The sequence below is a fragment of the Anomaloglossus baeobatrachus genome, chromosome 7 (genome assembly GCF_048569485.1).
Source record: "Anomaloglossus baeobatrachus isolate aAnoBae1 chromosome 7, aAnoBae1.hap1, whole genome shotgun sequence".
Lineage (NCBI taxonomy): Eukaryota > Metazoa > Chordata > Amphibia > Anura > Aromobatidae > Anomaloglossus > Anomaloglossus baeobatrachus.
The window spans coordinates 261,210,391-261,354,569 of record NC_134359.1 but is presented as its reverse complement, the minus strand read 5'-3'; the positions used below and the strand labels follow the sequence as shown (position 1 = coordinate 261,354,569).

At 47.7% G+C, this 144,179-nt stretch overlaps 2 protein-coding genes across 4 annotated transcripts in view; both read left to right on the top strand.

Annotated features, from left to right (window-relative positions):
* IL21R (interleukin 21 receptor) overlaps window positions 1–7,059 on the top strand; it is a 73,965-nt gene extending 66,906 nt beyond the window's left edge. For all 3 annotated transcript variants that reach the window (XM_075318095.1, XM_075318097.1, XM_075318096.1), the window contains exons 8-9: window positions 383–467; window positions 5,291–7,059. In XM_075318095.1, coding sequence (XP_075174210.1) covers window positions 383–467; window positions 5,291–5,986 — 781 coding nt within the window. In that variant the 3' untranslated portion in view covers window positions 5,987–7,059. The remainder of the gene's footprint in view (window positions 1–382; window positions 468–5,290) is intronic.
* Window positions 7,060–62,411: 55,352 nt separating this feature from the next.
* On the top strand, window positions 62,412–127,688 carry LOC142246163 (interleukin-9 receptor-like). The gene is made up of 9 exons (XM_075319195.1): window positions 62,412–62,435; window positions 74,170–74,264; window positions 94,017–94,116; window positions 107,128–107,318; window positions 109,778–109,917; window positions 113,363–113,525; window positions 115,382–115,490; window positions 118,720–118,804; window positions 124,602–127,688. Exons 2-9 carry the CDS (start codon window positions 74,183–74,185, stop codon window positions 124,977–124,979), a joined length of 1,248 nt encoding a protein of 415 aa, XP_075175310.1. The 5' UTR covers window positions 62,412–62,435; window positions 74,170–74,182; the 3' UTR covers window positions 124,980–127,688.
* Window positions 127,689–144,179: the final 16,491 nt, after the last annotated feature.

The following is a 144,179-nucleotide window of genomic DNA, read 5'->3' as shown; positions in this document are numbered from 1 at the left end:
CCACTCATCTAAATTTTGATGGTGGTAATGGGAGAAGATTTTGCAATAATATGGGAACCAATATGTCCAAAAAAGTTTCATTACGGATGGAGAGGATTGACGACCATTTGGCATGTTTGGGGTAGAGACGGATCGGGAAGTTGGAATTCCATCAGCTGATTAGAGGAGAGTGGCAGCGACTTTGTCTTCTTTCCCCGTTGAAGGCACATGACGAACGTCTGTGTATGAGGGAGCCAGGAGGGAACCTATCTGCCGACCCAACATTCTCCCGACATTTATTTACTCTGTATGGGCAGCATTGGACCCCCATGATTATTCATAACATAAATGTGAAGCTTTCATGTTTATTACTCAGATTTCCTGTTTCTGTTTTTATCGTCAGCATGTGGAAGAAGGTGTGGGTGGTGGTCCCTGACCCCGAGCCCTTTTTCAAGCCACTTTACAAAGGCCATCAAGGAGATTTTAAGGTAACACTGAATATACATAGATCTATTTTTTACTATTAGTCACTATTTTGTATTACAAGCCAATTACTGTTAGCGATGTGAAAGGTCTCATTAATTACAGACGTGTAGGAGTTGCAGAGACACGTGGGAACGCATGGCCGCCCAGAGCTATGGTGGAAATTACATTCTGCTCATCTTTGTAGTAAACATCTCAGTTCTGCGTGAAAAAGTCAAGAAAACACGTGACCTGGGAAAAATCGAGTTTTACTTCCCCATTACACTGATGTAATCTGGTGTCAGTATTTTGTATAGTTCACACTTCTGAAATGAGACTTCACTATTAAAGGCACCGGTCACCTTAAAAATGCCATTAACCTGTATCTATGGGGTTAATCTGCAGGGTAATAGCATTTTTACATGTGGAAGATTTCCTTTAAGGCCTCCTTCACGCATCCGTGCATTAAACACACGTGTGTGACGGTCCATGGTGCAGGTCCGTATGGCTATCCGTGTATCCATGTGTCTGTTCCGTTTGCTGCTGTTGCTTTCGGGTCCCGCTCATTATGCCTCATGAATATTCACTGCACTGATGGCGGACCCAGAAACAAGTGTGAAAGCAGCGCAGGAGACAGGTAAGTATACAAGTTCATGCTATCTGTGTGCTATCCGGATGTCACACGGATAGCACACAAACAGCATGAACTTGTATACTTACCTGTCTCCAGCGCTGTTGTCACACTTGCTTCTGAGTCCACAATCAGTGCAGTGAATATTCATGAGGCATAATGAGCGGGACCGGGAAGAAATAGCAGCGCCGGAGACAGGTAAGTATAAAAATCCATTTAATTTTAATGAATGGGTGTCCTCCGGTACCTGTCACACAGATCACATCAATGTGCGGTACATGTGACTCCTGTGCTGCCGGCCAAAAATGGACATGTCACCACGTGAAACACACGGACACGCATGTGCTCCACATGTACACATGGTCTGTGTCAAAACACAGACGTGTGAGCAAACCCAATGGGTCTACGTGTGTCCGTGTCTCTGGTATGTCTGGAAACGGACGTCACACGTACCGGAAACATGAACGTGTGGTATGTAGGGGGGCCTAAAGCAGTTTTTTAATCTTGAGAATTGAAAAGTTACTGGTTTTTGATTTGCCACCACTGCTGATGTCCATCTTTATCCATCTGTGAAGACCAGCCCATGGCTGAGCTTCATAGGAGAACATCATGTTGTCTATATACTGCAATACTTTAACTGCAATATATTGCGGTATATAGAACAAGGCTCAAGTCTCCTAAGGAGACTAATGATATGTGCAAACATTGAGTATTTGGTTGCAGAAATGTATGCACCATATCTGCATCTCTTGGTAGGAAAAACGCACTTTTTTGCTGCTTTTTTTCATTGCTTTCAATTGTGAAAAACGCTGAAAGAACTGACATGCTGCAGATTATTTTCTGAAACAATCATCAACATTTGCACTGCACGTCAGGCCTCTCATTGACTTTGCCGGCATAAGGATTTTCTTCCAGTTTACTGACAAAACTGCACTAAAAAAAACGCATTAAAAAAATTAAGAAAAAATCACACAGCCTAAAAAAGTAAAGTAAGAAAAAAATAATTATTTAAAAAATTAAAAAAAAAACCATAAAATTAAATTCACTCCCAAATAATAAATTAAAGGAAAAAGCATATTTCTAGTCCAATCTATCAAAATATAAAATTAATTAATTTGAAAGGTAAACTAAAATGAAAAAAAAAAAAGAAATGGCAGAATCGCATAAACCCCTCCGCCCAAAAAAAAATTGCTTGGAAGTGAAGGGGTTAATGACCACAGATTGTCTGTAAGTGATCATAATACAGAAAAAAAAAAAAAAAAGAAAGAAATTCAATTTCCTGCCATTTCCTGTCATTACCAAGAAAACCTAACCAAGGTAGATCTGAAACCAGGCAGATTGCAATTTTGCACCTCTCCTGTATAGAGACTCTGCTTCTACATCCTGGGCCCGACGCAGGAGCCAAAATGAATGACTTGCAATCTAGAATGCTCTAGAATGTGTTCCCGGCTTTCAAAGTGTGACCGTCGATTTAATTTTTATTTCATAAATCAATAGTACACATGAAAATAGACAAATTTGTAATATACTGTATCTTATTAGAGAAATCTGCTTCGTTCTCCTCCTGGACTGATTTTTTTTACTCTCAAAATTCTCAAAATCTAAGCATACCTTTTGATCAGAGATTGGATGTTTTATTTCAGAAATATGTGCAAGTAAAGTTCCAGCAATGCACTGCTATTTGATTGACAGGTGCAACAGGAAGGGAATATGTGGATTGGGTCTTGCTAATTATTCTCGCCCCTGTATATCTGCCTGCGCCGGAATTAAAGTCTATGACGGCGACGGGGGGAGGAAGGCCAGACAGGGGTGGGAATAGATAGCCAGACCCAACCCACATATTCCCTTTCTGTTGCACCTGTCAAATAGCAGTGCATTGCTGGAACTTTACTTGCACATATTTCTGAAATAAAACATCCAATCTCTGATCAAAACGTATGGTTACATTCAGCATCCTAGAGCCAGTATAGCACTGGCTTTACTTTATATATGAAAATCCTGCTGGTTGGTTCCCTTTAAATATGAGAGGAGCTGATTATTATGATTATTATTATTTTTTATTATAGCGCCATTAATTCCATGGCGCTTTACAAGTGAAAAAGGGTATACATAAAAACTAGTACAACAATCATTAACGGTACAAAACAGACTGGTACAGGAGGAGAGAGGACCCTGCCCGCGAGGGCTCACAATCCACAGGGAATGGGTGAGGGTACAATAGGAGAGGACAGAGCCGGTTGCGCAGTGGTGTACTGAACTGAGGGCTATTGTAGGGTGTAGGCTTGTCAGAAGAGGTGGGTCTTCAGGTTCCTCTTGAAGGTTTTCATGGTAAATATGGTTGGCTTCCTCACAAGTGACAATAGTGATCATAGTCGGCCTGGGTGGAAGATCTCCTCCAACCTAAGTAGGAGAGGAGCAAATGTGATTGGCTTCCTTACAACATGTGATCCCAGAAGCCTAACAAGCAGGCTAGCAGAGGTTAACTCTTACTAACCTGACTATCACTGAACACACAGCAGGTCGATGCCCGAGTCTCCCTGTGTTGATCAGAAAAAGCAGATAAACCATTGGGCAGTGTCAGAATCTGCAATGTGAACAGAGCCATGATGGTTGTCGAAGCTCGCACAAAACTCTGTGTGACTCATGCAATTGATTTTCAATTTTTTCACCAAACCTACACATAACTTGACTCATTGGTACCCAACAATACAAGAATCACACTACATATTAAAACTAGTTAAACAAGGGAAATATTGGTTAGAAATGTACTGGCACATTGTTTCCACCCACAGGGTTAATTATTGTAAATATCACCTCACATATACAGTAAAGTGATAAAGGATGTGGCTTACCCCAATGACGGTAGATATATGGACTAAGAGTAAAGAGCAAAATGAGCATATTACTGTAGAGAAAACAAAATATAGAAATAAAAATGTAAAAAACTAAGAATAGTCAAAACGAATGTGAATGTGAAAGGGACAACGTCATATTTAAGTGCAAAAGCAAAGAGAAAACCACATTGGGTAGAGCGGTACGGTGGGTTCAATGACAATGGATGGTGACAATAGTTACCGTATATAAAAAATTATTAATTACATTTACACATACACAAAGGGTCAATTTTGAGTTCTTGATATGGCCAATAAGTTAATATCATATAATGCTTTCAGTAAACCATGTTCTATGTAAAGAGATTCTCCACTTTGGACAATCGCCACTTGTTCGAAGACTCCGTTGACTACAAAAAGTCCAGCTGTGATCAGTGTTTAGCTGTACTCTGCTGGGAACAAGAGTTCAATTTCCCTCGAGTGCCACCGTGGGAGACATTAAGCATTATACCGTGCCCAATAAAATTTGTGGTTGGTCTGTGTAATGTAGGACAGGACAGGTCCTCCAGCATGAGAGACTGTAGCACCGGCGTCTCTGCAGAGACGCCAACTTACTCACTGCCCTGGATGGGTCGTGTCCTCCCCATACTCCCCCAGCCATCCACATGTGCTGCTGCCTCCTTCACTCCCCGGGCCCTGTACATGCCGCACAGAGTTCTCGGGAGTGCACCTAACACGCAAACCCACACACCGGCCCTCCTCTTAAAGGGCCGGAGTGCTATATCCAGGAAATGCCTATAGCTGAGAGGCACAGTGTATTTAAGGCACCCTCCCATTAGGGAAGGTGCCTGTGCAACACCTTCAGTTAGTTAGTCAGTCAGTCAGTCTGCTACCTAGCTAGTTGTCAGGTCTTGAGCTCCTGTTCTGTAATTCCTGTGTTCGTCTCCAGTACCTGCCTTCCCATACCTGTATGACTCTGCAATGCACACCATTCCTTTCTGTACTCACTTGCCCAGCCTGCCTCAGTCACCCCGCCTGTACCTGTCTATTCCTTTGTCCATCATCTGCCCTTGGGGTCACCTGCCACAGTCACAGTCGCTGCCTTGGGAGTGGTACCTGGCGTCCACCTTGGGATGGGAGATTAGTTAAGCCCCTCCCACTAAAGGGTAAGCCTGGGTCCACCCTGTGGTCCAGTGGGTCCACTAATCCCACTCGCTGCCTCTACACTGGCCGAGAGCATTACTGAGACTCTCTTTGTAATCGCTCTTCTTTCTGACCAAAATTGGCCATTCCGGCCCATTACCCCATAAATTGGTCTTGGTAAGGATTGATAACCTCTGCTTCTAAAATGATTTCATGATTTGTTCTTTTTCCTATTTTTTCTCAGAGCTGGTTGGGTCCTCACTACATCCCATTTCCAATAATATCTAGTGATGGAGGCTCTACATATCCAGAAGTCCTTCAAATCGACGACCATAATATGAAAAAGCAGTGTCATTCCAAGACGTGCTTAATGGAGAAGAACCAATTCTGTAGAACTTGTGGGGATGTAAAGATGAATCCTGGCTTGCAATGTGCTCAATGCAACACCTTGGCTAGTACCACCACTGATGGTTCCAATAAAGAAGAAGAAAGGAGCACAGCTGATGGCTACCCTACTTTTAACATGCCTGATCACCTTCTGTACCATGAATCAAATCCAGTAAGACTGAAGTTAGGTCTTCATGAGGATTTCCTAAGATCCAACATAAATATGTTAAACCAGGTGTCCATACCCCAAGACGAATGGGAACTGCAAGAATCTCCTTCTCAGGAGGATAGCGAGAATGTGTTCTATAATGATAATTACCATTCGTTGTCTCCTGACTCCGGAACTAGTAGTGACTTTGGCTATCCTAGAATATGCCTGGATATGGACACCATCGACAGTGGTTTTGTAGACTCTGAATGTGGAAGCCCTGTGGAAAGTGACTTTGGAAATAGTGACAATCCAACAAAACCACTAAATCCAGAACCTTATAATGGAGAAGACGAAAAATGTGAAAGAAACTATGTACAGCAATGGGTGCCCACTGCCCGCTAATAACCAGGAACCGGATTCTTTGTATATAGAGGGTTATAGAGTTGTATGGAACTATTCATTGAATAATGCAATATGCAAGCAACCTCCTAGTAGACTTCATCACGGAGGATGGTGACTTTCATTTCCATAAATCTAAGTTCCTCTGCTGTCTGGTACAAGGACTAAGAATATTGTAACGTACGGTACTTTTATTTACCCTAAAATGATGTTTTGACTCTCAAAATCACTCCAAAGTGTCGATCCTTCTGTCTTCTGCTTTGATTTTCATACAAATATTTTTTCCTATATATTAGGATGGATTTGTTTTATAGTGGATTTAAAGACGCAAGAGTATATACATTTATACACAAAGGCTAAGTAAAATAATAAAGATATACAAACGGTATCATCAAAAGCTCCACACAAGACAAAAACAATAAAAGGAATCAAAAGACACATACAGGGCATACAAATGAAATATCAAAAATGTATGCAATTCGCAATTTTCATGCAATAAGGGTAGACTTAATTCTGCGATCCTCATCTGGTCAAAGTTAATCCTTGTCCTCTGTCCAACCTAATCCTTGTCCTCTGTCCATCCAAGACAAAAACAATAAAAGGTATCAAAAGATACATACAAGGTATACAAATATAACATAAACAATGTATGCAATTCACAATTTTCATGCAATAAGGGTAGACTTAATTCTGTGATCATCATCTGGTCAAAGCTACTCCTTGTCTTCTGTCCAACTTAATGCTTGTCCTCTGTCCATACTAGACAAAAACATGAAAATGTATCAAAAGATACATACAGAGTAAACAAATAAAATATCAAAAATGTATGTAATTCGCAAATTTTCATGCAATAAGCGTAGACTTAATTCTGCGATCCTCATCTGGTCAAAGCTAATCCTTGTCCTCTGTCCAGTGCAACCTAATCCTTGTTCTTTGTCGATCCAAGACAAAAACAATAAAAGGTATCAAAAGATACATACAAGGTATACAAATATAACATCAAAAATGTATGAAATTCGCAATGTTCATGCAATAAGGGTAGACTTAATTCTGCGATCCTCATCTTGTCAAAGCTGATTCTTGTCCTCATATTTTGCTTATGGTCCTTGCAGTCTGATAAATTGTATGGTTTATCTGTATGCAAGGACCATAAGCAAAATATTTTGGAATGTCTTTGTCCTGAATTATCTGGATGAATTACTGTATTTTTCGGACCATAAGACGCACTTTTTTCCCCCAAATGTTGGGGGAAAATTGGGGGTGCGTCTTATGGTCTGACTGTGACTGCGGGGAATGAGGGTGCTGCGGTGGAGCGTGTCATCGGGGGCACGAGCAGGCAGCAGCAGCGCCTGCCGTGATCACGTGTGCCCGCTCATTACATATGCACGCCCATCCTCCCGCCCATTTCTCAGCACAGAAGCCGGCACTGACAGGTGGGCGGGAGGACGAGCGGGGACGCGCGCATAGTAAAGATCCGGTCCACATGATCACCCCTGGCAATTACAGCCTGGAGTGATCATGTGCGGCTGTACCCACTGCCCCCCGCACATCATTATCAGCGCGGGGTGCAGTGAATCAGTACACTCACCCGTCCCCGTGTGTGGAGCCGTTCCCCCGCAGCACGCGATGTCTTCCTGTCTGTGCCGGTCAGCTGATCTGTGCTGATCAGCTGATTGGCACAGACAGGAAGACATTGCGTGCTGCGGGGGAACGGCTCCACCCACACACGCAGGTCAGCGGCGCAGAGAGGAAGATGATCGGTGCTGGAGGGAGTGAGGAAAAGGTGAGTATAAACGTTTGTTTTTTTTTCTCTGTGCTATAGGATACAGGCCATATACCAGGATGGTATATGAGCACGATGGGGGCATATAGCAGGATGGGAGTATATGAGTAGGATGGGGGTATATGAACAGGATGGATGGGGGGTATATGAACAGGATGGAAGTATATGAACAGGATGGGAGTATATGAGCAGGATGGATGGGGGGTATATGAACAGGATGGGGGTATATGAACAGGATGGGGGGTATATGAACAGGATGGGGGGTATATGAACCAGATGGGGGGTATATGAACAGGATGGGGGGTATATGAACAGGATGGAGGGTATATGAACAGGATGGGGGTATATGAACAGGATGGGGGCTATATGAACAGGATGGATGGGGGCTATATGAACAGGATGGGGGTATATGAACAAGATGGGGGTATATGAACAGGATGGGGGTATATGAACAGGATGGGGGAATATGAGCAGGATGCTGGTATATAAGCAGGATGGGGGTTTATAGCAGGATCATATACAAGGCAGGAGGATCATTACCAGGATGGGGTACCTTAGTAGAGAATTTGGGGACATTACCCCCATAACAGTGTCAGCAGCAGATCCTCGCCCCATAACAGTGTGTCATGACCACATTTTTTTGCTTAAAGTTTTATTTTCCTATTTTCCTCCTCTAAAACCGGGGTGCGTCTTATAGTCCGGTGCGTCTTATAGTCAAAAAAATACGGTATATACAGTACTTGAAAATTATTTAAACCCAATAAACCTGTCTTACTGTACAGCATTCACTTGTGTTAAGCTGTAAAGTGCTTCAGTAATCTACAACAAATATGAAAGGACTGGACTTACCTCTAAACTGTTTATATGGAAGCTAAGCAGCACGGTGCATCAGGATACTATATGGCACAGTATATCTAGCCACTATGTGCAAGGTGTTTCTGGACATAATGTGGAAATTTGCATCTGGACACCATGTGGCACAGTACATATGGACACTATGTGGCACGGAGCATCGGGACGATATGTGGCACGGTGTATCTGGATCCTCTGTGGCACTGTGCATCTGGACGCTATGTGGCACAGTACATCTGGACGCCATGTGGCACGGTGCAGCTGGATCCTCTGTGGCACTGTGCATCTGGACGCTATGTGGCATGGTAGATCTGGACGCTATGTGCCTTGGTACTCTGGATGCTATGTGGCATAGGACATTTAGTCACTATGTGCACGGTGCATCTGGACACTATGTGGCTTTGTATATGTTAACCCTATGTGCACGGCGTTTCTGGACATGATGTGGCATGGTATATCTGGACGCTATGTGGCATGATACATCTGGATGCTATGTGGCACAATACATCTAGCCACTATGCGCACGGTGCATCTGGACACTATGTGGCACTGTATAATATACAGTGTATATATATAGATTCTATGTGCATGATGTTTCTGGACATGGTGTGGCATGGTGCATCTGGACACTATGTGGCATGGTACATCTAGACCAGTGTTTCTTAACTTCAGTCCTCAAGACTCACCAACAGATCATGTTTTCAGGTTTTCCTCAATCAGGTTTCTAGGATTTCCTTAAGGTTGCACAGGTGATGGAATTATTCCCTGTCTCATATTGAGGAAAACCTAAAAACATGATCTGTTGGTGAGTCTTGAGGACTGGAGTTGAGACACACTGATCTAGACGCTATGTGGCATGGTGCATCTGAACGCTCTGTGGCATGGTGCATCTAGATGCTATGTGGCATGGTGCATCTGAACGCTCTGTGGCATGGTGCATCTAGATGCTATGTGGCATGGTGCATCTGAACGCTCTGTGGCATGGTACATCTAGATGCTATGTGGCATGGTGCATCTGAACGCTCTGTGGCATGGTACATCTAGATGCTATGTGGCATGGTGCATCTGAACGCTCTGTGGCATGGTACATCTAGATGCTATGTGGCATGGTGCATCTGAACGCTCTGTGGCATGGTGCATCTAGACGCTATGTGGCATGGTGCATCTGAACGCTCTGTGGCATGGTGCATCTAGATGCTATGTGGCATGGTGCATCTGAACGCTCTGTGGCATGGTACATCTAGATGCTATGTGGCATGGTGCATCTGAACGCTCTGTGGCATGGTACATCTAGATGCTATGTGGCATGGTGCATCTGAACGCTCTGTGGCATGGTGCATCTAGATGCTATGTGGCATGGTGCATCTGAACGCTCTGTGGCATGGTGCATCTAGACGCTATGTGGCATGGTGCATCTGAACGCTCTGTGGCATGGTGCATCTAGACGCTATGTGGCACACTGGATCTGAATGCTGATTAGCACTGTGTATGTGATTGACGTATGGTTAATTATTTCGAAGTTATATAGCAATATGTATTTCATGCTTTTTTGGGATTTGCTGGCTTGAAAGGAACAGTGCCCAGGAATCTCCCTCTCACTAACTTGTAAGGTTTAGAGAGAACACTGTAGGGTATATTAACAGTAAAAGCAACATATTAAACACTTACATCAAACACTAAAATGGACTGTAATGTGAGTAATATTCACACAAATATACCACACTTAAAATACTCCTACGGCCGCTTGACATGGTAAAACGTAATTGCAAGGTGATTGTTCAGGTGGTATCTGGTAATAATTAGAGTAATATCCGTAGTTGAAGCGGTGTGGATCTAGCACTATCCTGAGATACAGTTATTCAGAGTGGCGCCCGGCAGATGGTGTTCGCTCACTTACCCTGTCCTCGAGTGTTCTCAGGTTCACAGGCGGTGTGTAGCGTCTCAGTGCACGTGCAGACAGAAAACTGGGATCAATCCAACATGTTTCAAAAGCAATATGGCTTCCTTCCTCAGGATTGGATTGAGAGCAGTTTGCTGTCTGCACATGTAGTGAGACAGTAGACACCGCCAGCCAGCCTGACAACACTCAAGGAGGACGTGAGTGAACGCCACCGGCCGGAGCGCCACTCTGAATAGCTATATATCAGGATGCTTGATCCACGGACACCGTTTCAACCATGGACATAACTCTAATTATTTATTAAATGACACCGCCTGAAACATGGAGGAATTGTTTGGACCTTAAAGACTTTGTCCACTACTTTAACATTGATGGCCTATCCTTAGGCGGGCTTTGCACACTACGACATCGCAAGCCGATGCTGCGATGTCGAGCGTGATAGTCCCTGCCCCCGTCGCAGCAGCGATCTCTTGTGATCACTGCCGTAGCGAACATTATCGCTACAGCAGCTTCACATGCACTCACCTGCCCTGCGACGTTGCTCTGGCCGGCGAACCGCATCCTTATTAAAGGGGCGGGTCGTGAGGCGTCACAGCGATGTCACACGGCAGGCGGCCAATAGAAGCGGAGGGGCGGAGATGAGCGGGACGTAAACATCCCGCCCCCCTCCTTCCTTCAGCATAGCCGGCGTGAGCCTCGGTGACGCAAGTGTGACGCCCTGGGCAAGCCAAAGGTCACAGGTCACAACACCACCACACCCTACACCCCAGTTAGGAACACCAAGGCTAACCTAAAATCCTTGTTGCCTTCCTCCAGTGGCTGATGTCCACACCAGGGGGTGGGCCAGGCGGTTGGCTCCGCCCACCGAGGAGTTCACAGCCCTGGAGGCGGGAGAAGCAGGCAGTTAAGCTAGGGAAGTGAAGGAGTGAAGAGATCAGTTTAGAGGAGTGAAGTAGAAGGAAGTGGTAAAGGAGGACAGTAAGAGTAGTGACAGAAAAAGGAACAGTTAAGCAAGCCTGAAGTTGGTCCGGGTGTGTGCCCCGGACTGAGACAGCAAAGTCAGCAGACGGCGGTGACTGTCTGCAGGGGAGACTGCTTGGAGATTGCTGAAAGGACCGCGGACGGGTGGTGGCCCGGCAGTACCGGAGCGGTATACGAAGAGCAGTCAGCACCATTGGCAGGGGCCTTTCGGATCCCGGCAAGGCTAGGAGTCGCCGTGAATTTGCCAAATCCGTTAGTGAAGGGGACCTCTGGGTCTCCCAACAACCAAGTCCCGATTGAAGGCAACAGTCCAACCATTGGAGAGAGACACCGCCACCGCCAGGGCACCAGTTTCTCAGGGCCAGCGCCTGCGGGCAAAGTAGGGCTCCTCCGGCCCACATCCAAGCCGGGGAGCGGGTTACGGGTGGGAACCGATCGCAACCATCATCATCTTAGGTGCAGGAAAAGGGACCGTCACCGTCAACTACTGGGGAAAAGCAAGTGCAGCCGTCCGTGGGAACCGTCTTTCCAGCCATGTGTTTTACCGAGAACTGTGTCATCGTCTCAGGCTGAGTGAGTACCACAGTGCCGCAAGGCACAGCGCTGCCCCCGCTTCCCTGCACCCCACCAAGCCCTGCATCACCCACCTCATCACTGGGCCCCGGGACAACCACCCCCCTACCCACGGAGGGGGAACCAACAACTTTGCTGCTCCCTGTCATCAGTCCCCGGGATCCCCATACAGAGCAGCGGTGGTGTCAACAAATCACCACAACCGTGGGTGGCGTCACGGACAATAAACTATCCCAAAAACCAATCCCCTTTCACTCACGGGCGAGGAGCGCCGCTCGAGTCCCCGGGATCCGGCCCATCGCTCGAGCCACCGAGCAGCAGCAGCAGGCCGCAGCGGCAGCCGGACCCGAGCAGAGGGAGAGCGCAGCGTCCCCTCCTCCGCCCGCGACAACTTGGCGTCACAAACAGGATCTTACCGCTCTGCCGTTGGGTAGAGGTGCGCCTTGTTACCGCCGGAGGAGTCCGGCCAGAAAATTTCAGAAGCCGCCATCTTTGGCGCGAAAAGTTCCCGCTCGAGCGTCTTCTCGAGTAGTGGAGGCGCGAAGGCCAAGACCCCGCCCCGATAGAGGAGGGGCCGGAAAGAGGCTAAGGGAGACGGAATGGCGGCCAGCTGCATGTGAGCGCGGCTATAAAAGCAGGGACGCCAGGACCCTGCAGCCATCTTGTTCCTGGGAGAAGCCGCCAGCAACATGTGGATGCCGTCCCGCAGCACCGTAGCCCCCGCGCCTGGAACCGCGGCGTGGGTGGAAATCCGGACCGCACAGCTCTACCAGAGGCTGCAGGTCAAGATGCAGCTCCTCATGGAGGAGTGGGAGACCGACATGGCGGACGTCATAGCGACTGTGCGGAGACGCGAGGAGGAAGCGGAGGAAGCGGAGGAAGGGAGGGTGAGTGACCCACGCCCCGATGCCCTTGAAGGGCCGGTCATCGCGGCTGCGGGACCCGGTCTAAACTCTCTCGCCCTGCTGCCTCCCTCGCCACCCGTCTCGGAAGCCGTGACCCCGCCACTAGGCCCGCTACCACCGCAACCGGTAGCGATACCCAGCATGCCCGCCCCGGCGGGCCGACCTGTAGCCAGAGCCCGTAGTCGACCGGAGGTGCTGCCATGGAAAGCCCCGAAAACCGAACCGGAGGCGTCCCCCGAGAAAGTCCCCGAGCCGGAGCCGACAGCCCGCTCCGTGCCAAAGGCCCAGCTGCGGAAAGCCCCTGTGCCCATCCCCCACACCACGGCTGAGGTTGCACCGGGTTGCCGATGCAAGGCAGCGTCTAAGGCCAAGTCACCGCGGGATCTGTCGCCCAGAGTACAAGCAGTGGGCAATGTCCAACAGGTCTTGCGGGGCCCGACCCGTGCGCCGGAGCTCGCAGCAGCGCCGTACTGGGACAGGGAGCTGGTACCGCTGGGCCTGGAAATCGGTGAAAGAGAGAGAAAGAAGGCGGAGATGGTGGCCCGTATGATCCGGGAGAAGGAGAGCCTGAGACAAGCTACATTCCGGGTCCGGGGCCCGCTGTATGAGGGGCAGGTGAGGCGGCTTGATGTCCGCCGGGGCTATGGATTTATATATGAACCGGGCCTGGAGGCCGAAGTGTTTATAGCCCGGCGGGATGTGAATGCCCACCTGCCTGAAGAGCACCCTGGCCGTAACCTGATGCCGGGCGATATCGTGCAGTACACCTGGCACTGTGGGGAGAGGGGGTGGTTCGCACTGGATGCAAAGTTAAGGGGAAGCCAGGAGGCCCGTGTGAGCGCCGCGCCCCCTCCCTCAGGTGATGTCGAGGACTCTGAATAATGGCAGCGGAGCCCCGTTGCACCGTCCCCGTAGGGACCACCAGTGTTTAACAGTTTGAAAGTTTTAAAAAGTTTTGCAAAAATGAGAAAATGATTACCGTGAAAGTAACCTGATTGTCTACCGTGATTGGGAACCGGCCGTTGCCGGCACTGTTGTCCCCGTGGGGACCATCTAGCTGCATAGGAACTCCTATGGACAAGCCCGTGAACTTGCAGGGCAACCACAAACATTAAGTGGGTTGTAAATAAAAATCTGTTGTTGCAGCTAACCGTTACCGCCTCCGGAGAGGCAGGTTGGAGGGAGGGCCCAGCCACCACAGGAACCGGTGGCTACCCTCTGGAGGGGAAGGACAGATCCCGCTCGGGTAACTGGTTCAGGACTGGGGTCAAGGGGTGCTGCCTGGGTTTTAGGGGCAGCATCAGGGCCAGGTTACTTGGGTGGGAGAGAGCGGCAGCCGCAACCGTTTAAAATGTTTGCAACGTTTAAGTACCGAACCTCCCGATGTGGGATGATGTCATAAATTGTATTGTGTTTACCTTTTATATCTTTCCAGAAAATAAAACCGGTGTTGGACGGGCAGCCCGCGGACGGTCTGCATTTTGCTAAGGGGGAATGTGACGCCCTGGGCAAGCCAGGGGTCACAGGTCACAACACCACCACACCCTACACCCCAGTTAGGAACACCAAGGCTAACCTAAAATCCTTGTTGCCTTCCTCCAGGGGCTGATGTCCACACCAGGGGGTGGGCCAGGCGGTTGGCTCCGCCCACCGAGGAGTTCACAGCCCTGGAGGCGGGAGAACCAGGCAGTTAAGCTAGGGAAGTGAAGGAGTGAAGAGATCAGTTTAGAGGAGTGAAGTAGAAGGAAGTGGTAAAGGAGGACAGTAAGAGTAGTGACAGAAAAAGGAACAGTTAAGCAAGCCTGAAGTTGGTCCGGGTGTGTGCCCCGGACTGAGACAGCAAGGTCAGCAGACGGCGGTGACTGTCTGCAGGGGAGACTGCTTGGAGGTTGCTGGAAGGACCGCGGACGGGTGGTGGCCCGGCGGTACCGGAGCGGTATACGAAAAGCAGTCAGCACCATTGGCAGGGGCCTTTCAGATCCCGGCAAGGCTAGGAGTCGCCGTGAATTTGCCAAATCCGTTAGTGAAGGGGACCTCTGGGTCTCCCAACAACCAAGTCCCGATTGAAGGCAACAGTCCAACCGTTGGAGAGAGACACCGCCACCGCCAGGGCACCAGTTTCTCAGGGCCAGCGCCTGCGGGCAAAGTAGGGCTCCTCCGGCCCACATCCAAGCCGGAGAGCGGGTTACCGGTGGGAACCCATCGCAACCATCATCATCTTAGGTGCAGGAAAAGGGACCGTCACCGTCAACTACTGAGGAAAAGCAAGTGCAGCCGTCCGTGGGAACCGTCTTTCCAGCCATGTGTTTTACCGAGAACTGTGTCATTGTCTCAGGCTGAGTGAGTACCACAGTGCCGCAAGGCACAGCGCTGCCCCCGCGTCCCTGCACCCCACCAAGCCCTGCATCACCCACCTCATCACTGGGCCCCGGGACAACCACCCCCCTACCCACGGAGGGGGAACCAACAACTTTGCTGCTCCCTGTCATCAGTCCCCGGGATCCCCATACAGAGCAGCGGTGGTGTCAACAAATCACCACAACCGTGGGTGGCGTCACGGACAATAAACTATCCCAAAAACCAATCCCCTTTCACTCATGGGCGAGGAGCGCCGCTCGAGTCCCCGGGATCCAGCCCATCGCTCGAGCCACCGAGCAGCAGCAGCAGGCCGCAGCAGCCGCAGCGGCAGCCGGACCCGAGCAGAGGGAGAGCGCAGCGTCCCCTCCTCCGCCCGCGACACAGGTAGGAGATATTCCTCGCTCAGGCGGCTTCACACACAGCGGTGTGTGCTGCCGCAGGAACGAGGAACAACATCGTACCGTTGCTGCGCAGCAGCATTATAGAAATGTCGGGCCCTACACCGATGATACGATTACGACGCTTTTGCGCTAGTTAATCGTATCATAAAGGATTTACACACTACGATATCGACTGCGACGCCGGATGTGCGTCACTTTCGATTTGACCCCACCGATATCGCACCTGCGATGTCGTAGTGTGCAAAGTCCGCCTTAGGATAGGTCATCAATGTCCGATTGACTGGGATCCGACACTCCCCCTGATCAACTGTATTTGGTGACGGTGGCAGCTGCAGCGGCAGGAAATGCTTAGTTCGGGACCTTCTTCGTCTTCTGATAGCGGCCTCGGCTGGGTACAGCACATCCGCCTCCCATTCAAATCAATAGAAGGCGAATGTGCAGTACCCAGCCGGAGCCGCTATTGTGTCGCCCTGGGCAAGCCAGGGGACACAGGTCACACACCACCACACCCTACATCCCAGGTAGGAACATCTAAGCTAACCAAAAATCCTAGTTGCCTTCCTCCAGAGACTGACGATTCACACCAGGGGGTGGGCCAGGCGGTTGGCTCCGCCCACCGAGGAGATCACAGCTCTGGAGGCGGGAAGAACCAGGCAGTCAGCTCAGGGAAGAGCTTGAGAGTGGAGTCCAGTGAGGGCTAAAGTAAAGAGCTAAGTGAAAGTGAAGAAAGAAAAGTAGTAAAGGAGGAAAGCAAGAGTGTTGACAGAACAGCAAGAGTGTGTAAAGCCTGAAGAGTCCAGCTAAGTGCAGGGCAGGTCAGCAAGGTCAGCAACGGCGGTGACTGTCTGGAGGGGGACCGTTTGGAAGTTCCTGGAAGGACCCCGTAGGCTGTGTGCCCGGTGGTCTGGAGCAGTGTTCCGAAGGACAGTCAGCACCAGGGCAGGGGCCTCTCGGACCCCGGCAAGGCTTGGAGTCGCCGTAAATTGCCGAATCCGTCAGTGAAGGGGACGTAGATCCCCCAACAACCAAGTCCCGAGTGAAGGCAACAGCCCAACCTGTACAACAGAGACACCGCCACCGCCAGGGCACCAGTTTCTGAGGGCCAGCGCCTGCGGGCAAAGAGTAGAGCTCCCCCGGTCCAGCTTGAAGCCGGGGAGCGGGTTACCGGTGGGGACCCATCGCAACCAACAAGTACACAAAGGTGCAAGGAAGAGGGACATCACCGTCACCTACTGGGAGAGCAATTGCAGCCGTCCGTGGGACCGTCTTACCAGCCGTTTGGGTTACCGTACAAACTGTGTCATCGTCTCAGGCTGAGTGAGTACCACAGTGCCGCAAGGCACAGCGCTGCCCCCGCGTCCCTGCGCCCACCGGGTCCTGCACCTCCCAAGCCATCACCGGGCCCCGGGATCACCAACCCCTACCCACGGAGGGGCAACACAACACCTGGCTGCTCCGCATCACCATCCCCGGGATCCCCGCATTGAGCAGCGGTGGTGAAATCACCACAACCGTGGGTGGCGTCACGGACTATAAACAATCCCCACACCCAACCAACCCCTTTCACTCACGGGCGAGGAGTGCCGCTCGAGAAACCCCCGGGATCCGGCCTACAGCTCGAGCCACCACTGAGCAGCGGCCGCCGGACCCGAGCAGAAGGGGTGAGCGTAGTGTGCTGACACCCTCCTCCCCGCCCGCGACAACTTGGCGTCACGAACAGGATCCTACCGCTCTGCCGTCTGGTAGAGGTGCGCCTTGTGACCGCCGGAGGTATCCGGCTGAAAAATTTCAAAAGCCGCCATCTTTGGCGCGAAAAGTTCCCGCTCGAGCGTCTTCTCGAGTAGTAGAGGCGCGAAGGCCAAAACCCCGCCCCGAGAAAGGAGGGGCCGGAAAGAGCTAAGGGGGATGCGATGGCGACTGGACGCATGTAGCTGCGGCTATAAAAGCAGGGACGCCAGGACTCTGCAAACATACCGTTCCTGGAAGCAAAAGAAGAAGCCATCATGTGGATGCCGTCCCGTGACACCGTAGCCCCCGCGCCTGGAACCGCGGCGTGGGTGGAGATCCGAACCACGCAGCTCTACCAAAGGCTGCAGGTCAGGATGCAGCTCCTCATGGAGGAGTGGGAGGCCGACATGGCGGACGTTGTAGCCACCGTGCGGAGACGCGAGGAGGAAGCGGAGAAAGGGAGGGTGAGTGACCCACGTCCCGATGCCCTTGGAGGGCCGGTCATCGCGGCTGTGGGGCCCGGTCCAAGCCCTCTCCCCCCGTTGCCTCCCTCGCCACCCGTTCCGGAGGCCGTGACCCCGCCACTAGGCCTGCTACCACCGCAACCGGTAGCAGTACCCAGCGTCCCCACCCAAGCGGGCCGACCTGTAGCCGGAGCCCGAGGCACACCGGAGGTGTTACCGTGGAAGACGCCGAAGGAGAAACCGGAGGCATCCCCTGAAAAACCCCCCGAGCCGGAGCCGATGACCCGCTCCGAGCCGAAGGCCCAGCAGCGGAAAGCCCCTATGCCCATCCCCCACACCTCGGCTGAGGTAGCGCCGGGTTGTTGTTGCAAGGCAGCGCCCAAGGCCAAGACACCGCGGGACCTGTCGCCCAAAGTCCTGACAGTGGGCAACGTCCAGGATGTCCCGCGGGGCCCGACCCGTGCGCCGGCGCTGGCAGCAGCGCCGTATTGGGATAGGGAGCCGGTACCGCTGGGCCTGGAGATCACCGAGAGGGAGCGAAAGAAGGCCGAACTGGTGGCCAGAGCGATCCGGGAGAAAGAGAACCTCCGGCAAGCAACCTCCCGTGTCCGAGGACCGTTGTACGTGGGGCAGGTGAGGCGGTTTGATGTCCGCCGGGGCTACGGGTTCATCTACGAGCCGGGCCTGGAGGCCGAAGTTTTTGTAGCCCGGCGGGATGTGAATGCCCACCTGCCTGAGGAACATCCCGGCCGCAATCTGATGCCGGGTGACATCGTACAATACACCCGGTACTTTGGGGAGCGGGGGTGGTTTGCGCTGGACGCCAAACTAAGGAGGGGCCCGGAGGCCCGAGCGAGCGCAGACCTCCCTCCCCTGGCAGCGGCACCAGAGCTTGCGCAACCGGAGTAGGGCAGCGGATGCCCGCAGCACCGTCCCCGTTGGGACCACCAGTTTGAAAGTTTGAAAGTTCTGCCAATGAAGAAAATGATTACCGAACAGTAACCTGATTTGCTTTTGTCATTGAACCGGCCGGAGCCGGCACCGTTGTCCCCGTGGGGACCGTTTAAAAAGTTTTGCATGGAGGACTATCCATGGACAAGCCCGTGAACTTGCAGGGCACCCACAAACGTTAGTGGCTTGTAAATATGTTGTTTGCCGTTACCGTTTTCCGCAGGCCGCCTCCGGAGAGGCAGGTTGGAGGGAGGGCCCTCAGCAGAGCAGGCTGGGGCCCAGCCACCAAAGGAACCGGTGGCTACCCTCTGGAGGGAAGGACAGATCCCGCTCGGGTACCGTGTGCTGGACTGTGGGTCAAGGGGTGCTGCCTGGGCTTTAGGGGCAGCATCAGGGCCAGGTTGCTTGGGTGGGAGAGAGCGGAAACCGTAACCGTAAACCGTTATGCAACGTTAAAGAAATGTGCCTCCCGTTTTGGGAAGAGTTATTGAAAATGTATATATGTTACCGTTACCATGTTATCTTTTGCAGAAAAATAAAACCGGTGTTGGACGGCAGCCCGCGGACGGTCTGCATTTTTGCTAAGGGGGAATGTGTCGCCCTGGGCAAGCCAGGGGACACAGGTCACACACCACCACACCCTACATCCCAGGTAGGAACATCTAAGCTAACCAAAAATCCTTGTTGCCTTCCTCCAGAGACTGACGATTCACACCAGGGGGTGGGCCAGGCGGTTGGCTCCGCCCACCGAGGAGATCACAGCTCTGGAGGCGGGAAGAACCAGGCAGTCAGCTCAGGGAAGAGCTTGAGAGTGGAGTCCAGTGAGGGCTAAAGTAAAGAGCTAAGTGAAAGTGAAGAAAGAAAAGTAGTAAAGGAGGAAAGCAAGAGTGTTGACAGAACAGCAAGAGTGTGTAAAGCCTGGAGAGTCCAGCTAAGTGCAGGGCAGGTCAGCAAGGTCAGCAACGGCGGTGACTGTCTGGAGGGGGACCGTTTGGAAGTTCCTGGAAGGACCCCGTAGGCTGTGTGCCCGGTGGTCTGGAGCAGTGTTCCGAAGGACAGTCAGCACCAGGGCAGGGGCCTCTCGGACCCCGGCAAGGCTTGGAGTCGCCGTAAATTGCCGAATCCGTCAGTGAAGGGGACGTAGATCCCCCAACAACCAAGTCCCGAGTGAAGGCAACAGCCCAATCTGTACAACAGAGACACCGCCACCGCCAGGGCACCAGTTTCTGAGGGCCAGCGCCTGCGGGCAAAGAGTAGAGCTCCCCCGGTCCAGCTTGAAGCCGGGGAGCGGGTTACCGGTGGGGACCCATCGCAACCAACAAGTACACAAAGGTGCAAGGAAGAGGGACATCACCGTCACCTACTGGGAGAGCAATTGCAGCCGTCCGTGGGACCGTCTTACCAGCCATTTGGGTTACCGTACAAACTGTGTCATCGTCTCAGGCTGAGTGAGTACCACAGTGCCGCAAGGCACAGCGCTGCCCCCGCGTCCCTGCGCCCACCGGGTCCTGCACCTCCCAAGCCATCACCGGGCCCCGGGATCACCAACCCCTACCCACGGAGGGGCAACACAACACCTGGCTGCTCCGCATCACCATCCCCGGGATCCCCGCATTGAGCAGCGGTGGTGAAATCACCACAACCGTGGGTGGCGTCACGGACTATAAACAATCCCCACACCCAACCAACCCCTTTCACTCACGGGCGAGGAGTGCCGCTCGAGAAACCCCCGGGATCCGGCCTACAGCTCGAGCCACCACTGAGCAGCGGCCGCCGGACCCGAGCAGAAGGGGTGAGCGTAGTGTGCTGACACCCTCCTCCCCGCCCGCGACAACTTGGCGTCACGAACAGGATCCTACCGCTCTGCCGTCTGGTAGAGGTGCGCGTGCAAAGTACCCCTAAGGATAAGCCATAAATGTTAAAGTAATGGACAACCCCTTTAATATTGGACTATCAGCTATCCTATACTACGGACTTGGGTACACATTCACCCCGACACTTTGCAATTATGACTAACCTTGTCCATGAGCCATATGAGTATTTTAAGTGTGGTATATTTGTATGATTATTAGTCTCATTAGAGTTTCTTTTAATGTTTGATGTATACTCGTGTTGTAATATATCACTTATATTATATTTTCAAGAAGAAAGGCGTCCAGGCTCTGCTTAAATGTTAGTAGTGAATCCCTCATTACAACATCATGCGGCCGAGAGTTCCATAGTCTCACTGCTCGTACAGTAAAGAATCCTCATCTGTGATTATGATTAAACCTTCTTTCCTCAAGACGTAGCGGATGCCCCCGTGTTCAAGTCGCAGGCCTAGGTGTAAAGAGATCTTTGGAAAGGTCTCTGTACTGTCCCCTCATATATTTATACATTGTGATTAGATCCCCCCCTAAGCCTTTGTTTTTCCAAACTAAATAACCCCAAGTTTAATAACCTGTCTTGGTATTGCAGCCCACCCATTCCTCTAATAATCCTGGTCGCTCTTCTATCTACCTGTAAGATTATGCTATTTATAACCTTCTATACTTTTGCTATCACTTATATTGTGAATTTATCCTACAGTCTATGTTACTGTCGTGGACGGGTGCTGCCTTCCGCTGCGGCAAAGGGGCTGCTCGAGGGTGTTTGGATCCGGGATCGTGTCTGGGGCTCTAGTGGTGACCGGACCTGGGGCTCGTGCAACCGCCTGTCCTCACAACAGTGAAAAAGGGGGTTATTTACAGGGGAGTTAGTCTTTTGTCTATGATGCCACCCGTGGGTTGCGGTGATGGGATGGTGACACCGCCGCTGCCTCTTGGGGCCAGTGTCCGGGACCGATGGTGTCGGGCAGCAAGGTGGTATCCCCTCCACGGGTAGGGGAGGTGTAGTCCTGGGGCCCAGGTGTAGGTGGGGAGCAGTGCTGGGACGCCGTCGGCAAGTTGGACCGGGTGACACCGGTGTACTCACGGTTGGGAATAATCCACACAGAGTCTGTACTGTAAACCAAGGCTGGATACCGGTTGCCGTTGGAGTGGTGTGCTGGTCCCACAAATGGGTTAGCAAAGTAGGGACCCTTCCTCCTGCACTTGTGTCTTGCTGTGTGTTGATTAGACCCGCTTGAAACGGGAGAAATCCGCTCCCCTGCAACTTTGTACGCAGAGGGAGCCGTTGCCCACAAACTCTGACCCGTGGGATTTTAATGGGTTCTTGGCGGACACCCTATCCCCCGCGTTGGGCTGCCGGTTTGCTCTATCTAGGCTTCTCTCTTCGGGAACAAGGCCTGATACCTTGTCCCGCTGGTCAATTAACAAGGGGCCTGAAGCTTGCCTCGTCCTAGGGTCCAGGCACTCCGCCTGTGCACGGCCTCCAGACCGGATTCCCGTTGTCGGTACCGGCGGGCTACAACCCTGCCCCGGTCCACTTCAGGTCTCCCACGACCAGATCTCCGTCACCTGTGGCCCTACACTGCCGTCTGCCACCTAGTCGGTTCTCCCGTGATCCAAGGGCTCCAACCCTGACCACAATGCACTTCAGCTCCACTGTCAGACTCCTCACTGTTTGACTCCGTCTGACTGACTTCAACTCCAGACTTCAACTCCTCTCAACCTCCAACTACTAACTCAACTCAACTCAACTAACTGGTTCCCACCCCTTGTCACCTCGAGACCCCTAGGTGGGCGTTCCCATTTGCCTGGTCCCGCCCACTGGTGTGTCCTGGTTGTCATGGGGGGCGACTAGGATTTGTGGCTGGTGTTCCTGTGTGTGAGATGTGGTGTTAATTTCCAAGGAGGAGGCGATTCCTGTACCCTTGGTGGGGGGTACAGTCATCTGTGACTACCTGGTTTTTCCAGGGCGTCACGTTACATTTATTCTAATTGAGCACAAATTGATTGTTTATTTGTTTTATCTGATCTGCAATTAGGGGGATTTTGCACTTTTCTTTTTGTAGCTGATAGAGGTAATGACATATCGTCTAGACATTCATACACTCGTATTAGGGTGGTGTCACACACAGCGACGATGACGACAACGACATCGCTGCTATGTCAGCATTTTCTGTGACGTTGCAGTGACGTACCGTCGCTGTCGCTGTGTGTGACATCCAGCAACGACCTGGCCCCTGCTCTGAGGTCGCCGGTCGTTGCTGAATGTCCAGCTTCATTTTTTGGTCATCGCTCTCCCACTGTGACGCACACATCGCTGTGTGTGACAGCGAGAGAGCGACGAAATGAAGCAAGCAGGGAGCAGGAGCCGGCTTCTGGCAGCTGCGGTAAGCTGTAACCAGGGTAAACATCGGGTAACCAAGGGAAGACCTTTCCCTGGTTACCCGATATTTACATTTGTTACCAACGTCCACCGCTCTCGCTGCCAGTGCCGGCTCCTGCTCTCTGCACATGTAGCTGCAGTACACATCGGGTAATTAACCCGATGTGTACTGTAGCTAGGAGTGCAGGGAGCCAGCGCTAAGCAGTGTGCGCGGCTCCCTGCTCTCTGCACATGTAGCACAGCGACGCATGTCGTTATGATCGCTGCTGCGTCGCTGTGTTTGACAGCTAAGCAGCGATCATAACAGCGAATTACAAGGTCGCTGTTGCGTCACAGAAAATGGTGACGTAACAGCGACGTCGCTGTCGCTATGTGTGAACCCAGCTTTAGTTTTTGTTTAATTGTACCTTTCTTTTGATGCTTGGACCTAAGATAAGGGACTTATGTAAACTTACCATCTTCATTCTTCATATCCCCCAGTTTATATGATTGTGTGTATCAGATCTCAACTCTTTTATATGTCCAAATTCTTACACAGTATAGGAAGAGTACGTAAAATGTTTTTTGTTTAGATTTTTTACTGAAACTTCTAGCACTGAGGAAACCACATCAATAGATTCACAACAACATAACGTTTGACTTATTGGTTATTCACGTAAGGGATGGAACATAAAGCCTTTTTTTATCTGTATGTCCATCTTTGCAGCTAAAAATAAAATGTCCTGCCTTTTGCTGACTAATTTGGCTTTATTATCTGTGAATGCTTTTGCAGAATCTTCAGTGTATCCTAAAAATTTGCTCTGCCTTCTGCTTATAAAAGAGATGACATAGAGAAATCTATCACAAGCAGAAGGCAGGGGAGAAAGACTGAAGCAATTACGACACACAGATTCTGCAGTGAGAATCAGTGGACAGTAGTGCTGTGTCACTGATAAATCACTGCTTCCCTTAAACCACCAGGATTTTGATATACAAACAAAAGCCAGTGCTATACTGGCGCTATCATGCTGATTCTATACATACCTTTAGTTGTGAGATCGGATGTATAGTTTCGGAAATACAGGCAAGTAAATTTTTTGAAATGCACCGTTATGTGATTGATAGCAGCTACAGAATATCTAATAGGTGGGTTTGGTTTTGCTTGTGTCGCGGGCGAGAGACAGATCACAACTGGGGGGCCGCTCAAGGCACTCGGATCCGGGCAGTGGCTGTGGCTCGAGGGGCAGCCGGATCCGGGGCTCGTGCAGCCGTCCGTCGTCCACAAGTGAAAAGGGGATATTTACAGGGGAGATTGTCTGTGACGCCACCCGTAGGTTGCGGTGATGTATGTTGACACCGCCGCTGCCTACATATGGGGTTGCCTGGGGCTGATGGAGTGGGGCAGCAAGATGGGATCCCCTCCACGGGTAGGGGGAGGTGTAGTCCCAGGGCCCAGGGATAATGTGAGAGGGATTCCAGGGAGCAGGAAATTCACAGTTCGGTTATCGTGGTGCTGGATGAGGCTGTATTGATGTGGAGGGTCAGTAACACAGATGGAAGAAATACTCAGAGTCCAGTGCTTAACCAGAAAATGCTGGTGTCCGTAGGCCTTTGGTACGGAAGTGTTCGGTTCCCACACCCGGTACAAGAAGCAGGGCCATCTCTCTCCTGCACTCCAGCTAAGAGCCACCTTCTCTGTTTCGGACGGGGGAAGTCCTCTCTTTGCACAAGTCCTGGGTCCCGTGCACACTACCGGCGGGCCACTACCCTGCCCCAGTCCACCACGGGTTCCCCTGAGCCTACTCTCCACTTCAGCTCCAAGAACTCTGCTTTTTCTTTGCTTCACTTCCCCAGCAGCCCAGGAGCTACAACCCCTGTCTGCTCTCCTCTCACTCCCTTCTCCAACTGACTCAACTCCTCCCCTCCTGCTCTTTTAGTTACACTGGGGGGAGGGTGTGGCTGCCTCACTGCACCAGTGTGGGATCAGGTGGTACCAAGGAGGATTAACTCTTTCTGTGACTACCTGGTTTTGCCAGGGTGTCACACTTGTTATTCCCACCCCTGTCTACCTGCCTGTCCTTCCTCCCTCTGTAATAACAGAGACAGGGGGAGGGAAGACAGGCAGGCAGATAGGGGACTGAATAACTAGCAAAATCCGACCCACTTATTAGATATTCTGTAGCTGCTATTAATCAAATAACAGTGCAGTTCACAAAATTTACTTACCTATATTTCAGAAACTATACATCCGATCTCACAACTAAAGGCAGGGGCGAGAGTCTAAGCCAGCCGTATAAGACAACACACAGGAAGGGGGAAGGATTATCATATAGCTAGGGAATGGTAGAAGTGGTCACCTCTGACTACATCCAGCAACTCACCCTAGGTGTGCTGTGGGTTATTGTCCTGTTGTAGGATGAAATTGGCTCCAATCAAGCGCTGTCCACAGGGTATGGCATGACGTTGCAAAATGGAGTGATAGCCTTCCTTATTCAAAATCCTTTTTACATTGTACAACTCTCCCACTTTACCAGCACCAAAGCAACCCCAGACCATCACATTACCTCCACCATGGTTGACAGATGGCGTCAGGCACTCTTCCAGCATCTTTTCAGTTTTTCTGCGTCTCACAAATGTTCTTCTGTGTGATCCAAACACCTCAAACTTCGATTTGTCTGTCCATAACACTTTTTTCCAATCTTCCTCTGTCCAATGTCTGTTTTCTTTTGCCCATATTAATCTTTTCCTTTTATTAGCCAGTCTCAGATATGGATTTTTTTTTGCCACTCTGCCCTGAAGGCCAGCATATCGGAGTGCCCTCTTCACTGTAGATGTTGAAACTGGTGTTTTGCGGGTAATATTTAATGAAGCTGTAAGTTGAGGACCTGTGAGGCATTGATTTCCCAAACTAGAGACTCTAATGTACCTGTCTTGTTGCTCAGTTGTGCAGCGCGGCCTCCCACTTCTCTTTCTACTCTGGTTACAGCCTGTTTGTGCTCTCCTCTGCAGGGAGTAGTAGACACCGTTGTAGGAAATCTTCAGTTTCTTGGCAATTTCTCACATGGAATATTCTTCATTTTTAAGAACAAGACTAGACTGTCGAGTTTCACATGAAAGTTCTTTTCTTTTTCTGGCCATTTTGAGAGTTTAATGGACCAACAAATGTAATGCTCCAGATTCTCAACCAGCTCAAAGGAAGGTCAGTTTTATAGCTTCTCTAATTAGCAAAACTGTTTTCAGCTGTGCTAACATACTTGCACAAGGGTTTTCAAGGGATTTCTAAACATCCATTAGCCTTCTAACAGAGTTGGCAAACACAATGTACCATTAGAACACTAGAGTGGTGGTTGTTGGAAATGGGCCTCTATACACCTATGTAGATATTGCATTCAAAACCAGACGTTTGCAGCAGAATAGTCATTTACCACATTAACAATGTATAGAGTGGATTTCTGTTTAATTTGATGTTAGCTTCACTGAAAAAAAATTTGCTTTTCATTCAAAAATAAGAAAATATCTAAGTGACCCTAAACGTTTGAACTGTAGTGTGTGTATATATATATATATATATATATATACACACAGTACAGACCAAAAGTTTGGACACACCTTCTCATCTCTAGAACAACTGTTAAGAGGAGACTTTGTGTAGCAGGCCTTCATGGTAAAATAGCTGCTAGGAAACCACTGCTAAGGACAGGCAACAAGCAGAAGAGACTTGTTTGGGCTAAAGAACACAAGGGATGGACATTAGACCAGTGGAAATCTGTGCTTTGGTCTGATGAGTCCAAATTTGAGATCTTTGGATTTAACCACCGTGTCTTTGTAGAAAAGGTGAACAGATGGACTCTACATGGCTGGTTCCCACCGTGAAGCATGGAGGAGGAGGAGGTGTGATGGTGTGGGGGTGCTTTGCTGGTGACACTGTTGGGGATTTATTCAAATTTGAAGGCATATAGAACCAGCATGGCTACCACAGCATCTTGCAGCAGCGTGCTATTCCATCCGGTTTGCATTTAGTTGGACCATCATTTATTTTTCAACAGGACAATGACCACAAACACACCTCCAGGCTATGTAAGGGCTATTTGACTAAGAAGGAGAGTGATGGGGTGCTACGCCAGATGACCTGGCCTCCACAGTCACCAGACCTGAACCCAATCGAGATGGTTTGGGGTGAGCTGGACCACAGAGTGAAGGCAAAAGGGCCAACAAGTGCTAAGCATCTCTGGGAACTCCTTCAAGACTGTTGGAAAACCATTTCCGGTGACTACCTCTTGAAGCTCATCAAGAGAATGCCAAGAGTGTGCAAAGCAGTGATCAAAGCAAAAGGTGGCTACTTTGAAGAACCTAGAATATAAGACATATTTTCAGTTGTTTCACACTTTTTTGTTAAGTATTTCATTCCACATGTGTTAATTCATAGTTTTGATGCCTTCAATGTGAATCTACAATTTTCAGAGTCTTTGACTGAGAAGTTGTGTCCAAACTTTTGGTCATACGGTAAACCAAATCTTTTTACAAATTTTTGAATGTTTTTTAACCACTAAAATATTTTAAAAAAAACTTTGAAGTTTGGTTTTGTCGTAATCATACTGACCTATTGCTATTTCATTCTTACTGCATAATGAACAGAACCCCAAAAAACAATTGGGGAAGTATTTGTCTGTCACTATTACACCCTGCATGAACTTCTGACAGAATAAAAAGAGTTATGACTGTTAGAATAAGTGGAAGAAAATAACCAAAGCACAAAAGAGACAAACAAACAAACATAAAAGACTGGGTCTTTAAAGGGTGAAAGGAGTATTTCCATTTAATATATTTATGTTATGCAGTATATCCCAAAAGTGAGTACACCCCTCACATTTTTGTAAATCTTTTACTTTCTTTTTTCATGGGACAACACTGAAGATCTGACCCTGTGATACAATCTACAGTGTCAGTGCGCAGCGTCAACGTTTTCTTGCCATTATTATTTTCAGGCACTGCCTTAACTCTCTTGGGCATGGAGGTCACCAGAGCTTCACAGGAGCCGCTGGATCCTCTTCCATCTTTCATGATGACATCACAGAGCTGGATGATGTTAGGGACCTTGCGCTCCTCCAACTTCTGCTGACTTTAGCTTCAAATCAATAATGATGACTAGGGCGCCCTCTTCCTTAAACATTTGGCATTACACCTTCATACCACCCTGTGCACAGTTTCTGCCATTGCACTGCTGCATTTTTGTCCTATGTACTAGGAAATTAGGAACATATTTTAAAAATATTTATAGGCACCTGCACATTTAATGTGGACCATAGAAGTGTTCCTTTTATGACTACAACGGACTGGTATATCTTTATTTAAGTGCATAGAAAAGCCTAGACACCTTGGCAAATTTTAGCCTGGGGGCAAGCAGACAGCAGTGGCCCATGAGTAGGGGGCCATCCTTAAAGGTGTTGTCCGATTTTAAGCTACAAGTCTGCAGTCACTCTATATGCGCTGTGGGGATTGTCTGCTGCAGGCGCTTGTGTGACCTCAAGTATGCAATATGTACTCCCGGGCACATTCCCACTAGACTATACTGTTTCCGGCCTTGCTCAATACACTTGCATTAAATGAAGCCGTGCAAATCTAGTTGGCATGTGACCGTATGTATGCAAATCACATACTTGCAGTCACGCCCCCGCTCAATCACCACAGCACTGCTCGCAATGTGAGGATTCATAAGTTTGCAACAACATAGACGGACTGCAGACTTGTAGCTTAAAACCGGACCACCCCTATGGGTCGCTATATGTTATGGTTCGCTACATGTTATGGTTTGCTACATGTTATGGTTCGCTACACGTTTTGGTTCGCTGTATGTTATGGTTTGCGACATGTTATGGTTCGCTACATTTTACGGTTCCCTATATGTTATGGTTCACTATATGTTATGCTTTGCGACATGTTATGCTTTGCGACATGCTATGGTTCACTACATGTTATAGGTCGCTACATTTTATGGTTCACTACATGTTATAGGTCGCTACATTTTATGGTTTGCTACATGTTATGTTCGCTACATATTATGCTTTGCTACATGTTATGGTTTGCTATATGTTATGGTTTGCTATATGTTATGGTTCCCTACATGTTATGGTTTGCTATATGTTATGATTCTCTACATGTTATGGTTCGCTACAAGTTATGCTGTGCTACATGTTATGGTTCGCTATATGTTATGGTATGGTTCACTACACGTTATGGTTCTCTACAGTTTATGGTTCACTACATTTAATGGTTCTCTATATGTTATGGTTCACTATATGTTTTACTTTGCGACATGTTATGATTTGCGACATGTTATGGTTTGCTATATTTTCTGGTTTGGTACATGTTATGGTTTGATACATGTTATGGTTTACTAATTGTTATGGTTCGCTACATGTTATGGTTCACTACATGTGATAGTTCGCCACATGTTATGGTTCGCCATATGTTATGGTTCGCTACATGTTATGGTTCGCTACATGTTATGATTCGCTACATGTTATGGTTCGCTACATGTTATGGTTTGTGTGACGACATGGACTCTCATTGTTACGGGGGGCTGTCTGATAATAACCTAAAGGAGTATCAGACAGTCAGGGTCCACCGTGCAAAGACTCTGCTGCAGACTATGGCAGAGTGCAATACCTCAGTTAACTCACAGAAGGATATAATAAGTAAGTAAAGCAATTCCTCCCTTACTTGGGGGGGGGTTTGGAATGATCTCTGTTAATAATCACAGAGACAAAGGCAATGTGTGCAAAATGGCAACTACCTAGGTCCGCTCTTCTAGTGGTGCAAAAGAGACGAACAGCAGCGTAAGCCGCACAAAGCTCCTACCACTGTTCGCTCCCCTAGTGTGCGAGGATACGAACAACTGCCGGACGCAGTATAAGGAACGTTACCCTAGCGGCAACGTCCACCTACGAGTCGAACCACAAGGCCCAGCCAGACCATGTGCCTCAGGCACCTGCCTATGTCCGCTCCCCTAAGAGGTAAGGATACGGACAGCAGCCGAAGCTGTAAGGTATAAGAACGCTACCCTGCCGGTAGCGCTCACCTAGCATAGACAGAGGAATGCCTAGAGGAACGCGCACAGAGCGTCTACTCTTATGCATGAACCAAGAGGACTGAGCGCCATGCGGCGTGTGTCAGGGTCTTATATAGACTCTGTGCCTCATCCAAGATGGAGGACACCAGAGCCAATCCGCTGCCAGAACGACAGGAGTGACGTCATGCTGGCCTATCACCGAGCAAGGCATCACAAGCACATGACCAGCGACCAATCGGCATAGAAGGTGTCAGAGACATGTGACCTCGTGTCAGCGATGATGTCACCCGCACATGTGCAATGGCTCCAAGATAAGACTTAGTCTCCGGCGCTCGCACATGTGCAGTAGCAAGAAATCTGGACTTAGTCTCCAGCGCTCGCACATGTGCAGTAGCAAGAAATCTGGACTTAGTCTCCAGCGCTCGCACATGTGCAGTAGCAAGAAATCTGGACATAGTCTCCAGGACTCGCAGCAACCGTAACAGTACCTCCCCCTCAAGGGCCCCCCTCCCGGCGACGCAGGTAATCGGCAACTAAGTCGGGAGCATGGACAGCCTCCTCAGGCTCCCAAGAGCGATGTTCCGGGCCGTAACCCTCCCAATCTATCAAGAAGAACCTGCGCCCTCTAATCATCTTAGAACCAACTATGGCTCGTACCTCATAGCTAGAGCGAGAGGAATCGGAGGCAGGAGAGTGCACTTCACGAGCGTGAGGTAAAATAGCCGGCTTTAGCAGTGAGACATGGAATTTGTCATGAATCCTAAGATGGACGGGTAACTTCAATTGGTAGACTACAGGATTTACCTGTCGAAGAACCTCATAAGGACCCAGGAAGCGAGGAGCAAATTTGACAGAGCTCACTCTAAGTCTCACGTGTTTTGCAGAGAGCCACACAAAGTCACCTGGAGAAAAGACAGGAGCCGGGCGACGAAACCGATCGGACACCGTCTTCATACGGTCCTTAGCTGCTTGGATCGACTCTTGAGTCTGATCTCAAACCTCTCTGGCATTAGTTGCCCAGTCGGCCACAAGAGGAGGAGGTGCAGCAGCGGGAAACGGTACCGGTACCCTAGGGTGTTGCCCATTATTGAGTACGAACGGTGTCTGCCCAGTGGCCTCAGCCAGCGAATTGTTAAGGGCAAATTCTGCCCAGGGTAGGAGGGAGGACCAGTTATCGTGGTTCTCAGCAACAAAGTGTCGAAGGTATATAATCATAGATTGATTGGTACGCTCAACCAAACCATTGGTCTCCGGATGGTATGCCGAAGAGAGATTCAACTCAATTTGCAGAAGGCTACAAAGATCTCGCCAGAAACGGGAAGTAAATTGCGGGCCTCTATCACAAATGATACGATCTGGCATCCCGTGAAGCCTAAAGACATGCTTGAGGAATAGTTTGGCTAGTACCCTGGAAGATGGGATTCTCGATAACGGTACGAGATGAACCATCCGGGAGAAATGGTCCGTAATGACCCACACAAATCTATGTCCCTGTGAACATGGAAGATCACCCACAAAGTCCATGCCTACCACCTCCCATGGTCTATCTGGCACTGGTAAAGGATGCAAGAGCCCAGCCGGTCTCTGCCGTAATGGACGGTTCCGAGCACACGAGTAGCAGGAACCGACATATCTCTTGACGTGGCTGGCTAAGTGTGGCCACCAATATCACCTCTCCAGTAACTCTTGTGTCCGCCTAATACCAAAATGCCCACCCACCTTTGAGGTGTGGGCCCATGACAGTATATCATTCTGTCGATCAGGCGGAACAAAGGTCTTGCCCGGTGGGATTTGGTCTAACGTCACAGGGGAGAGCGTATGAAAAACCCTGGAGGGAAGGATAAGACGAGGTTCGTCAATCTCTTCCTGGGTAGAAAGCATAGAGTGAGACAGGGCGTCTGCCTTGTTATTCTTACTCCCAGACAGATAGTTGATGGAGAAGTGAAAGTGGGAGAAAAACAAGGACCAGCGGGCTTGGCGAGGATTCAGACGCTGAGCGGTTTGTAAGTACGTCAGATTCTTATGGTCTGTATAGACCTGGAAAGGATGTTTCGCTCCTTCCAGCAAGTGACGCCACTCCTCCAAGGCTAATCTCAAGGCGAGCAGTTCCCTATCCCCAATGGTATAGTTTCTCTCTGCCGGTGAAAAGGTTTTCGCAAAGAAGAAACACGGCCTTTTTCTACCTGCGCCGTTCTTTTGATACAAGACCGCACCAGCACCCACTGAAGAGGCATCAACCTCTAAGAGGAAGGGCTTATTCTCATCGGGTCTTTGAAGAACGGGAGCAGTTGAAAAGTGTCTTTTTACTGCCTCAAAAGCCTGAGATGTCTCAGTAGACCAGGCTTTGGGATTAGCACCTTTCTTAGTCAAGGCCACCAAAGGGGCCACCAAAGTAGAAAAATGGGGTATGAACTGCCTGTAATAATTTATGAATCCTAAGAAGCGTTGCACCGCCTTCAAGGAATGAGGTTCGGACCATTGCAGGACAGCAGAGAGCTTCGCAGGATCCATAGCCAGGCCCTCTTGTGAGATAATGTAACCCAAAAAAGGCAATGAGGACTGCTCGAATACACATTTCTCGAGTTTAGCAAACAATGAGTGCTCCCTTAAACGGGAAAGGACACGAACGACATCCTGACGATGAGTCTCCAGATCAGGAGAAAAAATCAGGATGTCGTCCAGATACACCACTACTGAGGATAACAGTAAATCCCTGAACACATCGTTTACGAAGTCCTGAAATACTGCGGGTGCATTACATAACCCAAAAGGCATGACGAGGTATTCATAGTGACCGTCTCGGGTGTTAAAAGCGGTCTTCCATTCGTCACCCTTTCGAATTCGTACCAAGTTATACGCACCCCGCAGATCCAACTTCGTAAAAACTTGAGCTCCTCTCAGTCTGTCAAAGAGCTCCGAAATTAAAGGTAATGGGTATTTGTTCTTTATTGTGATTGCGTTGAGACCCCTGTAATCTATGCAGGGACGTAAATCACCCTCTTTCTTCCGAACAAAGAAAAACCCAGCTCCCGCGGGAGAGACAGACTTACGAATGAACCCCTTCTCTAAACTCTCTCTTATATAGGTTGACATGGCCTCCGACTCAGGTATCGACAGGGGGTAAACCCTGCCTTTAGGTGGAACCGAACCTGGGATAAGGTCTATGACACAGTCATACGGCCTATGGGGTGGAAGAACCTCAGCACCCTGTTTGGAGAACACGTCAGCGAAATCCAGATAGGGTGTAGGTATGGGAGAGAGATCAGTAGATGCAACCGCAGTGACCTTAAGTGGTAAGGGAAGACATCGGGACTGACATTTCAAACCCCAACTAATAATGCTGTCAGACTCCCAGTCAATGTTAGGAGCATGGGTCCGAAGCCATGGGAGACCCAGAAGGACGTCGTCTATACCCTCAGGCAAAACAAGAAAAGAAATCTCCTCTATGTGACCCTGAGACAGGGAAAGGCGCAAGGGAACTGTCCTCAATGTAATGGAGTCAGACAACATAGTTCCATTAACAACACGGACAGGAATAGGCGCCTCTAACATGATAGAGGGAATATTGTGTCCCTTTACAAATCCTGAGGACACAAAAGTCCCGTCAGCTCCGGAATCCACAAAAGCCATAATAGGCCATGTATTCTCAGATAACGAGAGCTGACCTGGGATACAACACTTAGAGGGTGCAGAAGACGTCTCTAGTAACCCCCCTCTAATGGTTACTAGGCCAGGGAGTTTCCCTGACGACTAGGACACTTGTTGGCATAGTGCCCAGCCTGACGACATACGTAACATATAGGAGGACCAGACTTGCGTAGTCTGGAGAACGTATGACCTAACTCCATAGGAGTGGGAGATGTTTCAGATGCTGAGGAAGATGGTAGTGGACCCTCAACAACTGGAATAGCCCGATGCTTAGGGCGTGAGGAAGAGACCTCGAGTATACGTTCCTTATGGCGTACATCGATCCTCGTTGCTACTGTGATCAAGTCCTCCAGAGAAGCAGGTACCTCACGAGTAGCAAGAGCATCCTTGACATAGCCTGCCAACCCTCTCCAGAAGATAGGAATCAACACCTTCTCTGGCCAATCTAGTTCTGCCACCAGAGTTCTAAAAGCAATGGCATAAGAACTAGTGGATAACGAACCCTGAGATAGATCTAACAGTCTCAGGGCCGCATCATGGGTAACCTGCGGACCCATGAATACCGCCTTAAGAGCATCAAGAAAGTCTTGATGTCTCAGAGCAACCACATCAGAGCGCTCCCATAGGGGAGTCGCCCATTCTAAGGCTTTGTCCTGAAGTAAGGAGATGATTATGCCTACTCTGGACCTCTCCGTAGAGAAGCGAGAAGAATTGACCTCTAGGTGTATCTGACACTGACTAATGAAACCACGACATGATCTGGCATCGCCAGAATATCTGTTTGGCAGAGCAAGTCGAGGATCATGTGCAGATGTCACCATGGTCTGAGGTTTATCCTCTATACTCTTGAGCCGTGACTCAAGTACTTGTATGTAACGGTAAAACTGCTGATATTCTGCCATAACTGCCAGACCCTTGGCTCAGTCCTAATGTTACGGGGGGCTGTCTGATAATAACCTAAAGGAGTATCAGACAGTCAGGGTCCACCGTGCAAAGACTCTGCTGCAGACTATGGCAGAGTGCAATACCTCTGTTAACTCACAGAAGGATATAATAAGTAAGTAAAGCAATTCCTCCCTTACTTGGGGGTGTGTGTGGAATGATCTCTGTTAATAATCACAGAGACAAAGGCAATGTGTGCGAAATGGCAACTACCTAGGTCCGCTCTTCTAGTGGTGCAAAGGAGACGAACAGCAGCGTAAGCCGCACAAAGCTCCTACCTGCGTTCGCTCCACTAGTGTGCGAGGACACGAACCACTAGATATGGCACCTGCCTTGGTCCGCTCTTCTAGTGGTGCAAAAGAGACGAACAGCAGCGTAAGCCGCACAAAGCTCCTACCACTGTTCGCTCCCCTAGTGTGCGAGGGTACGAACAACTGCCAGACGCAGTATAAGGAATGTTACCCTAGCGGCAACGTCCACTTACGAGTCGAACCACAAGGCCCAGCCAGACCATGTGCCTCAGGCATCTGCCTATGTCCGCTCCCCTAAGAGGTAAGGATACGGACAGCAGCCGAAGCTGTAAGGTATAAGAACGCTACCCTGCCGGTAGCGCTCACCTAGCATAGACAGAGGAATGCCTAGAGGAACGCGCACCGAGCGTCTACTCTTATGCATGAACCAAGAGGACTGAGCGCCATGCGGCGTGTGTCAGGGTCTTATATAGACTCTGTGCCTCATCCAAGATGGAGGACACCAGAGCCAATCCGCTGCCAGAACGACAGGAGTGACGTCATGCTGGCCTATCACCGAGCAAGGCATCACAAGCACATGACCAGCGACCAATCGGCATAGAAGGTGTCAGAGACATGTGACCTCGTGTCAGCGATGATGTCACCCGCACATGTGCAATGGCTCCAAGATAAGACTTAAGGCTGCTTTACACGAGTCAATCCATCGTGCGATTTATTTGGCAAAGTCTTTTTTTTTTTTTTGTTTGTATCGCTGATAGGTAGTTGTCCATGTGTCACACGTTGAGTGTTGTCAAACGACCACAAAGTGCTCATCGATATATTGATTGGCCATGGCGGACGTCCAAAAGGCTTCACACATGTTTTCCTTTGGTCAATCTGTCTTTTGTATGGACGTAATTAGGCAAACTATACAGCCCTCCGTGACGTTGTCTGGATTGTTGCACGCCTTGAATTCTTCTGACCTGCTCAATCCAGTTCTGCTAATGTGGTTGATTGGTTACATCCCATATATATAGTTTCTCTTCTGCGTCTGTCTTTGTTGCCTCGTGTGTCCTTAGCATCAATCTTGTTTGTGGTCTGGTTAATGTCGATTTTGATCCCAAAAGGAAAGATTGGCATACAACAACTTACCACAAAAAAGGTATACAAGGAGTGAGGGCGGAAAATCCAGCGAACAAACAAACGTAAGAAAAATTAGGAGTAATGCACTATAAAACACTGTGCATGACGCCAAGGCTGAATGTTCACACATCATGACTACAGCTCCGTATTTTATAACAGTAATAACCAATCAAAACGCATCTGCTACAACCAATCCGATTAGATTAGGCGTGATTATTTAAAACCACAAATACGCCCTGAACGTTTACTGACGTCACAAACAACTACGAGGATGGCCGATTACACGGTGTCACACTTTGCGATGTGTCGTTCATTAAGACTAAACTGACCGATTTTATGGAATTAAACGATGAGTACACGATGGCCGAATTACAAACGATTAGGCATCGGTTGAACTCGCAAGGAGCTGTCACATGAGGAGATGTCGTTACGAATGACGGAAGTGCGTCACAAAATCCGTGACCCCAACGATGCATCGCACCATAGATCGACTCGTGTAAAGCAGCCTTTAGTCTCCAGCGCTCGCACATGTGCAGTAGCAAGAAATCTGGACTTAGTCTCCAGCGCTCGCACATGTGCAGTAGCAAGAAATCTGGACATAGTCTCCAGGACTCGCAGCAACCGTAACACTCATGCATGGGTTAAAGTTTCTTAAAATTCAGCCAGACAGGATGATAGATTGTTTATAGACGGGGGATAAGTCCCTCATTGTTTCTACAAGACTCTTGTTGACTCATGTAATTGTGTTGGCCACTGAAAGCCAGACGTATTGTTTCTACAGACTTTTCCAGTAATCATTGTATTGTAGGTGTGTATTGCTAATGTGATTACCTTAGTAGCCATTGTCTAGTTGATGACTCCCAGACTACATGTATACTCTCAGTCTTTCTGTAGACTTCATTTGGATGAACATTGTCCATGCAGCTTGAGATTCATCCAATGGGAGAGGTGCTCTTGTCCAACCAATCGATGAGGACGCAGTGTATCTAAGTGGAAGGCTGTGGCTATAAAAAGGGGCTTCTTTAAGCCACCAGGTGGTTGATGGATGCTGATGGATCCAGTCTAAGCTCTTCGGAGCTGACTAGAGGATCAGGATATCTTATGGCTTCAATCTAGGGACTCCGGTTCCGGTTGGAGACCATATCCACAGCCTAGGGATTTCGACTCCGGCTGCCAGGATTGTAACATCAAACCAGGACTACCTAAGTAGGACACTCAGGTTGGGACAGTTCAGTCACCTGTTACAGACTTTGCAGACCTCAGACAACTTCCTAAATCTGGCGTTATTCCTTTCACGGTGGGTGCCCGCCGAAAGCGGGGTGCTGCTGGATTGGAGTAAGTAGCCTTGGAACCTGTGAGGCATGGACATTCTAAATCCCTGGTGAGCCAGCGGAAGGGTGAGACTCTGTTGCCTGTTACATTTGTGCGTTTTGCTGGTTATGTGTTATGTGCCGTTAATTGTTTGGGGATCCAATAAAGTCTAATTATTGTGGTTCCCTCACCCTGTGTTGTCTGAGTAGTGTTACGCCCATGGTTAAGGAGGCCGGCATTCAGTTGGGATGAGCCCTGAGCCACGCTGTCTTTCTAAAGGCGGCGGGTTTTAGTGGACGAGAGCACCCACTGAGCCCTGTGTCTCCACAGTTTGCCCCATGTTATGGTTAGCTACATATTATGGTTCGCTACATGTTATGGTCCGCTACATGTTATGGTTCGCTACATGTTATGGTTAGCCACATGTTATGGTTAGCCACATGTTATGGTTCGCTACATGTTATGGTCCACTGCATGCTATAGTTTGCTACATGTTATGGTTCGCCCCATGTTATGGTTCGCTACATGTTATGGTTCGCTACATGTTATGGTTCGCCCCATGTTATGGTTCGCCCCATGTTATGGTTGACCACATGTTATGGTTCGCTACATGTTATGGTTCGCTACATGTTATGGTTCGCCACATGTTATGGTTCGCTACATGTTATGGTTCTCTACATGTTATGGTTCGCTACATGTTATGGTTCGCCACATGTTATGGTTCGCTACATGTTATGGTTCGCCACATGTTATGGTTCGCTACATGTTATGGTTCGCTACATGTTATGGTTCGCTACATGTTATGGTTCGCTACATGTTATGGTTCGCCACATGTTATGGTTCGCTACATGTTATGGTTCGCCACATGTTATGGTTCGCTACATGTTATGGTTCGCCACATGTTATGGTTCGCTACATGTTATGGTTCGCTACATGTTATGGTTCGCCACATGTTATGGTTCGCTACATGTTATGGTTCTCTACATGTTATGGTTCGCTACATGTTATGGTTCGCCACATGTTATGGTTCGCTACATGTTATGGTTCGCCACATGTTATGGTTCGCCACATGTTATGGTTCGCTACATGTTATGGTTCGCTACATGTTATGGTTCGCTACATGTTATGGTTCGCTACATGTTATGGTTCGCCACATGTTATGGTTCGCTACATGTTATGGTTCGCCCCATGTTATGGTTGACCACATGTTATGGTTCGCTACATGTTATGGTTCGCTACATGTTATGGTTCGCCCCATGTTATGGTTGACCACATGTTATGGTTCGCTACATGTTATGGTTCGCTACATGTTATGGTTCGCCACATGTTATGGGCCACTGCATGTTATAGTTTGCTACATGTTATAGTTTGCTACACGTTATGGTTCGCTACAAACCAATCTACGTCACTGCATCCATCCCAGGGTAGATGTATTTAATCACGAAGACAATAAAGTTTATCTTTTAAAATCAAATTATTAATATTATTAATAATAAAATCATTATTACAAATATATTTTTTTAATTTCTTACATATTTGTAATCCTTACAGGAGAGACACATTTATTGTCGAGGTTGATGGTGTATGATAACTTTTGTACATATTTAGACACTATTGTCCAACTTTTGTCTACATCAATTCTTGGTTGGGTTCTTTGCACTTTTTACTCTACATTTTGCTGTATTTCCGTACATTTTAAGTCAAGACTCTTCCCTTTGAGCCAAGTCCATACTGAATAAGCCATAAAAAGTGTTAAAAGCATGATTATTTTTTATAAAACCAAATGCAACAATGTGCGCCAAATTTCACCTCCCCAAAAAAATGCTATTTACATTATATATCATAACCCTTTATGTTATAATGCCCTTCCACAACAAAAAAAGAATACATTTGGGATGGAAGCTTCCACTTGTTGGCATAATAATGCCTCCATAAAATGCCTGGGGTCCCTCACCACCCTAGATAGGTTCCGCACCTATACGCCGAGCCGGATACCTGACCTTATGTAACCCTAGTGCTGAACCCTAAATAGGGAACGGATGGGATGAGCTCTTTGTCAACCCCACTAAACAACTATAGAAGACGTAAGGAGGACACACAGGGGAAAATACATGAACTACTTATCCACAGATGACTCAGGTAGAAGTTCAGAAGTTTTCAAGCACTATACCTGCTCTGCATCATTCATTCTTAAGATCAGTGGGGATCTTAGAGGTTGAACTCTTGTAACAATCTATCGCAGGGAAGCACCAAGCGAATAGAGAAAGGGAAGAGGACCCCTGTGTTTAGGGAAGGGGGAGATGGTGACCTCTAACCAAACCTACTGCTGGTCCCTGGGCTCCCTCCCCACTCTAGATAGGTTAAGCCCTGATCCTAGGTATCACTAGTGCTGAACCCTAAATAGGGAAAGAATAGGATGAGCTCTTCGTCAACCTCACTAACCACCAAAGAAGACAACAAGGAGAACACACGGGAGAAATGCATGAACTACTTATCCACTGATGACTCAGGTAGAAGTTCAGCAAGTTTTCAGCAACGATACCACAGATGAGAGCAAGCCATTTGCTTGCAACCAGAGCTTGAATGAACTAAATAATATCACCAGCACCAGTCCAGGGAAGAAGGGAGTAGTTAAGTACAAGGAGAATACTGATAATCAGCAGGAACAATAGAAAGTCAGGGAGCATTTTGTGCAGCCATACGCTGTGACCTTCTATTGCCGGATACCACATGACTGTCTGTTACCCATGACACAATCATAAAATATTATGCCATTAGTTTATGAGAAGGTAAAATCTATTTAATGTTGAAATTATTTTTTCCCAGATCTGGCCAATAGGTGGCACTCTCAATTCACAATTGGAATGTATGAAAGAAAATTGCTTGTCACCCAAAAGAAACTTTGAAGATGCCAATTGTCCTGTAGCCCGGATATCTAGAGATACTGAAGGTCTCTGACGCTTTAATCTTTGAAAAGAAAAAGTTACGTTAGGGTTACTTTTATTCTGAGCCCTAATGCTAGCGCTTGCATCTAAATTCCTGAATAACGGGATTCAGACAAAAACAATGAATGTTCCATTAAAAACAAGTTCAGACTGTACAACAAAGTGTACACCACTGACCACCAGGGACAGCACAATGAATGTACCTGTTTTACTGACCACAAGCTAACTGACTAAATGACCGTCCATAAGACATAGGACATTGTTTATATTCTATTGGCCAACACAAACAGTGTACTAGGGAATGCTGTCCTTAAAGGGAATCTGTCAGCAGGTTTTTCCTATGTCATCTAAGAGAAGTATGATGTAGGCAAAGAGATCCTGAATCCAACGATGTATCACTTAGATTACTGGCTGCAGCCGTTCTGACACAATCATGTAGCAGAGCTGAGAGAGCTGTCCCTGCTCACATCAGTCTCTGTATAGAGATTGCACATTGACAGTAAGGCGGGCTTTGCACACTACGACATCGCAGGTGCGATGTCGGTGGGGTCAAATTGAAAGTGACGCACATCCGGCATCACCTGCGACATCCCAGTGTGTAAAGCCTAGATGATACGATTAACGAGCGCAAAAGCGTCGTAATCGTATCATCGGTGCAGCGTCAGCGAAATCCATAATTACGCTGACGCGATGGTCCGATGTTGTTCCTCGCTCCTGCGGCAGCACACATCACTGTGTGTGAAGTCGCAGGAGCGAGGAACTTCTCCTACCGGCGTCACCGCGGCTTCCGTAGGTTATGCGGAAGGAAGGAGGTGGGCGGGATGTTTACATCCTGCTCATCTCCGCCCCTCCGCTCCTATTGGCCGCCTGCCGTGTGACGTCGCAGTGACGCCGCACGACCCGCCCCCTTAAGGAGGCGGGTTGCCGGCCAGAGCGACGGTCGCAGGGCAGGTAAGTGCATGTGAAGCCGGCGTAGCGATAATTTTCACTACGCCAGCTTTCACAAGATATCGCACCTGCGACGGTGGCGGGGACTATCGCGTGCGACATCGCAGCATTGGCTTGCGATGTCACAACGTGCAAAGCCCGCCTAAGGCTATGTGCGCACGTGTGCGTATTACATGCAGTTACGCTGCGATCTGCAGTGCAGCGTAACTGCATGCGTCCTGCGTCCCCTGCACAGTCTATGGAGATTGTGCAGGAGCCGTGCGCACGTGGCATATTAGAACGCAGCGATTCGGCTGCTGCCCGAATCGCTGCGTTCTAAGAAGTGACATGTCACTTCTTCCATGCGGTTTGCATGCTGTCTCTAGGGAGACGCAGCATGCAAAGCGCACGTTCTCTGCCGGCACCATGCGCTTCAGAACGGAGCTTTTCAGCTGCGCTCTGATGCGCACCTTTTAGGTGCGGTGCAGAGCGCACACGTGTGCACATAGCCTAAATGTGACTTTGTAGTCCTAGCAATGATAAGGGTCCTGCTGCTTAAACAAACATAGCAAATAAACAACAGATCCACTGTAACAAGACAGGCATCCCGGAAAGTGCTGTGTTAACCCTTGCAGCATGCTGTCTTTAGCTTACATAGCAAAAACCTGCTGAAAGATTGCCTTTAAATAAAATCTGTCAATAGGTTTTTGCTCCCTCATCTGAGAGTACCATGATGTAGGGACAGAGACCCTGATTCCAGCAATATGTCACTTACTGAGCTACTTGTTGTAATTTTAATAAAATCTATCAGTTATCTGAATGCTGTGCTCTGTAAACCCCGCCCACACTACTGACTGGATGCTTTCTGTGTATACTCTGCATAGGCTGAAAGCTGCCAATCAGTGGTGGGCCTGGATTAGATAGAGCTCATGAATATAGAGTACTACATATCAGCAGGTCTACTAGTTCTATTGTTGATAAATCTGTGCATTATCAAAAGTACAATAAGTCACACATCACTGGAATCAGGGTCCCTGTCTCTTCATTGTTCTGCTAGCAGATTAGGTGGCAAAAATCTGGTGACAGATTCCATTTATCATTAAGTTTTGAGAACAGATTGTTCTATAGAATGCAAAATTAGAGGTCCTGGCGGTAAGACTGACCAAGACAGGCTATTGTCTACACCACTTAAAATTTGGGTCAGGCCCCTTATATCAATTCATCAAAAAAGACCAAAAAACAGCCATAATTACAAAAAATGTACATCAGCATGCAGACAGGCCCCTGTGATAAAAAGTGGAGGTAGCATAGATGCAAAATAATGATGGACAACCATTCACACCCCTACCATCCATGAGGGGGTGATTGCTTAGTATTATAAATGCACACGCATAAGGCTTGTACAAAGTTTGTCACAGTTTGTTATGCTCATAACAAACAAAGGGTTAACCAGAGCAGATACAATTTATACAGCCTACAGCAGATTATAATGTAAGAGCTTGTGATGCTTACAGCAAATAATGGGTTAACCTTAGCTTTTGTAATATCACCGTCGTGCAGATATTAGCAATCAAAGTAGTTGGAATCTATTGAGTTAACTTTTTAAATCCAAAGTATATCAAATAGTTTTTACTGGAGACGTGCACTTCTTTTTCCTGTATCATACACAGGCAGCAACATGGCAGTGTGTGTGAGATGTAATGATACAGAGCGGTCCTACTAGCCTAAACTCATAATTAAAAAGTGCTGGGAGATTATAGGACAAATAACTAACTTCTTTGAGATAAGGTCCCTGTTGGGAAAGGGTCAGCACAGCTGAGTTTAGCTGTGTCACATTATATACCCTACTAACTGTAGTAACTGGGCGTTGACCAAGATAGTAACTGTCTCTCTGTCAGTCTCTGTCAGTCTCTGTCTATGTCTGTGTGTATGTGTCTGTCTGTCTCTGTCTGTCTCTGTCTCTGTGTGTGTGTTTATGTGTCTGTCTGTCTCTGTCTGTCTCTGTCTGTCTCTGTCTGTGTGTATGTGTGTCTGTCAGTCTCTGACTCTTTCCCCGTCTTCCTCTTTCCCAGTCTGTCTCTTTCCCCATCTGTCTCATTTCCCGTCTCTGTCTCTTTCCCTGTCTCTGTCCCTGTCTATCTCTCTGTCTCTTTCAGTGTCTGTCTGTCACTGTCTGCCTCTTTCTCTTTGATTGTCTGTCTCTCTGTCTCTTTCCCTGTCTGTCTCTTTGACTGTCTCTCTCTCTGTCTCTTTCCCTATCTGCCTCTTACTCTATCTGTCTGTCTTTTTCTGTGTCTCTCTATCCGTATCACCACCGACATCTTATTACCTTACACATAAGCTTCTTATACTAACAATTTATTTTGTTCTTATATCAACAAATCACAGCTGCTATTAATAGCCTGTAACTCGCAGGTCCATTGACTTTAATGGAGGCAGGTTTCTTTGGAGAGTAACTGTAAAGCGCGGGGTTAAATTTTCCCATCCAAACATAGTCTATGACGTATGGGGTGTCTGTGCAAAATTTCGTGATTGTAAATGCAACGGTACGGATTCCTTTAGCGGACATACAGACACACATACATACACACATACATACACTCAGCTTTATATATTAGATAAGCTCTCTTCCTCTATTTCCGTGTTTTTCCAAAAATATGCTCTCCCCCAAAAATTACCCTAGCAGGGATTTTCAGCATTTTTGGAGCAAGTCTTAAATATAAGCCCTACCTTGAAAATAAGCCCTAGTCGTGGTTCAATAATGAAGTGTACATGCAGCTAAAAAAGTTAAAGATACTGCAGGACACTTCATTGTAGACTGCGGACACCCTGCAATCACACTGACCAGACGCTGAGCGGGAGGACCTGCAGTGATTGCACACCCATACAGTTATAAGTGTGACTCATCTCAGGACAGTGTGGTGGGAGTTGTAGTACACAGAACTGACAGTGCTAAGAGAGGAGCAGAGCTGACAGAAGGGTTTTGTAAAGCGACACAAACTCAACTGCTCTTTCTAATCATGCAGGAGGTTAGACCAGGAGATCAGAGCTGTATCATTTCATTTAACACATTGAGAAACCTAAGCTATTGTAGGACACGTTCATTTTCTGCAGTGTTGCTGTCTGCTTCTGAATTGTCAGCATCATCATATAAAACACTGGGTAAAACTGTCGCTGAAAATGACTTGGGTGTATGGGTGGACGGCAAATTCAATTTTACTGATCAGTGTCAGGAAGCTGCTGCCAAGGCTAATAAAATAATGTGATGTATTAAATGAGGCTGAGATGCTCATGAGAAGAACATAGCCCCTATAGAAGTTAATAATAAGGCCACACTTAGAATACTGTGTACAATTTTGGTCTCCTGTTATGATTCAGGGACCGGGGAGGATCAAATAATGCGGAGTCCCAAAAGGTAACAGAGTGGCTGGAAACTTAACGGACTGCAGACCTAATCCTGACACACAACTAGAAGTAGCCGTGGGACGAGCCCACGATGACCTAGACGCCTCGACAAAGCCGGAGAACTAAATAATCTCACAGATAGAAATATAAGAAAGCTAATCTGCCTCGGAACAGTCCCCAAAGATAGATAGCCCCCCACATGTAAAGGCTATGGTGATATAGGAAAATATAATACAAGGCCAGAAAGGACAGATTTCAGAAAAGGTGAGGCCCAAACTATCTTTATAGAAAAGGATAGGAAAGAGCAACTGTCTGCAGCCGTAAAAGACCTAATAAATGCCAGCACTACTGATATGGAACAATCTTGAGGTCACACAACCTCTCCCCCACTGTATCAGCACTCAGATGTTACTGGGATCCAAAAAACTCTAATACAGATGAGGGACTGAATAATACCAGGCATGACAAACATAAATCTTGCAGAATCATGGAGCTAAGCATACAGACACTCCCAGCAGGGAATGATCCAATTCCACCAGGAAGTCCACACAGACAGATTAGGAATCATGTATAGTATCGAAGAAGAACAACAACAAAAAATGGTAAACAAACAGCAGAGGTTCAAGACCACTTATCTGATGGAAGTTCTGGAAGTGAGCAGAGCTGGTTGCAGAATGTCCTGGACTCACAGGAGACCATTGAGCACCGGCAAGTGACAAGAGAAAGCTACTAAGTTAAATAGCCCAATCTGACCCTGATTGCCAATCCTCTGCAGGTGTGTCGCTTCCATTCCACACATCAACTGCACTGCCAGCACTGCCCACAAGAGGGAGCTCCGAACTGGAAAACGTATTCACAACAGTCTCCAGTATATAAGAAAGGCATAGCTGAACTAGAGCGGGTGCAGAAAAGAGTAACCAAGGTTATTAAAGGAATGGGGGGAATGCAAAACCAAGACAGGTTATTAAACTAGGGGGTTATTAAGTTTGGAAAAACGAAGGTTTAGGGGTGAACTTATTACAATGTACAAATATATATGAGGGGACAGTACATAGCTCTCTTTAATGATTTTTTTTACACCTAGGCCTGCAACAGGGACAAAGGGGCATCCACTATGGTTAGAGGAAAGAAGGTTTAATCATAATCACAGAAAGAGATTCTTTACTGTAAGAGCAGTGAGGCTATGCAATTATCTGCCACATAATGTTGAATGGTTGATTCACTACTAAAATATAAGAGAGTCCTGGATGGCTTTCTTGGAAAATATAATATTACTGGTTATGTGCACTAGATTCTGTGATGGGGCATTGATCCATGGAACTAGTCTGATTGCCGTATGTGGAGTCGGGAAGGAGTTTTTTCCCCTAATGTGGAGCTTACTGTCTGCCCCATCGGGGTTTTTTTGCCTTTCTCTGGATCAACATGTTAGGTTGGGTCGTGGGTTGAACTTGATGGACTTACGTCTACCTTCAACCTTAAAGGGAACCTGTCGCCAGACTTTTCGCAATTAAACTAAAAGAATCCCCTTCTGCAGCTCCTGGGCTGCATTCTAGAAAGGTTCCTCTACTGACCCCCCTTTCAGACCTAAATAATAACCTTATAAAATATTACCTTTTGGTATGATAATGATGGTTTATGGTCACGGGGGCGGGCTGTTTTTTGTCCGTTATTCCCCCTCCTGCCGCTCTTCGCCGTCCCCCATTGTTCATTTACATACAGTGCCTACAAGTAGTATTCAACCCCCTGCAGATTTAGCAGGTTTACACATTCGGAATTAACTTGGCATTGTGACATTTGGACTGTAGATCAGCCTGGAAGTGTGAAATGCACTGCAGCAAAAAAGAATGTTATTTCTTTTTTTATTTTTTTTTTAAATTGTGAAAAGTTTATTCAGAGGGTCATTTATTATTCAACCCCTCAAACCGCAAGAATTCTGTTTGGTTCCCCTAAAGTATTAAGAAGTATTTCAGGCACAAAGAACAATGAGCTTCACATGTTTGGATTAATTATCTCTTTTTCCAGCCTTTTCTGACTAATTAAGACCCTCCCCAAACTTGTGAACAGCACTCATACTTGGTCAACATGGGAAAGACAAAGGAGCATTCCAAGGCCATCAGAGACAAGATCGTGGAGGGTCACAAGGCTGGCAAGGGGTACAAAACCCTTTCCAAGGAGTTGGCCCTACCTGTCTCCACTGTTGGGAGCATCATCCGGAAGTGGAAGGCTTATGGAACTACTGTTAGCCTTCCACGGCCTGGACAGCCTTTGAAAGTTTCCACCCGTGCCGAGGCCAGGCTTGTCCAAAGAGTCAAGGCTAACCCAAGGACAACAAGGAAGGAGCTCCGGGAAGATCTCATGGCAGTGGGGACATTGGTTTCAGTCAACACCATAAGTAACGTACTCCACCGCAATGGTCTCCGTTCCAGACGAGCCCGTAAGCTACCTTTACTTTCAAAGCGTCATGTCAAGGCTCGTCTACAGTTTGCTCATGATCACTTGGAGGACTCTGAGACAGACTGGTTCAAGGTTCTCTGGTCTGATGAGACCAAGATCGAGATCTTTGGTGCCAACCACACACGTGACGTTTGGAGACTGAATGGAACTGCATACGACCCCAAGAATACCATCCCTACAGTCAAGCATGGTGGTAGCAGCATGATGCTGTGGGGCTGTTTCTCAGCCAAGGGGCCTGGCCATCTGGTCCGCATCCATGGGAAGATGGATAGCACGGCCTACCTGGAGAGTTTGGCCAAGAACCTCCGCTCCTCCATCAAGGATCTTAAGATGGGTCGTCATTTCATCTTCCAACAAGACAACGACCCAAAGCACACAGCCAAGAAAACCAAGGCCTGGTTCAAGAGGGAAAAAATCAAGGTGTTGCAGTGGCCTAGTCAGTCTCCTGACCTTAACCCAATTGAAAACTTGTGGAAGGAGCTCAAGATTAAAGTCCACATGAGACACCCAAAGAACCTAGATAACTTGGAGAAGATCTGCATGGAGGAGTGGGCCAAGATAACTCCAGAGACCTGTGCCGGCCTGATCAGGTCTTATAAAAGACGATTATTGGCTGTAATTGCAAACAAGGGTTATTCCACAAAATATTAAACCTAGGGGTTGAATAATAATTGACCCACACTTTTATGTTAAAAATTTATTAAAATTTAACTGAGCAACATAACTTGTTGGTTTGTAAGATTTATGCATCTGTTAATAAATCCTGCTCTTGTTTGAAGTTTGCAGGCTCTAACTTATTTGTATCTTATCAAACCTGCTAAATCTGCAGGGGGTTGAATACTACTTGTAGGCACTGTACATGATGCCACTGCCCTCATGTACCGCAGTGCTCCTGAGTTCTTGCGCATGCCAAGTCGCACTATCGCGGGACTAAGCATTGTGCAAATTGCGAGCGCTGGTGAGGTTATTGCGCAGGCGCGAGATTATGGGCGGTACTGTGAATGTTATCACCAGCGTCATCCAAGTACCCGCCCATAATCTCGCGCCTGCGCAATAACCTCATCAGTGCTCGCAATTTGCACAATGCTCAGTCCCGCGATAGTGCGACTGGGTATGCGCGAGAACTCAGGAGCACTGTGTTACATGAGGGCGGTGGCATCATGTATGTAAATGAACGATGGGGGACGGCAAAGAGCGGCAGGAGGGGGAAAAACAGCCCGCTCCCGTGACTATAAACCATCATTAACATACCAAAAGGTAATATTTTATAAATTATTTAGGTCTGAAAGGGGGGCCAGTAGCAATAGGAACCTTTCTAGAATGCAGCCCAGGAGCTGCAGAAAGGGATTATTTTAGTTTAATTGCGAAAATTCTGGTGACAGGTTCCCTTTAAACACTATGAAACTATGAAATATATTGAGAGAAGTATACACCCCCAGTGAAAGCTATCTGATAACACCCCCTTGAATTTCAAAAAGTTAACTCATCAGGTGCCAAATATTTGTATTGTTAATATCTCCACAACAGAGAAGTGAAATGTAAAAGAAAAAAACGAGTTTTATTCCACTCTGCAATCACTATTAGATTGTCCGTCCAGCTCAACATGAAAAATTTGATTACAGGTCTTCCTTAATAACATTTTGTAATGCTTTTAGCAAACAGTTGGTTAACCATAGCAGATGTAAGAAATATACAGATTATTAACAGTTTGTGATGCTCACAGCAAATGATGGGTTTACGAGCAGGACACACATAAAAGTTGATGTAAATTTTGGAAATCACAGTATTCTGAGGAGATGTTGGCAACGGAAGAAACAGGATGGTGGCAAACTCCAAATAAACAATAGCTGAGCACATTACAGTATCAAAACTCAAACAGATGTGGGTGTATCTGTACCACCCCGCGGTCTCGGCTGCGACAGTCGAGCCGCTCGGATCCGAGCTCGTACGTCGCGTCGCTCTGCAAGGGGGGTTGGCGCTACACGCAGGGACTTCAGTGGGGGAAGTTCCACGGCCGGGGCCGCGGTGGTTTGGTAGGGGTGTAAGTTCGTGACGCCACCCATGGGTTGTGGTGAATAGATGGACACCACCGCTGCCGTTAAATAGGCCTCCCGGGGATGGTGTTGCGCAGCTTGGTGTTGACCCCTCCGTGGGTAGGGGAGTGATGTCCCGGGGGCCCGAGGGAGGTGCTGAGGCATGTGAGCGGGTGCAGGCGTATGCTGGTGCGGTGCGGCACGCGGCCCGAAGGCACTGGTGTACTCACTATGACACAATACACTGAAGTCTCTGGTAAACCAAACGGGATGATGAATGGGGCCCGCAGCCGGCTGCAGCTTCTCCCTGAACGGGTTGGTGGTTTCTGCCTTTCTCCTGCACCTTTTTATATGAATGTTTGACTCCGATGCCTAAGCAACGGTAGTCCGCTCCCCGGCTTGCTTGGTGTCGGGAGAGCCCTGCTTGCCCGCAGACGCTGGCCCTTTGGGTCTCTATGCCTTGGCGGTGGCTTTACCCTGTATGGTTGGGCTGTTGTCTTCTAACGGGTCTTGTGTGGGATAAGTCCTGTCCTCAATCAGTTGATTTGACTCGGCCCTGTCGGTTCGGGGCTTCGTACTGGGTCTGAGTACGCCTCCTGGTGCTCCAGTTTCCAATTGGTTCCCCGGTTCGGTACCGGCGGGCCACCGCCCGACCCCGGTCCCTACTGTTTCACCGGCTGTAATCCCAGCTCCTGCAGGCGTCCACCAACGTCTGCCTCATTGCCAGAGGTGACTGGGTTCCAACCCAGCCACCTGAGTAGACTATTGGCAGGCCCTTGAACTCAACCTCTCTCCTTCACTGTCAAGACTACTCTCCTCTTGTGTACTAGAACTTGTGTGTCTTTCCCACCTCTAGGCCTATGAACTCCTCTGTGGGCGGAGCCAACCGCCTGGCTTCGCCCCCCTGGTGTGGACATCAAACCTGGAGGGTGGTGACAAGGGTTTCTTGGTTGGGTGCTGTCACCTTTTCAGGGAGGGGGTGTGTGTGCATGGGACTACCTGGGACGACCTGACTAGTCCAGGGCGTCACATTTTAAGGCCTTGAGAGATGATGTCACTTGTAAGACCTGACAGCCGCCATAAAAGAAGGGATCGAAGCTCTGCTCTGAAATTGGGAGGGTGCATAACCTTTTTAGACCCCTTATTAGTAAGTGTTCTCATAGACCATTTGGACCAGATGTTCACTTCACTTACCAAGAGTGAGGAGTAGAAACAAGGTGTCCTTAACCCCTTCCCCCTGGGTGCTTTTTCGTTTTTGTTTCTTGCTTCCTTTCTTCCAAGAGCTGTAAAATTTTTATTTTTCTATCAATCTTGCCATATGAGGGCTTGTTTTTTGTGGGACAAGTTGTACTTTTCAATGAAACCATGAGTTTACCATATAGTGTACTGGAAAATGGCAATAAAATTCCAAGTGCAGAAAAATTGCAAAAATAAAGTGCGATTACACAATTATTTTGGAGGTATTTTATTCACCGTGTTCATATATACCGATGGTGATGCCTCAGGTTGGTACGAGTTTGTAGGTACCAAACAAGGTATAGGTGTACTTTTATCTAAAGGCCGCTTTACATGCTACGATTTGTCTTGCGATCGCACAAGCGATCGTACCTGCCGCCATCGTTTGTGCGACACGGGCAATTTGTTGCCCGTGTCGCACAAAGTCGTTAACCCCCGTCACATGTACTTACCTCCCGAACGACCTCGCTGTGGGCGGCGAACATCCACTTCCTGAAGGGGGAGAGATGTTCGGCGTCACCGTGACGTCACACAGCGGCCGGCCAATCGAAGCGGAGGGGCGGAGATGAGTGGGACGTAACATCCAGCCCACCTCCTTCCTTCCGCATTGCCGGCGGGATGCAGGTAAGCTGTGTTCGCCATTCCCGGGGTGTCACACGGAGCAATGTGTGCTGCCTCAGGAACGACGAACAACCTGCATCCTGGAAATTTATCGATTTTTTAAAAATGAACGACGTGTCAACGAGCAACGATAAGGTGAGTTTTTTTGCTCGTTCACAGTCGCTCGTAGCTGTCACACGCTACGATATGTCAAACGATGCCGGATGTGCGTCACTAAAGACGTGACCCCGACGACATATCGTTAGATATATCGTAGCATGTAATGGGCCCTTAAGGCTGCTTTCACACATCAGTTTTTTTGCATCAGGCACAATCCGGCTCAAAAACCTATGCAACAGATACGTCGAAAAAACCGGATCCGTTGCATAAGTTTTTCCATGCAGCCAGTCCGTTTTTTGACGGATGTGGCTTGATACTGAGCATGCGCAGTTCAAAAAACCACATCCGGCGGCCAGATGCGTTTTTTCCCGCAGGACGACGCATCCGGCGTTCATAGGCTTGCATTGTAAATCGCACCGCATCGTGCCGGATCCGGAGCAATGCAGTTTTTCGCCGCAGACAAAAAACACTGCACGCAATGTTCCATCCGGCCGCAGCATCGGCTTAATATGTCGCATCTGGCAAAAAACGCAAGGCCATGCGGCACAATCCGGCGCTAATGTAAGTTTATGAGGAAAAAACGCAACCGGCGGCAAAAAAAAACGGATGCGTTTTTTCTGCAAAACGCCGAATTGTGCCTGATTGCAAAAAACTGATGTGTGAAAGCAGCCTTAGGGGTTAAAAAAAATTCAGAAGTTTGTCTAAAAAAAAAGTGGCTCACTTTGCAACATTTTCTGGACCCGTAGCGTTCTCATTTTTTGGGATATGGGGCTCAGTTGTGGCTTATTTTTTGCGTTTCGAGCTGACATTTTTAATGATACCATTTTTGCACAGATGCTACGTTTAGATCGCCCATTATTGCATTTTGCGCAAATTTGCGACAACCCAAAAAAAATGTAATTTTGGCATTTGGATTTTTTTTACCTGCTTCGCAATTTGCCAATCATATTAATTGATTTTATATTTTGATAGATCGGTAATTTCAGAAAGCGGCGATACCAAATATGTGTATATATTTTCATTATTTAACTCTTTCATTTTCAATGGGGCGAATGGGGGGTGATATGACCTTTTAGGTTTTTTTATTTTTTAAAGGTTTTTTTTTCCTTTTTTTTAATTTTACTAGTCCCCCTAGAGGACTATAAGGATCAGCAGTCTGATCGCTCATTCATTTCTGTTGATCAAAGAGCTTGTGACGTAACTTTTGACTTCCGGACTGTCAGAAGTTACGGGCAAAAGAGGACGCCGTGGGACTGGAGTGACGCTGAAAAGGATTATGACGCTGGAGGGGTGAAAATAAGACTGGGGCAGGAGACTTTCCGAATATTTACACCTTATTCTCTTGTTATATATCATTTATATATACCGTGGTTGTCAACTTAGTGTTCACATTTTAATGTACAAAAATAGAGAGAGGAAATGTAAAAATATTTTTAAAAAATTACGTCAATGAAGCTACTTACTAACAGTATCTCACGGTTCATGGGAAAATAATCAAAATATATTTCCAATGAAAACCCCAGATGTAACATGTATAATTATAACAAAAAAAAGTGTAAAGGAAGCTGTGGTCTGACTATTTAACATAAAAGGCTCCATATGACTAGTTACTGTTTGGGTTCATGCACACAATGGTAAAAATTGGACAAGCGTCATCCATCGTTTTGACGGATAGCACTCGTCCCCATGTTGAATATTTTCAAGGGCGCCAAATACTTTCGCAAGGCACTGTATTTTATGGGGTCGTGCACAAGTTCAATTTTTTCCTCTGACCAAGTCTGTCCGAGCAAAAAAACGTACCATGCACAATTTGCATCTGTAAATCGGATTGCTCTTGGCCATGCAAGTCAATGAGCCTGAAAAAAACGGACAGCACGTGGATGACATCTGAGTGTGGTCCGATATTCACAGACTGACAGAAGGGAGAAAAAAAATGTCCATCTTCTCCTAAAAAATCGGATTACACTCTGATCACACAGCCCGTGACAAGAAGTAAAAAAAAACAAGGGGGGTACTCACCAATGTGTAAAATCCTCTTTATTTCTTCAAGAAAGTGAACAGAGGGATGACGTCCTTTTTAGACGCCCATCTGACCAGACCGCCCCCTAGGTGAGTATAATAAAAGTGTTTTTTTACATTTTTCGCAGCGGCCTGGGCTCTTATATACAGTATTCTGGAATCCTGTATATATGGGATTACTGTTGGTGTCCGCAGCTCATAAAGGAAAAACCTGGTGACAAGTTCCCTTTAAGCAAGTTGAAGATTAAATGATCTTTAAAAGGCATAAAGTTACAGATGACACATTTCCTTTGTATTTTAGGCAAAAAAAAAATGTTTCATCTTTTACATTTGAAAAATTAACAAAAAAGAAAAATGGGCCAATGCAAACATTTCGGCACCCTGCATTGTTATCACCTATTAGCACCCACATTGGCAAGTGTCACAGCTTGTAAATGCTTTTTGCAGCAGCCAAGAGTCTTTCAAATCTTGTTTGAGGGATTTTCATCCATCCTTCCTTGGAAAAGTCTTTCAGTTCTGTGAGATTCCTGGCTCATCTTCCAGTTCTGTGAGATTCCTGGCTCGCCTTCTAGTCCTGTAAGATATCTGGCTCGTCTTCCTGCTCTGTGAAATTTCTGGCTCGTCTTCCAGTTCTGTGAGATTTCTGGCTCATCTTCCAGTTCTGTGAGATTCCTGGTTCGTCTTCCAATTCTGTGAGATTCCTGGATTGTCTTCCAGTTCTGTAAGATTTCTGGCTCGCCTTCCAGTCCTGTGAAATTTCTGGCTCGTCTTCCAGTTCTGTGAGATTCCTGGCTCGTCTTCCAGTTCTGTGAGATTCCTGGCTCGTCTTCCAGTTCTGTGAGATTCCTGGCTCATCTTCCAGTTCTGTGAGATTCCTGACTCGTCTTCCAGTTCTGTGAGTTTCCTGGGTTGTCTTCTAGTTCTGTAAGATTTCTCGCTTGCCTTCCAGTTCTGTGAGATTTCTGGCTCATCTTAAAGTTCTGTGAGATTCCTGGCTCGTCTTCCAGTTCTGTGAGTTTCCTGGGTTGTCTTCTATTTCTGTAAGATTTCTCGCTTGCCTTCCAGTTCTGTGAGATTCCTGGCTCGCCTTCCAGTCCTGTGAGATTTCTGGCTCGTCTTCCTGCTCTGTGAGATTTCTGGCTCGTCTTCCAGTTCTGTTAGATTCCTGGCTTGTCTTCCAGTTCTGTGAGATCCTGGCTCATTTTCCACTTCTGTAAGATTCCTGGCTCATCTTTCAGTTCTGTGAGATTCCTGGCTCATCTTTCAGTTCTGTGAGATTCCTGGCTCCTCTTCCAGTTCTGTGAGATTCCTGGGTTGTCTTCCAGTTCTGTAAGATTTCTCGCTTGCCTTCCAGTTCTGTGAGATTTCTGGCTCGTCTTCCAGTTCTGTGAGATTCCTGGCTCGTCTTCCAGTTCTGTGAGATTCCTGGCTCATCTTCCAGTTCTGCGAGATTCCTGGCTCGTCTTCCAGTTCTGTGAGATTCCTGGCTCGTCTTCCAGTTCTGTTAGATTAATGGCCCGTTTTCCAGTTCTTTGAGATTACTTCATCGTTTTGCATTCACGGCTCTTTTGAGGTCTAGCCACAGATTCAGCAGTTTCTGCTGACATCACATCAATGGAGCAGCGGCTTCTCTTCAGCACTTTTCTGTTTACAGGGTGTGAGTGACTGCCAACACCCAACTGTGGTGAACTGGCTGTCAATCAGCATAATGTTGGTAGTCACACCGCATCAACAGAGCAGTTCAGAAGAGTAAGAGCTAATGTTAATGTGGAGCAGTTGAATCGCCAGTGAAGAGTGGTAGGTGACCCCTTTGCCCCAGGTAGAACAGGCAGGTAGTTGTCTCTGGACAACACCTAACAGTTTCAGATTTTGTACAGACACCCTATTTACAAGGAGAATGGTAATGCCCAATTGTCAATTTACTAAAAAAAAAAATGTGTTATTATTAGAAACTATGACCCAGTTCCAGATCTGCTGCTCCTGATGGGAGTGTCCGCCCCATCCTTGGATTATACTGCTATCTCCCGGGGTCTGCACACACCTCACAGGCCTTGTGGGAATGCCTGTAGGGTGCGTGCGCACAGCTATGTCCCATTTCTTAAAGTGCCAGTGTGTCCTAACCCAGAAGTGCCTCTCAGGTCAGCTGAGAGGTTTTAGGTATTTAAGGCACCTTCCCCTTAAGTGAAGTGCCTGGGAAATGAGCTAGTTATGATGCTAGTCTTCAGGTCCTTAAGTGGTGCTGTCGCTGCTGCTGTTTTGTGCTATATTCTGCTGCTGACTCGTGTCTATGTTTCATCCTATCCTAAGCCACTGCTGCTGCTCCTAAAACCATCCATGCCAGCCGTCTACCATGATACCCAATGCTGCAAGTATCCACACCAGTCGCTGCTCCCGTAACCATCCATCCATACTGGACGGATCCACGACTCTGCCTGCTGCTGTCCCTTTAATCAATGACTGTACTGTATCCGTGTCACCAGCTGCCAAGGTACCACAGATCCCCTGGGGCTGCTCTCTGTTGGCTGCTTACCTGCCTGTGTACCTGTTGCCACCTTTGGTAACAGTAATGAAGACTCAGCGGCCGGTCCAGTTCGCTCCTCCAGGCAAAAGAACAGTACCTTCGGTCCAGTGGACCCACTAATACTGTGCTCGCCCCACGAACATAACACTATGACACGGGACCAGTCCTATAATATTTAATTCAATTTTTTAAACAGTTTATTCTATTTAAAGGTGGACAAGTCTAAAGATGGAATCATTACAGTTTCTAAATTGGGACAAAATGAAGCAAATGTATGCAGCTAAGATTGTGGAGATATGGTCAGACCACTGGCAGCAAGTCAAAAGGTTTTAAGATAACATTTGGCATCAACAGCACCTCTGTTGGTTTTTTTCTGTGACAATCTTTCACCAAATCAAGACTCAAACATGACTTTTCTTGTAAACGACAGCAAACTTGATAACACTTGTGTGTCGGAAAGATCTTTAGTTGGATCAGACTTTTAGACACCCATGAATTTGTGTGAATTTAGTAGCCATAATTGTGTATTTCACAATCCGTATGTAGACCACAATGCGTGGACTATCCATTGGTCTTCAGACCTGAACTTTCAGCCCTATCTATACCTATAAAGTCATTTCGGTCAGTATATCCCCAATCAATCCTAGTGTAGTAGGTGGTCAACTTACCCCCATTCCTATGGTTTTACATAGTGTCTGATATGTTAAACTGAATGCACTATAATATTGTCGGGTTTTAAAGTGAATGTGTTAAGCCTGCTTTACACCATACGATCCAGCATACGATATCGTATGCGATCGTACCCGCCCCCATCGTATGTGCGGCACGTTCAATTTCTTGAACGTGCCGCACAAACGAGTAACCCCCGTCACACGTACTTACCCGTCCATACGACCTCGATGTGGGCGGCGAACATCCACTTCCTGGAGTGGAAGGGACATTCGGCATCACATCGACGTCACGCGGCAGCCGGCCAATAAAAGCGGAGGGGTGGAGATGAGCGGGACGTAAACATCCCGCCCACCTCCATCCTCCAGCATTGCCGGCGGGAGCCGCAGGACGCAGGTAAGATCTGTTCATCGTTCCCGGGGTGTCACACACTGCGATGTGTGTTGCCTCAGGAACGATGAACAACCTGACGTGCAATTTGTAGGAATTGAACGACGTGTATGCGATGAACGTTTTACCGTTCAAACGCAATCGCACGTAGCTGTTACACACTACAATGTAACTTACGATGCCGGATGTGCGTCACTTACGAGGTGACCCCGCCGACACATCGTAAGATATACTGTAGCGTGTAAAGCGCCCTTAAGTGTTGCTGCGGCTGGAGAATATGGGCTGGCAATGTAGCAGAGCCGGAGCAGTGCAGGGGTCAGCGCCATCTGGCGACCAAGGTTTAATCTTTTTTTTATTATGTACTGTATTCTACTGCCTAATGTGTATTTTATAATAAGTGGATTGTGTAATGTATATTAACCAAGTATAGTTGTGCCAGGTGTTTCCAGGGTACTGAGAGCAAAGGTGGGAGGAGGGACATATAGCCAGGGTGGTTGGCTTTAGAGACAGGCCGGAAAGAGTCAGTTCTGCAGTGGGGTGTCACGGGGGTGGTACTGACAGACCTGGGGTTCCTAAGCTTGCCCTAAGACTTGGGCCTCTACGCTCACCCTCACCCTTCACCCTGGGGGTAACCTTGAAGGTAGGGAGACCCGGGTCCCCAACCTTGTCCTATCTCCTGTCCAAGCCCTGACCTTACTCCCCCCAACCCTGGGAGCAGGCCAGAAACCCCGTAACAAAACCTCATAGAAAAGACACGGACAAGGGAGAACGAAAACTCGTACATACTGCACTAAAACACAAAGAAAAGACAATATATGTACTTGGGGAATAAAGAAAAGGGTAGGGAAAAACTCACTACAGGGGAATGTTTACACCATGCAACATGACAACTGTTGTTCACCATGCACTGAGAACCACTGAGACCGGGATCGTTGATGCTATCTTCGTCAGCCTCCTACTACATTGCAAAGACTAGCTGGAGATGGTAATCAGCCACCTGGCTGTCAGACGAGTTGCACATTGGTCCAAAAAAGATTAACTCCTGCATGGCTGTGAGCAGTGAAACAACTCAGCCGACGCTCAGCTGAGTTGACCACTTAAGAGAGACCAGGCTTCATGTCGGACTCTACAATGTGAAGAGAGTCCGACGCCGTAGTAGTAATCTGCGTGTGCAGAACCAAACAACACCTGACATGGGGTTCCTAGTGTGTAGACAGTGCTTTGTAACTTGGGCCCATCGAGGAAGCCGGAGGTATCCTCCAAGTGTCCGGAGCCTACGGCTCACCTCGGTACGTGCTTAGAAGAGTCCAGGGACTAGACTAATGTGCTCGGGAGAGAGAGTTCCTCGGCATGGGCATAGGGAAGTCGAGAGGCTAGAAGCCGTCAGAGGCAGTGATTGCACGTGAGTAGCTGCGGAGAGAAGAACTGGGGGAAGCGGAAGCTTAGAGCCGGCAGTTGGAAGACTAGGTTCCAGGCAGCGGGCTAGGCAAGATGAAGTACCCCACAAAACAGCAGCAGCAGTACTGGATGAAGGTGAAAGGGTTAAATAAAAGTTCAAATTTGTTTTGCCCAGAGTCTCCAGTGTCCTGTACTTAACTGAACCATCTAGATGGCAACCGGCTGCTGGGTGATGGACGCTACCCTAAAGACTACAGTAAGTGTCGCTCACTCCGCCTGAAGTGGTCTGTTTTCTCTGGTAAAGCGCTCACTTCCCGGCGTCCACACCTTCCTTCACTAGCACAGAAGCAGCATCCTGGTACTTGGTTACTACTGGGAATAAGTGGCAGTGCCCGCCATAATAGCCACAAAGCCCCCATGACAACTCATCTCCCTAATTGTACATCCCAAAAAAACATTAGGCCCCATTACTAAAAACTGTTTAAAACAAATGTGATCTATATTTCCCATAGCAACCAATCGGAGCTAAGCTCTTATATCGTGACCTGCTCTGATGACATGAAAGCTACGCTGTGATTGGTTGATTTGGGCAGCAAAGTCAGTTTTCATAGATCTGGCCCATTTTCTTTTGTGATTTCGCTTGTTATATACGTTTCTTGTAATATGATATTAAACTCACATGTCAGTCATCTATATACAGCATCCTGATGTAGTGTAATACGTCTTTGGGAATTTTTATAAAATATGTACAAATCTAAATGGGTAAATTCAATTAATTTCCTTCTAAAATAAATTATTCTTAAAGAAGATACAGATATAAATCATAATAATCTTTATTTTTTATATAGCACTAACATATTCCACAGAGCTTTACATACATTATAATCATCACAGTCCCCCTGTCACGCTTGCCGGGTGTAACAAGCATAGCGAGATGCGTTCAGACCTATGTGCATCTGATGCACAACAAAAAAAACACAGGAAAAGGAGGGCATCGGGGACACAAAAACAACGGGAGGCCTTGGAACCAGTGAGAGGGGTCAGTGAGCATCCCTAACCTCACCTGCAACTGTCCCTTCTTTCCTCACCAGTCCCTATACCGTCTCCGCAATTGTCGCCGAACAGGAACCTGGGACCCTCGAAAGACCCTATAGTAACCCTGACTAGTGAGGGACAGGTGGAGTTCGCTAGACCTCACCGCTGCACTAACAACGCACCAGGGAAGTAAAGACAAACAGGGTGAAAATAAACAACCAAAAGGATATAGCCTGAGCACGAGAACTTGACTAGCAGAACAAAAGGCGGCCAGGACACAAATGACTTTGTATCTTCAGCAAGGAATGCTGGGACACACCATTATTTAAAGCTAAAGGGCATGACCACTTAGTAAGTGCAGCTGATCACTCAGCAAGGAACTGCTTTGGAAAAGCTGCAATAGCAAAACTGGCACTTAACCACTTCAGTGCCAAGAGAAATGAAACCCATTTAAATAAAGAGAGCCAGATGAGAGGCTACAGTCCAAAGGCTGTTACTGGTCACAACATGCAGGGAGACGATCATGACACCCCCATTGGGGCTCTCAATCTAAATTCCCTATCAGCGTCTTTGGAGTGTGTGAGGAAACTGGAGAACCTGGAGAGAATCCACGAAACGTGGGGAGAACATACAAGCTCTTTGCAAATGTCCTTGGTGGGATTTGAACCCAGGAACCCAGCGCTACAAGACTAATCACTGAGCCACTGTGGTGAGTTGTAGGCTCCAGGCCTCTCGAGGATACAGGGTTCCCTGATTGGCCCATGTCTTCTCACACTTCCATTGCTATAGTAGCTGTGCATCTACCGAAAGGAAAATGGGTTTTCCACCTAAACACATTTATCACTTTTCCCAGATGTTTCAACTCATCCAGTTTAAAGCTGGGTTAAAAAAAACATGGAGAAACTCAGGCCATTCACATCGGCAAATTACGTGAATGGTTCCAATTGCAGTTCCATGTGCTCTACTGAGTATAAGACGAGTGCAGAAGCTGCCAGCTATTGACATGTTTGATCTATACTCTCATCTGAACAAGCCTTTAGTCCAGGTACACATCCGATTTTAGTCACACGTTAATTATTTAATTGAGACTTTTGTATGAAGCCCAGGAAATGGGATTTCTGGCGATCCGTCAATTGGACCATTGACTTTAATGAAACAGACAATCACTTTGTGCTCTGTCCAGGGGCGGACATATCATTGGTGAAGCCTGTGCAACTGCACAGGGCCCCGGGAGGTCAGGGGGCCTATTTCTACCCCAAAAGTAGATGTAATTGTGCATGTTGATGAGTTCTGGGGCTACAAAGGGCCCATATACTGTTTTTGCACAGGGGCCCTTTTCTGTCTGTGTCCGCCAGTGACTGTGCCTGACATCATCTTCAGCAGTGTCCATCTTTTGAGGCAGGCACAAAAACATAGTCAACTGCATTTTTGTGCCCACCTCAAAAAGGCGAACACTGGCGAAAAGGAGTTTAGACAAGGCATTTAATGACTCCGACTGCTTCACTAACGTCAATGGCCCCATTGTCAGATACACTTGAATCAGTTTTTTAGTACATCACAAGAAAGCTCAGATACTGTAGGAGGTGGTCAAGCCATGATCCCGGACTTTTGGTCATGCGCACTGTGGAGACACGGGGCTCAGTGGGCGCTCTCGTCCACTAAAACCCGCCGCCTTTAGAAAGACAGCGTGGCTCAGGGCTCATCCCAACTGAACGCCGGCCTCCCTAACCGTGGGCGTAACACTACTCAGACAACACAGGGTGAGGGAACCACAATAATTAGACTTTATTGGATCCCCAAACAATTAACGGCACATAATACATAACCAGCAAAACACACAAATGTAACAGGCAACAGAGTCTCACCCTTCCGCTGGCTCACCAGGGATTTAGAATGTCCATGCCTCACAGGTTCCAAGCTGTCTGAGGTTTGCAAAGTCCGTAACAGGTGACTGAACTGTCCCAACCTGAGTGTCCTCCTTAGGTAGTCCTGGTTTGATGATAAAATCCTGGCAGCCGGAGTCGAAATCCCTAGGCTGTGGATATGGTCTCCAACCGGTTCCGGAGTCCCTAGATTGAAGCCATAAGATGTCCTGATCCTCCAGTCAGCTCCAAAGAGCTTAGACTGACTCCATCAACCATCAACAAACACTGGTGGCTTAAAGAAGTCCTTTTTATAGCCACAACCTTCCCCTTGGATACACTGCGTCCTCATCGATTGGTTGGACAAGATTGCTTCTCCCATTGGAGGAATTTCAAGCTGCATGGATAATGTTCATTTAAATGATGTGCTTCGAAAGGCTGAGGGTGTACATGTAAACTGGGAGCCACTGTCTAGACAATGGCTACTAAGGTAATTACATTATCAATACACAACTACAATACAATGGTTACCGGAAATGTCTGGAGAACAATACGTTTGGCTTCCAGTGGCCAACACAATTACATTGAGTCAACAAGAGTCTTGTAAAAACAATGAGGGACTTCTCCCCCGTCTATAGACAATCTATCCTGCTGTCTGGCTGGATTTTAAGAAACTTTAACCCATGCCGTCACACGCACTATTTCAGTTTGAAGCCAGGATGCGTACACCCGGCTTCATAGTGCGCATGACCGAAACTCCAGGGTCATGCACACTGATCCGAAATCCAGCGTCGGGCGGCGCTGGCAGCGGAGAGGTGAGTGAGATCATCCTGTGACGCTGCGCATTCATTACCATTACATGGTAGCATGCCCACAGGGGTGTACTAACATGATAATGGGGCTGACTAGCCAGGGGAAGTAACGCCCTTGCGACTAGTCCCCACGTTCATTAGCATATGATATAAGCTCTTTAGAAATACTTTTTCTATAGATCCCTTTATCTATGCTACTAGATACAGGGACGGTTAAACAGGGATTAGGAATATGCACCCAGAACTGCTCGTGGTTCTGGATCCATATTGCTTCTGACAGGTTCCCTTTAAATTCATATGATGTAATAAATATATTGCTAATAGTCTTCTGCACATCCTAATGTCACTGTTAACATGATATCTTTGCATCTTACATATAAAAATGTAGGCCAAGAAGAAAAAAAAAAAGCTCTATCAGCTTGATGTACGCCCTCCCCTCACTTCAGGAAATATAAGGGTGATTTCCATGGAGATTAGTGTATTCGGCTACCGTTAACTCACTCAAGATTTCAGAAAAATATAGAGACGTCTCATGGTGAGGAGCATTGTGCTGGCAGGTACTGGCATTAATCTGTGTAGTGTTGTTTTTTCTTATTTTTCATTGGTAAGATTGATGAAAATTTAACATGTCTCCATGATTTTGCGTGGACCGCTCAGTCTGCGAAAATCCACGGAGAGGTGACCCGGCCCCATAGACTTTAATGAGTGTGAGTTCTATCCATGAAAAAAAAACCTCGGTTTGTACAGCTTGAAAAAAAAATCCTTTTTTCAAACATTGAAGTCTATGGAAAACGAATCCGTAAATTGATTGCTATGTAGCCATCTGTTTTTTCTTGTATTTGTAAAAAATCCGTTTTTTGCTTAAAATATAAATAGTATAAATATAAAAAAAGATAAATAGCGTTCTGATAACGGATCCATTTTCCCATGTTAAAAAAACATTCTGCAAAAATCAATTTTTTCAAAAAGTTGTGTTTGCCCAACTTCTTAGCCAACGGATCGGATCCACTCTAATGGAAGATTACCGGACATGTGAACATAGCCTGAAACATATATACTGTCTTCAATAATGCAGGCGTTTGTTTATTCTATATCTAGTAACACATGGTATTCAGGGTTCTAATTAATTAATCATTCAATATCAATTAATCAATCAAGAAAGTTGACTTTTATAAACCCTTGACTTTTCACAACCTATATATTACTTCAATGTGTTTTAATTATTTTCATTTTAATTTTGAATTTTAATATTAATCTATATGACTACCCTTGTCTGTTCTCTATCAATGTTAATAATAATAATAACAATAACGATGATAATAATTATTATTATTATTATTGCTATTATTATTATTATTATTATTTGATTTGTACCTTGTATCATTATTATTAATATTTTACTTTAAAGCACCACTCCAATGTTTTTCTTTCTTTTATTTCAGCGCTGGAGTGGTGCTTTAATAAATGTAAGTCCCCTGACCCATGTCTTATACTCACCTTCCGGTGTCTTCATCAATTTTCCCGTAATATCAGACAGTTTGTGACCTGCCGGCAGCTCTAGTAATCATGGAGCACACAAGGTTACAAATCAATACAGGTCTATGAGAGCCTTGTTCTGACTCTTATAGACTTGCATTAAGACTCTTGTGATATAACATCTGACTTTCTACCAGTCAAGAGTTTCAGGCACAAGATGGTGCCACGGGACCGGAGCAATGACGAAAAATAATGAAGCAACCAGAGGTTACATATCAATACAAATCTATGAGAGAGGTGTTCTGGCTCTCATAGACTTGTATTGAAACGCTTGTGACATTACTACTGAGTTTCAGACAGGAACAAGTATTGGGCACAAGATGTCATCACGGAACCAGGGTGATGCTGAAAAATAATGAAGCTGCTGGTGGTTACAAATTAATACAAATCCATGAGACTCTTGTTCTGGCTCTCATAGACTTGCATTGAGACTCTTGTGATATAACATCTGACTTTCTACCAGTCAAGAGTTTCAGGCACAAAATGGCATCATGGGACCAGAGCGACGCTGAAAAATAATGAAGCTGCCGGTGGTTACAAATTAATACAAATCTTTTGAGAGCCTTATTCTTGCTCTCATAGACTTGCATTGAGACACTTGTGATATAACATCTGACTTTTGACCAGTCAGGAATTTCAGGCACAAAATGGCGCCATACGACCGGCGTGACACTAAAGAATAATGAAGCCTCTGGAGGTTACAAATCAATACACATCTATGATAGCCTTGTTGTTGCTCTCATAGACTTGCATTAAGACGCTTGAGATAGCAGACATGCTTGGAGTAGCAAAATCAACAGTCGGGTACATTCTGAGAAAAAAGGAATTGACTCGTGAGCTTGGGAACTCAAAAAGGCCTGGGCGTCCACGGATGACAACAGTGGTGGATGATCGCCGCATACTTTCTTTGGTGAAGAAGAACCCGTTCACAACATCAACTGAAGTCCAGAACACTCTCAGTGAAGTAGGTGTATCTGTCTCTAAGTCAACAGTAAAGAGAAGACTCCATGAAAGTAAATACAAAGGGTTCACATCTAGATGCAAACCATTCATCAATTCCAAAAATAGACAGGCCAGAGTTACATTTGCTGAAAAACACCTCATGAAGCCAGCTCAGTTCTGGAAAAGTATTCTATGGACAGATGAGACAAAGATCAACCTGTACCAGAATGATGGGAAGAAAAAAGTTTGGAGAAGAAAGGGAACGGCACATGATCCAAGGCACACCACATCCTCTGTAAAACATGGTGGAGGCAACGTGATGGCATGGGCATGCATGGCTTTCAATGGCACTGGGTCACTTGTGTTTATTGATGACATAACAGCAGACAAGAGTAGCCGGATGAATTCTGAAGTGTACCGGGATATACTTTCAGCCCAGATTCAGCCAAATGCCGCAAAGTTGATCGGACGGCGCTTCATAGTACAGATGGACAATGACCCCAAGCATACAGCCAAAGCTACCCAGGAGTTCATGAGTGCAAAAAAGTGGAACATTATGCAATGGCCAAGTCAATCACCAGATCTTAACCCAATTGAGCATGCATTTCACTTGCTCAAATCCAGACTTAAGACGGAAAGACCCACAAACAAGCAAGATGTCACGCTCCCCGGGTCCTCACCCCCGCTCCCCGGCTCACCTGCCACGCTGCCCGCTCCTCAGCCCCCGGATTCCGTCCGTCCCAGGCCCCCTGGTCCCCGATCCCGGCGCCCGACGGCTTCCCAGGACCTGGCCGGCTCCCCTGCGTCCTCCCCTCAGCCTCCTTCCCTGGCTTCTGGCACCCGGGCGGCGCGCATGCGCGTTAGGGCGCGCGCGCGGTCACTGACCCTTTCTTAAAGGGCCAGCGTCCATTAACAGGAAATGAGGTTGAACAGGTACTGGGTATAAAGGGGGTTAGTGTCCAAGGGGGCGGGGCCTGATCTTCGTGTTCCCTGAGCTAGGAGTCAGGTCTCCTGGTGTTTATGTGCCTGTACTCACCTATCTCTCTTTGTAGAGCCGTACCTGCCTCGCCATCCCGTCTGCCGTATCCTGAACCCCGCACACTGTCCGTCTGCCATCTGACAGTCCGTACCATCTCGGATCCCTGCGGTGACCCGTCATCTCGCTCCTGAGGTTCCGGACCCCGCCTGATATCATCTCGGCTTCCGAACCTGAGCTACGTCACCAGGACTACCATCTGTGACACCGTGGTCCCAGGGACTCCTCCGCTGCCTTCACTTGCACGGACTGTTCTGCTGCCCATCAGTGCTTCAGCTGCCGGACTCCCTACCACCATCTTAAGAGTTCGGTCCAGTGGATCCACCTCCTGGGTCGGCCCGACCGCCCGGCCGTGACAGTAAGATCAGGCCATGGATCCCGCTGCAGCACTAGCGGCCTTGCAAGAGGAACTCCGACGTCAGCATGAAGTCCAGACCCGCATGTTGCAATTTATGACCTCCGTGGACACCCGCCTGTACACGTTACAAGCATCAATGACGCCTGCGGCACCCAGGTCCCCAGCTATGCAAGCCATGGCTCCCGCACCAGTGGCAGCCTCTTCAGATGCTTCCCGTCTCCGTTTGGCGTCACCACCTCGTTATGCTGGAGATCCCAAGACCTGCAGGGGCTTCATAAACCAGTGTTCCCTTCATTTCACGCAGCTGCCACATCTGTTCGCCTCTGACCAAGCCAAGGTCGCCTTTATAATGTCTCATCTGGAGGGCGAGGCGCTGGCGTGGATGAACCCCTTGTGGGAGAAGGAGGACCCCATGACCAAGAACCTTCAAGAGTTCCTGCAGGCCTTTCGCAGCACCTTCGACGAGCCGGGACGCGCCTCTGCGTCTGCTTCATCCCTCCTCCGCCTACGTCAAGGAACACTGACGGTGGGTCAATATGCCATCCGTTTCCGTACTTTGGCTTCTGAACTCGGGTGGAATAATGAGGCCCTGACAGCCGCCTTCTGGGAAGGACTCTCGAGTCGCATCAAGGATGAGTTGGCGGGTCGTGACGTGCCCTCCACCCTAGATGCCCTGATTGCCCTAGCCACTCGAGTGGACATTCGTTTCCAGGAACGCTCCAAAGAGCTGTATCGTGAGAGACGTGCAGTACGGCACTCCCCTCCTCCACAGAAGTCCTCTGTGCCTCACTCTTCAACAGCTGGGATTCCTGTCCACGAGCCCATGCAGGTTGACCGAGTACGACAGTCTGACCAACGTAGAGCAGAGCGGCTCGCCAAAGGCCTCTGCTTTTACTGCGGAGAGGGCACACATCTCTTACGCTCCTGTCCGGAAAGGCCGGGAAACTCCAAAGCCTAGGGTTGGTAGGAGAGGCCACCCTAGGTGCTGGGACTCTCTCAGACCCAGTTATGTGGACGGTACAAGTGTCAACAGGAGAGACGCGCTTCACGGCTGAGGCATACCTCGACTCCGGAGCAGCAGGCAATTTTATCCAGCAGGCCACGGTGGACAAGTACCAGCTGCCTGTTACTCCACTCGATAAGCCCCTAATGATTGCCTCGGTGGATGGGAGACCCCTCTCTGATACCATCTCCTGGATCACCAAGCCGGTGGAATTGCGTATAGGTGCTCTGCACACCGAGAACATCGCTCTCTACGTCCTTCCACACATGTCCCATCAAATCCTGCTGGGACTTCCTTGGTTGCGGACACACGAACCATCAGTCAGCTGGGGTACTGGCGAAATCACTCGTTGGGGCTCTGCCTGTCATGAGAGATGTCTAAAGTCCCTACAACCAATCCGACGTCCCCCGGCTCCAGAGAACCTACCGGAACTGCCCTCGGCCTATTGGTCCTTCGCGGACGTTTTTGACAAGAAGGAGTCTGAGGTACTTCCGCCACACCGTCCCTACGATTGCGCCATCGACCTGCTCCCAGGAACAACACCACCTCGAGGACGGATATATCCGTTGTCTCCAGCGGAAACCAGGGCCATGTCCACATACATCACGGAAAGCCTGGCAAAGGGATTCATCCGGAGATCCTCCTCTCCTGCGGGAGCAGGCTTCTTCTTCGTTAAGAAGAAAGAGGGTGACCTACGCCCATGCATTGACTACCGGGGCTTGAATCAGATCACCATAAAAAACAAGTACCCCCTACCGCTCATCCCCGAATTGTTCGACCGGCTCAGAGGAGCCCGTGTGTTCACCAAACTGGATCTTCGGGGTGCCTACAACCTAGTTCGTATCCGCTCTGGGGACGAATGGAAGACCGCATTTAATACTCGCGACGGGCACTACGAATACTGCGTGATGCCCTTCGGTCTGTGTAACGCTCCTGCCGTATTCCAAGAACTGGTGAACGACATATTCCGGGACCTCCTCTACCTCTGTGTAGTAGTTTATCTGGATGACATCCTTGTCTTCTCTCCGGACCTCCAGACCCACAGAGAGAACGTAAAGCTGGTTCTACAAAGACTGAGAGAGAATCGTCTCTACGCCAAATATGAGAAGTGCGTCTTTGAGCAGTCTTCTCTCCCTTTCCTGGGATACATCATCTCGGGTACTGGGTTGCAGATGGATCCAAAGAAGGTCTCCTCCATACTCAACTGGCCTCCTCCTTCTGGACTGAAGGCAATCCAACGGTTCCTGGGATTCGCCAACTACTACCGCCAGTTTATCCCGCACTTCTCCGCCCTGACTGCCCCTCTCTCCGCTTTGACCAAAAAGGAGGCTAAACCAAAGGACTGGTCACCTGCGGCCGACGCCGCGTTTTGCTCTTTGAAGCGAGCTTTCGCCTCCTCTCCTGTACTCCACCGACCGGAGTTAAACCGCCAGTTCACCTTGGAGGTGGATGCCTCCTCCTCAGGAGCCGGAGCAGTGCTCATGCAAAAATCCTCCTCCGGGAAGATGGTGACTTGCGGTTTCTTTTCTAAGAGCTTCTCAGCACCAGAACGGAATTACACCATCGGTGACCGAGAATTATTGGCGGTCAAACTAGCTCTGGAGGAGTGGCGCTACCTCCTGGAAGGAGCAGTGTACCCCGTGACCATCTACACGGACCACAAGAACCTGGAATACCTGCGGTCCGCTCAGCGACTGAACCCGCGGCAAGCCAGGTGGTCCTTATTCTTTGCCAGGTTTGACTTCCAGCTCCACTTCCGACCCGCGGACAAGAATATACGCGCCGATGCCTTGTCTAGGTCCCTCATGTCCATGGAGCAGGAGGAAGAGACTACCCAACCTATCATCCCTCCTAGCAAGATTGTTCCGGTGGCTCCCGTCACTCTGGCCCAGATACCACCCGGGAAGACCTATGTCTCGGAGACCGACAGGCAAAAAGTGTTACACTGGGGTCATGCCTCAAAAACAGCCGGCCATGCAGGCCAGAAGAGAACATGGGGTGCGATTGTACGCCATTACTGGTGGCCATCCCTTCGCACTGACGTCGCCGCCTTTGTCTCTGCCTGCTCCTCTTGTGCCAGGAACAAGACGCCCAAACACCTGCCCTATGGCCGTCTGCTGCCTCTACCGATACCCTCAGTTCCCTGACTTTATTACGGACTTGCCATTATCCTCTGGACACACAGTCATATGGGTCGTGGTGGACCGGTTCTCCAAAATGGCCCACTTCATCCCCATGGCTGGACTGCCCTCTGCTCAGGAACTCGCGGAAGCCTATATCCATCACATCTTCCGCTTGCATGGCTTTCCATCCCACATCGTGTCCGACAGAGGAACTCAGTTCACCTCCCGCTTCTGGAGGGCGCTCTGCAAACACCTGGGAGTAACTCTGGACTTTTCTTCCGCATACCATCCTCAGTCTAATGGCCAAGTGGAGAGGGTCAATCAAATCTTGACATCCTTCTTACGTCACTATGTCAACACCCATCACGACGACTGGTCCACGCTTCTGCCTTGGGCTGAGTTCTCACATAACCACCACATCAGTGAGTCGTCCTCCAAATCTCCCTTCCATGTCGTTTACGGACTTCAGCCCTCCGTTCCATTGCCTATATCCCCTTCTTCGGATGTCCCTGCGGCTGATACTGTAGCCCGTGACTTCGCTACCATTTGGGACTCTGTCAAGGCGTCCCTTGGACGCGCTTCCCAGCGGATGAAGAAACACGCTGACAAAAGGCGTCTAGACCCTCCGTGTTTCTCTCCTGGAGACCTCGTCTGGCTTGCTTCCCAGTACGTCCGCCTGAAGATACCGTCATACAAGCTGGGTCCTCGCTACATTGGGCCGTTTAAAGTCCTCAGCAAGATCAATGAGGTTTCCTACAAGCTACAGCTCCCGGCCACGATGAGGATACCCAACTCATTCCACGTCTCCCTGCTCAAGCCGGTGGTCCTTGGTCCCTTCTCCAATGCTGCCAGTCCGGCCCCTCCACCTATTGCCGATGACGACATCTATGCGGTAAGGGATATCGTGGCCATGAAGACCGTACGAGGTCGGCAGTTCTTCCTGGTGGACTGGGAGGGGTATGGTCCTGAGGATAGGTCTTGGGAGCCCAGGGAGAACGTGGGCACTCCTCTTATCCGTGCCTTCATGTCCCGGTTGCGGGGTGGGGGGCGTGGGGGGGGGGGTACTGTCACGCTCCCCGGGTCCTCACCCCCGCTCCCCGGCTCACCTGCCACGCTGCCCGCTCCTCAGCCCCCGGATTCCGTCCGTCCCAGGCCCCCTGGTCCCCGATCCCGGCGCCCGACGGCTTCCCAGGACCTGGCCGGCTCCCCTGCGTCCTCCCCTCAGCCTCCTTCCCTAGCTTCTGGCACCCGGGCGGCGCGCATGCGCGTTAGGGCGCGCGCGCGGTCACTGACCCTTTCTTAAAGGGCCAGCGTCCATTAACAGGAAATGAGGTTGAACAGGTACTGGGTATAAAGGGGGTTAGTGTCCAAGGGGGCGGGGCCTGATCTTCGTGTTCCCTGAGCTAGGAGTCAGGTCTCCTGGTGTTTATGTGCCTGTACTCACCTATCTCTCTTTGTAGAGCCGTACCTGCCTCGCCATCCCGTCTGCCGTATCCTGAACCCCGCACACTGTCCGTCTGCCATCTGACAGTCCGTACCATCTCGGATCCCTGCGGTGACCCGTCATCTCGCTCCTGAGGTTCCGGACCCCGCCTGATATCATCTCGGCTTCCGAACCTGAGCTACGTCACCAGGACTACCATCTGTGACACCGTGGTCCCAGGGACTCCTCCGCTGCCTTCACTTGCACGGACTGTTCTGCTGCCCATCAGTGCTTCAGCTGCCGGACTCCCTACCACCATCTTAAGAGTTCGGTCCAGTGGATCCACCTCCTGGGTCGGCCCGACCGCCCGGCCGTGACACAAGACCTGAAGGCTGCGGCTGTAAAGGCCTGGAAAAGCATTAAGAAGAAGGAAACCCAGCGTTTGGTGATGTCCATGGGTTCCAGACTTAAGGCAGTGATTGCCTCCAAAGGATTCGCAACAAAATATTGAAAATAAAAAAATTTTTTTTGGGTTTGGTTTATTTGTCCAATTACTTTTGACCTCCTAAAATGTGGAGTGTTTGTAAAGAAATGTGACAATTCCTACAATTTCTATCAGATATTTTTGTTCAAACCTTCAAATTAAACGTTACAATCTGCACTTGAATTCTGTTGTAGAGGTTTCATTTCAAATCCAATGTGGTGGCATGCAGAGCCCAACTCGCCAAAATTGTGTCACTGTCCAAATATTTCTGGACCTAACTGTAACTTCTGACTTTGAACCAGTCAGAGGTTTTGAGCACAAGATGGCGCCAAGGGACTCCCCATTAGAAGAATTTCAGTTTTGCTAGTCATATATTTATCCCAAAGCAGGCTGCAAATACGGAATTAATGTTCGTGTCATTCTGCACAAATATAATGGCCTACATTTATTAGAAATGGCGTCATTTGTGCCATATCTTTAGTGTATTCACTTCAACTCCGCTGCTAAATGTTTTTTGACTGATGCACCTTGTTAATAAATTTGGCATAATTTACAACACCGCAACTTTTTAAAGGGAATCTGTCAGCAGGTTTGTCCTGTGTAACATGAGGACAACATGAGGGTTAAGACACAAAATTCAATGATGTATCACATATCTAGCTTTGAGTTGTTTACGTAAACTGAAGACTTTATCACTTGGGGATTATCATAATTGTGACTAGATGCCTCTTGCCAAGTAGTCCAACTCCATTCCCTCCTTTAATAAGCACCTCACTGTCTATAGACAATGTACATAGAGAGCTGTGGTGTGGGAAGGGTTAGCTTTCTCAGCTCTGCTGTATTGCTAAATCCAAAAACTCTGATTGTGTCAGAACCGCTGTACCCAGTAAAATCAGTGATACATCATTGGATTCAGGGTCTCTTTGCCTACATAATGCAGCTCTCAGATGAGATATCAAAAACCTGCTGACAGATTGCCTTTTAGCATGGTAGTACTTTGAAATGTGTCAGATAGCCCAAGTCAATCCAACATTTTTTCTAGACATATTAATTGTCTCCCTTCCTAATGTTAGAAAAGAGCGGGAAACCAATGTAAATGTAAAATTTTGCGCAAATTGCAATTTTTCTTGCATGTTAAAAAGAGTTGAAACAATTGCATATTAATTCACCTCCTTTTGCAAAACTGCTATGACCTGTCTAGACTATGATTCTTTTTGGAACTTTTACATAGAGGTGTAATCATATATATTTTACACTTCACACTAAAAGGTTAACTGCCTCCGCTTTTTCTGTCGTTTACATTTTCGCATAGGTACTAAGAGATGGTGTAAGAAATGTCGTAAAACATTGGTAGTCTTAGACATTTACGACAATGAAATGATGCAATTTGAGCAAACGTTTTGCCAGAAACACAAGGAAATTGTCATGATCCAGGACCGCTATTCTCTGCTCCAGAGTCTCCCAGACCCGGCCTGGTCATGTGAGGGGTTTATTCCCATCAGTCTCGTTCTGGTTTCAGGAGATACAAAACCTGGTCGCTGCACCTGCATTCCAGTGCTGGTTATAGTTTTGCTCTGCAGCCTGTGACTGGCTCTGGTGAGATTTCCCCCTTGTTACCGGGCCCTGACCTCTACCCTCTCCGTTTGACCGTCTGTCCCTGCACCTGACTTCCCGCTCCTGTCAGTTGTTTACCCATCCTGGTTCATCGACCTTCACGTATTTGTGTCTCCTCTCCCTCCGGTCTTGTCTTCTGTTCCCTGTGCCCTTTGTGTTTCCCTCTGCATACCTGATCTCCCAATACCCGACTTCGGTTCTGTTTTCTGATCTGACTTTGATCCTCCCTTTGAAGTAACTTGACTTTCCTGGTTAGACCCTGACTGCTTGACTACTCTATTTCCCCCTGGTGGTTCGCCTGTGAACTGCTTGGTGAAGTTATTCTGCTGTACTTCAGACTCCTTTCTGTTACAGTGTTACTTTATCTCTCCTTCACTACTCTGCTGCCACCTAGTGGGGAATACGCTGTACTACGTCCTACCAGCCCTTTGTACAGCATGACAGAAATTTTCCTTTTGTGCCAAAAAGTTCAATTTTGGCCTACATGTCCACAATAAAATTAATTGTTTGTCTGGTTTCACACATCCAACATCCATTGTCCAAATAAGAACTGAGATATCCCACAAAATAAATCTAAAATTGCAAAATAATTTTGAGTGCCAAGTTCTACTGTTACCCATACATGGGACTGGATCCACCATCACCTAGAAGTGCCATAATTCATCTAAACTGCTGGATGTGAGAAACCGGCATCTGACTCATCAATGTGCAAAATATCTTCTGTTTTTCCTCATGAGTCATGACCCCATTAAAGTGAATGCCACATTTGAAAGACATAAAGGTTGCATCCATTCTTGCACCAGTGGACCAAACTGTCATAATTCAGGCCTGGCCCAGCCACTGCTGAGCCAGTGCTGTCATGTGTGCAGGGTTCAGAGCATGAAGGGGTTAACTTCTTGCAGCCACATTCCGGGTTGCAGAGCACTATATCCTGGCGCCACACCCGTCATCCGCTGCCAGTCATAGTTTTGCTCTGCAGCACTTGTTCCTGACTCCTGTGAATACCCGATGTGTCATGCCTCCCCGCTACCTTGTTCTGACTCGTGTTACCCTTCTCCATTCATTTGTCCCTGACTCCATGTCCCGGTCTGTATATTTGCCCTATCTCATTTGTCTGTCTCTGTCTCGTCCCGTGTACCCCGACCCCAGTCGTTTACCTGTCTACCCGGCTTGTGACTTTGCTTTGTTTGTGACTTCGGCTCCATCTTTCCCTCCTGCTTCATATGTGAAATCCTGGCTCTGACCCTGGCACACCACCTGACTCCTCTTTGCTTATTCCTATTGACCTCCTGCTGCTTACTCGGTGTGTTGACTACGCTGCTGCCCTTTGCTGGTTGGCCTTCTAAGTACACACTGAAGTTGCATTGCTGGTAACTTCAGTATCTTCCTAGTGCAGTGTGACATTCTACTCTGCTGCCCTCTGCTGGTTGGCCTTCTAAGTACACAATGAAGTTACATTGCTGGTAACTTCAGTATCTTCCTAGTGCAGTGTGACATTCTACTCTGCTGCCCTCTGCTGGTCGATCTGCTAACTGTACTCTGAAGTTACATTGCTGGTAACATCAGTATCTTCCTAGTGCAGTGTGACACAAACACTATTGAAGCTACACTACAGGATGAAATTGATAGAGATTCTAGCCAGATCAATCTACAGCACCAAAAGTAGGGAGATGCCAAACTTTATCAAAAAATTGATAATATTTTGGCTTGAAAATTCAGTGATGTTTTGTTGAATACTGTATCAACTACACTAACACTTCTCTATAATTTAGGCTTTTTTGCAGAATGAGAAGATATGTTGTGAACCTCTGTATGGTGCTCTGCTTACATCTGGTGTTATACAGTAAAACTCATATATGCCCGGAAGGTAAGGCGCTAAATCCTCATCATTTCAATTTAAATGTGGTGGAAGACTGAGGTCGTCATAAAAAAAATATATGATATACTAGCTATAGTACCCGGCGTTGCCCGGGATAGTAACTGTTTCTCTGTTAAACACCCAGTCTCTGTCTGTCTCCCTCTCTCTCTCTCTCTCTCTCTCTCTCTGTCTCTCTATCTCTTTGTCTTTCTGTCTCTTTCCCTGTTTGTCTCTCTCTCTATCTCTTTGTCTGTCTGTCTCTGTCGGTCTGTCTGTCTCTTTCCCTGTCTGACTGTCTCTTTCCCTGTCTGGCTGTCTCTTTCCCTGTCTGTCTCTGTCTGTCTCCCTAGCTCTTTCACTGTCTGTCTGTCTCTCTCTTTCCCTGTTTGTCTCCTTTCCTGTCTGCCTCTTTCCCTGTCGTTCCCTGTCTGTCTCTTTCCCTGTCTGTCATTTTCCATGTCTGTTTGTCTCTGCCTGTCTCTATCTATCTGTACCTTTTCATGTCTTTATCTTTCCATCTGTCCCTTTCCCTATCTGTCTGTCTCTTTCCCTGTCTGTCTCTTTCCCTGTCTGTCTCTCTGTCTCTTTCCCTGTCTGTCTCTGTCTGTCTCTTTCCCTGTCCTTCTCTTTCCCTGTCTGTCTCTTTCCCTGTCTGTCTGTCTCTGCCCATCTCAATCTCTGTACCTTTCCCTGTCTGTCTCTTTCCCTGTGTGTCTCTTTCCCTGTCTGTCTTTTTCTCTTTCTGTCTCTTTCCCTGTCTGTCTCTTTCCCTATCTGTGTCTGTCTCTTTGTCTGTCCCTGTCTGTCTTTGTCTGTCTGTCTCTGTCTGTCTTTCTCTTTCCCTGTACCACCCGGCATTGCCTGGGATAGTAACTGTCTCTCTGTCTCTCTCTCAGTCTCCCTCTCTGTCTCTCTGTCTGTGTCAGTCTATCTCTTTCCCTGTCTGTCTCATTGTCTGTCACTTTGTCTGCATTCCATGTTTGACAACGCTACTGTAAGATCCAGGAAACTCATGAAAAAAGAGGAGACCTCTCAGACTGTCGAAGGAGTCGGCAATTGTCACAGGCAAGGAATTAACTTCCGTCAGTTTGGTATTCCCCCAACGTTAGTTTGGCCATGACACCGAGCCTTGGTGGTGTCCAGATGCCTATTCAAGGGTCAGGAACAAATAAAGGTGGCGTGATCTTTGATGAAGACAGTGTTAATGCCAAAAAAATATCGGGGATGCTCGTTAAATGGCGTAAAAACCTAGTTCTCCTAGAAAGTAATTTATAAAAGTTGGCAAGTATACTATATACTGTACATTTTAGATGATCTAAGCCAATAGTGCATGTACTGTGGAGATAGGTTTTGAAGTCACAATGGAGCTTTCTTACATGTAATTAATCTAAGCAATATGGCTGCTGTGCGGAATAGGCCATCACATCATCTTTCTCACAGATCTCCACCTATTTGAGCAAATAGTACAGTGCCAGTGGTCAAGTATTTATTTGCAAAGCACTAAATGTATGTTTTTGTCTATTCTCTGTTCCTGTCACATGCAGTTTTGCACAAACTTCGCCAACTGTCATGGCGGCGTCAGACTCTGTTCAGATCGCAGATTCTGACACACCGCCCAATGGTTTCTTTGGTGTCTGGGATCAACACAGGCAGACTCGGGCGTCAACCTGCTGTGTGCTGATTCATAGGCAGGCTAGCGGAAGTTCATCTCTGCTAGTCTGCCTGTTAGGTTCCTTTGATCACATGTGGTGGGGAGGCCAATCACATCTGCTCCCCTCCTATTTAAGCTGAATGAAATCTTCTACCCATGCCAGCTATAGTTTCTATGTTGGTCTGTGAGGTGTGGTGTCCCAGATTCTCTGATGAAAATTGTACTATTTTCTTGGAGCGTTTGTAGACTTTACCCCTGTTGTTTTGTAGTGTTTATTCCTGAATCTCTTATTGTCTTTACCTCTGTGTGTGCGTGCTCTGTGACAGAGGTTTTTGTTTGCCCAGTCTGTCTTTATCTGTGACTTTCATTACACTCCTGTCCCGTCCCTGCCTGGGGGGAGAGCAGGAGGGGGAATCAGATCACGACTGGTCAGGAGCATGGCCAGGAATGAGACTCAGGCATCCCCACCATTAGGGGCATCCCTGAGAATAGGGATAATATAGGGCCCCCTACCTTGAGGAACAGCTTAGGCCCCCCGGTTCCTCGCTATCCCATAGTCATCGTGATAGTTCCATAGCTTGCTGACCTTGATATGAGGTCTTTTGATGGGGTCAAGTTCTACCTTTTGGGTCCTACATAGTGGTTGATTGGTTACCAATGGTTTAAGTGCAACCATTGTGTAACCCTTGACTGTGCTCTATCCTTCAAACCACACATCCAAGCCCTTTTTCACCTCCTGACGATTACAACGCAAAAACATCTCCTGGATTTGTGCATTCCTTAGTCAAGAATCAGCAAAAATACTAGTGCATACCCTCATCGTCTCCCGCCTCGACTACTTCAACCTCCTACTCTGTGGCCTTCCTTTCAACGCTCTTGCACCCTCAAAAATCTATCCTAAACTCTGCAGCCCGATTAATCCACCTCTCCCCTCGCTATTCCCCAGCCTCTCCTCTCTGTCAATACCTTCACTGGCTTGCCATTGCCCAAAGATTCCAGTTCAAAACACTAACCATGACATACAAAGCCACCCACAACCTGTCTCCAACATACATCTATGACCTAGTTTCCCGATACCTACCTACATGCAACCTCAGATCCTTCTCTACTCCCCTCTTTCCCCTCTTATCTGCTCTTCCCACAATTGCATACAAGATTTCTCCCCATACTCTGGAACGCTCTACCCCAGCATATCAGACTCTCAACTACCATGGAAACCTTCAAAAGGAACCTGAAAACCCATCTCTTCCGACAAGCCTACAACCACAATAACCCTCAGAACAGTACACCATGGCGCAACCATCTCTGTCCTCACCTGCTTTAGCCTCACCCATCCCCTGTAGACTGTGTGCCCTGGCGGGCAGGGTCCTCTGTTATGACTCAGTAACCGAAGAGGACCAGAAAAAGGACAAAAAACTAGGAAACCCAGAAGGTTACCAGAGTGGTTGGAATCTCAGTGAACTGCAGATCTAACACTAACACACAACTAGAAGTAGCCGTGGGACGTGCCTACGATGACCTGGTCGCCTCGACACAGCCGGAGAACTAATTATTCCTACAGAGAGAAATACAGGAAAGGCTAATCTGCCTTGGAGCAGTCCCCAAAGATATAGATAGTCCCCACAAATAAAGATGACGGTGATGTAGGAAAACACAATAAACAGGTAGAAAACAGATTCAGAAAAGATGAGGCCCAAACTATCTAAATAGGAATGGACAGAAAAGAGCACTGTCTGCAGCCGTGCAATACCCTAGAAAAAAACCAACACTCCTGATATGGAAAAATACTGAGCCAACACGGACTCTCCCCCACTATACCAGTACTCAGGTATTACTGGGATCCAAACAAAAACACTAACATAGTGGAGGGACTAAAATTAGTATCAAGCATGACAAAACAAAATACATAGCAGAATATGGAGCAAGATACACAGACATTCCCGGCAGGGAATGATCCAACTCCACCCAGAACTCCACACAGGCAAAATCTGGAAATAAGCCTTTGTACCTAAACAGAAAAAACAACAAGAAAGTGGAAACCACCAGCAGAGGTACAAAAGCAAAACTTATCTGAAAGGAGTTCTGGTAGACACAGAAGGAAGGGCTGGCTTCAGAATGTCCTTAGCACACAGGAGACAACATTGAGCACCGGCAAGGAACAAAAGAACACTACTCAGTTATATAGACCCAGTCAGAACCACCTGATTGCCAATCATCTTCAGCTGTCTAGTTTCTATTCAGCAAACCAACTTCACTACCAGCATGTTACGTCACCGCCGGAGTCTGCTCCAGCGACTTCTGCTCCGATCGCCAGGCGACGCCGTGTTCCTGCCGTGGATGGTGCTGGTGATGGGAGAGAAGTCGATGCCAGCGGCACCAGTGGGCGCAGGTTCCGATCATCCACTGGGCTGGGTTAGCTTGGGATCTGCAGTACCACTGGCTGACTGTGGGTGGCATGTGTCTTCCAGCTGAAGTTGCCAGCGTTCAGCTACAGCCAATGGGAAGACACCACACCCTTTTTATTTCCCCTCCTGTCACATGATTACTGCCAGATATAGTTCTGATTTTCCTGGCTCCTGTTACGTCCTATTCTGTTGGTGATTCCTGTGTTGACTTCTGCGTGTTTTGACTACCCTTCTGCCTACTGTTTTTGTACCTTGCTGCCCGACCCGGATCTGACCTCTGCTACGTTTGCTGACTACGTCACTGCCTGCCGATTCTGTCCCTGTTCCGCAATTCCTGGTTTGACCCTGCCTGACTACTATTCTCATCGGACTGCAGCCTTCCACAGGTAGTGATCTCCAGTTCCCTGTGTAATTCCAAATCCCTGTATAGGGGTTAAAGGGTTTCAGGGTTCTGGGGGTCCTACTTGGTGAGTGGCTTCCCTCTAGCCTCCCCTTTACAGCCCACCTGAGTCTGTGGATCCAGGCAGGCGTTACACAGCACTGACCACAAGAGGGAGCCCCAAACTGGAACCTAGCCCAAATGTATTCACAACAGTCCTCTCTCCTCCTGTACCAGTCTGTTCTTGTATTGTTCATTATTGTTGTACTTGTTTTTTATGTATTCCTTTTTCACTTGTAAAGCGCCATAGAATAACTGGCACTATAATAATAAATAATAATAATAATAACTTTCAGGAATGGGATTTATATTCCCTGTCACAGGGGCCTTCTCCAATATCACACAATCAACAGAGCGAGGGATGGGTGAACAATCCAAAGAACATTTATTCTATGCAATCCAGAAGGTCTATAAAAATAATCCACCACACAGAGGGTAAAATAGTCCAAGGACACGGATACAGTCCAGTAAGCGATAAATGTCCAGGTCTCTCTGGAGAGCCTCAGCTTCTCCCACAGAGGATAAATCTTCCTGCTTCGCTCTTCTCCTTCTCAGCCAGACTGAATAATCCCCCAGGTAAGCAGAGAGTTTGGGTGGATTCCAGGCCCCCCTCCCCCACACCTAGAGACAGAAGCACTTGAGGGGGTTATTAAACTGCAGACAGGACAAATAATACATAAAATGGACAGAGCAACATGCCTAAAATATGAACCTACACAAATTGATACACAACCCACAACATCACACCATCACATTCCCATTTAACCAATCTCGTGAACTTGTTTAGATATTCTCTTCTGATTCATTCTTGTTTTAATCACGAGCACATGAAGATGAACTATGGCTTTGAACCAAGAGACCCCAGTTACGTCATCAGTGGAAAAAGATGCTTGTTTGAAGTGATTTCAGCATTTCATTGACAATACACAACAATAAAGTATAGGCTAAACAGGTAACAAATACTGAATTTTGGAGTATAGTCAAGTAAGTCCATAAGTTGGCCAAACTCTCCAATAGGACTGCACAACTAACCTCTGTGTATGGGGTGTCCTGAGTTTTCTTCAGTGGCAGATGTCAAGCAAAAGGAGAAATGATGGATTTCTACATTGCAGTGACCTGTTTCCTTATGTAGAAGGAAAATGATTGTTTTTGAAAAGAAGCTTTCCATACTTGCCAAAAGCCTCCATTCTGCCAGGACAAAAAGGATGGAGTTAGTCCTTCAAAAAAATGGGTATCCCTAGCACTTTAGCAGTGGTCTATACTTAAGGTGGCACTTAAATATCTTGATTTGGGGTATTGCAATGTTGGCAAATATTATTTTCCATGAATCAATAATTATCATTTATCACCTATCCAAGTGAGGAGCACAATTGTTGGGGTCCTACCGCTAGGACCTTTACTGATCATGAGAGCTGGGAAACTTTGTTTTACACATGACCAATAATTATCATGTGTATAGGGAAAGACTCAGGGCTAGCTTTTACCTTACCATCTGGGACCATGCACTTTAAATGTAGTTTTTTTCCTTTGGGCATTTTAAGGGTTAATTCCTTCTGTGGTGCAGCAGCAGACTTGCTCAGCTGACAGCAGTTAATTACTTCTGGCCAGGATATAAACCCTCTGCTCCCTGGATTTCTTGCTGGTTATTCTATTTTGTTAGGAGCTAGTCTGGGAACCAGTGGCGTAACTAGAGTTGGATGGGCCCCGGTGCAAAGTTTAGACCTGGGCCCCCCCCTCCACATACACAGACACTTGGGGTAGGGGATAATGACACTGACACTCGGGGTACAGGATAATGACGCTGACACATGGCTCTCACCCACAGCACCCTGAAATCCCTCTATCAGCACCCAGCTTTCATATGTTCTGATATTTATCTTGTCCTCAGCACCCAGCTTTCCCATATCAGAGCATGAGAAAGCTGGGTGCTGAGAGATGTATAGCAGAACATGGGAAAGCTGGGTGCTTAGAGATGTATATCAGAGCATGGGAAAGCTGGGTGCTGAGAGATGTACAGCAGAGCATGGGAAAGCTGGGTGCTGAGGGAAAGAGCCTTTTTCCCTCAGCACAAAACATTTCCATCCCATACTTGTATCTTTGTCCCCCTTGTATAAAGTTCTCAAAATACTATAACAGCCCCCACATAGCCTTCCAAATAATTGTATAAAGGGTCCCACATAACCCTTCATATATTAGAATGAAGATACATAGCCCTCCATATATTATAATGCACCCCCATGATCCTCCATGTATAAAGTAGCCCTTCAATTATAATGCATTTCCCATAGTTCTCCATGTATTAAAATTCACCCCATAGTCCTCCATATATTATACTGCACCACATAGTCCTCCATATATTATACTGCACCACATAGTCCTCCATGTTTTATAATGCACTTCCATAGTCCATGTATAAGGTAGCCTCCATAGTCATAGTCCTCCATATATTATAATGCAGCCCCCATAGTCCTAGATGTATTATAACACAACCCGATAAAACTTCAGATGGTATTATGCAGCCCCATACTCCTCCATGTATAATTCACCCCTATATTCCATGTATAAGGTGTCCCTTCATTTTGTATTATACAGCCCCCCCAGACCTCCATTTTAATGCAGCCCTATAGACCTCCAGTATAATGCAGCCTCATAGACCTCTATGTATATTACACCTCTATATTCAATGTATAAGGTGTCCTTCATGTTTATTATGCAGCCTCACCAGGCCTCCATATATAATAATGCAGCCAACCTCTCCAGGCCTCCATGTATAATATAACAGCCAGCCTCCCAGGCCTCCATGTATAATATAGCAGCCAGCCTCCCCAGGCCTCCATGTATAATATAGCAGCCAGCCTCCCAGGCCTCCATGTATAATATAGCAGCCAGCCTCCCCAGACCTCCATGTATAATAATGCAGCCAGCCTCCCCAGACCTCCATGTATAATAATGCAGCCAGCCTCCCCAAGCCACAATGTATAATAATGCAGCCAGCCTCCCCAGGCCTCCATGTATAATAATGCAGCCAGCCTCCCCAGGCCTCCATGTATAATAATGCAGCCAGCCTCCCCAGGCCTCATGTATAATAATGCAGCCAGCCTCCCCAGGCCTCATGTATAATAATGCTGCCAGCCTCCCCAGTCCTCATGTAAAATAATGCTGCCAGCCTCCCCAGGCCTCCATCTATAATAATGCTGCCAGCCTCCCCAGGCCTCCATCTATAATAATGCTGCCAGCCTCCCCAGGCCTCCATCTATAATAATGCTGCCAGCCTCCCCAGGCCTCCATGTACAGTATAATGCAGTCTCCCCAGGCCTCCATGTACAGTATAATGCAGCCTCCCCAGGCCTCCATGTACAGTATCATGCAGCCTCCCAGGCCTCCATATACAGTATCATGCAGCCTCCCCACCCCAGGCCTCCATGTACAGTATCATGCAGCCTCCCCACCCCTCCATGTACAGTATCATGCAGCCTCCCCACTCCAGGCCTCCATGTACAGTATCATGCAGCCTCCCCACTCCAGGCCTCTGACCACCGTGTACTCACTTATATATATAAAAAAAAAAAAAAAACAAGTACTCACCGCCCTCCTCCTTCCACTGCTGCTCTGTCCTGACGTCTCCTTGTTCCACTGCTGCTGTACTCCCTGCTCTCCTCCTTCCACTGCTGCTCGTCCTCCCCTCTCCTCGTTCTCCCGGTGCTGCGGTCGGCGTCCTCCCTCTCTGCACTCTGTGCACTCAGCACAGCAGTCGCACAGGAGTGACGTCACCGCGCAGGCAGAGGGGGAGAATGATGATGCAGAGCGGCGCCGGCCGCTCTATGCTTCATTATTACTGTGCGCGGTGACGGGGGCCCCGGTGCCGCCGCTGACATCGGGCAGGAGGGCCCGGTGTCGGGGGCGGCAGCGGGTCATATAGTGGGCGCGTGCACTGTGACAGATCAGCGCAGCTTCTCTCTCACTGAGAGGAGCTGGTTGCTGATCTGCCGGGTCCCCGCGGGCCCCAAACTGCCCGGGCCCGGTCGCGATGGCGACCGCTGCGACCGCGGTAGTTACGCCCCTGCTGGGAACAGAGAGGATGTAGTGGTTGCTGCTGTTACTGTCTGCTGCAGTTACTTGTAAGTTGTTTTGTATTACCTCCTTCCCTTGTTATCCCTTTCTCGTATTTCCCTGGTTGTTCACTGGTGAAGGTTTTAGGTGAGGTTTTATTTTACCCGTCTGTTGTTCATTTGGTAGGGTTTTTGGGGATCTCTGTCCTGGTCAGTTCCCTGGATGGTGGGTGTGACGGGGACTTTGTCATCAGGGTCAGGACAGGAGGCAGGGACAGGTCAGACCTCCCTACCTTTAAGGGTATCTCTGGGTGTGAGGTTGAGCTTGGGGACTTCAGTTTTAGGAAATCCTACGCAGACCCTATGTCCCCTGGCCATCCGTTGCACAATAATACTGAGTAAATGGAATGTCAGGGTATATGCTTGATCACCTTTGTATTCAAAACTCTTCTTCACTGCAGCCATCATTATCAGTCAATCACACGATGTCGCTGGGGCCAGGCGACATCAATGTGCTTAGGCACAGAAGGTTGGTCAGTAATCATGCCTGGCCAAGACTGCTGAGACCCACACCCCGCAAACAAGACCCTCCCATGTCCGATTAACCACTCCGAGACCAAATTAACCAAAATACAAACTTTATTAGGAGAGCTTTATCAAAATTAAACAACTCTCATCTTTTATTGTGGATGGAGGTCGGTCACAGCACAATTAACCATTATTAATCAATACTTTCAAACGAAACTTTGTGCCAGGCCGGACTTCCGGCGCACTTTAGCTTTCGTAACCGAACAACTGTTTGGCTCAAAACCGCCACGGAGGAGCAGAGGCCCTAGACTGTGCTCCGACCCCCACCCATAAATAACAAAGCCTGCTCAATACCATCTTGCGGCGGGAACCGAGGTCATTTCACCCGGCATGAATGACGAGGACCACTGGAGTTAAGGCAGACCTGGCGATCTCCACAACTTCAGGTATAACTTGAGCCCATATGAGACCCCTGATGCCTCTCCAATTCACCTCGAAGCCACGAAAGCCAAATATAGGAGTGGCCCAGTAACCAAATTACAGACTTAGCCGCGCCTAAAAGGAAAAAACTGTTAGTGACACGTATACAATAAGGCAAACCTGTTTAAGTAATTGATTAAAGAAGCAATAATACCGGACTAATACATTTCGCAAAACATGCAGAAAACCACCGGCCTATGCATTGGGCAATCCCGCCCAAGCGGCCTCAGTCGCCGCCCCTATCCAAAGGAGTGAGTACCAAACTCGCTGGCGGGCAGACCCAGAAACGTCAAACATTTATGAAAAACCGCTAAGAATTGGAATCTCGTCAGAGGGGAACTGTCTTCATGGACTAGAATGAAGAGTTACCATGGCGCAAAGTGATGTAGTTACGGATCAGTCTAACAGGGCCAGGAATAGAAACAAAAATAACCAGCAGCCATTCCCGGTTTGATCAGTCTTAGATTGCCGAATTCTTATCCTTACACCCCCATTACCCGATGTGATGTTGTCGTGCCGAAGGCCCCCGTGGGTGCCTCCGGCAGGAGAAAGCAACTCACCAATGCGCAATGCGCCAAAAAGGCTATAGCAAAAGAAGCAGAGAAAAGAGCAGACTCGAAAGGAGGCCGATGATAGTAGGAAGAAGGCTAAAAGAAACCGGCCTTCTGCGCTCCCTTCTAGGCTGCCCCCTGCCCCACGCCTTAACTGCTTGTTGGACTATAAAAAATTTAGTAATGTCCAACCAACCTCGTAGTTTGAAATGGAAAGCAAGCCCCGGCAGATAGTTCAGGTGATACAGGTACTGGCAGGTAACATCCAATCTGGCAGAATCAAATGTAGAAACCGTGTAATTTGCTGCGAAAAAACTAACCATTCCGCCCATGCCTTACCGTAAGCCAGCCGGGGCCCCTGAAGACGTCACCAACGGCATCAGCTGCATTACAACAGATCCCATATGCTGTGTGGGCACGATATTCCCTCTGTTTGGGCGCAAGGACAGAGCTGTCGGAACTTCTGAAATTGAAAACGGGAAAGTGAGTCGGCGATAGTGTTGCATCTGCCAGGCACATGGCGAGCCGGGAACCAAATATTGAGCTCAAAACTTGAAGCACAAAAATGTAAGTAATTTTGTAACTGGAAAAGAGGATGAAGTCAGGTGATTTATCACGTACACCACCCTCATGTTGTCAGTCCAGAATCAAATCCATTTATTTCTGAAGGGCGGGCACGAGATGGCGACCGCTGTCACAATGGGGAATAAATCGAGGAGAGTTAGATTGGACACGAGACCATTGGCGTGCCAAGATTGGGGCCAATGCTCAGCACACCATTGAACACCGAAATAACACCAAAACCCAATGATCCAGTTGTGTCGGAAACGAGTGATAGCTCTTCATTGGGGGCAAAGTTATCCTAGAAACAAGTTTGCCTATTGTACCTGGATACAAAATCGTTCCAAATGAACAAATCAGCCCCTAGGCGGGATGTAATCCTGGTACGGAGATGGGGAAGCCAAACGCCTTTTGTAACCAGTGATAACCTCCGGGAAAAACTCGACCCATTGGCATGACGAGACAGGCAATACTAGAAGGGCCAAGAAAGATTGCATCTGATGGAAGGTCACTCTACGGACCGAACAAAAACCCCATGATCAGTGAGCGCAGCTTCAATACCTTGTCATTTTTGAGACGAAAAAACCATCGCATTTGAATCTATCTCAATACCAAGAAAAGAAAGGACCGGCAAAGGACCGACTGTTTTTCCCCTTTGCAACGGGACACCGAATCTTGACATCAAGCTGCAAAACGTATGTAATAGAAAGTGGAAGTGAGTGGAATCTTGGGGGCCTACAAAAAGAAGTCATCAAGATAATGAGTAACGGATTGAGAACCGGATTCAACTTGTACAACCCATTCCAAAAAAGAACTAAATAGCGCAAAATAGGAACAAGAGATTGAGCATCCCATAGGAAGGCACGTATCGTAGTCATAACAACCGTCTGCAAAACATCCCAACAACTGGTAGCAATCAGGGTGGACTGGGAAGAGGCGAAAAGCCGACACAATATCTGACTTGGCCATCAGCGCCCCCCCCCGCTTGACGAACTAAACCCATAGCTTTGTCAAAAGAAACCTACGTGACTGACGTGTCCAATTCAAGTATACCATCGTTGACGGATGAACCTCTCGGGTGAGACAGGTGATGAATTAGACGGAATTTTCCTGTTTCCTTCTTAGGAATGACCCCAAACGGAGACACCCGAAAGTTGTAAAAAGGTATCACCTTAAAGGGTCCCTTAAACCTGCCTTTATCTAACTCGCTGTTTAGTTTATCAAGCAAAACCTCATGGAGTTCCGTCGCTGACTTTAGATTCCGGACAAAAACGGGTTGTCTGTTAAGGTTAAAAAGGGGGTAAAGAATCCAAAAGTGAAGCCGAAGTGCAGCTGAGCTGCCGCCTCTTTATTGAGGTACCGATCGAGCCACAGCCCCGTCTCTGATACGCTCACTGCTGTCTCGATTTTCAGGTGAATTTGACGACTTTGTTGGCAATTTTGCCGAAGGCGGGAGCATTTTTCTGCTGCATGGGAGCCTCCGCAGGTAGAGCATTCAAGCTTATATCTGCAGAGACCAAAGAATCAGCAGTGCCGCTGGGTCTACGCACGGCCACTGAACTGGAACCGGCCGAGCTGCCAGGGGCCGCGACATGAAAGGGGACTTTAGGAGTCATCATGAAGCGCAACCAGGAGTCCGTACCTTTAACAAGTCAACATATATAAAAAGCTCAGGACAATGGTCAGGATGTTTCTGACCCATGCACACCCTAATACGAAAAGGCTTGCAGCCAATTATTAATAGTTTTTGCAACCCTGGGGTTTTTTGTTTTTTTTTAAAAGGCCGTTCAGCAGAACCCTCTCCTTGTCTACAGTAAATTGATCAGTGGAAACAAGCAACCAAATGTCTATATAATCATTTGCCCAAAATATTTTTTTTTTTCCTTTTATTTTTTACAGTCTCTGGGTCAAGGTGAGAGTCTAAGGGGGGGATACCGCAAAAGAATGTATCCTTATTTATATCAGCCCTAGGAGGGGGCTCGTATCTCTTTTCAGGTTGATTTCAGAGTAATAAAGGGTTAACCAGAATTTTTTTTTTTTTATTTTTTTTTTTTTTCACTCGGGGTATTTAAATGGGCTAACAGAGCTTTTAATGACATAGCTGTAGTATCGGCACCTCCCCAAGCCCCAGAATAATTGTACTCACCGACCGCTGGAGCATCCGTGGGATTCACCGATATATGTTGAGCCGCTACCGATCCGGCGGCATGTGGTTGAACCACATAGGGTTCGGCATCTCTCTGGCGGCACGATCTGCGACGAGAGTGCCTGCTGGATGTCCTGGAGTCGTCGGATGAATCAGCCGTGGTTGATGGCGAACGCCATCCTGATGACCGAGACCGACGGCTTCTGCGAGAGGATGTGGACCGTCGCTCAGAATAGGCAGAGCGGCGATCGCGATCCCTACTGGATCGCCTGCGTCTATATAGGCTACGGGAATGTGAGGAGTCAGAGGAGTCGGAGGCAGCGGAGCGGTGTCCGCGCCCAGGCGTCACCTACCATGGGCCGTGCTTCCAGCACCCGCTGCATCGTGGACAGGGAGGACCCGGGGTAGGTTCTGCAGCTCCGGGGGCAAGGCCGACACTGTATGTGATGTGTGAGGCAAGGCTATCCCCTCTGGTGCCGCTGGGGGCAATGCGAGCACCTGCGGAGCAACAGGATGCAAAGCCATCCCAACAGTAGCTGCAGGAGCAGCAAGCGGCAAAGCCATCACCGCAGCTGCTGCATGAGCCATAGCCATCACTGTTGCCACCGCAGGGGGCAAAGTCATTCCCCCACTCATGTCTATGTGTTGAAGAGACAACTGGGGAGATAACATTGTAGTTGAGGGAGCAGCTGCCCCCACCCTGCCTGCTTCTCCATTAGTGCATTGTGGCAGGGGAGGTAAGAGTAGATAATTGCATCCTACTAGCAAACTCCTCTGCTGAGGAGGATCTGCAGCTATTATTTCCTCCCATGGCTGTGTGTGGGGACGCTAGTACAGGTGGAGTGTTGGGCTGAAGCAGCAAGGATGGGGTTAAGCCTTGCCTCCAGAGCGCAGTGATTTGATTTATTAATTACAGCGGCGCCGCTTTGCCTGTAGGCAGGGCCGGATTAAGGTTGGTGGGGGCCCCTGGGCAGAAAATCTGGTGGGGGCCCCATAAACGTTAACATTTTTAGCCATAACAGTAGAGCGCGAACTGTAGCATTTAGATATAAATTTAATGAACATTTATCTTCTCCTGTTCTGCCACATTCAGATTTACAGTACTACAATACAGACACAGTCCAGGATCACTCACAGCCGTCACTTATACACACAGTACAATACAGACACAGTCCAGGATCACTCATAGCCGTCACTTATACACACAGTACAATACAGATACAGTCCAGGATCACTCACAGCTGTCACTTATACACACAGTACAATACAGACACAGTCCAGGATCACTCATAGCCGTCACTTATACACACAGGACAATACAGATACAGTCCAGGATCACTCACAGCCATCACTTATACACACAGTACAATACAGATACAGTCCAGGATCACTCACAGCCGTCACTTATACACAGAAAGTAGAGTTGCTCACATATTTTTTTATTCATCCCAATGTTAAGGCAGCCAGGGCCGGCTCCAGATTTTTGTGGTCCCCGGTTGAGTCTTAGTGGGCCCCATCCACACACAGACACGCACATACACATACAGGCATACGTACATATACATATTTGAAGACAAATTCACAAAAATACATTTAAACAGACAAATATATGCACAGTCATATACACTGACATACATGCAGACACAGACGCATTACAGGTGTTAATATGGAGAAGTCACAAGCAGCATCACTCACCTCCCCCGCTTGTTTCCGTCCAGCTCCTCCAGGACATGTGGCTGTGTTGCATGATGGCCATCACTAACATGACTGCACACCATGCACACTGACACAGCACTGCTGTATATACATCACAGGAGGGGCTAGGGCCTACAATATATACATTACAGGAGGGGCAGGGGGCATAGACGTTACTGGGGGGGCATAGATGTTGCTGGAGTGGCAAACAGCTCTGGTGGCGTACACATTACTGGGATGGGTGGCTTAGCGCTCTGGGGTGCCGCACTGACTGCTCTGATTCATATATACACACACAGCTCTGCTTCACACACACACACAGCTCTGCTTCACACACACACACAGCTCTGCTTCACACACACACACAGCTCTGCTACACACACAGCTCTGCTACACACAGCTCTGCTACACACACAGCTCTGCTACACACACACACAGCTCTGCTTCACACACAACTCTGCTTCACACACAACTCTGCTTCACACACACACACAGCTGCTTCACACACACAGCTTTGCTTCACACACACACACACACACACACACACACACACACACACTCTGCTACACACACACACACACACACACTCTGCTACACACACACACAGCTCTGCTTCACACACACACACAGCTCTGCTTCACACACACAGCTCTGCTTCACACACACACACACAGCTCTGCTTCACACACACACACAGCTCTGCTTCACACACACACACAGCTCTGCTTCACACACACACAGCTCTGCTTCACACACAGCTCTGCTTCACACACAGCTCTGCTTCACACACAGCTCTGCTTCACACCACACATCTTTCTTCAGCTCTGCTTCACACACACACAGCTCTGCTACACACACACACAGCTCTGCTTCACACACACACAGCTCTGCTTCACACACACACACAGCTCTGCTTCACACACACACAACTCTGCTTCACACACAACTCTGCTTCACACACACACACAGCTGCTTCACACACACAGCTTTGCTTCACACACACACACACACACACACACACACACACACACTCTGCTACACACACACACACACACACACTCTGCTACACACACACACAGCTCTGCTTCACACACACACACAGCTCTGCTTCACACACACAGCTCTGCTTCACACACACACACACAGCTCTGCTTCACACACACACACAGCTCTGCTTCACACACACACACAGCTCTGCTTCACACACACACAGCTCTGCTTCACACACAGCTCTGCTTCACACACAGCTCTGCTTCACACACAGCTCTGCTTCACACCACACATCTTTCTTCAGCTCTGCTTCACACACACACAGCTCTGCTACACACACACACAGCTCTGCTTCACACACACACAGCTCTGCTTCACACACACACACAGCTCTGCTTCACACACACACACAACTCTGCTTCACACACACACACAGCTCTGCTTCACACACACACAGCTCTGCTTCACACACACACAGCTCTGCTTCACACACACACAGCTCTGCTTCACACACACACACAGCTCTGCTTCACACACAGCTCTGCTTCACACACAGCTCTGCTTCACACACACACAGCTCTGCTTCTCACACACACAGCTCTGCTTCTCACACACACAGCTCTGCTTCTCACACACAGCTCTGCTTCTCACACACACAGCTCTGCTTCTCACACACAGCTCTGCTTCACACACAGCTCTGCTTCACACCACACATCTTTCTTCAGCTCTGCTTCACACACACACAGCTCTGCTACACACACACACAGCTCTGCTACACACACACAGCTCTGCTTCACACACACACAACTCTGCTTCACACACACACAGCTCTGCTTCACACACACAGCTCTGCTTCACACACACACAGCTCTGCTTCACACACACACAGCTCTGCTTCACACACAGCTCTGCTTCACACCACACATCTTTCTTCAGCTCTGCTTCACACACACACACAGCTCTGCTTCACACACAGCTCTGTTTCTCACACAGCTCTGTTTCTCACACAGCTCTGTTTCTCACACAGCTCTGCTTCACACACACACAGCTCTGCTACACACACACACACACAGCTCTGCTTCACACACAGCTCTGCTTCACACACAGCTCTGCTTCACACACACACACAGCTCTGCTTCACACACACACAGCTCTGCTTCACACACACACAGCTCTGCTTCACACACACACACAGCTCTGCTTCTCACACACAGCTCTGCTTCACACACACAGCTCTGCTTCACACACACACAACTCTGCTTCACACACACACAGCTCTGCTTCACACACACACAGCTCTGCTTCACACACACACAGCTCTGCTTCACACACACAGCTCTGCTTCACACCACACATATTTCTTCAGCTCTGCTTCACATACACACACAGCTCTGCTTCACACACACACAGCTCTGCTTCTCACACACACAGCTCTGCTTCTCACACACACAGCTCTGCTTCTCACACACACAGCTCTGCTTCACACACACAGCTCTGCTTCACACCACACATCTTTCTTCAGCTCTGCTTCTCACACACAGCTCTGCTTCACACACAGCTCTGCTTCACACCACACATCTTTCTTCAGCTCTGCTTCACACACACACAGCTCTGCTACACACACACAGCTCTGCTTCACACACACACAGCTCTGCTTCACACACACACAGCTCTGCTTCACACACACACAGCTCTGCTTCACACCACACATCTTTCTTCAGCTCTGCTTCACACACACACACAGCTCTGCTTCACACACAGCTCTGTTTCTCACACAGCTCTGCTTCACACACACACAGCTCTGCTTCACACACACACAGCTCTGCTTCACACACACACAGCTCTGCTTCACACACACACACAGCTCTGCTTCTCACACACAGCTCTGCTTCACACACACACACACAGCTCTGCTTCTCACACAGCTCTGCTTCACACACAGCTGTGCTTCACACCACACATCTTTCTTCAGCTCTGCTTCACACACACACAGCTCTGCTACACACACACAGCTCTGCTTCACACACACACAGCTCTGCTTCTCACACACAGCTCTGCTTCACACACACACACAACTCTGATTCACACACACACAGCTCTGCTTCTCACACACACAGCTCTGCTTCTCACACACACAGCTCTGCTTCTCACACACAGCTCTGCTTCTCACACACAGCTCTGCTTCTCACACACAGCTCTGCTTCACACCACACATCTTTCTTCAGCTCTGCTTCACACACACACAGCTCTGCTACACACACACACAGCTCTGCTTCACACACACACAGCTCTGCTTCTCACACACAGCTCTGCTTCTCACACACAGCTCTGCTTCTCACACACAGCTCTGCTTCTCACACACAGCTCTGCTTCACACCACACATCTTTCTTCAGCTCTGCTTCACACACACACAGCTCTGCTACACACACACACAGCTCTGCTTCACACACACACAGCTCTGCTTCTCACACACAGCTCTGCTTCACACACACACAACTCTGATTCACACACACACAGCTCTGCTTCACACACACACAGCTCTGCTTCACACACAGCTCTGCTTCACACACAGCTCTGCTTCACACACACACAGCTCTGCTTCACACACAGCTCTGCTTCACACCACACATCTTTCTTCAGCTCTGCTTCACACACAGCTCTGTTTCTCACACAGCTCTGTTTCTCACACAGCTCTGTTTCTCACACAGCTCTGTTTCTCACACAGCTCTGCTTCTCACACCACACATTTTTCTTCAGCTCTGCCCTTACCTGCTCTGATGCCATCCTCCTGCTGCTCCGGTATAGGCCGCCGTCCTCCTGCTGCTGTTCCGGTGCCGCGGCCATCCTCCTGCTCCGGTGAGTCTCCTCTCCTGGCCGCGGCGCCGGTCTTCTCATCCGCGGCGCCGGTCTTCTCATCCGCGGCCGCGGCGCCGGTCTTCTCATCCGCGGCCGCGGCGCCGGTCTTCTCATCCGCGGCCGCGGCGCCGGTCTTCTCATCCGCGGCCGCGGCGCCGGTCTTCTCATCCGCGGCCTGGGCGGCGTCCTGCTGTGACGGCCGCGGCATTGGACCCCGCAGCAGAGCAGGGAGCAGGCATACCTCTGACCCCGGAAGTACAAACTACTTCCGGGGTCAATCAGCGTCCTGCGCCCGCAGTTTGTTTTTGCGTCTTAGAGACGCAGATACAAATAAATGTAGGTGTGCACACCTCTCTCCCCCCCCCCCCCCCCCCCCCCCCCGAAAACACAGCTGATGTATTAGACTGTCTTTACGGAGGGGGAGAGGGTGTGAAGAAAAAAAAAAAAAAAAAAATTGCTGACGGGTGGCAAGTATGGCCCTGGTGGTGGGGGCCCCCTTGGAAGCTCTTATGGTGGGGGCCCCGGGGCTGAAGCCCCGCCTGCCCCGCCTATAATCCGGCCCTGCCTGTAGGACAGGAGAGGCTTGCGGCCGCCGCGCGTGTTACTGTGGTCGGGCGTGTGGGCGTTACTGAGCGTGGGAACGTGCACGGCGCGCACGTGATTCGCGGGCACGTGGGGCGCGCGCCCGCCCCGCGCGCGTGCGCAGTGTGTGACTCAGACGCTCCGGCGGGCGGCTTAGACAAGCAGGCCGCCTGCCGGCCGGATTTTGCGTCTGAGCCTCAGGAGGAGGGGAACGCTGCTCACCTATAATAGCAGCAAGCCACGCATCACCCTCCCTCCTGATCCTGTCCCTGACAGCCTTGTCCAGCATGTCAGCCATCTCTCACCGAGAACGACAGCAACGTCCGGATCTCACAAGGTGAGGAGAGACCGGAACCAGGAAGAGGGGGAATATTTATAGGGGAAAGAGTGGGATCATGGGAACATTCCCATTGGATAACACCCCTGGAAGGGGGAGGAGGGAGAATTGGACATGAGAGGGAACTTAACCCCTTACTACCAGGGCACAGCAGTCAGGGTGCATTCAGTAAAACACTGACATGCCCTATATATGCAGGGTTTTTCCTTGCTTATGGGCCAACCCAATATGCTGACGTTTCTGTCCATAAAGGATTCCTGGGCCTGGTAGTCGATGCCACGTTTACAGGAAATGGCAAATACTGAGTAAGGGGAGGGATCGTTTGGCACAGGGCCCACCATCTAACCAGCTCCATGCAATTGCAAATTCTGCCTCAAAGAGGGGTACGCGATTAAACGTAAAAAGAAATTATATAAATTGTGTGTGTGGGGGGTCTTTTTTAATTATAATTTTTGTTTAATTGGCTTAATTCTCTTTTTTTACAATGCAGTAGAGAACTCAGGAAACCTGGATTGCCATACCAATTATAATACTCGCTTAAGCTGCATCTGGCACAAAGGACCAGATCATGGAAATGGCTCATTTCTCCTGTAAGTATTGATCCTTTCTGGAGAGAGTATATATACTATGTAGGAATGGGAGAAAGATATAATATACAATTTTTATTTCTGGTTGGTGTGAGATTGGAAAGAATTGATATCATGACAGGCAACATACCTTAATGCAACTCAAGAAAAGTTAAGGGAGGACACCTCTATGTGTGGTGCCCCTGAGGCTTCAGTCGCCAAAGAGCATTGCACCTTATTTTAGGTGTGATATTCGACTCGGGTAAGGAGGGGGTTAATCACCGGTGTTCCACATACGCACTTTCCATAAAGCTTAGGAGCCTTCTCCCAAGAGATTTGGCTCAAGGTAGGCAGGGGGGTGGCCATCATGAGTCATGGGACTTCCCTGGTCAATGAGACCAGCACCAGGGGGGCGGGTTACACTTGGGGTAGAAGTAGGAGCACACTCATACAATCACTAGTCAGTCTACCCGGGACACCAGTTCTGGGACACGACACCATCACCTCTTTCTTCTCTTCTCTGCATGGGGCCTGGGGCTGGGAGCGGAATGCTCGGCTCTGGTGCCTCACAGCTGGAAGGGCAACTCTGAAAAAGGACTTTCTTCTTCTTTCAAACACTGGTGATTTCTCCTAACTTATCCGGGGTCGACGGAGCCTATCACAGCGGGTGACCAGTACTATCCGGGCGAGTGGCACAGCACAAAGAGTGAGTAAAGACACTTGGAACCACAGCATTTGACTCAGACTCTTATTACCGGTACCGCCGCCCTGCGCCTCGGCGCTTAAATGCCGTCACTACTCCCCTCATCATCCTCTCCGGGGCCCGCTCCACCTGTGGGGATCGATACCATTTTTGGCTGCTATTAACATCCACCCCAGAGAACAGCAACAGCAGCGGAGGCTAAATCCCTGGCCGCATACCACAGGTGGCATTGTGGCGCCCTGGCCTAGCCAGGTCGTCACAGATAACACTCAAACACCCCCACCCCCATTAGACAGGGACATCAGCCAAACAAAAATCCTTGTTGCCTCCCTCCAGGGTCTGATGCCCACACCAGGTGGGGCGGAGCTAAGCAGTTGGCCCCAACCACCGAGGAGTTCACAGGCCTGGAGGCGGGAAAAGTGTCAGATAGAGTTTAGGAGTAGAAGAGTGTAGGAGTTCGAAGTGAGAGGAGTAAAACACTCGGGTGCCTGGGTAGTGGCCTGGGCACTAACAGCAAGGTTGGCAGACGGTGGTGGCCGTCTGCAGGAGTGGTGGAGCAACGCGGAACTGTAGGACCGGGGACGGGCGACGGCCCGCCGGTACCGACCGGGGAGCGAAGTGAAGCCAGCACACACAGGCAGGGCCATCGGACCCCGACCAGGCTTGGAGCCGCCGACAATAGTCAGATCCGAATGTGACTGGAACCCCAGGGGTTTCACAACAGCAAAAGTCCCGATTGAAGGCAACCGCCCACACCGTGAGGGTATACAGCTACCGCCTAAGGCTAGAGACCCAAGGGCCAGCGTCTGCGGGCAAACGGGCTCCTCCGGTACCCATACACCGGGGAGCAGACTACCGTTGGGAATCCATAGTAGTCAGAAAGAAGTACATCAAGGTGCAGGGAAAGACAGCCGCCATCACCTGTCCGGGGAGAGACACTGCAGCCGGCTGCGGGACCCGTCCATCCAGCCGTTTGGTTTACCGAGGACTTTGTACCTTTCTTGCTGAGTGAGTACACCCGTGCCATCCGGCACCGCGCCACGCTGTCCCTGCAACCCTGCACCTCACCAACCCTGCCTCCCCGTCACAACATCACCGGGCCCCGGGACCACCGACCCCTACCCACGGAGGGGGAAAACAACATCTCATCTGCTCCCTACCATCGCTCCCGGGATCCCCGTCCCCAGCAGCGGTGGTGCCCATCTTCACCACGACCCATGGGTGGCGTCACGGACTAAATCCCCCAAACCAATCACCCCTTTCACTCACGGGCGAGGAGCGCCGCTCGAGTCCCCGAGCAGCTGCAGCAGCGCCGGATCCGAGCGTTAGCGAGAGCGCAGCAGCGACGGCGTCCTCCCCGCCCGCGACAGCATCACGACATTCATTCTCCTACTACCCCCATCTTCCCTCCTTATTGGTGCACACCTCGGGGCATGAAGCCGGGCAGGCCACCACAACATCCCGGATCATCACACCAGCCCAGTGACGAGTAATGCAGGTACGAGACACCCTGTGCCTGACATCCTCCTGCCCCCTGGGTGCTACATATACATATAGATATATAATTACTGGAACCTTTTTAAGGTTTTGTTATCAACAATAATCTGTTGTCACGACTGTCTCTCTGCATTATGAGACTAGAGACAGATTCAGGGCTATGGAGTCATTTCCATGCAAGTCTTTCAATATTAAATGTGCTTTCCTTTTTTTTGGCAGTTTTTGGGTTAATATCAGTTTTTCCTTGCAAACAGCATATTCATTACCTCTGCTCAGGTGCTTCTAGTTTGGGACCACTTCCGGTCCCTATATACACCCTTTTCTCCCTGTAGAGGGTGCCTGTTATACTGAATCCTCAATCTGAGACTTGGCCTGGAGGTGGAAGGAGCTGTTGGAACCCTTTGTCTGTTGTGATTCCACTGTTTATCTTCCTTCCCTTGTGTGTTGTTTTAGTGCAGCAGTGGGACTAGTGATCCTTACCTGTCTTCTCACTAGCCAGGACTATTATAGGGTCTTTCAGGGCTTCAGGTTCCTACTCGACGACAGGTGAGGAACCTGTATAGGGACTGGCTAGGACTTCAGGGTATAGTTGCAGGTAAGGGGAGAAAATGTCCATCTTCCCTCTCACTAGCTCTAGGGCTCACTGTTCTTAAAGTGCCCCCGGTGTACCCCTTGTCTGTCACGGTGAAATCCCTGTTTGTTGGGGTTGAGTGTTTTGCCCCACGCCAGACCTTCCTCATGTCCATGTGTGACACCTGTGAGAACATTTTATCCACCAAAAACTATTTAAATGGCAGTCTATTTCATTTAAATATAACATTTTTGATACCTTTATGTCCCCAAAGCACTGCTGTAGCAGTGAGAAATCGTGTTTTTGTTTTTTGTTTTTTTTTTTAAGATATACAAATAAGGCTTTAAGTGCATTTGGGCTCCTTGGCTCTCCTGTGTATTTCCCACATAGCACCACTCTTCTGGTTGATTGACAGGTTGTTGGGTTTTTGGTGTGGCTGGTATCTGCAGTAGATCCCTGATGCATGTGCCCTCATATGGGAAAACATTTGACAAGATCAAAATGCATGAAATGACAGTGGGTGAAATAAGTATTGAACACGTCATCAATTGTCTAAGTAAATAAATTTCTAAAGGTGCTACTGACATGAATCTCTGACCAGATGTCAGTAACAACCCATCCAGTCCACACAGGCAAATAAATGAAACTATAGCTGTCCATAAATTAAGTTATGTGTAATAATCAGAAATGACACAAGGAAAAAGTATTAAACACGCTTACTGAAAGTATCTAGTACTTCATACAAACCCTTTGTTGGTGATGACAGCTTCACGACGCCTTTTGTATGGAGAAACTAGTAATTTCCATTGCTCAGGTGTGATTTTGGTCCATTCTTCCACACAAACACTCTTCAACTCCTGAAGGTCCCGTGGGCTTCTTCTATGAATTCTGAGCTTTAGTTCCTTCCATAAATTTTCTATTGGATTTAGGTCTGGTGAACGGCTCGGCCATTCTAGCAACTTTATTTTCTTTCTCTGAAACCAATTGAGGGTTTTCTTGGCTGTGTGTTTGGGATCATTGTCTTTCTGAATTGGCCACCCTCATTTCATCTTCATCATCCTGGTAAACGGCAGTAGATATTTTTTTATCAAGAATTTCTCAGTACATTCATCCTTCCTTGAATCACATGAAATTGATTGATGTTCCTGTTGTAAGGGGTGGGCAGACCCCTTACAAGGAGGTGCAGTTTCCCCCTGAAGATACCTCACTCTGGGGTAGTTACTGTTGATGTTATTAATAAACATGTTTTTACTGTGCAGTGGGTTTTCCCCTAGAGCCCGGGTGGGACGGCTGTCCCCATAGAAACAGGGCAGGAGAGAGGAGGAGCCGGCAGCTTAGAGAGAGAAGTGTGTGTGTGTTGAAGTCAGTTGATTCCGGGAGGGGGAGAAGGAACAGCCAGGGGCAGAGTGTGGAGCTGAGTGGGCAGAAAGAAAGAAAGAAAGAAGGGAAGAAGAGAAGAAGTGTCCTCAAGAGTGGAAGCAGAGCAGGGGCAGAGTGTGGGAGCTGGATGAATAGGGAAGCCGGAGAGAAAAGGAGCAGGCGGAACCTCAAAGTGCGAAGCAGTACCGGTGTGGGTCCGGTCTGTGGGTAGCCGTAGTAAGAGCCAGGTGAAGAGGATTAGCCGGGCACATCCCCACTGGAGGAGACGTCAGGACAGGCTTTCCCTCAGCTAAAGGAAGTGTGAAGTGTCATCTATAACTGCCGGTTGTGTGAAGAACTGTGTAATAAAGAATGCCTTTTGTTTGCACCGAATCATGCCTGGAAAGTGTTTATACGTCGGACGACATCTGCACCACCACACTCTGCCCCACCGAGACATCTCCCGTCCCGATAGTGACGGCGGAGCCAGGGGTAAGCCTGATAGCAAGGGCCACGACTACAACCCTGGAGGCACCCCTGGCACCCCGTTACATGTGGCGTAGTCGGCAGGATGCGGATTATATGCAAGGGGTCCCGACCCAAGAAGACGGAGACCAAGTGGTGCCTAGGGCACAGGATCCGGATTATTGGAGAAGAGTCCCGATCCCTTGGTGGGAAGAAAAAGAAGTGCCTGAAGCGTTGGACCGGGCACAAGATGGCGGCAAGATGGCCGTCGTCTTTGAGAACACAGAAAGCGCGCGAAGAATTGGCGCCAAAAGAAGAGCCTGGGGCTAGCCGGTGCCGAAAAAGAAGTTCGGAGTACTCCGCCCAAAGAGGAGAGGTGCCGGTCCCAGGGCACGGATGAAGATATGTGAAGTGGGCGGTGTTCCAAGGAAAAAGAAGAAGCGCCGCGGAGGGGTCGACCTGATGTGTGAGACTGGGGGTGGAGTATACCCAAGAGCGGGAAAAGTAGGCCAGCCTCCACTTCCTCCAGCTTCTCCCCTGACCCCGCCGCCATTACCAGAGACGCTGACTGAAAACGAGATGGAGACCTCCAGACAACAGCAAGATGTGGTGGCCGCGCTAGCAACCACTAATCTGGGCAGAGGACGCCCGAAGCAGACTGCGGACGCAGAAGGACTTGCCCTTGCTTTACCGGCCGTGCCAGAAGGACCGGAGCGGCCCACAAAAGTAACCTGGGTCACTACCTGGGATGCCGCGACCGGTGAGACCTCGACTGAAGTCCGGGCCACCTACAAGGCACAGCTACATCCGGGGAACAAAGTCCTGGGAACTCCACACCAGTGTCCGGAGGTATTCCCGCCAGACGAGGTGGTATCCCCAACCCACGCAGCAGTTCCGGCCCCGGAAGAGCGACATGCCCGGGAGCTAGAAGAGGACGAGTGGGGATTCTTTTGGGAGCCGGTGAAGCTGACACCCCCGACTCAGCGACCCCATCACCCCCGTCGGGGGTTGAGGAGGCAAGACCGGAGACAGAGGCACCAGAACCAACCGTCAACTACGAACCGTTCCGGAGGCTGCGCCGCTTGCCAGGTCAGTCCCTTTCTGATTATGTGAGGGCTCAGCGGGCCGAATGGCAGCGCGCGTACCACCCCGAGTGACCCGTAATGACCGGAGGTGATGGACATGTTCATCTTGAATACCGGCATTGTTCAAGAGTCGGAAAAGTTCCACAGTTTGCAACCATGTTTAAGCTACTGAGCCCGGAAGGAGCCTGATGCTGGACTGAGCCAGGGGCTCCCTCTGTGTTGTTAACGGAGACTTTACTGTTTTGTACTTTTACCTATCTACTAAGACCGGGAGTGCTGTAAAAGCCTCCGGGCAGAAGACCAGCAAAGACCGGGAGTGCCTGCTGAAGGCCTCCGGGCACACTGCCTATAAAGACCGGGAGCTCCCAGGAGGGACTCAGGGGGCAGAACTTGGGTGCTCAGTGGTTGACTTTGTTTATGAAGGTTTTAAAGTTTTATCCAAAGTTTGCCTTGCTGCTAAATTGTGTTTTACAGGTTCGAGCCTTGCCGGGAGGCTTAGGCTTAAAGAGGGGAGGAATGTAAGGGGTGGGCAGACCCCTTACAAGGAGGTGCAGTTTCCCCCTGAAGATACCTCACTCTGGGGTAGTTACTGTTGATGTTATTAATAAACATGTTTTTACTGTGCAGTGGGTTTTCCCCTAGAGCCCGGGTGGGACGGCTGTCCCCATAGAAACAGGGCAGGAGAGAGGAGGAGCCGGCAGCTTAGAGAGAGAAGTGTGTGTGTGTTGAAGTCAGTTGATTCCGGGACGGGGGAGAAGGAACAGCCAGGGGCAGAGTGTGGAGCTGAGTGGGCAGAAAGAAAGAAAGAAAGAAGGGAAGAAGAGAAGAAGTGTCCTCAAGAGTGGAAGCAGAGCAGGGGCAGAGTGTGGGAGCTGGATGAATAGGGAAGCCGGAGAGAAAAGGAGCAGGCGGAACCTCAAAGTGCGAAGCAGTACCGGTGTGGGTCCGGTCTGTGGGTAGCCGTAGTGGGAGCCAGGTGAAGAGGATTAGCCGGGCACATCCCCACTGGAGGAGACGTCAGGACAGGCTTTCCCTCAGCTAAAGGAAGTGTGAAGTGTCATCTATAACTGCCGGTTGTGTGAAGAACTGTGTAATAAAGAATGCCTTTTGTTTGCACCGAATCATGCCTGGAAAGTGTTTATACGTCGGACGACATCTGCACCACCACACTCTGCCCCACCAAGACATCTCCCGTCCCGATAGTGACGGCGGAGCCAGGGGTAAGCCTGATAGCAAGGGCCACGACTACAACCCTGGAGGCACCCCTGGCACTCCGTTACACTGTGACGCCCTGGCCTATCAGGTCGTCACAGGGTATTGTGCAATCTGCCCTTCTGTGCAATATCCACCTCCTCCTTGGTTAGGGGTCCCCAACTAATGGTGTTTCCAACAGCAGCTAATTAAAATCCTAGGAACACTCTGCACCACACCCACCAGACACACCAGTGGACGGCCTGAGTGGAATAGGGTTGCCCACTTGGGGGGTTGGTTAAGGGGAGGTCAGGAGTGTCAGGAGTAAGTTCAGTTGAGTCAGCGACAGGAGGTGAGAGGAGGTCAGGAGCTGGGCTCCTTGGAAGTACTAGATAGCAAACGGTGGTCTGGTAGGAGCTGGACCCCCGGTCGCAGGGGATAGTGTCAAGGGGCACGGTACTGTCGAGGACAGCCGGCGGCCTTGTACCATCACCGGGCCGGGACTAGGGCACGACGTGGTACGTGGACCCTAGTCAGGGAGTAGCTTCAGGCAACCTGACAATTGATCCGACGAGAACGGAGCCTTCAAGATCCGCTTTCCACCCGCTCCAAAATCGGGGTAATAGCGCAACGAGGGGGATAGGACTTTCCACTAAAACAGTCCAGGAAATCCCAAGCGTGAACCCTGAGAGCAAGCTCCCTCAGTTAGCCAGACTGGGGAGCGGGACCCGACTAGTTTCAGGCTATAGGGGCCAAATAAGAAGAAAACAGTGTACCAAGGGAAAAGGTCACAGATCATCAGGCAACACCAGCGGGAACGGGACCCAAGTGTGCTTCCCTCAGTGGCAGCGGTGTCCAGAACTTTGGTTTATCAAGTTGTCGGTGTCAGCTTCTTAGACTGAGTGAGTACGCAAGTGACCCTTTCACCCCAACGGCACATCCCCGTCACCATCACCGAGTCCCAGGGCATTCCCCCTACCCGTGGAGGCGTTAAACACCTAGCTGCCCGCTCCATCGTCACCGGGTACTCCCAGCTGCAGCGGTGGTACTCCACCTTACCACACACCACGGGTAGCGTCACGAACTTTAACTATACAGCCCCATGTAAATTCTTCCCCTTTTATTTGAGTGGCCGCACGACCCCAACCCCCGGATCTGGAGACCCCTCGAGCCACCGCGGATCCGGATCCAAGCAGCCCGGCTGCTGAGGTGGGGGCGGCACATTCCCACCATTGATGTTCCCACGTTCACACTTCACAGTTGTTGGTATTTTGGGGGTGATCTGCCTTTTGGCCTCCAAACATGGTGTGTATTATGGCATCCAAAGAGTTCAATTTTGGTCTCATCTGACCAGATTATATTATCCGAGTGTTTAACAGGCTTGCCTAAATGTTGTTCAGCAAACTTTAACCCTTTAAGAACCAAGCTACTTTGTACGTTAATGACTGAGCCCTATTTTTCAAATAGGTAATAATTCTGGAACGCTTCAACGTATCCAAGTGATTGTGAGATTGTTTTTGTGGCATGTTGTACTTCCTGTTCATGATAAATAAAAACAAATAATATAAAATTTATGAAAATATAAAAAAATTGGCAAAAAGGGTGAAAAATTTTCAATTTTCAAAGTTTGAATTTTTATGCCCTCCAACCAGTTATACCACACAACATAGTTAATAAATGAAATTTGTCACATGTCTACTTTAGCTCAGTACCATTTTGGAAACAGATTTTTTTTTATTATTAGGAAGTTAGAAAAGTTAAAAGTTTATTAACATTTTCTAATTTTTCCAACAAAATTTACAAAACCAATTTTTTTAAGGACCACATCACATTTGAAGTGACTTTGAGACTCCTAGGTGACAGTACCCAAAAGTGATGCCATTTTAAAAACTGCACCCCTCAAACTGCGCATAACTACTGTTAAAAGGTTTATTAACCCTTTAGGTGCACCACAGGAATTAAAGCAACGTGGAAGGAAAGAATTAACATTTTACCTTTTTCCCACAAAAATGTCACTTTATCTCAAAATTTTGCATTTTCACAAGGGTAACAAGAGAAAAAGCACCATACAATTTGTTGTGCAATTTCTCCTGAGTACGCCGATACCCCATATTTGGTGAAAACCTACTGTTTAGAGACGAAAGAGACGCGCCTAAATATGTGGGGAAGTGGAATGGGGATCTGGGTTTAACTATCTCGGAGGAGTGGAAATCGGCCTTTCTTTTCACGCACAAGTTTTCTGTTGCGTGCGCAGCACAGGAAAAAAATTATAAAATACTCATACTTTGGTACTTGTGCCCAGACACCCTTCACACTATTTATCCCTCCGTTTCCAACAGAGGCTGGCGGTGCAAAAGGGAGAGGGGCAGCTTTCTGCACATTTGATGGCATTGCAACCTTACCAGACCTTTCTGGAATAGGGTATTCTCGGCATATAATTGCATTAGTGGGGAAAACCTGTCGGGATCCCCCAAACAGCCTTAATTTCGATCCTCCCGGGAACCGTCAGATCGCAGAAGTTGTGTCTATTGAGATTTTGCCTGTCGGCCGCTCTGACAGTGATTCCATGGCTTTAAAGATTCCCCCCCCCAAACTCCTAGTATGGAAGAATGGTTCAAGGAGATGGTTTACCTGTGTAGGATGGAGGATCTCACTGCTGAGGTGAATGATTCCACTGAGAAATTCCTGAAAATATGGAGCCCTTGGATTCTGTTCCTGGACTCCCCATCTTTCAGGACTCTACTTATCGGAGCTGAGGCTCCTGCTTAATCAAATTGATCTGGGCTCCCATACCCTGCCCCACACTCTGTCTCCAGTTCTTCTCTTAGACATAGCCCATCCTCAGGCTAGGAATGTTTGGGTCTCCAACTATTCTATTTACTTCCCTTCTGCTCTTACTTCCCCCTTCCCCATGCCTCCTGGGTTGTGTTTTTGTGTTTTTTCTCTCTTCCTCTCTCTTGCCTGGGTCTATTGAGATTCTACCTGTCGGCCGCTCGGACAGTGATTCCTAGGCTTTGGAGATCCCCCCCCACAAACTCCCAGTATGGAAGAGTGGTTCAAGGAGATGGTTTACCTGTGTAGGATGGAGGATCTCACCACTAATGTGAATGATTCCACCAAGAAATTCCTGAAAATATGGAGCCCTTGGATTCTGTTTCTGGACTCCCCATCTTTCAGGACTCTACATATTGGGGATGAGGCTCCTGCTTCCTCTAATTGATCTGGGCTCCCGTACCCTGCCCCACACTATGCCCCCAGTCCTTCTTTTAGGTATAGCCTGTCCTCTGGCTAGGAGTCTTTGGGTTTCTCACCATTATATTCACTTCCCTCCCTTCTCCCCCTTTCCCCTCCCCATTCCTCCTGGGGGGTGTTTTTTTTCTCTCTTCTTCTCTCTGTGCCTGCCCCTCTTCCCGCATTCCCTTCCCATGTCTTTTTCTTCTTATCTGTTCAAAGCCCTTTCCATTTTTGCATCTAGCCTGTTGTATGATACAGTTCTTGGAGCGCTCTGTGCACATTATGTATGTTTGTGTTATGCTCTCGAGAATCAGACCGGTTGAGGTCTCGCCGAAGCATCACTTTTCCAGTATTGCCACATTTGATTGCATTCAACTTTAATGTCTTTATCTACATGTTCTTGTCTAAAAACTTTTTTTGCTGAGAAAATTTCAATAAAGAGAGATTAAACATAAAAACTACTGTTTGGGTGCACGGCAGGGCTCAGAAGGGAAGGAGCACCATTTGACTTTTGGAATGCAAAATTGGCTGGAGTAGATAGCAGACGCCATGTTGCATTTACAGAGCCCCTGATGTGCCTAAACATTGCAAACCCCTCAAGTGACCTCATTTTGGAAACTACACCCCTTAAGGAATTTACCTAGAGGTTTGGTGACCACTTTGAGCCCACAGAATTTTATAACGTTGAGCCATGAAAATAGAAAAACACATTTTTCCCACAAAAATGTTACTTTTGTGCCAAGTTTTTCATTTTCATAAGGGTAACAGGAGAAAGTGGATAATACAATTTGATGTGCAATTTCTCCTGAGTACACGGATACCACATATGTGATAGAAAACTACTGTTTGGATGCATGGGCTTGGAAGAGAAGGAACAAAGCACCATTTGACTTTTAGAGTCCAAACTTGAATAGCTGGAATAGATCGTGGACGCTATGTCACTTTTGCGGAACACTTGATGTGCCTAAAAATTACAACCCCCCCCCCCACACACACACACACAAGGAAACTATACCCCTTGAGGAATTTATCTAGAGGTATTGAGAGCCTCTTGAACTTACAGGTGCTTCACAGAATCTTAAAACATCGAGTCGTGAAAATAAAAAATTACATTCCCCCCCTTCAAAAAATGTTGTTTTAGCCTTTAATTTTTCATTTTCACAAGAGTAACAAGAGAAAATGGACCAAATAATTTGTTGTGCAATTTCTCCTTAGTACAAGGATAGAAACTTATTTGAGCACATGGCTTGGAAGGGAAGGAGCGCTATTCGATTTCTGGGGTGCAAAGTTGTCTGAAATAGATTGCAAACAGTATGTCGCATTTGGAGAGCCATTGAGGTTCCAAAACAGCACAAACCTCCCCAAAATGACACCATGTCAGAAGAGCAGAAATCTCCCTCAAGTGACCCCAATTTCTGGGAATTCATCTTTAGTGTAATGATGAATTGGACTATATGGATATGTTCCAGAAACAAGCAGCAATGGATGTTGCATAGTGATAATTTAAATCTGTCATTATAGTGACCAGTACATTGTAGTGCCCATACATTGTGTGATGAAACTCTGCCAACAGCCCAGTCACTCCGGGAGACTGGGTCCCTCCTTGGTGATGTCGGATCAACTTCCAATTCTGGAATTTGACATGACATCATCTAACATCAGAGGCCGCAGCAGCCCGCGTCAAATGATGGGGATGAGCGGATAGCGACAGCGCCACTCACAGTCAGAATTGGTAACAGAAAGTATTTGGAAAAAGCCTTCTTTCTAAGTTTTAAATCAATGTAGCCACTATGCATTGTAGTGGACCACCTCTTTAAAGCTTACAAGTATGGTCTATGGCAGGGAAGGACATATCATTGGTGCAGCCTGGCCCATTTTTACCTCCAAACTGTAACGCCTGCCTGAAACCATAGACTCAGACGGGCTGTAATGGACAGGCTAGAGAAAAGCTGCTCACAAAGCAGGACCCCGAGAACCCTGAAACCCTTTAACCCCTATACAGGGATTTGGAATAACACAGAGCCCCGGAGATCACTACCTGTGAGTCCAGATGAAAGTAGTAGTCCAGATGAAAGTAGTAGTCCAGCAGGGTCAAATCAGTAAATGCAGAACAGAGACAAAATCAGGCAGGCAAAGACGTAGTCAGAAAACCAGGCAGAGGTCAAATCCGGATCGGGAAGCAAGGTACAAAGATGGTAGGCAGGAGGGTAGTCAGAAAACACGCAGAGGTTAAAACACAGGAATCACAATACAGAACAGAGCGAGAACCAGGAATACAAACTATCTCTGGCAGTAAGCAGCAGACAGGAGGGGGAATTAGAAGGGTGTGGTGTCTTCCCATTGGCTGTAGCTGAATGGTGGTAACATCAGCTGGAAGACACACACCACCTACAGTCAGCCAGTGGCACTGCAGTTCCCTGGGGAACACAGCTTAGGCCACCTGGTGATCGAAGCAGAAGTTGCAGGAGCGGACTCCGGTGGTGACGTGACACAAACTAGGTGGATTATGCATTTTTTATAAGCTCTTGTGCTGCAAAGGGCCCATATATAGTTCTTGCACAGGGGCTCTTTTCTGCCCGTGTCCACCAGCAGTGATCTATGGGAAAAATATTACCGATTTTCGCAACAAAGATCCATAACACGACCGTATACATGAGTCATTAATAAAGATGTTGGCACGAGCGACAACAGAAAGGGCAGACATATTTTTCATCACTTTTGAAACTGTTGTTAGTAAGTTGAGTAATGGACAAAGGGAAAACCAAAATGGCTGAATTCTTGTGGTCACTTTTGAGAAAAACACATCTGCCTCACAGCAGAAATCAGCCATAATTCCTGTAAGTAAAGTAACCATAATGACCATATATAAGGTAGATCTTTAAAGTTTTTAAAACTGATTTTTTTTTTCTTGTTTCCTGATTTTTTTGCAGCAATTTAATAGATAACAATTATGATGACGTGAAGACCTGTTATCTTGTATCGGGAACGTACGAAGAGAGCTATAACTGTGATATCACTGACCTGGTCTTCGATGAGACGGACAGTTATAATATAGCAGTACATGACTCGTCTTCAACAGAAAATCTAGCAATTATTGAAGAATTTTACCCACGCTGTAACAGTAAGTGATGTGTCACGGCACAAACTACGGGAGAGTCTGGCGTGAGCCAAAAACACACAACAACAGGGGTTATGCCATGACAAATAAGGGGTACACTGGGGACATGTTAATAATGGTGGGACCTAGGACTAGTGAAAGGGAAGATGGACACCTCCTCCACTAACCTGCTGCTGTACCCTGCACTACTAGCCAGTCCCTATACAGGTTCCTCACCTGTCACTGAGCAGGAACCTGAAGCCCTGAAAAAAACCTACAATAATACCTGGCTAGTGAGTTGGCAGGTGAAGGACGCTAGCCCCACTGCTTCAGTAAAGCAACACACCAGGGATGGAAGACAGACAGGGGGACAACACTACAACAGACTGCTGCAGTCAGAACCGAAACTTCAGCAGCTCCTCCCACCTCCAGTCCAAGCATCCCAATGGCAAAGAGAATAACTGGAACCCTCTGCTGGTAGTACAGGGTATATATAGGGACTGGGAGTGATCCCAAACCAGAACCACCTGAGCTGATAATAAGCCTGCTTGCAGGTAAGGAATACTGATATTAACCCTATGACTGCCAAAAGAAAGGAAAACTTGTTTAATATAGAGAGCCAAGGAAGGAGATGATTCTCAAGTGCAGGATCTGTCAGAAGTCTCACATAGGAGAGAGACGACCGTGACATGAAGATAGCACTGTAATATCCCAACAAATTGCAAAAGAAAAACTCCACCGCAGTGACGATCAGACCCTTTCTCCATCACTACATATTTCAACCAGGTACAGTTGATCTTTCTTATCGCTCCATATTTGGACCAAGCTCTACTTTTAGCAAAATCTGTGTTTGCAAGCGGAACAGTTAGAGATGCCCAAATTATCCATTGTGGCAAATTCTGTTGCTTTTTGATGACAGAAAACTGACCTAAAGGTATTATAACATTTTGTAATAGGAAAAATAGGGGGGGGGGGGAGGTGTGGCACAGGCTAATAGGCAAAGCCGTCGATAGGAGAGGAATGGGGGCAAATTGGGTAATTGTCCAGGGCCCCCACTCCCTTGGAGAACCCCATTGTCTACAACAGGAGCTGCATTTAAAATAGCATTAAAACAATAAAAAAATATATATTTTTTCCCATTTTCCAGTACACTATGAGGCAGAATTAATAGTTTCATTCAAAAGTACAACTCGTTCCACAAAAAAACAAGTCCTCATTTGGGTATATGGAAAAATACAACAAGTTATGGCGCTTAGAAAAAGGTTAGAAAAAAAGCAAAATCTGAAAATCACCCAGGAGTGAAAGTGTTAAAATCCTTGTAATCGCCATATAATAGTGTGCCGCCCAGGGCTATGGGGTTCTCGGTCCCGGGCCGTATATTTACGGGGATAGTTCACTGGGTGGCAGTTGCCTGGTTCCGTGACCCTGGGAGTCGCTTGAAAAGAGGGTTATGTACAGGGGACTATTTACAAAGTTTGTATCGTGACGCCACTTGCGGGGTTGCGGTTATGGTGATGGAACCACCGCTGCTCAGTCTCTCACCGCTGGGGTTGATGTTAGTGGCAGCTTGGATGTTGGGCCCTCCGCAAGTAGGGCCGGGGCCCCAGGGGGTAGGTGATGGAAAGAAGGTATGCCACACAAGGGATTGCAGTGTAACTGGGTTCTTTACTCACGGCAGCTTGATGACTGGTACTGGGAGAAAGGCTGGTGTTCACCGCTGGTTCCCTTAGTCCCAGGTGGCTTCTTTCCCTTGCACCTTACTCAAGTTGGTGGGTCCCCGTGCTTGGAGCATCTGGGGGTCCCCTCCTAGTTGTCTCTCAGTCTTTAGTCCGTACGGCGGCAGTTTGAACCCTGTAGGGTGGGTGTTCTGTTCTGGTCCCTGGTTCTCCCGTCACTGCTGGTGCCCCCGAACTTTACGGTTAGTGAGGTCCTGGATGGTCCCCTCACTGTGCAGATTTTATCAGGTCTACCTGGAGCGTTTGCCTGACCTAGGGCTCTGTATCCTGTCGGTGCAATGGTTCCAGGAGTACTCCACCAGCAACCACACACCTGGGCCCTCAGGTCACAGTTACATACTCCCGTCAGTGCGGTCACGTCCAACTCCTCTCTCTTTCACCTCTCACTCTCTGACTGTCTACCCACTGAGTGTCCCCTCCCACCTGGTTGCCGTCTAGTGGACTGGATCAGCCCCACCCCTGGGTGGCCATCCATTGGGTCCAATTTTAGTCTGTCACCATTAGTTGGGGATAGGGAAAACTGGGATAAACGTATGTTTTGGTGTTACCAGCACTGGTCTTCCAGGTTCCTGAGGGGTAGGCCCTGCATCTTTGACAGGATGCAGTATCTTGTAGCTCCAGATGGGTTCAGGGGCGCTACAATAGCAGCAGGAGATCTCCCTGTAGGCTTCATCCTTTTGCATCCTTCAAATGTGTTCAGGGGTGTTATTGTGAAAAAAATAATAATTTCAATGTTTATCTATTTAGTCAAGCTGGATCCGCCTTCTGATCTGTTATACAATTTCACTGGGATGGCGTATAACATAACGTGGAACGGAAATCATAACCTTGGAGATTTTACCAAAATATATTTTGAATTGCAGCTCAAAAAGGAATCCTCAAACCAGGTGGGGATACAACACAAAAGATTCGCTGGGAAATGTTTAGCAATAGGGAAATTTGTAGAGTATTTTCCCTTATCTTCCATTATTAATGTCTAAAATCAGCTTGAAGAGGATCTTTAATTTGCAATACGTTTGTTCTCACGGATCTGGCGTTGTTTTGTTCCTGCATTCTCCATTTATGAGATATAGCCACCTGTATATAACTCTAGTCTGTACATCCAACTAGGCATAGTTCTCAAAAACCCACTGTTAGAAAATCATTGAAGACCACGCCCAGTTGGCTAAAAGACTAGATTTACATACAAGGAAGAAAAGGTCATCTCTCGAGAAAAGAGAGAAGAACGAACAATAGAAAAGTAATGCCGGATTCTAAAGAACAGTGGCATTTACACCAGGTAATAAAATATTTAATTACAGCAAGTGATGGGTCCTTTTTAAAGTTATAATCCAACAGTATATGAATATTAAATAGAGTATAAAAGTAATTTCACTGAGCTGTTTTCATAAATCAGAGAATTAAAAGGAATGACAATGAGCATGCTCCACCTCTGCTCCATAGACATCTTTCTGGTATCAGTGGAGTGGCGTTAGTGTGTGTAATGCTCGCGGGCAGTGTCGGACTGGTTACCGGAGGAATCTCCAGTAATACCAGGCCTGGCCGCGGTTACCTGCCCTGAGCTCCGGAGTGCAGCCTGGACTGAACTCGGGGTTGGCAGGACTGAACCGTGAGCGCCGATTGATTCCCCGACGATTGCGGTTCAGTTCATGGCAGCTGCAGAGAGGCCGGACTGCACTCCAAAGCTGTCACCTGAGCTCCGGAGTTTGGCCTGTTCACAGCTGTGACATGAACTAAACCGCAATCGCCGGGAATCATTCGGCGTTCGCAGTTCAGTCCTGCAAACCCTGAGTTCAGTCCAGACTGTACTCCGGAGCTCAGGTGAGAGCTCCAGAGTGCAGTGCAGGTAACCGCGGCCAGGCCTGGTATTACTGGAGGTTCCTCCGGTAGCCAGTCTGATTCAGCTCGCAAGTGCGAGCAGGATTGGACCCACTGGACCGCAGCACTGATACACCTGAAGGGTGTGACTAAGTGCACACCGTGTACTTGTAAGAGCAAGGTCAAGATGCAGCACACAGACAAGGAGGACACAGTGGTGACACAACAAAATGTATTAATTTACAAGCAGGGGTTGGAAAATACAGAAGTTGCTTATCACAAGGGAAGAATTACAGTTATTTTAGTGCTCAACAACAGCAATCAAAGGTCTGGTCTACAAAACTTCAGGGAAGGAGCATGCTTTCTATTAATTCATGGCCCACGTTAACTACCAGGGGACAGGATATGGACCAGTCAGAGTCAACGTCAGTAGTCCTAAGCTACTAATCTACATCTCGATAGGTTCCAGTCACCGAATTGCACAGTACACTAAGCTCAAACCACTATCATCACAATTCCCACATTAAGTACTGCACGGCCAACAGGAGGCAACAGCTAGGCGTATTCAGGTCACTCATGGCTGGCTGTCTTGGCTGGCGATGTCAGAGAAAAGCGGGGGTCTCGGGGGTCTTGACTGACATAGCGGAGGTCTTGACTGGCGTAGCGGGGGTCTTGACCGACGTAGTGGGGGTCTTGCTGGATGGTGCAGGGGATCTCGCTGGATGGTGCAGGGGTCTTGCTGAACAGTGCGGGGGTCTTGCGGGATGGTGCGTGGGTCTTGGGAGTCTTGCTGGATGATGCAGGGGTCTTGTGAGTGCGAGAATTGAGGACTACCTGTTCCAGTATCCTCCGGAATCATCTCTCTGTAGCTCAAATATTCTGCAGGGGAGACCTCCTTCTGCCCGTCGGTCTGCACGTCCCCGCGCTGCCCCTTCTTTGCGCCAGAACTGCCTTTCCAGTTGGCTCTTGGGCTTTCCACTCTTCTTCCTTTTCCCTTGTCTTCTGCTGAACAGGTCCATCTCTCTAAAACCTTCCTCCGGGAACCAATCCTACAGTTTTGGATTCCTAACTTACTAATTGTCTTGCGCCCATTCTGTCTTCGGCCAGTGGAGGGCAGTGTTGAAGCATTAATCTCATAAGGATGCACTGATTGCTGTGCTTATAATCCTACATACTCACCAGAGCCTCTGATGATGAGGTCAGTTTGGCTGGAAGTAGTCAACAGGAGCTACTCAGGAAGACCTGATACTGTACAGTGGACGTACAGATAAGGACAGTCTCTGATAGGAAGCGGCACATTTGGCATGGCTAATGCAATATCACGGGCTATGTAGTTACAGGACAGGGACTCCTAGGCCCGCTTGCAGACTCAAGACACTGCACTATCCCTTATCTCAGAGGTAGGCTTGATGGTAGCCTGGTTTGAGCCCCCAGTGTGACCCTGATATTACTCCCCCCACACTGGGAGCGTGCTGGAAACCCAGAAACAAAACCCCAGGCAAAGTACATAGACAAGGGAGAATGAAAACACGTACACACTGCACTCAAGCAGTTGCTGTAATCCATGAGTGCGGATCTGGACAGCACATGACATGCAGACTGGATGGCAGGAACCAGCAGATATGGAGGACTTGGCTGATATGGCAGGGGTACCTGAGATGGTAATTACTGACAGGCACAGCAGACATGGAGGGGTCAACGGGTGCAGCAGCTACAACAGACACAGATGATATGGATAGATGCAGCAGCGGGTACAGCAGGTACTAGGATACAGATTGGTGTTTGCAATACAGTAACACAGCTGCAGCAGAAGGGTAAGGTCCTTGACAACTAATAATGTGTCTCTAAGATTAGATCACGTTGCCCAGGCACCTGCCATAGGATGCCTTAAATACTTAGTGCCTCTCAGCCTATGGCTAAGAGGCACTTCCAGATTAGGGCGCGCTGGCCCTTTATGAATAGGTGCATGCACACTCTAAGCATGCTCCCAGGAGACCTAAGTGGCATTGGTAGGCCCTGAGAACCGGCGGCAAGGAACAGAGACACAGAAGCTACTGCTGAGCGGCTGGGAGGGTGAGTGTGCCAGTGTCCCCATTCGGAGAGGGGGGGTAGGACACTGCTGGGACATCGGAAGAGCACACTCCTTGCCTAGGAAAGCAACCACCTCTGATAGACTGCAGAAGTGGTTGGTAACTAGTATCATGCTAGGTATGGAGAAGTACCAAGCGAACGGCAAAATGGAAGGCAAACCCTGTGTCTAGGGAAGGGGAGCTGGTGACCTTTGACCAAGCCTACTGCTGAGCCCTGGTTTCCCTCACCCCCCTAGATAGGTTCCACACCTGTGCGCCGAGCCGGATACCTGGCCATGGCTGACCCTGAAGTAGGATGAGTGCTTAGTCAATCCCACTAAGTTCTAAAGACCTATTTAAATGATATAATATGCTGTTTGGTGAGAACTAATATAATAATATTGTAATAATTTATATTCTAGTTTATCTATTTACCTCGTTACAGAAATCTGTAAAGAAAGATATCTCTGTCACCTACGCGGAGATTATGTTATCTGAGTTTGATGAAGGCTCCAACTATATTCAGATTCGTTCTAGGACTGACAATGAAGGGCAATACAGAAGCCATTGGAGCGAGTGGAGCTCAGAGCTGAAGATTCATGCTCCGGGTATTGTATTATCTGGTTTTTAGCCACTTAAAAGTCAGAGTGTTTTACTAAGGAATAATAAATTTGCAGCATTTTTTTTTTTGAAAACTTTTTTCTTTTATTTTTTTGAAAATTGTTTTATTTTTCCTTGTTATTTTTTTAAGGGGTAATGAGCATAAAAACGTAAAAATATGATTTCTTTTTATTATAATTCTTTATTTTTTTTATATTTGAACAACAGTGAAATCTAAAACTTGATCATTCAAATTAATAAATCTAATTTTAAAACTCTGTAGTCTAAGCTTTCACCAGCTATTAATTTTCTTACTTTATGCCAGAAATGGTGTATTTTTTTGGGTACATGATGTTGCATATTTAGCCGTGCCCGTTTACACAAGACCATGCCCCTTTTCAGCAAGAACATGCCCCTTTTCAGCAAAACCATGCGTTTTTTCCGCTACACCATGCCCCTTTTCAGTTAGCCCATGCCCCTTTTTCAGCAAGACCATGCCCCTTTTTCAGCAAGACCATGCCCCTTTTCAGCAAGACCATGCCCCTTTTCAGCAAGACCATGCCCCTTTTCAGCAAGACCATGCCCCTTTTTCAGCAAGACCATGCCCCTTTTCAGCAAGACCAAGAACATGCCCCTTTTCAGCAAGACCATGACTCTTTTTCAGTAAGACCATGCCCCTTTCCAGTAAGACCATGCCTCTTTCCAGCAAGACCATGCCCCTTTTCAGTAAGACCTCTTGCTCACTTTATGCCAGAAATGGTATATTTTTTGGTACATGATGTTGCATATTTAGTCATGCCCTTTTCAGCAAGACCTTTTCAAAGAGACCGCACTTCCTTAAAGGGAACCTGTTGCCAGATTTGGTGACTATAAGTTGTGGCCACCACCAGTGGGCTCTTATATACAGCATTCTAACATGCTGTATATAAAAGCTCAGGCTGCTGTGTAGAACATAAACATAAAAATAACTTTTATAATACTCACCTAAGGGGCGGTGCGGTGCAGACTTGTCAGATGGGTGTCTCCGTTCTCCGGTAATGGCGCCTCCTCTTTCGGCCATCTTTGTCCTCCTTCTTCTGAGACACGTGTACATGAAACATCCTACGTCATCCACACTAGCCAAAACTGAGGTCCTGCGCAGGCACACTACAATACTTTGATCTTTCCTGCTCAGGGCAGATCAAAGTGCGCCTGTGCAGGACCTCAATGCCTGCTAGTTTGGATGACGTAGGACGTGTCATGCACAGAGGCCTCAGAAGAAGGAGGACAATTATGGCCGAAAGAGCAAGTTTACAATTTACATGTTTTTATTCTATGTGATGTCAGTCTTCTGCTGAGAGCTTTTATCTTTCATAGTGTGCAGCTAGTTTCCATGGAACTCAGTCATTAGCGCCTCCCCAAGTTCTGGGTGAGAGTGAACTGCAGTTACATTCCAAAAAAGGAAATAATTCTCAATATTCCTGCTCACACCCCTCTAAGCTCCCAAAAAGTTGTTATAAATCCTGCAAAAACACCAGTCCGCAGCATCAGCTTTTCACAGATAATTTCTCCTAATCATGGCTCTCACTGTCCAGAGCTGTGTGCTTGTTCAACTGCTCTGTTAACTGTATATGTAAATAAAGAGATAACAGTGTAGACTTCAGAACAAACCCCTTACATCTATATATGTTATAGCTGAGCTTTATAGTTCTGCTAATACTACAGCTCTGCTACTGAACAGAACTGTCACTCAAGGAGGAAAGCCCGCCCTGCCAGAGACCAGGAAGTGAGGAGACTGCAGACCAATGAGTTGCTCAAGTGACAAATTGTCCTATACTGCCAATATTTAGATTATTAGCATAATTTTTGTTCCTTAATTTTTCAGAAATGGAAAAACAAAACCAAGATATGAATCATATCATTACTATGGTAACCCTACTAACAATGACAGTCATCTTTTTGCTGCTGGCTTTACGCTCCATCCTATCCTCAAGGTAGGTATAAAAACGAAAAATGGTTCTAGGCAGCCTCCATGAATCACTGTACTGATGGATATTTGTATATTAAAGAGATTTTCTATAGGTGGTGTCACACTAGTTACGGGGAATTACCAAGCACATGGCGAACGGGAAGGGAATGGAAACCCTGTGTCTAGAGAAGGGAGAGATGGTGACCCCTGACCAAAGCTACCACTGAGCCCTGGCTTCCGTTACCACCCTTGATAGGTTCCGCACCTATGCGCCGAACCGGATACCTGACCCTAGGTATCCCTAGTGCTGGATCCTAAATAGGGGAATGGATGGTATGAGCTCTTCGTCAACCCCACTAAACACTACAGAAGACACAAGGGGAACACACAGCTCCTTTGGACTGGTGTTGATGATATTTTCAGCTATTTCAGGCCAACGTTGCAAGTAGGTGGCTTGCACTCCTCTGTGGCGTCGTTGCTAAAAGCTCTGCTGAACTCTTACCACATACTTCATACTTATTATTAGATGACTCAGGTAAGAGTTCAGCAGAGCTTTCCACAACAATAGCACAGAGGAGTGCAAGCCACCTGCTTGCAACGTTGGCCTGAAATAACTGAAAATATCATCAGCACCAGTCCAAAGGAAGGGCTATTTAAACACCAAGGGAATATTGACAAGCAACAGCTGGGTGGAAGTTGAGCTCTTGCTGGGTCCAAAAGGGAGAGATGAATGCAATAGAAAAGCTACCTACACCAATGAATACTGACAGCAGGAACAATGGAAAGTCAGGGAGCATTCTGTGCAAACAAACGCTGTCACCTTCTATGGCCAGAAACCACATGACTGTCTGTCACTCGTGACACACCCATGACAGGTGGCTCCTTTTCTCTTTGCATTGATGTAGCCATATGAGGGCTTGTTTTTTACAAGATCTTTGTTTTTGGGCAATTTTAGGAAAAGTTGTGGCTACTGAAAAACAACAAATGTGATGTTTTGGGGTTTTTTTGTTTTTATTTGTATTGTGTTTCTTATTGTTTAAATCATTTTATATTTTGACTGATCAGACTTTTTTGAACGTGCCAATATGGAATATTTTATCTTATTTAAAGGAGTTGAACGACATAAACTCAAAATTTTTTGTTAAGCTAATCTGTGCTGTATTGTCATATAAAACACCCTTACATTGTTATTTTTTGTTTTCTAACTTTTGTTCCTCTTGAATTATGACTTTATTCTCTGCAGGTCTTTGTTTACATTCAGCTCTAGCAAACTTGACCACTTCCTGTGCTAAACCTCCCAGTCACAGCTGGCACCGCCCGGCCTCAGTGTCCAGCCCCTCCCCAGTGTCCAGCCGCGCCCCCTGCCCGCCCCCTGCACACACATTCCCTGTCAGTATTCTTCCCCAGCACCTGACCTGTTATCACTACAGCATTGCAAATAACAGCCCCACATCGGGCTCTGCACCGCACACACACATATGGCTCTGCACCGCACACACATGGCTCTGCACCGCACACACACATAGGGCTCTGCACCGCACACACACATAGGGCTCTGCACACCACACACACATAGGGCTCTGCACACCACACACACATAGGGCTCTGCACCGCACACACACATCAGGCTCTGCACCACACACACATATGGCTCTGCACCGCACACACACATCGGGCTCTGCACCACACACACATATGGCTCTGCACCGCACACACACACACATATGGCTCTTCACCGCACACACACAAATATGGCTCTGCACCGCACGCACACACGGCGCTCTGCACCGACCCCCCCCTACCACCATAGGGAACACATGTAGGGAGTACATACTCACCCGTCCTCGGTCCCCGCCGCTCCTGCACGTTCGCGTGCTGTCTGTGCTCTGGACATATCAGCACAGTAGTGACGTCACCGCTGTGCTGAAAAGAGCACAGACAGCGGGAGAGTGATGAGGAGCAGCGCTGCGCTGCTTCTCATCAGCGCTTTCAAATATATCGGCATCTGTGATGCTGGTATATTTGAATGTGCGATAATGAGCAGGGGGCCCGGTGCTGGCGCTGACACCGTAGGCAGCAGCCGCCGCCAGGCCCCGCCCCCAGGTCATGGACTTCACAGCAGTGCAGGGGGAGGTTGTGGGCAGAGTACAGGGTGCGGGGGAATGTGTGGGAGGGTGCAGGGAAGGGGGGCGGGGCTCATCGCACTGTACAGCCCAGCAGGGCGGCAACATGCTGTTCCAGATTTGCATGTCAACATGGCCCTGCCCATGTTGACATGAAATGACCGGAAGCAGCAAAATCGCGGCAGGAGCAGTCACATGACCACTCTGAGCCGGGGGAGAGGGGCTGACAGCGGAGCAGGTAAGTGCTCACTATCTATTTACCTGCCCCAATGTTGCCCAATAGGGTAATAATAAAAAAAGTCAAAATAAGCCGGATAACCCCTTTAATATCTTTTTTTTTTTTTTTTTAAATCATTTATTTTTGCATGGGAAAAACGGGAGATGGGAATGAATACATTTCTTATACAACAGTTAAGGCCGCTTTACAAGCAGGGACATCGCTAGCGATGTCACTAGTGAAAACACCCGTCCCCGTCGTTTGTGCGTCACAGGCAAATCGCCGCCCGTGGCGAACAATATTGCCGGTACGCGTCACACATACCTTCCTAGGCGGCTAACAACCTCTTTTTAAGGGGGCGGTTCATTCGGCGTCACAGCAGCGTCACTCAGCGGGCCACCAATAGAAGCGGAGGGGCGGAGAGCAGCCGCATTAACGACGCGCCCACCTCGTTGCCGGAGGACACAGGTACGCTGTTGTTTGTCGTTCCCGGGGTGTCACGCGTAGCGATGTGTGCTGCCTCAGGAACGACGAACAACCTGCGTCCAAAAGCAGCAACGATATTTTGAAAATGAACGACGTGTCAACGATCAACGATTTGGTGAGTATTTCGGATCGTTAGCGGTCGCTCGTAGGTGTCACAAGCAACGACGTCACTAACGAGGCCGGATGAGCGTCACGAATTACGTGACCCCAACGACATCTCGTTAGCGATGTCGCTGCTTGTAAAGCGGCCTTTATAGTAAAATGAGGGGAATGGAACTGAGCTGGAATACTATACTCTTCCTATAGACATGAATGATACTTGTTCTGTAAACGGAGAGTATAGTAGTAACAAGGACCATAAAAATATACTAAATAATATCCATTTATTTACAGATTTCACATGATATACCTCTTCTTTATTATTTCAGAATAAATGTCTCTTTTTGGAAGAAAATTCCGACAGCTGCTGATTTTTTTCATCCTTTATATAATATACATAATGGAAATTTCCAGGTAATGTCATGCTTGAGGTTGTACTAGTTTTGCTAATATAATTTCACTAAATTATCTAATATATAAAGCTGAATGTGTGTATGTGTGTGTGTGTGTGTGTGTGTGTGTGTGTGTGTGTGTGTGTGTGTGTGTGTGTGTGTGTGTGTGTGTGTGTGTGTGTGTGTGTGTGTGTGTGTGTGTGTGTGTGTGTGTCCATGTCCGGGATTGGCATCTGCACCGTTGCAGCTACAACCACAAAATTTTCCACACTCACACTTCTGGACCCCGAGAGCGTCATAGGCTATGTTGTGAGGCGAAATTTTAACCCCGCGCGTTCCAATTTACCAATCAATTTTGCCCCTATCTGCATAATGGGGAAAAAGTGAAACGAAAAGTGTATCCGCATCATCGCATTTACAATCACGAAATTTTGCACAGACACTACATGTGACCCAGGGAACGTCGTAGACTATGTTTTGATAGGAAAATTTAACCCCGCGCTTTACAGTTACTCTCCAAAAAACATGCCTCCATTAAAGTAAATGGAGCCTGGAACTACAGGTTATTAGTAGGAGCTGTGATTGGTTGCTATAGGAACAAAAGACATTCATAGTATAAGAAGCTGATATGTGAGGTAATAAGATGTCGGTGGGGAGATGGATAGACAGAGACAGACAGAGAGACAGACAGAGAAAAAGAGACAGACAAAGAGAAACGGTGAAAGAGACAGAGACAGACGGGGAAAGAGACAGACAGAGACAGACCTGGAAAGAGACAGACAGACATGCAGATAGTGACAGAGACAGACAGACAGGGAAGGAGGAGACAGCCAGAGAGACAGACAAAGATAGATGGGGAAAGATACAGACCTTGATAGAGACAGATGGGGAAAGAGACAAAGTAATAGAGACAGACAAGGAAAGAGACAGACAGAGACAGGCAGACAGGGAAAGAGACAGACAGGAAAAGACACAGACAAAGAGACGGGGAGACAGACGGGGAAAGAGACAGACCTGGGAAAGAGACAGACCTGGGAAAGAGACAGACCTGGGAAAGAGACAGACCTGGGAAAGAGACAGACGGGGAAAGAGACAGACGGGGAAAGAGACAGACGGGGAAAGAGACAGACGGGGAAAGAGACAGACGAGGAAAGAGACAGATCTGGAAAGAGACAGACGGAGCACATTACTTGGCCAATTTAGTTAAATCTGTGTGGAATAGCTGTGGTGTTGAAATATATGTTGTGAAATGCTTCTATTAGCTTAGTTTTTGCCTTTTAATAATTACATTTCTATCTATTTGTTTTGTGGTGTTTGTGTGCAGAATACATTTTTGCTAATATATCCTATTTTGTTAACGGCAGTTAGTAACCCGGGCGAAGCCTGGTAGTACAGCTAGTAATATTATATTAACACTAATGCCTGCTTTACACGAGATGATCTATCGTGCGATAGATCGTCGGGGTCACGGTTTTTGTGACGCACATCCAGCATCGCTTGCAACGTCGGCCTGTGTGACACCTCCTAGCGACGCAGTATCGCTCACAAATCGTGATTCGTGTACTCGTTGCTAGGTTTCATAAAATTGTTTATGAAACATGGCGCCAGTTGTTCATCGTTCCCGTGGCAGCACACGTTGCTCCGTGTGACACCCCGGGAATGATGAACATCGCTTACCTGCGTCCCGCGGCTCCCGCCGGCTATGCGGAAGGAAGGAGGTGGACGGGATGTTTACATCCCGCTCATCTCCGCGCCCTCTGCTTCTATTGGGCGGCCGCTGTGTGACGTCGCTGTGACGCCGAACATCCCTCCCTCTTCAGGAAGTGGATGTTCGCCGTCCTCAGCGACGTCACACAGGAGGTAAGTGCGTGTGCCGGGGGTTTAACAACTTTGTGCGCCACGGGCAATCAATTGCCCGTGACGCACAAACGACGTGGGCGGTTACGATCGCTCGTGCAATCGCACGATAGATCGTAACGTGTAAAGCCCACATAACTCTCCCTCTGGTATTAACATCAGAGCAAAAAGTTTGCACCCAGAGCTTCATAGTATGGTTTTCCATGGCTGAGTAGCTGCATGCAGCCGTACATCACCAAGCACAATGCCAAGTGCTGGATTGGTAGTGTAAGGCCGCCACTGGACTGGATTTTCATTGCTCCAGAGTCCAGTGGTGGCTTTACACTACCAATCCAGCAGTGCAGTGATGGATCACTTCTCTATCTGCCATCTGATGGATGAGTCTGGATTTGGTGAATGCCTATAGATCATTACCCGCCCGCCTGCATTCTGCCAGCTCATTGGTGGAGGAGGCATAATTGTGTTCTCATTTTTCATATGTTGGTCTAAACCATTTATTTCATGTGAAGGCAAATCTTAAAGGAGTACTTGCAGATATGTAAGGTTTCAAAGCCAGATGGTACTCACCTTCCCCCACTCTAAGGCCTAGGACACATGGCGAGTAAAATCGGATGAGTGGAATGCGATAAAAAAATCGCATTCTACACGGAGCCATGTTACTCTATGGCGCCGCTCTCATCTGCAATTTTTTTCTCAGCCCTTATCGGACCGAGAAAACAATTTCAGCATGCTGCTAGTGTCAGAAAGTCTCGGATCACTCGCACCCATACAAGTCTATGGGTGCGAGTGAAACATCGCACTGCACTCAAATGACACCAGAGTGCAGTGCGATTATCTAATCAGCTGACAAATGGAGGAGATGGGAAGATTAGTCCCTCCCTCTCCACCACAGCTGTAATCCGATTGCAGTATTGGATCACCGTCACATGACTCTCAGCTCACGCTCACAGCAGAGCCTGAGACGAGGGCCATTAGCATATCGCATCCAATGCTCTCGCATAGTATGCCATATGCATTTGTGGCCCCAGCCTAACACCACCTCTCCGCCACTGCTCCAGTCTCTTTGTTTTGTCTACAGTGGTGACATCACATTGATAGATCACATCACCGCTGCAGACAATCACATAACTAAGTCCATAAAGACAATAGTTCGGTAGCATGGTGTAGAAGAACATGAACCCCGACCTCAACCCCATCCAACAGCTTTGAGATGAGCTAGAATTCAGCCCCAGAAAAATTGAAGCTGTTATATCTGCAAAAGGGCCAACTCCATAATAATGGATGTAAAATGTGAGGTCATAATGCTCCTGTGGGTGTAATGTGTAGGGGTCCTAATAGTTTTGACTATATAGTGTTGATGCATGTCCCATCTTGCAGACATTTATGGCGTATCCTATAAATATGCCACAAATGTCCCTCCTAGGACAAACCTTTTAAAGGGAATCTGTCAGTTACTCACTTGTGGGGCGGTCCGATCCGATAAGCGTCGCTGGTCTTGACTCGACGCCTCCTCTATCCTTGCGATCACCGTCCTTTTTCCCTGTGTTGTGTGGATGACACATTCTACATTATCCACACAGTGTCCTCCATTGTCCTGCGCATGCGCACTTCTCCCTGCCCTGCTACGGGCAGAGGAAATCACTGTAATGCACAGGTGCGGAGAAAGGTGAAACAACGATTGTGCATGCGCACTACACTACTTTGATCTACCTTCAATAGGACAAAATGTGAGAAATGTGCGTGCGCAGGAGCGTGATGGAGGACATTGTGTGGATGACATAGGATGCATCATCCACACGGAGCTGGGAAGGAGAATAGCGATCACAAGGATAGAGGAGGTGCCGGATCAAGACCAGCGATGCCCATCAGACCAGACTGCAGGTGAGTAGGTGACAGGTTCCCTTTAAGCCTAGGGCTTCACAGCAGTTATGATATTGGTGACACAAGCTTCGGTGAAAAAGTGTTAATTGCAATTTTTTTTACTTTAAAGGGAACCTCTTCACCAGATTTGGGGCCTATAAGCTGTGGCCACCACCAGTGAGTTCTTGTATACAGCATTCCAGAATGCTGTATATAAGAGCCCAGGCCGCTGTGTAGAACATAAAAAACACTTTTATAATACTCATCTAGAGGGCGGACCGGTCCAATGGGTGTTGCTGGTCCCCGGTCCGGCTCCTCCTCTCTGCGGCAATCACTATCCCTCTTCTCTCCCGCCCAATATGGAAAACGCAATCTACGTCTTCTACACCGGCCAGCATTGCAATCCTGCACAGGCACACTGTGATCTGCCCTGCTGAGGGCAGATCAACGTATTGTAGTGCGCATGCGCGGGCGGTCTTTAACCTTTCCTCGCGCTTGCGCAGGATCGCAATGCTGGCCGGTGTAGAAGACATAGATGCGTCATCCACACTGGGCTGGGTAGAAACAGGACGGAGATTGCAGCAGAGAGGAGGCACTGGACAGAGAGCAGCGACACCCATCGGACCGGACCGCCCCCTAGGTGAGTATTATAAAAGTGTTTTTTATGTTATACAGAGTAGCCTGGGCTCTTATATACAGCATGTTAGAATGCTGTATATAAGGGGTCACTGGTGGTGGCCGCAGCTTATAGTCCCCAAATCTGGTGACAGGTTCCCTTTAATAGCAAGAGATATGAGCATCTTTGCAATAGAGGGATGCAGCACAAAAATGGAAAAAGGAGGGAGAATCATGGCGGTCTTAGTATTTTACAAAGTATTTGATTCAATTATGTGAGTAAGTGACAGGTCTTCTTGAAAGGAATGGAGTGCTTTACATTTATACAGTGTGTCCACCCATATCCTGTCCACCGCCATTAACTTGAGAACGGCGGCAGCTCTAGGAATAGAAGTGGTGTCTAGGTATAGTAAAGTAGCCATGTGCTACGCAATGAAACCACCTATAGCGCCACCTGGTGGAAAACAACGGAGTTAGCATTTTTATCTCGAAAACAGAATGAGATAGAGAAAAGAAGTGAATTAAAAAATTGTAGGGCATCATCAATTAAATACGAATAGACACCTTGCATACAGAAATGCTATGATATGAAACCCATGACCCCCCAAAGCATTGAATACTGGACATGCATATGGCGCTCATTTAACTTTGATGCTCAAAGTGGCCCCCGTCAGCTGCAATGCACATTTGGACTCTGCACAGCATACTGTATCTTGCTCCATGTTGTGCAATATGGTAGGTGACACATTTGCACAAGCATCTGTGATACATCGCCGCAGGTCGTGAAATGTTGGTGGAGGGGTCGCATACACCTGCTGTTTGATGTGACCTCACAAAAAGAAGTCCAATGGGGTCAGGTCAGGTGAGCGTGGAGGCCACTCCACACAGCCACCATACCCAATGACTTGTAGGAAGGTCTCCATGAGGTATTGCTTCACGTCCGCAGCCTTGTGAGTTTTACACATTCTAATCATAGCATCTCTGTATGCAAGGTGTTGATTCGTATTGAATTGATGATGCCCTACAACTTTGTAATTCACTTTTTTTCTCTATCTCGTTCCGTTTTCGAGATAAAAATGCTAACTCCGTTGTTTTCCACCAGGTGGCGCTATAGGTGGTTTCATTGCGTAGCACATGGCTACTTTACTGTACCTAGACACCACTTCTATGCCTATAGCTGCCGCCGTTCTCAAGTTAATGGCTGTGGACAGGATATGGGTGGACACACTGTATACCACACTATACACTATGCACTAACAATTTACTAATACCCATTTGTGAGGGAATTAAATCGTTGTCTATTGGTTTGTTATCTGTACAAAAATTTACCGAACCACCAATTAATCTAAAAGCTTTCTTCTAAACTGAGTAGGGATTCTTATAACTAGGAATCCCATTATCGGTCCTTGGTTCGTGCACGTAGCTGACGGTCCCCAATAAAGTCCAACACCACTAAGTGTTCAAACTAATATGTTTTTGTTACTCAGGATTGGACTAAACATCCAAATATTTGCAAAGAAAAGAAAAAAGGAAGACAACACACCTTCCCGCAAGACATAGACTTCAGTTCTACTGTATTATATGTTCAGAAAGAAGCTGTATCCCCGGTGAAACTGGAATCTCCACTCTCCAAGGAAAAAATCCTCTTGACCCCCGATACCTGTAACTCCCCGTCCTGGTCTGATCCACTGGTGGAGAAACAAATATATTTAAATGGACTTTATCCCGTGTTCTTCAGCAGTTTCCTTAGTTTTAGTGATGACATGGTCAATGACGAAGTTGCCGCTAGCAGTGTGGATTGTCCCCGCGATTATTTTTCCTATGAAGGAAGCTACATTGCAAATTCACATGAAATTACTGAGTAATTGTCTTCATCGTAGTCATCTATAATGTTAATGTCTTACCACTAATCAGTGCTAATGGGCAGAAGAAGGTAAAGGATTTGTACCAAGTTAGAAATCCACTGATACATTACAGATTTCTAATCCACCGCGTCGTTCACGGATTTTCTCGATAAAATTTTGTAAAATCTATGATGCTGGTCCTGAAATACACAATGGATTGTCCGCAAAGATACTAAACTGCGTATACGATGAATGTGCACATACCCTAACTTGGAACATTCGCAATGTCTTGGGTAGCCCAAGAATCATTTATATATCGGACAAGAAGAGCCTTTACCCTCTGCCTCTTCCTCACAAGTATTAAAGTGATATTCTCACGTTTGGACGTTTTCTCTTATCAATAGGATAGGGGATAACTTCTCAATTGCTGGGGATCTGGCCCATGGGACCCCCACCAATCCCAAAAACCATACTGTAGTTCTAAAGAGTCTGTGTGCATGGAGCAGTGGTGAATCATTTGCACTGCCACTCCATTCATTCTCTATGGGTCTGCTAAAGCTAAAAGTGCGCATGATTGACCACCACTCAATACACATGAGGTTCTTCAGAGCCCTGGTTCCCAATATCAGTGGGGGACTCCCAAAGACCATAAGGTTATCCCCTGCACCACAGATAGGAAATAACTTACAAAATTGAAAATACTCTTTTAAGGACTGTTACCATTTAGGATCTGATGTTACATGCTGAACTATTCAGGATTGCAAAACTTTGCAGTTTGCTATAGTGGTTTGTCGACCATTCAACCCGTTGGGGGTTGAGATACCATCTTGTTGCGTAACGTGCTGTATTAATGGGGAAATGCCAAATATGACGCTTATTAATTGGCTTGAGAATTGAATGTGTGTCAATTTTAGTGAAGAGCAGCAAGTGTGGTTCATGAGATTGGTGATGTGTGAGCCAATATATTATATTGGAAAAACACTCTGGGTCTAAATGTCTAGACAGGACGTCAATAAGTAAAAGTTCTGAGGAAATGCTGAATGCAGAGCCATGGGGAGTTTGGACTTAGTATTAGCATGCGTTTCCACACTCCCTATAGAGAGGAGACGCATGCAGACTAGCAGCCAAGCAGAACAAGAAAGGTGGAAGAGAATCTGAGAAAGAGCTTGATGAGAATGTCTGCTATATAGCTAGCTAAAATGTAGGGGTGAGTAACACTTTCCAATTGGTATGCCACCCTAGGGAGGAAGAGAAGCTGAGAAAGGGCTTGATGACAATGTCTGCTATGTAGCTAGCTAAAAAGTAGGGGTGAGTAACACTTCCCAATTGGTACGCCACCCTAGGGAGGAAGAGAAGCTGAGAAAGGACTTGATGAGAATGTGTGCTTTATAGCTAGCTAAAAAGTAGGGGTGAGTAACACTTTCCAATTGGTATGCTTAGGGAGGAAGAGAAGCTGAGAAAGGGCTTGATGAGAATATCTGCTATATAGCTAGCTAAAAAGTTTTGGTGAGTAACACTTTCCAATTGGTATGCCACCCTAGGGAGGAAGAGAAGCTGAGAAAGGACTTGATGAGAATGTCTGCTATATAGCTAGCTAAAAAGTAGGGGTGAGTAACACTTCCCAATTGGTACGCCACCCTAGGGAGGAAGAGAAGCTGAGAAAGGACTTGATGAGAATGTGTGCTTTATAGCTAGCTAAAAAGTAGGGGTGAGTAACACTTTCCAATTGGTATGCTTAGGGAGGAAGAGAAGCTGAGAAAGGGCTTGATGAGAATATCTGCTATATAGCTAGCTAAAAAGTAGGGGTGAGTAACAATTTCCAATTGGTATGCTTAGGGAGGAAGAGAAGCTGAGAAAGGGATTGATGAGAATGTCTGCATTATAGCTAGCTAAAAAGTAGGGGTGAGTAACACTTTCCAGATTGTATGCTGTCCCAGGGAATATGTGACAAGCTCCAGCTTATACTGTAGTTGGTGTAGTATGTTCCAAAAGGAAGAAACCTGCACACTTAAATAAAAGTACACTGATCACCACCAGAGAAGGAAATATAAAGGCTTATTTCTGTGAGTCAAGAGTGCATCAGCGATCAAGGAAAAAAATACCTAGTATAAGAGCAAAGGGGAGCATAGAGGCTTATTCCTATGAAGAAGATAGCCAGATCAGGACCACCAGACTAGTGTCGGTGCGTGAGGACCTGTGAGGCAGTAACTGTAGGCTTCAATAGTTTGCAAATTACCTAAAAAGAGTAAAGGCCGCTTTACACGCTGCGATATTGTGACCGATATCGCTAGCGTGCGTACCCGCCCACATCGGTTGTGCGACACGGGCAAATCGCTGCCCGTGGTGCACAACACCGCGCGGACCCGTCACACTACTTACCTGCCTAGCGATGTCTCTGTGACCGGCGAACCGCCTCCTTTCTAAGGGGGCGGTTCGTTTAGCGTCACAGCGACGTCACAGCAGCGTCACTGAACCGCCGCCCAATAGAAGCGGAGGGGCGGAGATGAGCGGGACGTAACATCCCGCCCACCTCCTTCCTTCCTCATTGCGGGCGGCCGCAGGTAAGGTGAGGTTCCTCGTTCCTGCGGCGTCACACATAGCGACGAGGAACTACATCGCTAGCTGCAGCAGCAGCGATAATCGAGACTAGGGGGGCATGTCACCGATTTAGCGAATTTGAACGCTCATAGGTGTCACACGAAACGACATCGCTAAAGCGGCCCGGATGTGCGTCACAAATTCCGTGACCCCAACGAGATCACGTGAGCGATGTTACAGCGTGTCAAGCGGCCTTTAGCCGAGAGTATTGCTGCCAAGAGGGGTAACCATAACATGAGTCCATGAGAAGCACTTGTGGATGCTGCTTTGCATAGTGAGAGATACAGAAACTGTCCCAGAGTGAAGGAGATTGCCATCAGACTGTAGTACGTGCCAGCAAAGTGTTGCAATTACCAGCTATATACTTTTGTTCAAGCCTCACACCTCTTAAAGTGACTGTAACCATCAAGCTCGCTGCCTCCATGAGAGTAAAATTCTCCTTGGACTGTTGCTGGTGTCCGCCTGCATTCTTTCCACCATTCCTGAAAGCGCTCTGCCCATAAACGTTCTGAAAAGAGAGGGATATAAATCTTCTTCATCATTAAGGACATTTTTACAATCTCTATTTTCATGCTTTAAGGTTTCAAACAGTTAAAATGAAAAGGGCACTCGCAAAAAAAGGTGAGTCCTCCTCGGAAGGGAAATTTGAAAAGAACAAAGTTTTACACGTGTTTTTGGCATGCAAGAATAACCTTAGAGAAAGGTCTAATCCCCAAATAACCATCGACGACGCGTCATTGTGCTTGTTGGTTACCTGCTGGAGGATACATCAGTCTTGACAATGACAGCAGGAAACTGTTGAATAGGTTCTGTGAAGTCATATAATTTTATTCTTTCAGTCCACAATCCCATATCAGCACTTTAGGAAGTCTGCGGAATTTGGTAAGATTTGCCATCAGTCTTATTAGATTATAGGATTAATTGAACTCTCCTGCTCTTCAGCCTCAGGCGATTTTTATTCTCCATTAGCAGGTTCCTGTCCGCCCATAAATTGGAGGTTTTTTAACCCAAAGAGAGGCATTAAGTTTGATAAAGACCCAACAAAAGGAGGTTGCCTTGCCGTTGGCTGTTGGGTTCACATAAAACTGGCCATTTTTGTGTGCTAAGTATCTCAATTTTTACATGTTTTTCATAACAGTAATGTAGGTCTATATTCCCATACTCATTGTTCCACATATCTTAGCACTACAAAGTGCAACTGTCTCCTTTTTGTCACTATGTTTCATGTTCAGTTTGCACCTGTTCACATTAGAATGGTAGGGTGTGCCATCAGTCTTTTGCTTAAATTACAGGGTCATGCCTTCTGATTGGGCACTCGTGCTCTACAGCTCTATGCAGGTTTTACATGAGACGATATATCGTGCGATATGTCGTCGGGGTCACGGTTTTCGTGACGCACATCCGGCATAGCGCACGACGTCGTCTCGTGTGACACCTCCGAGCGGCGCAGTATCGCTCACAAATTGTGAGTCACGTACTCGTCGTTAACTTTCATAATATTGTTTATTTTCATGGGTGCAGGTTGTTCATCGTTTCCGTGGCATCACACCTTGCTCCGTGTGACACCACGGGAACGATGAACACAGCTTACCTGCGTCCCACAGCACCCGTCGGCTTAATGGAAGGAAGGAGGTGGGTGGGATGTTTACATCCCGCTCATCTCCGCCCCTCCGGTTCTATTGGCCGCCTGCCGTGTGACGTCGCTGTGACCCGAACGTCCCTCCCACTTCAGGAAGTGGACGTTCGTCGCCCACAGCGAGGTCGTCCGGAAGGTAAGTGCGTGTGACGGGGGTTAAACGAGTTTGTGCGCCACGGGCAGCGATTTGCCCGTGACCCAAAAACGACGGGGGCAGGTACGATCGCTCGTGCTATCGCACGATAGCTCGACTCATGTAAAGCAGGCTTTAGGCTATTTTAATTCTCCATTTGCAGGTTCTTGTCCGCCCATAAATAGGAGGTTTTTTAACTCAAATAAATGCATTAGTTTGATAAGGACCCAACAAAAAGAGGTCGCCTTGCCGTTGGCTGTTGGGCTCACATAAAACTGGCCATTTTTCTGTGCTAATTACAGTAGCTCAATTTGTACATGTTTTTCATAGCAGTGATGCATGGCTATATTCTCATATTCATTGTTCCACATATCTCAGCACTACAGCATGCAACTGTCTCCTTTTTATTACTATGTTTCCTGTTCAGTTTGCACTTGTTCCCATTAGAAAGGTAGGATGTGCCATCAGTCTTTTTCTTAGATTGTGGAATATGGGGACTGAATAAGGGACTGAGAATCAAAATATTTATTGCTTCAATTTCGGAATCTGTAATAGGGGCTCACCAGAAGCCCGTGGGTATACGCTGAATTATTCGGCATGACTGTCACTGTGGTTCACAGCCTGCCAGCTTGATAATGTCACAAGTGTTTCTCAGAACCACGGTATGTTTCCATTACATGGGCAGATCAGTATCTCCGTTACTTTGATAACCACGATAGCTCATCACACGATAGGTAACATCATACAGGAATAAAGAGATCCTCCACCTTATATATTGTCAAAGAAATCTAATTAATAAGGCAATAAGAGGAAGACAACAGTCAACATGTGACTACCTGGGGCAGTGCAGTGAAAAATTAAAAATAAGGTGCTACATTTACGATGGGTGGAGGTTCCAGAAGTCAGACCCTCAGCCATCATACAGTAATGGCACATCATAGTAATATACTATCACTTTAAGTTGGGCGTACTCTGGTCTGGGGGTGGATGACACAAGACGTTTAGCAGTGGTATCTATGTTAAGTGATGGAAAGGAGAGGTTATATACGTAATTCACAGTAGGAAAAAGTAATTTATGTTACATAGTGTTCACTGGCGGATAAAGAGTGCAAGAACAATATAGGGACCCTTTGCAGCCCAATGGTCATCAAAAAGCCCAGTTCCACCTACTTTGAAGGCAGAAATCGGCCCATTGTGCGGCTGCACAGGATGCACCTATGATATGTCCACCCCTGATAAGGGGGCTTTACACGCTGCGATATCGATAACGAGATATCGTCAGGGTCACAGTGGTAGTGCCGCACATCCAGCCTCGTTAGCGACATCGCAGCGTGTGACACCTCTGAGCAACCGTAAACGATCACAAAAGAGGGAAAAATCGGTGGCCATGGAGAGCTCGTTCAAACACCAAATATCGTTTTCTGCACAGTAGCGATGTAGTTTGCCGCTTCTGCGACACCACACATCGCTGTGTGTGACACTGCAGTAGCGCCAACCATCACCTTACCTCCGTCCACCGGAAAAGGAGGAAGGAAGGAGGTGGGCAGCATGTTCCGACCGCTCATCTCCGTAGTACTTGTAACGCTCATACCAGCCTCCCTGCACTGACCTGCTCCCCTCTCCCAGCAGGAACGTCGGTTCTTTCACCTGCCTGGTTGTCCTGCAATGTCTGCCTCGTTCTCGGATCATGCTGCTGTCTCCCGGGGACTGCACATACCTCACAGGACTCCTGAGAATACCCATACCCCCCTTTTCTTAAAGTGCCAATGCACCCTGACCTAGGAAGTGCCTCTCAGGTCAGCTGGGAGGTTTCAGGTATTTAAGGCACCTTCTCTTTAAGGGAGGTGCCTGGGCAATTAATTAGTTACATTGCTAGTTCTCAGGTCCTTAGTGCTGCTGTCACTGCTGCTGTTATTGTGCTATTTATCTATGTTTCACTGCACTTCTAATCTATTGCTACTTCTACAACCATCTACGTTGGCCGGCTGATATGATACCCGCTGCCGCAAGTATCTATGTCGGTTGCCTACTATCCGTCCATCCATCCATACTGGATGAATCCATGACTCCACCTACTGCTGCAGTTGCTACAACCAGAGACTGTATTGTATCCGTGGCGCCAGCTGCCGAGGTACCGTAGATCCCCTGAGGCTGCCCTCGGCTGGCTGCTTGCCAGTGTGTGCACCTGCTGAAACCTCCAATGGCAGTAATGAAAACTCAGCACTCAGTCCAGGTCACTCATCCAGACAGATGAACGGTACCTTTGGTCTAGTGTACTCACTAATACAGTGCTCGCCCCTCGAACATAAGAGTACTGATATACTACAGTAAAGAATGTGGGGGCATCAGGGTTTTCTATGCTACATTTGCGTTACATGATTTAGGCAATCCCTTTGTTGGTAGAAAGGGCTCTATGTGCACGCAATTGGGAACCTCCAACAATCAGCAAGTGTTCAATTTCTCTGCAGCACCTCCACATGGAGAGATGAAGTACTACACAGACCCAATAATGATATATAGCATAAGGAACCACAGATAAGTTATAGGCAACAACTCAAAGATAATGCATTCAAAACAAAAGAGTCTTTATATTTACCAAAGTATGAAAATACCCAAAAGACACCGTGGTACAAATGTATAAAACATTTTATTTATTATTAATGCATAGGGTATACATAACAATGATTTCAAGAAAAACCGGAATGAGTGAGTGAAGGAAAGGAGGGGAAGAACCCCACGTGACCCAGGATGGAAATCAGATCTCACATAGGACCTGCAGTAATGTTTATAATACTAAAAGGTACCCTCATGCAAGTGTAAGAGGATGCTAACACAATAAACCAAGGTCTACTGTCCAGCAAAACGGTAACCTCATGCGAGTGCAAAAGATGCCAACACAATAGGAACCAAGTCTACTGCTCAGCAAGGTAGAAGGGGCTTACCTAACAAGCAGATCGCCAATACGTCCTGGTGTACACGTGGGGACCGGCGTCCCAACACGTGTTTCGTCTAGTGCTTCGTCGGGGGACGATAGATAAAAGTGCTTGGTGTGAGGTTTAAAAAGGGAACCTAATTGTCATAGTCACGCCTCTATACCCACGTGTCCAGGTGTGACTCACCGCTACGGACCGCACCGCGGCTCAATGTCGGCAGCGAAGAACCGGCGGAAGCAAGACTTCCGGTGACGTCACCAGTACTTCCGGTTCCTCGCTGCAGCGAGCGTTGCCACGGACGCGGACGCGAACCAAGAGGCGGGTATCACATCAGGGCTACGTCAGATGCACCTCCCATCCATGAGATGGCAAGTCCAGCTCCGTCAGTCCAGTTAAACGCGATGCAGCTTCAAAGTATACATATACCATAAATGCTTAGCTGTAGTTTACAACATTAAATGTCCGCTTATGGCGGTTTTGAAAATATGGAAGAAAAGGAAGGAATATAGAATGAAAAAGATATTTAAAGGACAGAAGAGCAGACGTCTGCAGGAGTATATAATATATAGACATAGATATAGGTATGCATATAACAATATCAACATAGACAGAATCATAAACAATCCATGTCTATTTCCTCCATAACTCCGGAGCCTCCCAAGCTCATTAATAAGACATGTAGGCCTCCATTCCTTCCAGACCAAGCTGAATCAGGAAAACTGATGACGGAATCTGGGGAGGGGGGGGGGGGTGAGGAGAATCGAGAGGGGTGTTTTCTGACAAGAAGAAGGTCCTTTTAAGCTAAACAAAAAATAAAAGACACACTGTTAAAAGAGTCATATTAGGGTAACCAAAGGCACACAGCATGAACATGAATATTATTATATACAAGAGGCAGCGCATAACTTTCAATTCTTTGTTACGTCTTCATGGTGGATAAGACCACCATAAAGACCCACCAATATTAAATAGACTAGAATCCATTCAGAAAAAAATCCTTTTTCCCAATAGGATTCACTAAAGACACCATGTTTCAAAAAGGATTAAAACAATGAAAATTGAAGAGTTATAAAAACGGGGCAAAAGAGAGCCGTTCATTAAGCCCGTGTGGTGCCTGAGTGCCCAAAACAAAAATCCAGCGGCACTCCACCTGTGCCAAACATTTTTTGAGGTCACCCCCCCGAATTCCGAGATGTACCCTATCGATACCCCGGACCTGCAAGGATGTAGGGTCACACTTGTGAACCTCCCTGAAGTGTCTGGGTATCGTTTTTAGGGATTCGGGGTTGGTGACTTCTTTGGCCGCCAAAATGTCCCGCACGTGCTCCCTTGTGCGGATTCGGAGCTCACGGGAGGTCAATCCGACATATATCTTGTTACAGCCACACGTGGCGTAATAAATTACGCCAGATGTGCTGCAAGAGATATATGCACGAATGGAAAACTCCCTCTTTCCATCTGCTGAGCAAAAAGTCGTGGCCCGAATGATATTCTGGCAGCCACGACAGCTACCACACGGGTAGCAGCCAACGCGTTGGGGACCACATCCAAAGAGGGGGGTTCCCTTGACGACATAGTGGCTATGCACCAATGCATCTCTGAGACTCCTACCCCTCCTTGCTGTCATCAAGGGGCGTTCCGGCAAATATCCCCGACGGGAGGGCTCAGTTTGAAGAATGGCCCAATGTTTGTTTAATACGCCTCTAATTTGCTCCCACTGACGACAATAGGTGGAAATAAATCTCGCCACAGGGCTAGATGTTGACTTCAACGTTACATTCCCCGACAGGAGCTGATCCCGCTGGGAGTGTTTGGCACGCTGGTATCCCTTTTTGATGGATCTCCTACTATAGCCCCTATTCATGAACCTCTCCCTCATATCTCCTGATTCGGATTCAAAAGCATCATCCGAAGAGCACAGTCTGCGTAATCGCAAAAACTGGCCAGTTGGAATTGCGTTCACAGTTGACCTGGGATGACCTGAGGTGGCATGGAGGAGGGAATTAACCGAGGTAGTTTTCCGAAAGATGGTAGTGGATACTGCCCCGTTAGATTCTACCGAGATTCGAACATCCAAAAATTCGATGGTCCTTGGTCCGACCTGATGGGTCAAATAGATGTCATATATGTTGGAGTTGAGTCGACGCACAAAGTCCTCCAGCTCAGAACCGGTTCCCCCCCAGACGACCAGAATGTCGTCAATATAGCGCAGCCAGCACTGCGCATGGGAGCTCGCCGGCACGCCGTCCCCGAAAACCTCCCTCTCCCAAAAACCGAGAAAGAGGTTTGCGTAAGACGGCGCGCAGGCCGCCCCCATCGCAGTGCCGCGCCGCTGGAGGAAGAACCGGTCCCGAAACACAAAGAAGTTGTGCGTCAACACAAACTCCAACAACTCCATAATAAGATCGGACAAGGACCCATCGAGACTACTCGAATCTAAATAGAATTGCACGGCGGCAAGACCATCTCGGTGACGAATACTGGAATACAAGGCCTCAACATCCATCGTTACCAATATAGCCTCCTCCTCCAAGATAAGACCCTCCAATCTCCTCAAGACGTCAGCAGTGTCTCTAACATGGGAGGGCAACGTCTCCACCAAGGGATGCAAATAGTGTTCAATGAATTTACATGTGATGTCACAAAGCCCTCCCATGCCAGAGACAATGGGACGCCCGGGAGGTGTCTTAGGGTTTTTATGGATCTTGGGGAGGAGGTAAAAGGTTGGAACCACAGGTGTTTTTACTAAGAGGCCTTCATAGATTTTTTTAGGAATAATCCCCTCCTCAAATGCCCTCAATAATATCATCTCCAGGTCATTGGTGAAACTGCGTACTGGGTTGTGGTGGAGAGGTTCATACGCCTCACGATCCCTCAATTGACGCCATGCCTCCCTCTCATATAACTCCACTGGCCATATCACCACGTTCCCGCCTTTGTCAGCAGGTTTAATCACTACCCCCGTCAAGCGATTCAATCTCCCGCAGCGCCACCTGTTGTTGTCTGGTGAGATTATTTTTACCCCCTCTCCGTGGGAGTTGCTGAATATCTCTTGACACCAACTCACAAAAAATCTGAATCGAGGGGCATAATGACAAAGGCGGAAACGTGGTGGATCTTGGCATGGTATGGCGTGGAAAATTACCTGGTTGGTGGTGGGCAGACTCCTCCTCCAGCTCCTCAAGCGCAGCTATAGCCTCCTGTTCACGGATGGAAGTACTAGATTCTCCTGTAGCTTTCTTAGAGTGTAATTTGTGTAGTACCAGCTTCCGCAAAAACAGATGGAGGTCTTTGATCACTAAAAAGAGATTGAAGTTAGTTTGGGGCACAAAGGACAACCCCAACTTCAACACCTCAGTCTGCGTAGGGGTGAGGACATGTTTGGATAAATTAATTACCTCCATATGTCCATCACCTCCTTTCTTCTGAGCTAGAGGAGGAGCCATCCGTCCACCACCCACCGCCGAGGTCTGTTTATTGCGAGCGTTAGTTGCTCTTGTATTGGGTCTTACATTCCTGATATTCTCAGGTGCAATATCCTCCTCTAGTGAAGACATGAATGAGGCGGAGATTGACATAGATGAGGCCTGGTGTTTTTTCTTAGGGAAAGAAGTACCTCGCCAGCGGAAAACCTGGCCATTTTTGTAGTCTGTAACATCTCATTGATATTTTTTCGTCTTGGTGTTCAGAATCTCTTTTTCCCATTTAGAGAATTCCTTGTCAAGTGAATCATTGTATTTAGCCAGTTCATCAGGGGTGAGTTCAGAGTTTAGATTGGTCTGAGCGTCTGCAATTTCACTCTCCAGATAACTAATGGATTTTTCATTCAGCTCGATCAAGAGCTGCATGAAAATCCTGGAGCAATTAGACGTGGCCTCCTCCCACTTTGTTTTAACCGTCTCATCTGAGACAACAAAAGAGGGGAAAACTCTGACTCTTAATCCCCTGGGAACTAGTCCCCTGTCTATGTATCTTTTCATGAAAGCTACGTTCCACCATAATCTTGTCTTTCTATTAAGCATGGTTTTCAGACTGTTCATGCGGTCTAAGGTAGACCTAGAACTCGTGGTAGGTAACTCCTCCCCTCCAGCTTCAAAAACTCTGTCCAGTTGGGTTTCCCACGTTTTTTCGCGGGCTTTATAATCCATGGAAACCTGAAAAAGGCCTGTGATAAACCACAGAATAACTATGATATATAGCATAAGGAACCACAGATAAGTTATAGGCAACAACTCAAAGATAATGCATTCAAAACAAAAGAGTCTTTATATTTACCAAAGTATGAAAATACCCAAAAGACACCGTGGTACAAATGTATAAAACATTTTATTTATTATTAATGCATAGGGTATACATAACAATGATTTCAAGAAAAACCGGAATGAGTGAGTGAAGGAAAGGAGGGGAAGAGCCCCACGTGACCCAGGATGGAAATCAGATCTCACATAGGACCTGCAGTAATGTTTATAATACTAAAAGGTACCCTCATGCAAGTGTAAGAGGATGCTAACACAATAAACCAAGGTCTACTGTCCAGCAAAACGGTAACCTCATGCGAGTGCAAAAGATGCCAAAGTATACATATACCATAAATGCTTAGCTGTAGTTTACAACATTAAATGTCCGCTTATGGCGGTTTTGAAAATATGGAAGAAAAGGAAGGAATATAGAATGAAAAAGATATTTAAAGGACAGAAGAGCAGACGTCTGCAGGAGTATATAATATATAGACATAGATATAGGTATGCATATAACAATATCAACATAGACACAATCATAAACAATCCATGTCTATTTCCTCCATAACTCCGGAGCCTCCCAAGCTCATTAATAAGACATGTAGGCCTCCATTCCTTCCAGACCAAGCTGAATCAGGAAAACTGATGACAGAATCTGGGGAGGGGGGGGGGTAAAGAGAATCGAGAGGGGTGTTTTCTGAAAACTAAAGCTAAGCATTTATGGTATATGTATACTTTGAAGCTGCATCGCGTTTAACTGGACTGACGGAGCTGGACTTGCCATCTCATGGATGGGAGGTGCATCTGACGTAGCCCTGATGTGATACCCGCCTCTTGGTTCGCGTCCGCGTCCGTGGCAACGCTCGCTGCAGCGAGGAACCGGAAGTACTGGTGACGTCACCGGAAGTCTTGCTTCCGCCGGTTCTTCGCTGCCGACATTGAGCCGCGGTGCGGTCCGTAGCGGTGAGTCACACCTGGACACGTGGGTATAGAGGCGTGACTATGACAATTAGGTTCCCTTTTTAAACCTCACACCAAGCACTTTTATCTATCGTCCCCCGACGAAGCACTAGACGAAACACGTGTTGGGACGCCGGTCCCCACGTGTACACCAGGACGTATTGGCGATCTGCTTGTTAGGTAAGCCCCTTCTACCTTGCTGGGCAGTAGACTTGGTTCCTATTGTGTTGGCATCTTTTGCACTCGCATGAGGTTACCGTTTTGCTGGACAGTAGACCTTGGTTTATTGTGTTAGCATCCTCTTACACTTGCATGAGGGTACCTTTTAGTATTATAAACATTACTGCAGGTCCTATGTGAGAGCTGATTTCCATCCTGGGTCACGTGGGGTTCTTCCCCTCCTTTCCTTCACTCACTCATTCCGGTTTTTCTTGAAATCATTGTTATGTATACCCTATGCATTAATAATAAATAAAATGTTTTATACATTTGTACCACGGTGTCTTTTGGGTATTTTCATACTTTGGTAAATATAAAGACTCTTTTGTTTTGAATGCATTAGCTTTGAGTTGTTGCCTATAACTTATCTGTGGTTCCTTATGCTATATATCATAGTTATTCTGTGGTTTATCACAGGCCTTTTTCAGGTTTCCATGGATTATAAAGCCCGCGAAAAACGTGGGAAACCCAACTGGACAGAGTTTTTGAAGCTGGAGGGGAGGAGTTACCTACCACGAGTTCTAGGTCTACCTTAGACCGCATGAACAGTCTGAAAACCATGCTTAATAGAAAGACAAGATTATGGTGGAACGTAGCTTTCATGAAAAGATACATAGACAGGGGACTAGTTCCCAGGGGATTAAGAGTCAGAGTTTTCCCCTCTTTTGTTGTCTCAGATGAGACGGTTAAAACAAAGTGGGAGGAGGCCGCGTCTAATTGCTCCAGGATTTTCATGCAGCTCTTGATCGAGCTGAATGAAAAATCCATTAGTGATCTGGAGAGTGAAATTGCGGACGCTCAGGCCAATCTAAACTCAGAACTCACCCCTGATGAACTGGCTAAATACAATGATTCACTTGACAAGGAATTCTCTAAATGGGAAAAAGAGATTCTGAACACCAAGACGAAAAAATATCAACGAGATGTTACAGACTACAAAAATGGCCAGGTTTTCCGCTGGCGAGGTACTTCTTTCCCTAAGAAAAAACACCAGGCCTCATCTATGTCAATCTCCGCCTCATCCATGTCTTCACTAGAGGAGGATATTGCACCTGAGAATATCAGGAATGTAAGACCCAATACAAGAGCAACTAACGCTCGCAATAAACAGACCTCGGCGGTGGGTGGTGGACGGATGGCTCCTCCTCTAGCTCAGAAGAAAGGAGGTGATGGACATATGGAGGTAATTAATTTATCCAAACATGTCCTCACCCCTACGCAGACTGAGGTGTTGAAGTTGGGGTTGTCCTTTGTGCCCCAAACTAACTTCAATCTCTTTTTAGTGATCAAAGACCTCCATCTGTTTTTGCGGAAGCTGGTACTACACAAATTACACTCTAAGAAAGCTACAGGAGAATCTAGTACTTCCATCCGTGAACAGGAGGCTATAGCTGCGCTTGAGGAGCTGGAGGAGGAGTCTGCCCACCACCAACCAGGTAATTTTCCACGCCATACCATGCCAAGATCCACCACGTTTCCGCCTTTGTCATTATGCCCCTCGATTCAGATTTTTTGTGAGTTGGTGTCAAGAGATATTCAGCAACTCCCACGGAGAGGGGGTAAAAATAATCTCACCAGACAACAACAGGTGGCGCTGCGGGAGATTGAATCGCTTGACGGGGTAGTGATTAAACCTGCTGACAAAGGCGGGAACGTGGTGATATGGCCAGTGGAGTTATATGAGAGGGAGGCATGGCGTCAATTGAGGGATCGTGAGGCGTATGAACCTCTCCACCACAACCCAGTACGCAGTTTCACCAATGACCTGGAGATGATATTATTGAGGGCATTTGAGGAGGGGATTATTCCTAAAAAAATCTATGAAGGCCTCTTAGTAAAAACACCTGTGGTTCCAACCTTTTACCTCCTCCCCAAGATCCATAAAAACCCTAAGACACCTCCCGGGCGTCCCATTGTCTCTGGCATGGGAGGGCTTTGTGACGTCACATGTAAATTCATTGAACACTATTTGCATCCCTTGGTGGAGACGTTGCCCTCCCATGTTAGAGACACTGCTGACGTCTTGAGGAGATTGGAGGGTCTTATCTTGGAGGAGGAGGCTATATTGGTAACGATGGATGTTGAGGCCTTGTATTCCAGTATTCGTCACTGAGATGGTCTTGCCGCCGTGCAATTCTATTTAGATTCGAGTAGTCTCGATGGGTCCTTGTCCGATCTTATTATGGAGTTGTTGGAGTTTGTGTTGACGCACAACTTCTTTGTGTTTCGGGACCGGTTCTTCCTCCAGCGGCGCGGCACTGCGATGGGGGCGGCCTGCGCGCCGTCTTACGCAAACCTCTTTCTCGGTTTTTGGGAGAGGGAGGTTTTCGGGGACGGCGTGCCGGCGAGCTCCCATGCGCAGTGCTGGCTGCGCTATATTGACGACATTCTGGTCGTCTGGGGGGGAACCGGTTCTGAGCTGGAGGACTTTGTGCGTCGACTCAACTCCAACAACTATGACATCTATTTGACCCATCAGGTCGGACCAAGGACCATCGAATTTTTGGATGTTCGAATCTCGGTAGAATCTAACGGGGCAGTATCCACTACCATCTTTCGGAAAACTACCTCGGTTAATTCCCTCCTCCATGCCACCTCAGGTCATCCCAGGTCAACTGTGAACGCAATTCCAACTGGCCAGTTTTTGCGATTACGCAGACTGTGCTCTTCGGATGATGCTTTTGAATCCGAATCAGGAGATATGAGGGAGAGGTTCATGAATAGGGGCTATAGTAGGAGATCCATCAAAAAGGGATACCAGCGTGCCAAACACTCCCAGCGGGATCAGCTCCTGTCGGGGAATGTAACGTTGAAGTCAACATCTAGCCCTGTGGCGAGATTTATTTCCACCTATTGTCGTCAGTGGGAGCAAATTAGAGGCGTATTAAACAAACATTGGGCCATTCTTCAAACTGAGCCCTCCCTTCGGGGATATTTGCCGGAACGCCCCTTGATGACAGCAAGGAGGGGTAGGAGTCTCAGAGATGCATTGGTGCATAGCCACTATGTCGTCAAGGGAACCCCCCTCTTTGGATGTGGTCCCCAACGCGTTGGCTGCTACCCGTGTGGTAGCTGTCGTGGCTGCCAGAATATCATTCGGGCCACGACTTTTTGCTCAGCAGATGGAAAGAGGGAGTTTTCCATTCGTGCATATATCTCTTGCAGCACATCTGGCGTAATTTATTACGCCACGTGTGGCTGTAACAAGATATATGTCGGATTGACCTCCCGTGAGCTCCGAATCCGCACAAGGGAGCACGTGCGGGACATTTTGGCGGCCAAAGAAGTCACCAACCCCGAATCCCTAAAAACGATACCCAGACACTTGAGGGAGGTTCACAAGTGTGACCCTACATCCTTGCAGGTCCGGGGTATCGATAGGGTACATCTCGGAATTCGGGGGGGTGACCTCAAAAAACGTTTGGCACAGGTGGAGTGCCGCTGGATTTTTGTTTTGGGCACTCAGGCACCACACGGGCTTAATGAACGGCTCTCTTTTGCCCCGTTTTTATAACTCTTCAATTTTCATTGTTTTAATTGTTTTAATCCTTTTTGAAACATGGTGTCTTTAGTGAATCCTATTGGGAAAAAGGAATTTTTTCTGAATGGATTCTAGTCTATTTAATATTGGTGGGTCTTTATGGTGGTCTTATCCACCATGAAGACGTAACAAAGAATTGAAAGTTATGCGCTGCCTCTTGTATATAATAATATTCATGTTCATGCTGTGTGCCTTTGGTTACCCTAATATGACTCTTTTAACAGTGTGTCTTTTATTTTTTGTTTAGCTTAAAAGGACCTTCTTCTTGTCAGAAAACACCCCTCTCGATTCTCCTCACCCCCCCCCCCCCCTCCCCAGATTCCGTCATCAGTTTTCCTGATTCAGCTTGGTCTGGAAGGAATGGAGGCCTACATGTCTTATTAATGAGCTTGGGAGGCTCCGGAGTTATGGAGGAAATAGACATGGATTGTTTATGATTCTGTCTATGTTGATATTGTTATATGCATACCTATATCTATGTCTATATATTATATACTCCTGCAGACGTCTGCTCTTCTGTCCTTTAAATATCTTTTTCATTCTATATTCCTTCCTTTTCTTCCATATTTTCAAAACCGCCATAAGCGGACATTTAATGTTGTAAACTACAGCTAAGCATTTATGGTATATGTATACTTTGAAGCTGCATCGCGTTTAACTGGACTGACGGAGCTGGACTTGCCATCTCATGGATGGGAGGTGCATCTGACGTAGCCCTGATGTGATACCCGCCTCTTGGTTCGCGTCCGCGTCCGTGGCAACGCTCGCTGCAGCGAGGAACCGGAAGTACTGGTGACGTCACCGGAAGTCTTGCTTCCGCCGGTTCTTCGCTGCCGACATTGAGCCGCGGTGCGGTCCGTAGCGGTGAGTCACACCTGGACACGTGGGTATAGAGGCGTGACTATGACAATTAGGTTCCCTTTTTAAACCTCACACCAAGCACTTTTATCTATCGTCCCCCGACGAAGCACTAGACGAAACACGTGTTGGGACGCCGGTCCCCACGTGTACACCAGGACGTATTGGCGATCTGCTTGTTAGGTAAGCCCCTTCTACCCTGCTGGGCACTAGACTTGGTTCCTATTGTGTTGGCATCTTTTGCACTCGCATGAGGTTACCGTTTTGCTGGACAGTAGACCTTGGTTTATTGTGTTAGCATCCTCTTACACTTGCATGAGGGTACCTTTTAGTATTATAAACATTACTGCAGGTCCTATGTGAGAGCTGATTTCCATCCTGGGTCACGTGGGGTTCTTCCCCTCCTTTCCTTCACTCACTCATTCCGGTTGTTCTTGAAATCATTGTTATGTATACCCTATGCATTAATAATAAATAAAATGTTTTATACATTTGTACCACGGTGTCTTTTGGGTATTTTCATACTTTGGTAAATATAAAGACTCTTTTGTTTTGAATGCACAGACCCAATAATGCATAAACATGGGACACACTCTTTGTAGCAGCTCTGCATTCTGGCTATTTGATGGAGGTCCTTGTTAAAGGGGAACTCCGATATTCCCCTTTATAAAGGGGAACTCCGGATTTTCCTACCTTGAAGGGTACCTCCGGGTGTTAAGGTGAGTACAGGGGCCCCAGCCTTAGGGCCAGTATAGGTTAACCTGCGTTCCCCTGTCACTTCGTGACACTTCCAAGGTTGAGTCCATCCTTCAGAATCGATCAGCACTCATTTTTCCCATCAAATGCGCCGAAATTTACATAGAGGTTCCTCACAAAGCCTAAAATGCAGAAGCGCACAAGACCTAACTATCTTCTCTGCTTATCTCTTTTTATCTACCAGTCGTGTTTTTACTCATGTACATTGTAAGAAACATTGGTTATGGCTTCTATGAAAAACCTCTCTTCCGACATGAGTCAGAAAAGAGCCAAAAAATGTTTCTAAGAAACTAAATCATCAGACGTCCGTAACAAAATTACTGTTTTTTTTAGATTTCTTTAAAGGGGTTCAACAAGGTAGTGGACTGGGGGGGGGTGTCCATAGGAAAGGTAATCAATATCTCAATATTAGACTGATAGGGGCCCATCCTCCAGCATCGCCATCACTCAACTAGAGCCACAGCTGCCGGAAGTTCAGAGAACACTGCAGCTCTATACACCACCTAATGGTCATTCTTGGTACTGCAGATTAGTTAACATTCATTTCAATGGGAGCCGCCCATGCAGAACCCGAGAAAAACCTCTAAAAAATGTATGAAGTTGTGATTTTTGGGTAAAAAGCTTCTGAAGAATGGGGCTCCAGGTATTGGACTTCAGTCAATATGACAATGATGACCTATCACCTTTTTAATCCTGGACAACACCTTCAAATTTTTATGGCCATGGAATAAAATATAGTAAAATGCCAATAAGTTGAGTGTCCATGGGCGTTAGATTATCAGATAAAGAGTTTTTAGACTCTTACTTCCTGTCCTTTAACCCCTTCACCCCCGGCCACTAAAACACCCTAATAACCGGGCCATTTTTGGCAATTCTGACCAGTGTCACTTTGACAGGTTATAACTCTGGAACGCTTCAACGGATCCTGGCGATTCTGAGATTGTTTTTCGTGACATATTGTACTTCATGTCAGTTGTAAATTTAGGCCGAAACTTTTTGCATTTATTTGTGAAAATTTAAGAAATTGTGCGAAAATTTCGCAATTTTCAAACTTTGAAAATTTATGCCCATAAATCTGAGAGATATGTCACACAAAATAGTTACGAAATAACATTTCCCACTTGTCTACTTTACATCAGCGCAATTTTCGAAAAAAAAAAATTTTTCATTAGGAAGTTAGAAGGGGTCAAAGTTCATCAGCAATTTCTAATTTTTCCAACAAAATTTACAAAATAATTTTTTTAGGGACCACATCACATTTGAAGTGACTTTGAGAGGCCGAGGTGACAGAAAATACCCAAAAGTGACCCCATTCTAAAAACTGCACCCCTCACACTTGTCACGCTCCC

Coding starts and splice junctions, on each gene's coding strand:
- LOC142246163 (XM_075319195.1), top strand. CDS start 74,183: ATGAGAAGATATGTTGTGAACCTCTGTATGGTGCTCTGCTTACATCTG. Junction 94,117..107,127: donor GGAAATGGCTCATTTCTCCT/GTAAGTATTGAT, acceptor ATTTTTTTGCAG/CAATTTAATAGATAACAATT. Junction 115,491..118,719: donor CGCTCCATCCTATCCTCAAG/GTAGGTATAAAA, acceptor TTATTATTTCAG/AATAAATGTCTCTTTTTGGA.